This window comes from Pelophylax lessonae (genome assembly GCF_965119305.1).
Source record: "Pelophylax lessonae genome assembly, chromosome: 1".
NCBI classification, from domain to species: domain Eukaryota; kingdom Metazoa; phylum Chordata; class Amphibia; order Anura; family Ranidae; genus Pelophylax; species Pelophylax lessonae.
The window spans coordinates 117,090,550-117,207,528 of record NC_138768.1 but is presented as its reverse complement, the minus strand read 5'-3'; the positions used below and the strand labels follow the sequence as shown (position 1 = coordinate 117,207,528).

General features: G+C 42.8%; 1 protein-coding gene across 1 annotated transcript; it reads right to left on the bottom strand.

Annotated features, from left to right (window-relative positions):
* Positions 1 to 8,814: 8,814 nt before the first annotated feature.
* On the bottom strand, positions 8,815 to 112,228 carry SGTB (small glutamine rich tetratricopeptide repeat co-chaperone beta). Its single transcript, XM_082243365.1, has 11 exons — positions 112,092 to 112,228; positions 83,264 to 83,393; positions 67,393 to 67,496; positions 35,821 to 35,899; positions 34,272 to 34,371; positions 33,511 to 33,615; positions 30,213 to 30,351; positions 21,991 to 22,047; positions 19,257 to 19,294; positions 9,066 to 9,149; positions 8,815 to 8,938 (listed from the first exon to the last, which is right to left on the bottom strand). Exons 2-11 carry the CDS (start codon positions 83,361 to 83,363, stop codon positions 8,827 to 8,829), a joined length of 918 nt encoding a protein of 305 aa, XP_082099491.1. The 5' UTR covers positions 83,364 to 83,393; positions 112,092 to 112,228; the 3' UTR covers positions 8,815 to 8,826.
* Positions 112,229 to 116,979: the final 4,751 nt, after the last annotated feature.

Here is a 116,979-nt window from a genome sequence, read left to right as displayed (position 1 = left end):
TAACTGAATGAAGGCAAACCTAACTTTTACCAAAAAAAAAAAGAAAACATATCAACTTGGTAGAAACAAAGGAAATCGTACCAAAATGATGTCATCAGTTCCTAGGGAACAGACAGGCTGCATTTTCCTAATTAGTCACAATATGGCTGTCATCGCAAGTAGGCAACAGATGCATACTACTATAATAAACCTCTCCATTGAACAACTCTTTAACCTTTCACTTCCTGTATTTTTCTCTTGTTCCCTTCTAAATCATTTGTTACGTGCTATTATGCATATGAAAATATTTGTAAATAATTAGTAATAAATTGATCTAAAGATTCCTGTTTTACATTTGTATCTGTATATGTGTTATTTGTTTTTACGTTCTTTTATAGGCTCCATTCACACCTGAGCATATCGTTATCAGGCGTTTGGAGTTTTTTCAGGTGTTTTTTTTTTGGAGCTTTTTTCAGGCGTTTTTTTGCAGGTGTTTGGAGGCAGGCATTGACAGCTAACAAAAACGCTTGTAATCTGCCAAAAAAGAAGATTATGTACTTTTTTGAGCTTCAGGCGTTTTGCTTCAGACGACAAAACACTTCTATGTCAACAATATTGAAATGAATGGGATTTTGCTTGTTGGGCGTTTTGAGACTTTAGGGAGGAGCATTTTACTAGCTGAAAAACGCTCAGGTGTGAATAGGACCTTAATGTAGTTTGTGGATGGGATTTGGGCTACGTTGGTGGGGAAGATTCCCAATATTAATACATCTGTAATTGTTACATCTGCTAAAAATCTGGACTCATCTGTCTTCAGCATTAGAGGCAAAGTTTCATTTTGGATTATGAAGTCAAAACAGGGCTTTTCTTCTCTTGTTTGTCTGCAGGCTGCCCCTCAGGCATCTGGATGGATCCCAACATTAAAGTTGGAATCTCTCCAAAGTCTGGAGCGGCTGTGGAGTGCAAAAAAAAGTGCATAGGAAAACAATGATTGCTCTACGTTTACATAATGCCACGAATGTCTGAGCGAGAGCAATGATTTTAGGGCAATCATTTTAAGGTTAACCGTAAACTTCTAACCTGGAAACTCTTTAAAGGGCCGCTTCTGAACAATTCTGGGTAATAAAGTTTATCGCCATTTAATGAGCTGGCGCAAGTTCATAGGCTTGACATGTTTGGTATCTATTTACTTGTCTCAACCTCATATTTCATATTTGAAAAAAAAAAAAAAAAAAACTGGGTAATATATTGTGTTTGTATACACTAAAATTAACACTTGTGTATGTTTTACAAATCTGGTTAACATGGGTGCTACCATCATGTGACATAAAATATTGCAACTGCCACCATTTAAAAGAGAAGTATGGTGGTGTGTGTGTGTGTGTGTGTGTGTGTATATGTATATATATATATATATATATATATATATATATATATATATATATATATATATATATATATATATATATATATATAAAATCTCAAAAAATAACAGGAATACATTTTAATAAGAATATAGCATCAAGTCAATTAAACTCCTGGGGTATTGATTTGGTCTGTTAAGTATGAAGGGGTTGTTAATCAGTTTCAGCTGCTTTGGTGTTAATGAAATTAACAGGTGCACTAGATGGGCAACAATGAGACGACCTTCAAAACAGGAATAGTTTTACAGGTAAGGCCACTGAAATTTTTTTCCCCTTCTCATCTTTTTTGACTGTTTATCACTAGTTTTGCATTTAGCTGAAGTTAGTGTCACTTCTGGTAGCATGAGGTGACCCCTGGACCCTATAGAGGTTGTACAGGCAGTCCACTACTCCCAGATGGCACATCAATACATGCCTTTGCCAGAAGGTTGGCTGTGTCTTCCAGCACACTCTCAAGAGCATGGAGGAGATTCCAGGAGACAGGCAGTTACTCTAGAAGAGCTGGACAGGACCGTAGAGAGTCCTTAACCCTTTAGCAGGACTGGTATCTGAACAGGATGAGCACTGCCAGAGCTCTACAAAATGACCTCCAGCAGGCCACTGGTGTGTATGTCTCTGACCAAACAATTAGAAACCGAGTTCATGAGGGTGACCTAAGGGCCTGTCATCCTCTAGAGGGCCCTGTGCTCACTGACCGGCACCGTGGAGCTTTAGTGGCATTTGCCATTGAACACCAGAGTTGGCAGGTCCGCCACTGGCAACCTGTACTTTTTTTAACAGATGAGAGCTGGTTCACCCTAAGCACGTGACAGATGTGAAAGAGTCTGGAGAACGTTATGCTGCCTGTAAAACAACCAGTTTAGTGGTGGTGGATCAGTGATGGTCTGGGGGGGGGGGCATATCCATGGACACACAGACCTCTACAGGCTACACAGTGGCACCCTGACTGCCATTCGGTATCGGGATGAAATCCTTGGACCCATTGTCAGATCCTACGCTGGTGCAGTGGGTCCTTGGCTCCTGGTGCATGACAATGCCCAGCCTCATGTTGCGAGCGTATGGAGCCAGTTCCTGGAGGATGAAGAGATTGATACCACTGAATGCCCACCATATCAAAATCCAATAGAACACCTCTGGGACATTGTTCAGGTCCATCTGATGCTGCTAGTTTGCTCCTTAGTCTGTTCAATAGCTCAGTGATGCCCTGGTCCAGATCTGGGAGGAAATACCCCAGGACACCATCCGTCGTCTCGTTAGGAGCATGCCTTGTCATGCATGCATACAAGCGCATGAGGAGCCTTACAAACTACGGAGTACCATTTTGAGTTGCTGCAATAAAAATTCCGCAAAATGGACTAGCCTCCTGCATCATTTTTTCACTTTGATTTTCAGAGTGTCTGAATTCAACCCTCTGTAGGTTGCTAATTTTCATTTCCATGAAACAATGTGGCATCCTTTCCTTCCTAACACATTACCCAATCTATATTAGTATAGATATCCAGCATGATATTTTTCCTCCTTGAGATCTGATGTGTTTTCAAAGTGTTTCTTTAATTTTTTTTTAACAGTGTGTGTATAGATATATGAAAAAAAACTTATACAAACCTAGGTGGACAGGCCTGATTGGTGGAGTGCTGCAGAGATGGTTGTCCTTCTCGAAGGTTCTCCTCTCACCACAAAGAAATGCTGGAGCACTGCAAGAGTGACAATTGGGTTCTTTGTCACCTCCCTGACTTAGGCCCTTTTCCCACTATTACTCAGTTTGGCCAGGCGACCTGCTCTAGGAAGAGTCCTGGTGGTTCTAAACTTCCAATTATGGATGATGGAGGCCACTGTGCTCATTAGGACTTTCAATGCTGCAGAAATTTTTCTGTACCCTTTCCTAGATCTGTGCCTCTATACAATACTGTCTTGGAGGTCTACAGACCATTCATTGGGCTTTAAGGCTTGGTTTGCGCTCTGACATGCACTGTTAACTGTGTGACCTTACAGTGCCTTGCCAAAGTATTCACCCCTCCTTGACTTTTTACCTATTTTGTTACATTACAGCCTTAAGTTCAATGTTTTGTTAATCTGAATTTTATGTGATGGATTAGAACACAATAGTCTTAAGTTGGTGAAGTGAAAAGAGAAAATAATATACATAAAACTATTTTTTAGAAAACAGAAAATTGGCATGTGCGTATGTATTCACCCCCTTTGTTATGAAGCCCATAAAAAGCTCTGGTGCAACCAATTACCTTCAGAAGTCACATAATTAGTGAAATGATGTTCTCCCGTGTGCAAGCAAAGTGTCACATGATCTGTCATTACATATACACGCCTTTTTTGAAAGGCCCCAGAGGCTGCAACACCTAAGCAAGAGGCACCACTAACCAAACACTGCCATGAAGACCAAGGAACTCTCCAAACAAGTAAGGGACAATGTTGAGAAGTACAAGTCAGGGTTAGGTTATAAAAAAAAAAAATCCAAATCTTTGATGAGCACCACCAAATCTATCCTAACAAATGGAAAGAACATGGCACAACAGCAAAACTGCAGAGACTGGAGTATCTGTACATAGGGCGACAATAAGCCGTACGCTCCATAGAGTGGGGCTTTATGGCAAAGTGGCCAGAAGAAAGCCATTACTTTCTGCAAGAAACAAATGGCACATTTTGAGTTTGCGAAAAGGCATGTGGGAGACTCCCAAAATGTACAGAGGAAGGTGCTCTGGTCCGAGGAGACTAAAATTGAACTTTTCGGCTATCAAAGAAAACGCTATGTCTGTCGCAAGCCCAACACCACATCACCCAAAGAACACCATCCCCACAGTGAAACATGGTGGCAGCATCACGCTATGGGGACGTTTTTCAGCAGCCGGGACTGGGAAAGTGGTCCGAGTTGAGGGAAAGATGGATGGTGCTAAATACAGGGATATTCTTGAGCAAAACCTGTACCACTTTGTGTGTGATTTGAGGCTAGGACAGAGGTTTACCTTCCAGCAGGACAATGACCCCAAACACTGCTAAAGCAACATTTGGTTTAAGGGGAAACATGTAAATGTGTTGGAATGGCATAGTGAAAGCCGAGACCTCAATCCAATAGAAAATCTGTTGTCAGACAAAAGGCCCATACATACGAGTCGAAATTCGGCCGGGAATTTTCGTCCGACGACCGATCTGCTGATTTTCGGCTTGTTAGTATGGTGCTCTCGACAACCGACTCCGACTTTTCGGCCGAAAAAATTCTGATGTGCAGGCTATAACATTTTTGTCCATGTCAAAACACGTCCGATTTTCGTGCAGTCAGTACAGATTTCGACGAGGAAAAATCTTATGAGCAAGACTGGGCATGCTCAGAGATGAAAGAACACAAAGAAAGCAATCCAACACATGACATCACTTCTGAAGTAGAATTCTGTCGTGTGGGAAAATTCATGTGCAGTCTAGAGCACATTCCAACCAACAAACACCACTCTGGACAAAAGACGGGTGACCGGTCGGCGGAAATTCGTTGCATGTGTACGAGGCTTTAGATTGCTGTTCACAAGTGCAAACCATCCAACTTGAAGGAGCTGGAGCAGTTTTGCAAGGTGGAATGGGCAAAAATCCCAGTGGTAAAATGTGGCAAGCTCATAGAGACTAATCCAAAGCGACATGGAGCTGTGATTGCCGCAAAAGGTTTCTCTACAAAGTATTGACTTTAGGGGGGTGAATAGTTATGCACATTTACTTTTTCTGTTATTTTGTCCTATTTGTTGTTTGCTTCACAATAAAAAAAAAAAGAAAATCTTCAAAGTTGAGGCATGTGCTGTAAATTAAATGATGCAAATCCTCAAACAATCCATGTTAATTCCAGATTGTGCGGCAACAAAACATGAAAAATGCCAAGGGGGTGAATACTTTTGCAAGGCGCTGTATATAGACAGGTGTGTGTTTTTCCAAATCATGTCCAATCAACTCAATTTACCACAGGAGGACTCTAATCAAGTTGTAGGAACATCTCAAGGATGATCAGTGAAAACAGGATGCATCTGGGCTCATTTTGAGTGTCACGGGAAAGGCTTTGAATACTTATGTACATGTCATTTTTTTACTTTTAATAAATTTGTAAAGATTTTAAACAAACTTCTTTTCAAGTTGTCATTATGGAATATTGTTTGTAGATATTTGAGGAAAATATTTTAATACATTTTGGAATAAGGCTGTAACATAAAATGTGCATAAAGTGAAGCGTTGTGAATACTTTCTGGATGCACTGTAGCTGCAAAGGGTGGGCCAACTCAATATTGAACCCTATGGACTAAACGTCCGTACAAACGATAAGAAAATCAGAAGTAAAATTTAGTCCGACAAACGAACGATGTGTCGATTTTTGGATCTAAAGTATAGTGATTTCGACAGCCGATTACGAATTTTCGGATGACAAAAACTGGATGTGAAGGCAATAAAATTTTTATCGTATGTGAACATGTCTGATTTTTGTTTAATTAGTACAGTTTGTGTCCAAAAAAAAAAAAATCGTAAGAGCAAGAATACGCATGCTCGGAAACTAAGAATACATACAAAACAATTCAACACATGACATCACTTGTGAAGTTGATTTCTGTTGTACGAGAATTTTCGTATGAAACCTCTTTACTTTCAATATGAACTAACATGCCACAAAAATTGAATGAAAATTAATCCGATAATCTGATCGTGTGTACGAGGCTTAAGACTGGGGTTCATCAAAGTTCATGTGCGTGTAAAGGCAGGCAGGCAGACATCCCAATACTTTTAGTAATATAGTGTGTATGTATGTAATATATATATATCTCATTTCAAGTGTTTATTTTGCAGCTTACCAAGGGTTCAACTGTTTGTTGTGGAAAATATGATGGCACAACTATTTGGTATTTATCTATGAGAATTGAATTGTTTATTGAGAATTATTCTTAAATAAAACCATGAACATAAGTAAAATAATTTATACATTTCAAGGACTTAATCCTTGTGTTCTCAAAGACTGTATGTTCATGAAATGGCTAATGAGACCACATAGAAATGACAGCGAAATGCTAAGGCTATGTGTACCTTGAATGCTGATTGACCTAAAAAAAATGTAGCAGCATAATACTGATTAGAAATGGTTCTTAAACAGAAATTGTTCCAATTCCAGTACTGTTCTGTTGGAGGGTAGAAATGATGTACAGTACAATAAGATTTATATCTATAAAATGGCTACTGTCTGTCCATTGTATATAAGAATGTTGTGAAACAACAGTACAAACTACACAGGAAGATTTTCATCTTTAGTTACTTCATGATCTGTATGTTACACGTAAAACAGAACTTTGAACATACTATATATCAGTATTTCATTAACAACAAATTATACATAAAAATGAAGATAGTATGGAGGTTTGGCAGATTCCTCTCCTATACGGATCTCACCATATGATGTACTACAGGTTCCCATGCTCTGCTGTAGCTGCATGTGTGTGACAATGGAGCGTACTCAGGGATGCTGCCTGACGGAAGCTCAGCTCTGTCAGCCACTTTTATTAACGTGTGCAGTGGTCAGTTCATGTCCCATGTTTGAAAAGGCCACCTGAAATAAAACTCAAATTAATTCACTATCCATTTTTCTCCCACACTCCAAAGACATGCTGGTAGGCGAATTGGCTTGTATCTACATACTCTCTAGTATGTGTATGTATGCATGCAGGGCCGCTGATAGGGGGGGGGGGGGGGGAACCACCAGCCCTCTTGTAGGGGGCCCACACAGAGAGGGGGATTAGTGATGGACAACAAATACAGAAATCTTCCTCCAGCACCTGAATCTTATCTCTCCTTCTCCCTGCTATCAGCTTTTATCTGTTGAGAAAGAGACAGTTGTCCCTCACTAATCCCCCTCCCAGCACTTATCTCTGCTCAGGAGTTTATTTGTAAATTGTAACTTTGTTTCTCTCTCTCTGTCTCTCTGATCACTGAGCTCCAACTGCCCAGCCTGTATATTTTTCTCATCTCATCTTCTTCATCATCTCATTTTTTTATTTAACATAGTTTATTTTTTTTTTAGATTTAGCAGGAATTATGCGAGTTATGTTATATGTGTCTGCTAATAGTGATTTTGTTGTAATTTTAGCTAAATATATCTTTAATATTTTCTTGGAGGGGCCTTGCCAGGTAGTCTGTACAGGGCCCCGCGATTTTTAACAGCAGCCCTGTATGCATGTGGGTTATACATTCACATCAGCCCCTGACCTCAAGAAGCTTACAATCTAAAGGACTGTGTAAATTGATGTCACTATATAAGTATCTGTAATAAATAAAAATAAGTAAACCTGCTGTGTCTAGTGGTGAGCAGATAAGCTCCTTAGTGTTGATTCAAAGACTTGTCAGTATAGGGTCACATTGTATGTTTCGAAAAGGGAGAAAAGACTACAAGTATTTTACCAGATGGATGGGTCAAATACCTGTTTCCCCAATCACAAGCAGTGGTATGAACTGCAAGCTTGTATGTCCTACTGTGACGTTTGAGCCAATGGGATAAAAAAACTTCCTGCTTTGGGGAAAACATGTATTTGACCCATTCAGCCAGCTGAATATTTGTAGCAGCCAGCAAGAAATGGCCGAAAAGGTAAGTATAGTCAGGTTCATTTAATAAAACTTGAGTGCAAAATCTGGTACAGCTCTGCAACGAAACCAATCAATCAGCTTCCAGTTATTCTTTTTTTTGTTTTTGTTTTTTTTTTTTGTCAAACCTTAAGGGCCCTTTCACACGGGTGCTCCGTATGTCCGCAAATCTTCCTATTTTTTTGCGGATGATTTACGGACATAATGTAAGTCAATGGCATTGCGGATGTCAGCGGAATACCATCCGCTGACATCCGATTTTCTTCCTTTCTGTTCTGTTCCGTTTTTTGGAACGGAACAGAACCCTATTTTTCCTCCGTTCAAAAAACAGAAAGGAAGGAAAATCGGATGTCAGTGGTGTCATCAGCTGACATCCGCAATGCCCATAGACTTACATTATGTCCGTATATCATCCGCAAACGGAAAAGCGGACATACGGAGCGGATGACACAAGTGTCATCCGCTCCGTGAAAAAAAAAAAAGTCCCGCAGCGGAGCAAAACACCTGAGCGGCCGTGTGAAAGAGGCCTAAATGAACAATCTTAAGTTGGAAGTTGATTGGCTACCATGCACAGCTGCACCAGATTCTGAACTCTCCAGTTTTAGTAAATCAACCCCACAGTCTCTTCTATTAGGCCTTAACCTATTATGCTGACAGGTTCACTTTAAAAAAAAGAACATCTGGTTCTAAAACAGAACTTTGGAAGAAATAGAATTACATAGATGAAAAGTTTCAGAATGAACCCAGGCAGAGCCTCGCTGTACCTATACATTGCCATTGTGTAAATATGTATATCTATCTGGTACAAACCTGTGTGGTGTCATGAATGCTCCTCAGTGGTCCCGCTGAAAGATCGACTTCGCACATGGTTTCTAAGCTGTTGTATCAGTTCAGGGTTTTGCTGCTGAATCTGTTGTGCAAACTGTTGTCCACTGCAAAACATAGATGAAACCATTTATCACCATTATTATGTGGAATTCGGGTTTCTTTTTTAATTTTTAAATTGTTTTCATTGAGTTTTATGAACAATCACAAAGTCCTAAGAGATTGCATACTTACGCTTGGATAAGACCTGAGAGGTCTGTTAGCCCTCCAACACCAGCTGCAGGACCCCCTCCAGAATTAGACATCATCCCAGACATCCTGCAAGAGTTTAAACAAGTGAAGTAAGAGCTGTACAGTAACAATGCAGTAGTTTTCATGTATTGGCAAAAAAAAGTATGTGAACCCCATTGGAATTAACTGGTTTTCTGCCATAATTTGCCTACTTGCTAGCAACGATGTCTGTTGTTTCTCCTCTTCCCAAGGGAGGAACAACATTGGTGGGCTACAGAATGAATGATCACTGTGATCATGTCATTAGGATTTGGTTCCCCTGGGTCCTGATTGTTAGCACAAAACCCAAGGCTGTCAGTACTGGGAGCGCACAATAGCGCGTGCTTCCAGCATAAACACAGGAACACTTATATGCAGCGCAAAGGATTAAAGCCCACTTCCTGGGTGCCGCATATATGTGTTTCATGAAGGGGTTACCTCCAAGGGGTTCACATACTCTTTCTTGCCACTGTATATAAGTGTGCATGCATTAACAATAGATAAAGATGCTGGCTAGTAATGAGCCGTAATGATACAAAGCTCAGCAGGTTAATAACTTCACAACAACTTAACAAGACCTAGTTAAAATAGAGGGGTTGGCAGCTATATGGTCGATGAGGCCTAATATTTAAAAGTAATGCACTTGGATACTAAAGCTACTTACTAGGAGGAAAACCTTTTTTTGGGGTGGGGGGAGGAATCAAGGATGGAACGGGATCTGGGGATCCTAATAGATGACAAACTCTGCAATGGCATGCAAAGCCAAGCTGCAGCAAGCAAGACTAACAGACTACTATCTTGCATTAAAATGGTTATTTACTCAAGAGATAAAACTAAACATATAATTGTACCACTTTACAGAACTCTGGTTAGGCCACATCTTGAGTATGTGGTCCATTTTTTGGCAGCAATGCTTGAACTGGAGAGAGGGGCAACAAGACTAATAAGGGGCCAGAGGACCTTAGTTATGAAAATTACAAAATTAAATGTATTCTCTCTGGGAAAGAGGCAGTTAAGAGGGGATATGATCACAATATGCAAATCTTTAAATGGTGACTTTAGCATTGGGAGGAAAAAAATTAACATAAGGACTCTGAAGAAGTTACACAGTCACATAATAAAGTTGGACGAGAGGCAGCTCAGTCTTAAACTGCATTAGGGGTTCTTTACTGATGGAGCCGTAAGGATGTGGAAGTCTCTTCCACAAATGGTGGTATCAGTTGGGAGTGTAGATAAATTTGAAAAACACAATTTACAGGGATAAGGAAAATGGTAGTGACATAAACATACTCAGGTTTAACTGGAGGTACTTGAGTCTTTACTTAACCTTCCAACTATGTAACTTTCTGCCTGCCAGTGGCATCGCTAGCGCCTGGCACCCAGGGCACATGCACCGCAATCTCCTGTGGGATGCCCTGGGGCCCCAGCGCAACAATCCCACTGGAGCAATATAAATGCTTATTGCAGGTTTGTTGAACCACTACAGCAGCTGACATTTCTCCCTGCCGGCTGCCTATCAGAGTCAGCGAATTTGGATTCCAGGGAGGCTTCCCCCAAAGCTCTTCCTCTGCTCCTCAACATGTCACACAAGGAGGAGTAAGAATATCTCCCTTGCCACAATGTATCTGAAGTATGTATATTCGGAGGGGAGGAGAGGGTGGGCATTATACTGGGAATGGGGGACAGACTGACCTGGGGGATGGGGAGGGGAGGTGAAATTGAAGAGGAAGGGGGAGGAACTGTGCTAAGAGGGGGAACATGGTGGGGAGAAATTGTGCTGGGAAGGGAAGTTTGGGAGGGGGAAGAATTTGTGTGGAGGGGATGTGCTTGGGGGGATTAGTTCTAGGAGCGAGAATACGGGAAGAGGATCTATGCTAGGGAGGTGGAATGATGGGGATTTGTTGATGATTTGTGCTGGGGTGGGATAGGGTAGGATTTGGGAGAAGAAAGGATTTGTGATAAGAGGGGGGGGGGGGGATTTAGGGGCAAGAATTTTTTTTTTTTTTTTTTTTCTGGAACTTACTGCCCCTGTTCTCTCTCATTTTCCATCTGTGCATTGCCCATCTATATCAAGATATCTAACTTTGGGGTCCATATTCCCCTATATATAGACTAGACCTTAACAAATACAGGTAAGTTGCCTTGTATGTGGGACAAGGCTAACTATAGGTGTTCTTCCTATATAATAGTAATATAATATGTACCGGTATATCATATTTTTACTGATTTTTACTTCTACTACATATAGATTCCATCTTCACCCTTTTGGTGGAGTATCTTTTATGCGTCGGTTCATGCCTTCCCCTGTGTGGCTTTCTTTAGGAGCACCAGAAGTATATTATTCCTTAATGATTTTTTAATACATGCGGTATGACTTGGTTGTACATTCTCTGTGCGTCAGTTTGTCTCTTTTCTTTGATATTCTTATTGGAACATTTTGATGTATTATAAGTTTACTAATAAGATATATATATATATATTTTGAATTATAGATATTACTGTACCCATAACCCTTCACCCCTGATGAAGGGAAAACTTTCAGACATCTCGAAACAAGTTTGGTGCACCCTCTCTGTCATTCAACAGACTTTAGGTCCTTTATGTACCTACTCTACATGTCTGTTTGTGTTTCCGCATGGTGATTTTATTTATTGTATTTGTTATGTATATTTATGAATAAATAATTTTTCACTTTCCTACAAAGATATATTTTTCATTGTATGCCCTATAAAGTCACCCTAGGGGGTTCAGATTCAATGCCTTTTGACATTTAAGGGATGTGGGCAGTTACCCAAGCTTTTCAGGCAGTACACCTCTCTAGGGGCGAGAACTAGTACCTGTGGGGCTTAAGGGTAGAAGAGAACTTATGTTCAGGAGGGGGATGGGAGGAAAATTTATGCTGGGGGGTTTCGGGGGTGAGTGTTTGTGCTGAGGGGATTTGGGGGAGGAGAGAACTAGTGCTGAGAGTTAGGGGTAAGGAGAGGATTTGTGCTTGGGGAGAAAGGACTTGCGGGAGAGAGTTAGTGCTGGGGGGGGGGGGTTTGGTTGAGTTATTTTGTGCTGGGGGACTTGAGGGAGGATGTTTGCTGGGGAGAAGGAATTTGGGAGGAGAGGATTTGTGCTAGGAAGGGGGATTTTGGTGGAGGGAGAGGATTTGTGTTGAGATGGGGAAATAATGGGGGGGGGATATGATTTGTGTTTTGGATTGGGGGGGGGGGGATTCGGGTAAGAGAGGATTTGTGTTAAGGGGGAGAGATTAAAGGAGAAAGGGGATTGGGAATGAAGGTAAGGATTAGTACTGAGAGGTGGGATGTGGGGGGAATTTGTGCTAGAAGGTTATACAACCGGATGCCAGCATTCTTTTCATTTTGTACTCCTGACCTCTGCACATTAAACACACCTTACCCCAGCATTTTGTGCATTATGTTTTACTCCTGGCCAGTGTAGTCTGTGGTTTCTTTACTCTTGATTAATGGACTATGTGTGCTACATATTCCTGACCCCAGTACTGTGTGTGTGTGTAACAGACTACTACACTATACACACACTATATTGCGTAGTGCTCATTGTCTCAACAATTGCTTGCTGCTAAGCATTCCCTAAATATTTTAATGAAAAAAATTACCCAAAACTAATATCATTTCTCAATGCACAGAATATAAATCTCAGAATCCACTAGATGGTGCTACAGTGACAGGTTTGCAGATGAGAACTAATGACCACTGTGGCTAAACATTACCCTGTAGAGAGGGTTTAAGGCAGGGCTCGACAAATTTGCTATGAGTCTAGGAGCCAGCTAAAAAAAGTTAGGAGCCAGTTTTTTTTTTGGTAGCGTGGGTTGTCAGGGCAAGTAATTTGCGCCTCCTAACTAACTTACAGCAGAGTGGTCAGTCAATAACTCCAATGTAACGCATTACATTAAGGTTATGGGCTGGCCAGAAAGAATGACATTAAAAACCTGTTATAGGGGAAACTCCTTTTTATGCTAATGCTTCATGACTGCGGCATGTAAAATACCCTCATCTGCTGCCTATTGTAGCTTAAGGGTGGCTGTTGGTGGGTGGCAAAAACATGTCTTTACAGCACATTTTTACCACCCAACTGCACATCTAAATAAAGCCTTTGTGACATTTTAAATAAAACAAACACAGAAAAGGATGAAAGAAGTATCCCAGCGCTGCTGATCTTCTGTTGCCTCTTTGCAGCTACTTCCTGCCTGTGTGTCCCCCTGTGGTGATTGTTCATAATACACAAGGCTTTATCAGAGGACATAAAAAGATCATTTTAATGCATGCCAGCCTCATCTCCCCTCCTCCACCTCACAGCACACCTTAAACAACTGCACTATGAGAACAGCGGCTCAGTGTGTCACAGCATGGACACAGAACACACACAGGCAGCCCCCGTGCTCTATCCTCCACCAGAACTCTCCCCCCTCCCTCACAGTAGTGACAGTCTGCCTGCTAGGTCAGGTAAAGGGCACACAGGCTGCCGGGTCCCCCTCCTCCTCCTCACTCTTCTCCAAGGTTTGAACTCCCGCTGTGGTCTCTGGTGGGAGGAAGACCAGCCTGATAAGGACGCTACGGGCAGCAGAAGAGAGCTCAGAGAGCAGCCATTCCGGACCGTGCTCTGGCAGAGGAGAGGAGGCCCGCCCCCTCCCCTCTCATGTTACTCACAGCCGGACTTCAGATTACTGCACGGCTCCAGGGAAAACACAGAGACCAGGGAGGGGGGAGAGCGAAGCATCAGCTGCCTGACACTCTGAGCTGCGTGTCCGGGCAGTCAGTCAGGAGTTGCAGAGAGTGGGCTGGCGGCAAATCAGGAGCCAGGACGCGGTTTCTGGTCGCCATGGCGACCTGGCGACCGGGGTTTGTCGAACCCTGGTTTAAGGCAAGGCTGCTCAACCCATGGCCTATGGAGCCCCCTGATGTGGCCCACAACCTCAAACCAGGGAAGTTCATGCCCATGCTCTGGGATAGCGGGTTGCTGACCCGCCATCCCAGACTATCAGAGTGCATGGAGCCAGCCCCACATAAGCCAATGCTTTCTCTGTAGCTCTGGGTTCTGTTCCAGGAGGAGTGATACCAAGTGCACTTCACTTCTGACTTTTCTAGCAGCCTGGAGAGCGAAGCCAGCAAAAGGTGGAAGAGGAAAAGGTAAGTGCATTAAACATCACATACACTACACTTTTGCAATGGGCATATTAGCACTTACAACAAAAAAATAGGGTTGTTGGGCTGCTTTCACACTGATCTGCAGGTGTAGCGCAGTGCACCTGCGGCTTTCCTGTGGGTTAGCTGTACTGAGTATTAGACTTCTATTATAACCTGCAGGTTTGGTGTGCTTTTTGAAGGTGCACCAAAACTCCTACCCACAGGAAAGCTATAGATGCATTGTGCTGAACCCGCGGTGTGGGTCAACTACAGCGCATAAGTGTGAAAGAGGCATTGGGGCAGTAAGGGCTCCTTTACATTTGTGGTTTGGCGGGGATAAACCCCTTTATTCATTGTTGCCTGTGACCGTTTACCAAATCACTTAAGTGGCCCTTGCTCTTCAAAGGGTTGAGCACTGTGGGTTTATGGTTTAAGGTTTAACCTATGGGACTTGTATGTACAACAAGTAATCTAAAAACATCCATGCTCCAGCCATGTTCATACAGTCAGGTCCATAAATATTGGGACATTGACACAATTCTAATCTTTTTGGCTCTATACACCACCACAATGGATTTGAAATTAAACAAGAAAGATGTGCTTTAACTGCACACTTTCAGCTTTAATTTGAGGGTATTTACATCCAAATCAGGTGAATGGTGTAGGAATTACAACAGTTTGTATATGTGCCTCCCACTTTTTAAGGGACCAAAAGTAATGGGACAGATTAATTATCCTAAATCAAACTTTCACTTTTTAATACTTGGTTGCAAATCCTTTGCGGTCAATTACAGCCTAAAGTCTGGAATGCATAGACATCACCAGACGCTGGGTTTCATCCCTGGGGATGCTCTGCCAGGCCTCTACTGCAACTGTCTTCAGTTCCTGCTGGTTCTTGGGGCATTTTCCATTCAGTTTTGTCTTCAGCAAGTGAAATGCATGCTCAATCGGATTCAGGTCAGATGATTGACTTGGCCATTGCTTAACATTCCACTTCTTTCCCTTAAAAAACTCTTTGGTTGCTTACGCAGTATGCTTTGGGTCATTGTCCATCTGCACTGTGAAGCGCCGTCCAATGAGTTCTGAAGCATTTGGCTGAATATGAGCAGATAATATTGCCTGAAACACTTCAGAATTCATCCTGCTGCTTTTGTCAGCAGTCACATCATCAATAAATACAAGAGAACCAATTCCATTGGCAGCCATACATGCCCACGCCATGACACTACCACCATCATGCTTCACTGATGAGGTGGTATGCTTTGGATCATGAGCAGTTCCTTTCCTTCTCCATACTATTCTCTTCCCATCACTCTGGTACAAGTTGATCTTGGTCTCATCTGTCCATAGGATGTTGTTCCAAAATTGTAAAGGCTTTTTTAAATGTTGTTTGGCAAACTCTAATCTGGCCTTCCTGTTTTTGAGGCTCACCAATGGTTTACATCTTGTGGTGAACCCTCTGTATTCACTCTGGTGAAGTCTTCTCTTGATTGTTGACTTTGACACACATATACCTACCTCCTGGAGAGTGTTCTTGATCTGGCCAACTGTTGTGAAGGGTGTTTTCTTCACCAGGGAAAGAATTCTTCGGTCATCCACCACAGTTGTTTTCCGTGGTCTTCCCGGGTCTTTTGGTGTTGCTGAGCTCACCGGTGCATTCTTTCTTTTTAAGGATGTTCCAAACAGTTGATTTGGCCACACCTAATGTTTTTGCTATCTCTCTGATGGGTTGGTTTTGATTTTTCAGCCTAATGATGGCTTGCTTCACTGACAGTGACATCTCTTTGGATCTCGTATTGAGAGTTGACAGTAATAGATTCCAAATGTAAATAGCAGATGTGAAATGAACTCTGGACGTTTTATCTGCTCCTTGTAAATGGGATAATGAGGGAATAACACACACCTGGCCATGGGACAGCTGAGCAGCCAATTGTCCCATTACTTTTGGTCCCTTAAAAAGTGGGAGGCACATATACAAACTGTTGTAATTCCTACACCTTTCACCTGATTTGGATGTAAATACCCTCAAATTAAAGCTGAAAGTCTGCAGGTAAAGCACATCTTGTTTGTTTCATTTCAAATCCATTGTGGTGTATACAGCCAAAAAGATTAGAATTTTGTCGATGTCCCAAAATGTATGGACCTGACTGTATATTAGAGGAAGTTATTGTGTGAAGGGATTTGCAGCATTCCTTGTGGTCACAGCTACAGCTGCGCTGCACAGGATATATCCCTTCACTGGCTCCCCCTACCCCATCGTATAAAATTCAAAATACTAACCACAACTTACAAGGCCATCCATAACATCACTTCCAACTACATCACCAACCTCATTTGCAGATATCGTCCAAAAGACCTCCTGCTCTCTAGCACTCTTGTTACCTCCTCCCATGCTTGCCTCCAGGACTTCTTCAGAGCCTCTCCCATATCCTGGAACTCCCTGCCCCAGTATGTCTGGTCAGTCCCTACCCTGTCCACTTTTAGGCGATCTCTGAAAACTCACTTATTCAGGGAAGCCTACCCCCACCTCCACCTAAGAACTGTATCCTTGTCACCTCCATCAGATTATCCCCCGCAGCTATTACCTTTTGTACCACCTCCCCCTCCCTTTAGATTGTAAGCTCCATGAACAGGGCCCTCCTAATTTTTTACTTTTTGAATATATTTGAATAGACATACATTAGATCTTCATTCAAACAGTGCCTAAAAATAAAGGTGATATATAGTACAGGAACAAATTATAGATAAAATTGACATTCGTGCTCAATCTAAACGAATGAAAATGCAAATTAAGGCCCCTTTCACACATGTGGACCCTTTGTCCGCTTTTCATCCATCCATTGACGGATGAAAAACAGACATCAAATAATCTCGTGGAAAACCATCCTAACAACCAGTGAATAGACAAAAGTATAAAGAAAAAATGTTTCTTGCCTAAAAATGGACATAAAGAGAATGGAGGTAAATGAAAAATATCTGTTTACATCTGTTTAGATCCAACTACTGTATATTTAAAAAAAAACACACAAAACAGAACATCCATGTAAAGTGTCCCTTAGCATGTAAAAAAAAAAAAAAAGGTATGTACACCTCTACATTTACCACTACTTCTAATAAATCAAATTAGAAATCAGGCATTCCAAATTCAATGCCAATGAATAAAACCCTGAGGGCCTCTAAACATGGGGGTGTCCAGCTGCAGCTCGTCCCTTCAGATGTTTTAGTGCAGAGGAACAGGTGCAACATCCAGCCCCGCCGCAGGCAGTCTGTCAAAATCTATAGCAAGTAGTGGCTGGATTGGGCTGAACAGTGTAATGAGTGGTACCATCACTTAGGGTCTTGTCCGTTCAGAGATGAAGGCCCATAAAGCACAAGAGCTGCTTTCTGGGCATTTGTCCCTGAACACATAGGGCCCTAAACACCAGTACAGCGTTCAGTCCCATCCAACTGTAGCCTGATATAGACTCTGACAGACTGCCTGCAGTGGGATTGGATGCTGCACTTGTCTCCCACCGGCACACTAAAATGCTGGGAGGGGCGCACTGCAGCTGGACTACCGCATGTGCAAGGGGCCTTATGCATACCTCACAACTTTCTGAGGAGGGAATGAGGGAGTCTATTAGAAAAGAATAAGTAGGCATAGGACACACCCCCTGCCACGCCCTCCCTTAACCACTTGACCTTCGGAAGATTTACCCCCCCCCCTTCATGACCAGGCCATTTTTTGCGATACTGCACTGCATTACTTTAACTGACAATTGCGCGGTCGTGTAAAACTGTACCCAAATAAAATTGATGTTCTTTTTCCCCACAAATAGAGCTTTATTTTAGTGGTATTTGATCACCTCTTCGTTTTTTAATTTTTTGTCCTATAAACATAATAAAACCCAATAGTTTTGAAAAAAAATTAAAAAAACATTATTTTTTACTTTCTGCTATAAAACATATCCAATAAATAATTTAAAAAATCTAATTTATTCATAAATGTAGACCAATATGTATTCTGCTACATATTTTTGGTAAAAAAAAAAAATCCCAATAAGCGTTATTGATTGGTTTGTGCAAAAGTTATAGTGTCTACAAACTATGGGCTATTTTTATTCATTTTTATTGATTTATTAATTTTGTACTAGTAATGGCAGCAATCAGCAACTTATAGTAGGACTGCGATATTGCAGCAGACATTCGGACACTAACTGACACTTTTGGGGGAACAGTGACACTAATACAGTAATCAGTGCTAAACAATATGCACTGTAACTGTACTAATGACACTAGCAGGGAAGGGGTTAACATCAGGGGCGATCAAAAGGTAACTATGTGCCTAGCATATTTTTTACTTCAGTTTGGGAGGTGCTTTTACTAGAGGAAGGCATGGAGCCTTGTCCCTGCTTTGCAGGAACACAGGATCCATGCCTTACAGATTGACAGATAGGTGATCGGACTTGTTTACATAGGCAGACCGCTGATCATCCTGTAGACAGACAGAGCGGCGGTCTGCCTATGTAAACAAGGCATATTGCCGTTCTGTCAGTATGGAAGGCATGGATCCTGTGTTCCAGAGGAGTACAGAGGGACTTTGTTTCTAGTCAGGGACAGTCCCTCGAAATCAGTGACAGTTAAGAGGTATGCTTTTGGAGTATGCAGGTTGAACCTGTCTTATTTAAACCTCAGATACCTACTTTTTACCAGGCACTGTATTAAGAAAAAATGAATTAATGGACTCAGAGGACTTATAAAGTGTTATAAATATACATTTATTACCAATGTTTCATTGGGACAGAATGTGCCTTGAACATTCTTTGCTGTAAAAATTCTCTTTTACTGTATAACTATTTGAGAAGCAAACTGCTTAGTATTCCTGTGTAATGGAATGTAATTAATCAACACTTAATAGAAATGAACCCTGTGTAATTTTACATTTTGGGATCATTCCTAAGGGTGATCTTGCCCAATTAAAATGAGTAATCTACATAAAATAGATGAAAGGTATAGGTCTTACAGTCTTTGCATTTGTGGATCCTGCATCAAGCTGGCTGCCTGGAAGAGGAGAGGAAAAATAAAACATACAGGCTCATTAATAGCAATGGACAGTTACATACTGCTACAGTCGAACATTGATAAATTAATGATATAGTATATTCCGCTAAAACACTTCCTTGCCCCAGTCACTACTGATGGCATTTTGTCACTGCACAAGAGGTGTCACAGGATAGGATGTGAGCCAAATGACGTATGCTCCCTCCAGGCTGTGATCTCTCAGTGTGTTCACACTTTGTATGAGTCAAGTAAATGGGAGGTAATAAAATACTGCCTAAGCTAGTGGTTCATAAATCAAAACCCGTATAATTAAGTTCTAAATTATTTACAACTTATTTTAAGCATAAAAACATACTTGGAAGTACATGCTATTGCTATCAGCTCCCACCAAATCTTCAACTTCATGCTTTTTTTGCTGCTGGGATCCGACTTCCTATTAGAGGGTGGCTACCTTTGCTTTCCATCCTCCCACTGAATGGAGCCACCCTCTCTCGAGATGATCTAGGGCAGTGGTTCTTAACCTTGTTGGAGGTACTGAACCCCACCAGTTTCATATGCGCATTCACCGAACCCTTCTTAATTGAAAAAATAAAATATGATTTTTTCAAATTCAAAACATAGGTATATATTTAGATATATATTTATACATAGGTGCACAAAATGAACAAAACCATTAAAAAAAAAAAAAAAAAAAGGCTCCATAGCTCAGGGGTTAGAGCACTGGTCTTGTAAACCAGGGGTCGCGAGTTCAAATCTCGCTGGGGCCTCCCTGCAAGTGTTGGCGACTGTATCTCAAAAATCAAAACCATTAAGAACAAAGAACAAAACCATTAAAACATGGGGTGTTAGGAGGGCACACACTGAGGGGGGAGGTGTTGGGAGGGCACACACTGGGGGGGCTGGGAGGACATACCATGGGGTGTCAGGAGGGAACACACTGGGGGGAGGTGTTGGGAGGTTATTCCATGGGGTATCAGGAGGACATACACTGGGGGGGGGGGGGGTTTGGGAGGGCATACCATGGGGTATCAGGAGGGCACACACTGGGGGGGTTGGGAGGACATAGCATGGGGTGTCAAGAGGGAACACACTTTGGGGAGGTGTTAGGAGGGCACACATTGGGGGGAGGTGTTGGGAGAGCATTCCATGGGGTATCAGGAGGGCACACACCAGGGGGTATTCACAATGCTTTATTGAGCTAAATGAAAAGGACATGCACTTCCATCTGTCAGCTAACAGCACCTCTATGCTAAGCTGCAGTAACTCAGCAGACGTAGCATAGAGGTCCTTGTAAACGAATCCACCATGTACAGCTAGCTGAGCCTACCTCCAGGAACATTCACTCGGCTCCCTCTGCTCAGCTGCTCACACTTCCCTCTTCCAGGCGGGCGCGATCTCCGTGGTCAGGTACATCCCCATCCCGCCCACTCACGCAGCAAGCAGCCTGCAGGAGATAGGCTGGAAACCTACCTCCTGGGGGAGGTACAGAGGGCGGAGTGTCAAGTGTCTATGTGTAATGGCTGTGAGTTGTCCCGACCGCAGCTCTGATTTCCCGGGTTGCGCTCGGCCTCACAATCAGTAATATTTTCTCGGGGGGAGCAATTGCCCCTTTGTCCCCCCCGCCGAACCCCGGAGACTGACTCACCGAACCCCTGGGGTTCGATCGAACCCAGGTTAAGAACTGCTAATCTAGGGGCTATGGACCATAGGATCTGTAGTATGAATAGAGCATTGCACATGACTGCAACTGCACTGCTCATTCCAAACAAATGGAAGTGAGGGGAAAAATGGAGAGGATTGGGATCTCAAGTACATTAGAAGGAGGCAGTAAAAAACAGTAATAAATTATTTCCTGAAAAATAGATTATCTGGCCATTAAGTAGTGGATGTGTATGGTTTGTTTTTAGATTATAAGGATATCGTCTAGTGTCACTTGAACTCCTGGCAGATATAAAAATAACATCTGATATGCATTCTGAATTTGTTTTAATTTCAGACAAATGTAATCTCCTACGCAAGCTGGAAGAGGGAAGGGCAGCGATTTGAGACAATCAGGCACGTCTAATACATTTTTGCTGATAGTGAACATATGTACAGAAATTAAGACCAAAGTGACCTGAGTTGATGACTCCTTTATTGTCCAATTAACAGCTTCTGCCAAGTTGACAGTAGAGAATTACAAATCCTTTAGCATGTAAAGCAGTTCCCATATATGCAGGGATTCCCAAACTACGGCCCTGCAGCTGTTGCAGAACTACACATCCCATGAGGCATTGTAAAACTGACATTCACATACATGACTGGGCATGATGGGAATTGTAGTTCCTGAACAACTGCAGGGCCGTAATTTGGGAATCCCTGCATATATGTATTTCAAGTAGTTTAGTTGCTTGCCTTGAGTTTAGTTTTAATTCTATGATGGTGGCCCAAAAAAATAAAAAAAAAACTTATGTTCAATTTTAACATTTGATCACCAAAAGATCAATGCCAACCAATTATCTCTGAATTTGTTGGACTTCTTTGTGTTAGGAATACATTGGGTGATATACAGGATCCCCAGCAAAATAACAACCAACTCCCATGGTAATTAAATCATCAAATTTAGGTAATTTACCTAACCTTACCTTGGACTTTAATTAACAAGGATCAACAATAATTGTTCCAGAGTATAAATGTAAAGTATAGGAACATCTCACCATGCTCACGAAGGCTGGGTTATTCATGAGACTTGCCATATCAAATCCAGCACTTGTCTATAGGAAAAGCAGAGGTGAATTATATAAGAATGCATTGAATATATCTGGATAATAATATTTATAAGAAAGAACACTGTAGATTGCTGATCCAGGGAGTATCTGATTGCCTTGGAGGATCAGGGAGAATTTTTTCCCTCTGTTGGAGTAAACCGGACCATGATTTTTTAGTGTTTTTTCTTGCCTTCCTCTGGTTTATCAGAGGGTTTAGGGTTCTGAAGAGACTGGTTTAGTTTAATAATTTTTGTCCTTTGGTTGAACCTAATGGACATGTGTCTTTTTTAACCTATTTATCTATGTTAAATATTATTAGCAGTCCTGTAATACAGACACAACTTGAAAAGGGCCCATTTTCGAGGAGGCGTGCAAGACAGGTTTTAATTTTCTGAAATGTCTGCACCTCCAATAATACCTCTAAACACATCTAAGCATTAGATTTCACCCACCACATGGTATTAACTAAACCATGTGCTCCTTGCTGCAAAGGCCAGCCCGTTTGTTTGTACTGTTGGTGAATTGGTAAAGGAATGCACTGGATAACCTTTGCTGCTATTGCGCTATTGCTGGGTCCAGTGCATCCCTATACCTTTAAGGAGGGATGGGCTCCCTCCAGGCATACCTACTCTCAATCTATCCATTATCATATATATGCGCCAACTCAGGAGACTCAAGATTACAGATTTAGGACTGCAGTACTCTGGGATGCCATGACATGGCCGCTGCAGCATATAGCATATACGCATAATACATATATATTTGCAAATGTGTGCAAACTAAACCCTTTGTTTTAATGTGAACTGTTAGATAAGGTCAATTCAGTTTGTTGCAGGCTGGCTGGTAAGTAAGCTGTGAATTTTTGTTTTATTTGACATGTGTCGCCCTTCCAAGTGCTTCTTACTGCAAATGCCATTTATAGGTTGGGGTGGTTGCAATTTTTTTGGACTGTTGGTGAATTGGTGAGGGGACGCATTGGATACCTTCTCTGCCTTTATGCTATTGCTGGGTGTCTAGTGCATCCCTATACCTTTAAGGAGGAGAGGGCTCCCTCCATGCATTCCTGCTCTTAATCTATTCATTATCATACATGTGCTCTCAAAATTATAGAGTTAGCACTGCAGTACACTTGGGTGCCATTACGTGGGCGCTGCAGCTTGCGCATGTATTTGCAAATGTGTTCAAACTATACCCATGTTTTTAATGTGAACTGCTAGACAGGGTCAGTTTGGTTTGGTGCAGGCTGGCTGGTAAGTGAGCTCTGAATTTTTAGTTTTTTTGACATGCATCGCCCTTCCATGTGCTCCTGGCTGCAAAGGCCAGTTATAGGTTGGGGAGGTTGCCATTGTTTGTATTAACTAAACTAGGCATACAGTGCCTTAACTACTTCCCGCCTGCCCGCCCACCGTCAAATGACGGCAGAGAGGTGCGGCTCTAGTCTTGGGACGCCGTCATATGACGGCGCACCAATACGGGCCTCTCTCGTGCCCGCGGGGCAGCGCAGTGTGGCGATCGTGGCCGTGCCGTGTTGCTAGGACATGTCGTGACCCCGATCTTGGTAAAGAGCCAATGACATGGCTCTTTACCCATGTGATTGGCTTTGTCCAATAACAGCCGGTCACATGTAAATGAGGAAGTGCCATTTATCGGCTCTCCTCGCCTCACACTATCAGAGTGTGTGGTGAGGAGAGCCCATCAGCAGCTCCTCCTCAAAGGGAAGCCTAGGACAGGTAATCAGGGCACTGATCATCAGTGCCCTGATTACAGAAAAGTAAAAAAACAGTGCTCACCATCGGTGCCCACAGTGCCTACTATCAGTGCCTACAATTAGTGCCCATAGAGCTGCCAGTCAGTGCCTGCTCATCTGTGCTGCCCATCAGTGTCCATCAGTGCCGCCCGTCAGTGCCAGTCAGTGCTCATCAGACGCACAGATGTGAGCAGAGCCTAAGTGCACTTTTTATTCGCCTTTAAATGTCTAGGTAAATCAAGCAGGTTAGCAAGTTTTCTGCTGCTGTACTTATTACTGGGCACACAAGTAACAAGCAATGATCGATCACAGATTTTAATGCTTTAACAAGCTTTCACTTGAACACAATCTCTTCACATAATAAAGAAAGCATTTTATTTGATCTATATAAATTTGCCTCTCTGCCAGAACTGATAGTCCCTTTTTACAGTCTTCAATCACAATGATTGGTTTGCCTTAAGAAACTGTACCTTGTTCATGAACAGCTCTTCATGGTTCCCTTTATTACAGGATAAAATTATGTACAACATTGGTCTCCTTTATTTCTATATGAAAAAAGGCATCACTGTTACCTCTTCACTTGTGCATATCGATCTCAGCAAGCTCTCCATTAACAATCAGAGATGCACAAGGATCCCAAGACATCTTGCCTTTTACCTCTCTTTTTACCTCCCCCCATGCTCACCCGCAGTTCTCCAGAACCTCTCCCATGCTCTGGAACTCCCTACACTAGTATGTCCATTTAACCCCTACCCTGTTGTCTTTAAAGTGTTACTAAACCCAGGACCCTGTGTTCACAATATCTGGTCTCCCACAGTACACAGAACATGCAAATGCAATAGTTTTAGTAAATATAAACTGCTAAATATCTTTCTCTAGCGCTCATTGACAGACGTAGTCCTCGGTGATACAGCACCTTCGGGTTATGTTGCCTCCACAGGAGCAGGACTAGACAGGAAATTAAAAAGCTCTGGCCACACCCTAGGGGCAGTCCCAGAGGGTATATCCTCTCTCTCTCTGCCTCAACAAATCAGTTATTTTCTGTCTAGTTAGGAGTAAGGACCTAGATACCTTGCTGGGATCTTAGGTCCTGGCAAGATTTTTTTTTTCTTAAAAGATTTTTTTAGACAGCTTTTTTTCTCCAGTGTTCCTGTGAGATCTTCAAGCAAGAAAGCTGAACTGGGCGACGGCTGGATGTTGAGATCCGGTGGTCACCCCAGTTCAGCCTACGAGCGCGTGCAGGCCATAGCTCCGCGCTGGGTCGGCCGCGACAAAGTCCCATTAAAGGACTGACCCCGCGAGTTAAACGTCTCGCTGAAACGCCAAAGACCATGAGTCACGGCGTCCATATCGGTCGACAGCCCTCCCGCCCCGGTGCAGAGGGGTACTGTCAGGAGTTGGTGCCCGCCTGGTTCCGGTATGGTGAGTAGTATGTTCCCCCCTTTTCCCCTGACGGGTCTTGTGGTGAACGCGGGCCCCTCTCTGTATGGTAAGATAGAGTCCCTCTCTATCCTATAAATGACACAGATCCTCCTACTTTGAGTGTGATTTTATGTGCAAAAAGCCAGGAGGCTTGGTTTGGGAGCTAACAATCTAATTGTATACATGTTAAAAAGATTGTAATCAGTGGCATTCTGGGAATCTTACGGTGATAAGAATAAGCTACCTACCAGTCAGAAGCCACGGACATGTAGACTGCCTTCCTAATCAGATCTCCAGCTATTAGCAGGCCTCCCGAATGGCCATGCGGTCCGCCAGGGCCGGTACCGCCAACCACGCCAAATCCCCATGCAGAGAGAGTGTTGTGTGCCCTGCAGCACACCGCTATTCAGTACAGGCCGCCGCCATTTTTTTTGCTGGATCGCACGAGCCGCCATTTTGGCGTAGCCTCGTGTCTCCAGCATGGGGGCGGCCATGTTTGAGGTGATCCAAACACCTCGTGGAGCTAGGGGAGGCACCGGAAGGCGTGCAGAGGGGCGGAGCCGCCTACCTTTCTTCCTGGGCAGCCAGCCAAAAGACTTCCTGTTTGTCAAGACAGCGCTGTAACCTGTTGCAGTTAAACTCTGAGCATCAAGTGGTGAGCCTGGGGGTCTATCTCTCTCTCTCTCGATCGATAGGGATCCCTAGCAGGTAACACTAAGGGGCTTTTTGTGGCGCTGGGGGTCTGAAAAAAAAAAAAAGTTTTTTATTTTTGAATTATATTATCCAGGAAGTGACTGGAATTATCATGGACCCTGCCACACATATTCCCCCACCTGTTTCCCTCGAGGGGGCCACGGGACCCGCCGGTGCACAGAGTGTAGAGTCATTTACAGCAATTTTGGAGTCTATGGTGGCTCGGGTGGAGGCGGCCTGTCAGGGAAGGGGGTCAAGGAAGCGACCCCCGCCTACCCCTATACTATCTGACACCTCTGACTCAGATTCAGAGATGGTCACTGCAGTTGCAGGTTCCTCTGCAAGGGCTGTTATCCCAGGTAAAGCCCCCTCAGACAGTGAGGAGGACGTTTCTTCTCCCGCTATAATTCAGGAAGAAGCATTGGTGGACGCACTAGTTGTGGCAGTGCAGGAAACCTTAAAACTTGAGGCTTTACCGGCAGAGGCAACTGAAACAGAGATTCCTTTTGGTACTAATAAGCCCATCAAAACGGTGAAGGTTTTTCCTGTACCCAAGTGTTTCGGTAATCAGATTAAAGGAGAATGGGAGCATTCTAAACGTACCTTTACTATTTCCAAGCGTATTGCTAGACGCTATCCGTTTGAGGAATCCATCATTAAGAAATGGACGGTACCACCAGTGGTGGATCCACCTATTTCCAGGCTGAATAAAGCCACGGTTATCCCAGTGGAGGACACTTCGTCCTTTAAGGATCCGGTGGATCGAAAGATGGAAGCAGAGTCCCGCACCATCTTCTCTCTGATAGGGTCAGCATTTAGACCAGTAATTGTTATTGGTCTAGTTTCCCAGACACTTACGGAATGGGCGAGAATGGTACGCCAAGACCTTAGGGGAAAAGATATTCCCCAGGAGACATCTGATTTGATGGAACAGATTATACAAGGGCTACAGTTTATCTGTGACGCAGCCTTGGACACTACTCCCTTATTAGGGCATGCATCTATGTCAGCGGTCATCCTCAGACGTGTGCTGTGGTTAAAATGCTGGTCAGCTGACCTAGGTTCCAAAAAGACCTTGACAAATCTCCCTTTTCAGGGGAATCGTCTATTTGGGGCCAACCTAGATGAAATCATTAAGGATGCCACTGGGGGCAAGAGCACTTTTTTGCCACAGGCTGCTAAAGCTAAGGGACCTCGCAACAAGCGAGGACCTTTCTTTACCGCCCATAAAGGGCGCCCGGCTGGTACAAGCGGGAAAGGCAAGACTCCTCCAGGAGGGTTCAAGAAGGGCTGGTCGGACAAGCAGAGGACCAACCCAGCCAAACCCGAAGCAAAGGAGTACACAGCCTGAAGGTGCGCCCCCACCCGGTTTCAGGGTGGGGGGACGTTTTCACCGGTATTCAGGACATTAGATCGAGCATCAACCACTACTACCGGTGCGATTCTTCCCTTCCAACATTTAAGTACTACAGGAAGCGGTAGTTACCGTTCCCTGAATAGATCTTTTCCTTTACCTTTTCCTAAGATTAGTCCCTATACCTCACAGGAATCGGATCTGGTTGACCAGATAGGCCAAGTAGCCTCTAGTCGGGTGACTTCGGTCCCTGAGGTTCAACCAGAAAAGATCACCCTTCCTGATAACAATCAGGTATCTGATAAATGTGTGGGAACAGAAAACGACCAGACTTTCTCGGATGGTCGGGGCCAGATACCTCTAGGGACGCCTGGTTCAGATTCTATCAGCGCCAGTGGTCCTAAAAATTCTAGGCTGGCCTCCTCAAGCCGGCCTGGCCGACTTGGACATGCTAGTCGCAGACGTTCCGTGGGAACTTCGTCTCAGGGAGTGTCTGTGGTCTCAAGGACCAATTTACCATCATGCTTTACAGTCGCTGGTTTTAATGGCCTGGCCATTGAGACCCAAGTACTGAAGGACAGAGGTTTGTCTACTTCAGTCATTCCTACCCTTATTAAAGCAAGGAAAGCGACTTCCAGCAAGGTCTATTATCACACATGGAAGACTTATATTGCGTGGTGCGAATCTTTAGGATTTCCTCCACGTACCTATTCGGTGACTCGAATATTGGCCTTTTTGCAACAAGGGGTTGAGCAGAAGCTAGCCTTGAGCACCATCAAGGGTCAAGTTTCAGCATTAGCAATCTTCTTTCAGAAGCCTTTAGCTACCAAGTCCTTGGTGCGGAATTTCATCCAGGGGGTGCGGCACCTGGCTCCACCAGTCCGCGCGCCCTTACCGCCCTGGGATCTTAATTTGGTTTTGTCGGTTCTACAGAAACCTCCCTTTGAAAACATCAGGGAGATTCCCTTGCTTACTTTATCCCAGAAGGTGGCCTTCTTGGTGGCTATTACTTCTGCTCGCAGGGTGTCAGAACTGGCTGCATTATCATGCCAGTCCCCATACCTAGTGATTCATAGGGATAAGGTAGTACTTCATCCTAAGCCATCTTTTCTTCCTAAGGTGGTTTCAGATTTTCATCTGAATGAAGATATTGTACTACCTTCCTTGTGTCCTCAGCCCAAGCATCATCGGGAACATGCGTTGCATTCCTTAGATGTGGTTCGGGCAATCAGGGTATACCTGAAAGCTACGGAATCATTCCGTAAGACGGATTCATTTTTTTGTGATCACGGATGGCCCCAGAAAGGGTTTGCCTGCATCTGCCGCGACCATTGCCAAATGGATTAGACAAACGGTGGTACAGGCTTATTCTATTAAGGGTCAGAGTCCTCCGTTCCCTGTTAGGGCGCACTCCACTCGAGCGCTCAGTACTTCCTGGGCCTTTCACCATCAGGCGTCAGTGGTCCAGGTATGTAAGGCGGCCACCTGGTCGTCGGTACATACCTTTACAAAATTCTATAAAATTGATGTGACGGCATCGGCGGATGCCTCATTTGGCCGCAAGGTTTTGCAGGCCGCAATTTGAGGAGACCGGTGGTCTACCTCGAGGGTTTTTTCTGTTTGAAAAAAAAAAAAAAATTTTTTCTCTTTTTTGTTGAGTCTCATCATTAAGGATGAGCTTTGTAAACTTCTAGTTGGCACCGGTTGGGCCTTCTAGATTGGGATTTGATTTTCATTTTCCCACCCCTCATTTGTGATACTGCTCTGGGACGTCCCGAAGGTGCTGTATCACCGAGGACTACGTCTGTCAATGAGCGCTAGAGAAAAATGGATTTTTGTAAAATCTTACCGTAAAATCCTTTTCTCTTAGCTCATTGACAGACGTAGTCCCCGCCCCTCTGTTTTTTGAGTTGGGTTGGGTTAAAATCTCTAAAGACTGCTTTTTCACATAACTGATTTGTTGAGGCAGAGAGAGAGAGGATATACCCTCTGGGACTGCCCCTAGGGTGTGGCCAGAGCTTTTTAATTTCCTGTCTAGTCCTGCTCCTGTGGAGGCAACATAACCCGAAGGTGCTGTATCACCGAGGACTACGTCTGTCAATGAGCTAAGAGAAAAGGATTTTACGGTAAGATTTTACAAAAATCCATTTTTTCTCATTAGCAGTTAGAGCAGTCTTGTGACTTCTATCAATGTCTGGTTAGAGCTTATAAGGGAAGTTTTATTTCTATTCTGACTGCCCTACGAGGCTGGAGGACTCCTGACCCTCAGTCTGGACAATGCTGATTGGCCCTGTGCTGATCACATGTACCCTCCCTAGAAAAAAAAAAAGAAAAAACTCTAGCAATACACATGAGCATGTGTAGAGTGCCCCCAAGGCTCTGTACTGTTAGGAGATGGATTGGAGTGGAATAGGGGGAGGATCAGAGAAGACAGGATTAAACAGCGTTTTTACACAATGCTTCGAAATAACCCTTTAGGTTCCACAGTGAGTATAACAAGCATGCTTTACTGTATTTACAGACTAATTTTACTGTTGTGGGTTTAGTAACACTTTAAGTGATCCTTGAAAACGAATTTATTCAGAGAAGCCTACCCCATCCTCACCTAAAAGCTGTACTTGGCACATCTCCATCAGGTTATCCTCAGCATGCCTCATTCACTAGGCTATGCTAATTTCACTCTGCAAAGTGAACAAACATATTCTTCTACTATAGCAAATCAGCTCCATTACCTTTCTTTGTACACGCTTCTAGACACTTTACTTAAGGCACTTGCTTTATAGAAATGATAAGGCACTGGTACAGAAGACAGGGAAGGATAGTATCATTAGATAAGTAACAGTTACATGTTCCTTTATTACACCAGTAAACTATATATATATATATATATATATATATATATATATATATATGTATATATTTTTTTTTTTTTTTTTAAAGTAAAGTTGCACTTACAGGACTGGGAACTTGTCTGACTTTCTGTTCTGCAATCTTCAGATAGCACTTATAGGATTCATTTTCGGGATCTAGATCCAAGGCTTTCTGGTAGCTGCTGATTGCTTCTTTGTATTTATTTAAGGCTGCCAGGGCTCGTCTGTACACAAATGGCACCAAAAGACATAATTTAATAAGCTTTAGAAAGACGTATTTCACACTTTACAACCCAGGCATTTAACCTTGACTGTAATAAAAAAAAATCCTAGAGCCAAAATTTTATGTAGGACTGGACAGAGCACAGAAGTATTAAAACTCCTGTAAGATTTGTATTGCTGTCTGTGTCCTTTCTGGGGAGATTCACCTTCTCTGCTAGTCTCGGTGACGATGATTACCAGTACAGGAAATTATGGAAAATCAAAAATGTTATGGTTGTCACCAAAACAGAAGTAGAGGGAAAATCTTCCGATGAAGACATCTGTTTGGTGAAAACTGTCAAACATGGGATCCCCCCTTCACTTTGAAGAGACTTTCTCTCACCTCTTGTTCTGTCTCTGGGACAGGAAGTAAAGCAAAATCTCTTCTATGGGACAAACAGCAAAAAAAAATAATAATACCTGACTGGGATTTTTTACTGTTCCATACTTTATCCAAAACAAAATTTGGCTTCATAGATGCTATTAGGCCTCGTGTACACTGGACGTTTTGCTATCTCTCCTAGATGCTGTTCTCCTTGGTAGTTTGGTGTTTTGGCAGAAAAAAATTAGTGATTGATGCCTATAAACGCATTTAACGTGTTTAGGCATGTCAAGCACTTTGGGATTTATTCATTTCATTGGCCAGAATAAAATTTTATTCTGCCCATTAAAATGAATTAACACTCAAGAGCTAAACGCACCTAGCGCTTAGGCGCATTTACACACATTTAGACACATTTACAGGAATTAAGCATTTTTTTCTGCCAGCACACCACACATTGGTTAACATGCAGGGGCATTTAGAAGCAGAAAAATAAAAAAAACATCAGATACCCCTAGGAGCAGTAGTAAAAATGTCCAATGTGCATTAGGCTTACATATAAAAGAATGGTTAGAATTAGAAAGGCTTATTTCATACTTTACAACCTCCTCCCTGTGTAGAAAATTCTAATAATTTTATTTTATTTCATACAATACACATATGCTAAAAATGTAATTAGGTTCATGTACAAACATTGCCTATACACGGCTATGTGCACTCTTCACGTAACAGTGTTGGTGCTTGGTGATTAGACAACTGATGGTCACATAGAATGGTTCACTTCCTTCCCAATACCCAAAGTACTAGCTAGCTTATTTCTTCTCTCCCTGAATCCGTACAGAGTGGCAGGGAGTGAGGAGAAAGGTGTATCCTGCAAGAAAGGGGACATTCATGTACACCTGTTGCTTTGCCTAACAGACAAAGCACAGGTTTGCTTTAAAGACCTTAACCCACATTTTTGCCCATGGAACTGATGCCCCACTGCTTTTTTTTACCACATACAGTGCATCCAGAATGTATTCACAGTGCTTCACTTTTTCCACATTTTGTTATGTTACAGCCTTATTCCAAAATGGATTCAATTCATTATTTTCCACCAAATTCTACAAACAATACCCCATAATGAAAACGTGAACGAAGTTTATTTGAAATCTTTGCAAATTTATTAAAAATAAAAAAACCTATGTACATAAGTATTTACAGCCTTTGCTCATTACTTTGCTGAAGCACCTTTGGCACCAGTTACAGCCTAAAGTCTTTTTGAGTATGATGCTACTAGCTTGGCACTCCTATTTTTGGGCAGTTTTTCCCATTCTTCTTTGCAGGACCTCTCAAGCTCCATTAGGTTGAATGGGGAGCGTCGGTGCACAACCATTTTCAGATCTCTCCAGAGATGTTCAATTGGGTTCAAGTCTGGGCTTTGGCTGGCTACTTAATGATATTCACAGAGTTGTCTCATAGCCACTCCTTTTTTATCTCCGCTGTGTGTTTAGGCTTGTTGTCCTGTTGGAAGATGAACCTTCGCTCCAGTCTGAGGTCCAGAGCGCTCTGGAGCAGGTTTTCATCAAGGATGTCTCTGTACATTGTTGCATTCCTCTTTCCCTCGATCCTGACTAGTCTCCCAGTTCCTGCCACTGAAAAACATCCCCACAGCATGATGCTGCCACCACCATGCTTCACTGTAGGGATTGTATTGGCCAGGTGATGAGTGGTGCATGGTTTCCTCCAGACATGAAGCTTGCCATTCAGCCCAAAGAGTTCAATCTTTGATTAATCAGATCAGAATTTTTTTCTGAGTCCTTCAGGTGCCTTTTGGCAAACTCCAGGAGGGCTGCCATGTGCCTTTTACTAAGGAGTGGCTTTCGTCTCGCCACTCTACCATACAGACCTGATTGGTAGAGTGCTGCAGATATGGTTGTTTTTCTGGAAGGTTCTCCTCTCTCCACAGGGAAATGCTGGAGCTCTGTCAGAGTGACCATCGGATTCTTGGCCACCTACCCGACTAAGGACCTTCTCCCCCGATCACTTAGTTTGGCCAGGTGGCCCGCTCTAGGAAGGGTCCTGGTGGTTCCAAACTTCTTCCATTTACAGATGATGGAGGCCACTGTGCTCCCTGGGACTTTCAATGCTGCAGAAATTTTTCTGTACCCTTCCCCAGATCTGTGCCTCCATACAATCATGTATCCAAGGTCTACAGGCCTTTCCAAATCATGTCCAATCAACTGAATTTACCACAGGTGGACTCCCAAGTTGTAGAAACACCTCAAGGATGATCAGTGGAAACACGATGCACCTGAGCTCAATTTTGAGTGTATGGCAAAGGCTGTGAATACTTATGTACAGGAGATTTTTTCGTTTTTTACTTTTAATAAATGTGCAAGGATTTCAAACAAACATTTTCCACATTGTCATTATGGGGTATTGTTTATAGAATCTTGAGGTAAATAATGAATTTAATCCATTTTGGAATAGGGCTGCAACATAACAAAATGTGGAAAAAGTGAAGCGCTGTGAATACTTTCCGGATGCACTGTATATGTGGAAGCAATGTAGTGCACATAATGCAGATTTAGTGGTATTAATGCATGTGGAATTTTATGTACTGAGTATTAAAAAAGAAATGACTTTGACAAAACAATATTCTAAATTAAACTAGAGAGGTTTGCCAGTAAAAAAAAAGAAAAAAAAAACAACAAAACAATGAGAACAACTTTGCACAGTGTAAAAAAAATGTACATGAAATGTGCATTCACATAACAATACCATGAAACTGACAAATGAACGTTAGGCGATCTCTTACCCCATTCTCCCATAGGCTTTGCTGTATTTTTCATCAATTGATATGGCTTTTTCACAGTCTGTTATTGCATCTTCATGGTGACCTAACTGACTATGTGCAGCAGCCCTTGAATACATGCAGAAATGTAAAAATACATTTTTAAAGGAAGTAAAAACAAACACGAATGAAAGAAAAACTGCCAAACATCACTGGAGGCTTTTTCTATTTTCACCACTATCTTCAGGACTGGGGTTCAAGTTTTCTAATTCCCTACTGTCATTATTGTATGCATTATGGCTAATGAGTGGTGCTAACAATCCCTTATGAGTAATGGCTCATCCTTTCAGAAGGTAAGATTCAGAATTTACCTATAAGAATAGGAATAATATGAATTACACCTGGAGGACTATTTCCTGTTATCTATAGCCTTGGGACTGACCCTGATTGGCTCCATACAAGATCTCAACTGACATACAACGCTGCTCTAACAGCTGTCCAAGTTCCTGGTGATGGAGGACATTCGGTGCTGATGAATGGTGTATGAATGCTGAATACTCAACTTCACACCAGGAAAACAAAAAGGACTTGAGTCATTCTACAATAAAACCCAAATCAAACAGGAACTGACACTTTTAAAGTCTACCAACAGGTTAAAGGGTTAATGGATCAATAAAGTACAAAAAAACAAAAACACATTAGGTAGCACAGTTTACAACTTATTCTGAGACAAGAACACAGATAAGTGCTGAGGAAAAATAGAACATATTTTACGGAAATAGTACCTGTTGCAGTAATATACTGCATTGTTTGGATCCAACTCAACTGCCTGTGAGTAACACTCTACAGCAGCTTCATAGTTCTGTTCCTTCATGTAATTGTTACCTGAATCAGAAATATGCTTCGGTTAGAAAATAAGAAGAGAAATTTTGTTTCTAATTATTTTTTCTCTCTAACGCTGGCTTAAGTATAACATAAAAATGCATGTAAAATATGTTAAAAAATTGATCTGAACTAAAATCCCTATGTTTTTACTAGTCTACACCATTGGAACAGATTTGGTATTCTAGATAAGCTCAAAGCTTCTTTATTTCACAAGGATTATTTGTGGTATAGTGAAAAAAAACACTATTTATTGTGTTTTGTCTATTAAACATTGCGACTGCATTTTGAACTTTGGACCGTAGAAGGATTTCAGCTTTGCCATTTTTTTAATGTGAAACTGAACTAAAAAAGTAAAGTTGTCCCATGTTATAAAGGAAAATGTAGTTGTACTATTGCAGTACACTGAAAAGTATCTTTCGTCTGGAATTCCTCCTGAAAAATAGCAGGGCTGATTTTTGAGGGTACCTAGGTAGTCCTGTGCCTACATCCTCATAGCTGTATATCTGCAGTGTGAAATCTAAAGCCTAGTACACACACAATGATTATCGGCCAACCGATCGTCCGTCTTTTATCCAGAGTGGTGTTTTGTTGGTTGGAATGTGCCTAGACTGCACACGAATTTTCTCGCCCGACAAAATTCTACTTCAGAAGTGATGTCATGTGTTGGTTTGCTTTCTTTGTGTTCTTTCTTCTCTGAGCATGCCCAGTCTTGCTCATTAGATTTTTCCCTGTCGAAATCTGTACTGACTGCACGAAAATCGGCCGTGTTATGACGGCGGACATAAATTTTATAGCCTGCACACCAGATTTTTTCAGCTGAAAAGTCGGAGTCGGTTGTTGGAAGCATCATACTAAGAAGCCGAAAATCGGCAGATTGGTCGTCGGACGAAAATTCCCTGCCGATTTTCGACGCGTGTGTACGAGGCTTAAGGCATGGCTACCTCTGACTGCTAGTCTCAAGAGATTTGCAATGAGATTTTTTAATATCAATACTATTCTGCTCATTGGAGTGTGACATGGAAGCAAAGCCCTGCCTCTACCAAGATTGCTGCCTTCACACAGTCACAGTGCAGAACAAGGCACAGTAAATTAGTAATGAGGAAAGATCAGCTGCAGGGTACAAACATGCAATACTGGTAACTAGGAATGAGCTTGGGCGTATTTGGATTCTACTCCAAACCCATATGTGTGAGCCCGCCAGTAAGTGGTCACTGTATTGGACCAGTCATAAACGGCTGAGGCATTTTCCCCTGTATACCAGCGGCTCCCAGGGCGAGGAGTGCCTTAGTCGCTTATGATTGGCACAGTACAGATGACAACTTCCAGGTGGGCTCACTCACATGGGTTCAGACTAGGACTCAAACATGCCTGAGCTCATACCCAATGGTGGCCAGTCCTTTGCTCTTTGCTTGCCTTTTTTGGGCACAGTTCTTGATATAAACAGCCTACCTTTATCTTTTAGCTGTTCAGCCTTCTCTATGTCAGCTGGGGAGACTGAAGGGGAATCTGCTGGTGTCAGTTCATTGTTCTGCAGAAAACAACACATTTAATGTTTGGCTCCAACAGAAAGCACATAATGCATAAAAAGGTTTTCATTTCACAAACCCAAACAAAAAAAAAAAAAGAAAAAGAGATTGGAATTAGGACCTGTGCTCTTTGTTATCCTATTGGGAGGTTATCCAATCAATTCTATCACTGTGACACCTCTAAGGAGAGAACAAAGGTAATTGGGAAAATATAAAAATGATAAGCTTATTAAGTGATAAAAAACAAACAATAAGAAAGCAGCTTTTGCTGCAATACTCACCTTTAATTTATTGCCACTCCCATAGCAATTATTTTCTCTTTCCAGATGTCCTCAGTCTGACAGCCAGAATCATTCAACCCACTTCCTATGAGCCCAGGCTATCATAAATGATGGACCTGTTCCAGACCATGATTGGACAGGGAAGGAGAAGCAGCACAGTGATGAGCTCATTTCTCTGTCACTCTGATTTCTCCTCCAATCAACATATTCCTTGTATGCATATGAACTGACTCTGATTGGCCCCTTGTGCTACTTTTTCCACTCACACTCCTGTCCTACTATACAGGGACTGCAAGAGACAGATAACAGCTCAAATTTGTGGGTACTTACACTGCTTGCATGAAAAAAAAATGCATTCAATTGTGTATTTAGAATTGCAGAGTTGAACTGATCTGTGTCTTGTATATGTAGCCCAGTCTGCAGCTCTGGTGGAAAGGGGACTTTGTGTCTGTGATGCATGGGGGACTTTTACACAGGCTTGGATGCAGGAGAGACTCCTATAGTGGAACAACGAGCAGCCAGTGTTAAAGGAGTTGTAAAGTCAGAAGGTTTTTTTATTTTAATGCATTCTATGCATAAGGATAAAAAGCCTTCAGTGTGCAGCAGCCTCCCTAGCACCCCCTAATACTTACCTTAGGTCCCTCTCTGTCCAGCTATCTCCACGTCCGAGAGTCTCCCGAGAGTTGTCTGAGACACAGTGGCTGCCACTGCTGTCAATCAAACTCAGCTGGCCAATCAGGAGAGAGAGGGGTGGGGCCGGGCTTCGTGTCTGAATGGACATAGGGAGCTGTAACTCAGCTCGGGTGCCCCCATAGTAAGATGCTTGCTGTGGGGGCACTGAACAGGAGGGAGGGGCCAGGAAAGCAGAAGAGGGACCCACGAAGAGGAGGTTCTGGGCTGCTCTGTGCAAATCCACTGCAACAGAGCAGGTAAGTATAACCTGTTTGTTATTTTTATAGGAAAAAAAATGAGACTTTACAATTTCTTTATGCTGCCCTCCATCAACTAGGGGGTGCAATGAGGATGTGAGCTGCTGGAGATTTTGAGGAGTGTGGAGGATTGTGGGAGATATGGTTTCCGGGAAGCAGTCCTGAAGCACATATACACTGTGTGGGATCACAACAAGTCCCAGGAGGGAGGGTTGCTGCAAGAGGAGAGGAGAGCGGAAGCCCGAGCTAGAAATACAGAGTCTCACATGGAGAAAGAAGAGGAAGCTGCTGGTGTGGTGAAGGACTGCCCTTGCTCCCTGTGTCCCTAGATAGGGACTGAACTGTTGTAGCTGACAGAGATCACCGTATCAGAGGAGAGATCTTGCAAAAAAACTAAGTCTGCAAGAGAACCGATGCACCTGAGTAAGGAGCTGGACACTGAGGACACTGCCCAGGGTACACCTTGCCAGTGAGCAGAAGGAGATTCTAATACTGGAGACGGCTTCTGCCGATTCAACCCAGTCCCATAATCATAACGAATTCTAAGAAGCTGGAACTCAGGAAAATAACCTATAGCATAATAAAATATATCCACTTCAAAATAGCCACATTAATAAAGTGCCACTCTGTGCAAAAAAGTGCTCCAAACACCAGCCTTCTCCCACATGCAATGCACACTCACCGCCGTTATTGCTGCCCAATCAATGTGCGGCATAAATAGCTTAAATGGTGGTAATAAATGCAGACATCAATCTGAGGAACTCTTCCATATCCTATTTATATCCTCCAGGGGCAGCACTCCCTTGGTCAATATACACCATAGGCAATAAAGAAAGAAAGCGCCGTATAGTGTAGTAATTAATCAATCCTACACTAGGTCCTCCGATGCGGCGGCATGACGTCATAAAGGCTGGTGTTTGGAGCACTTTTTTTGCACAAAGTGGCACTTTATTCACGTGGCTATTTTAAAGTGGATATTATTCCGTAGTATTACACTATATGTTAATTTCCTGTGTTCAAGTTTCTAAGAATTTGTTTTGATTACGGGACTGGGTTGAATCAGCAGCAGCTGTCTCCAGTGCTAACGTCTTACATGGGCTTATGCTGCACTTAAAGTAAAGTAAACTCCCATCTCTGACTTTTACCTATAGGTAAGCCTATAATAAGGCTTACCTACAGGTACTGTAAATATCTCCTAAACAAGCACCGTTCAGGACATATTTACTGTACACGCAGCCGGTGACATCACCGGCGCATGCGCTCTGAAGGAATGGCCACCCAGGCCCTCCTTTCAGAGTCCTGTACCATAAAGCGGCGGCTTTCGTGCGCATGCTCAGAAGTGACATCACAGCTCTGGCCACTCACACAGCCGGAGTCCACGAACCTAGAAGGAAGACTGGGTGAAGATGGGAGCGCCTGCAGCAGTGACAGTGAAACGCTGGAATGCTTCGTTTTCAGGTAAGTTTAACATAATGTGCTAGTATACGATGCATATTAGCACATTATGACATTTCCTTGCAGGTTAGAAGGAAAAAAAAAAAAAAAAAAACAGCAGTTTACTAATACTTTAAATGAGCAACCTGTCTTTCTGGTGAGTGAGCATTTCACCTATACTGGAACACAGATGATTTATGCTTGGATTTTCACTTTATGAACTTTTTTGGATTGTTTATTGAATTATTTATCATATTTAAATAGTTTGAAATCCAGCGAATACATATACTGTATAATCACTGTTTTGAATATTTATATAATTGAACTATAACACACCATTGAGTTATTCACTGTATTCACTCACATTAACAGTCATTTATGGTATTTAGAGCGGTGCATTTTGTACAATTGTTATCATAATGGTTGGGCCCCAATAAGTTGGCCAACAGGAGAAATGGGAAAGCATACTACCGACTGCTGACCCAGTATTGTGGCATATATACACATCACCCCACCCTTTACCTGTTAGGGTTGCAACTTCAGTAGGGGCTGTATTTTATGACATTTATTATTGCTGCAACATATTATTCCTATTGCTTAAAGCAGTATTAAACCCAAAAGCAAGCATTTATAATATTGCCGTTTACCATTTCTTAGATGTGATAGCTGCATTTGTTTTTTGTTCAGGGTGGATTTGATTTTAATCAAGTGGATTTAAATTACGATTTAAATCATGATTTAATTTACTAGTAAAAAGGCTTTATTTAAATTAACTCGATTTAAATCATAATTTTTAAAGAGCAACTGTCATCTCTGTCCCGCAGCGGCTCCCCCTCTGACCCACTGTTTACTCACTGGCAGTCCCATTCACTTTAATGGGACAGCTGGTGATGGGGCAGTGACACAACAAGGTGAGGGACGTGGCTGCAGCAGGTGAATGGATGCCCGCTAACAGGTGCTGCCATGATAGATCTGAAATGACAGGTGCTCTTTAAATGTAAGGACTCATTCTTGCTGGTAGTTAGTGTGAAATACTGTGAATGCATCAATGCAGTGCATGTTACAGTATCTCAGCTTGCAGAGTTGGATTCATTAAATAAGTTTACCAAAAATGTAAATATTGCAGAATATACAGCCTCATGCTACATAACTAAGCTCCATTTCATGCTGAATAAATAAAATTATTATTGTATCTTAAATCTTTACATAGATTTTTACTCCAAAAGAATTTTATTACAATAAATTTGATAAAAAAAAAAAAAAAATGATTTAAATAAAAAAAATCTCGGACGATAAGATTTGCAAATGCCCCCGATTGGGGGGGATGGACCTGGATGCCGACCCCTTTCTTCCTGCCACTACTGTTTTCTTCTCCTACTTCTCCCTTGCTACTGCTTCTAATCTTCCGGGACACCTGGATTCTTTCTTTCTTTTCCTTTCTCTCCTTTTCTCTCTCTTTATTTTATTTTCATTTTATAACTTTCATTCCTTCCAGTGCACTGACAGATGGCAAATGCCTCCCCCAGTTCAGTGTGCGATGGTGGGGTTGGGGGCCCGGACCAACCGACCTCCCGTATGGCTGATTGGAGGCTCTATTTCTACCTTGACTTGAGTCTCTATTCTACAGTTTACATTATTTACCTTGTTTTTTCTTTTTACTGCGATATTTGTATCTATATTTTTCTAATTCATGTTTTGAGGCTGCTATGTTATTTCTTACATGTATGACTGAGCCCTATGGGCACACTTTGCACTGTTGTAAGTTTTGTTTTTCTTTCAGGAAACCCTAATAAAAATATTGGAAATTAAATAAAAAAAATCTAATTTTTTAGATTAAAAAAAAAAAAAAAAAAGTATCCACCCTGGTTTTATTTTTTAGGCAATTTGCTACAGCAGGGGGAAAAATTCCTTCCTGATCCCCCCAGAGGCAACTGGATATTCCCTGGATCAACTTTACCTATAAATGTTAGTACACCTAGGAAAAAATCCAGGCCTTTTTTAAAGCAATCTACTGAGCTAGCCAGAACCACCTCTGAAGGGAGTGTATTCCTAATTTTCACAGCTCCTATTGTGAAGAAACCTTTCCATATTTGGAGATGAAATCTCTTTTCCTGTAGAAATAAAGATTGCCCCTTGTCCTCTGTAATGTCCTTAAACTAAACAGTGGCGGCTGGTCAATTGGGGGCGCAGGGGCGCTGTCCCCCCCCCCAAGGCTAGTAGTCACCGTAAAATGCAGCATAAAAAAAAAGTGTACCTTTCATATGCGAGCGGGGCGCCGGACACATTGCTAGCTATGGGAGGGGTGGGGGCTTTGGCATCATGTGCCTCTGTTATTTTACGCTGATTGGTGGCCCTCTAGAGTGTCCTCGGGGCGCAGAGCGATGCGCCCCAAACACTCCCACTCAGAATTGCTGAATTTGCTGTCCTGTGATTGGTCCAGGCTGGACCAATCAGGACATCCGACATCATAGGGGCGGTGCTTGGGCCGGACGTCACTCTCTGGTTCCCGCCGCCTGACTGAGCCTCACCCCAGAGGCTAGAGCCCAGCAGACTTGTGTGGATGTGCTGGGTCCTGCAGAAAGGGACATGCTGCAATCTCAGCGCTAGCAGCCTGCAGCCTGCCCAATGCTGACACTCAGCTGACACTGCTGCTGTCGGGGTTCAGTGAGCCCAGAGGATGGTCTGAGTATAGGGGACTGCTGCAACTTCTCTGCACAGGAAGATAAGCACAGGTAAGTGACCACAGACCACAGCATTGCTGCATCCTCCGCCACTGCCTGTGTGCCCATCATAGAATAGAGGGGGTTAAAAGTGCTCAGATGGATTCATGCAAAATCCAGCTGCTGTAGAAGTATCAGGACATGCTGTGATTTTCAGTCCCACAACAGCTGGAGAGGCTAGCTTGTAGGAAACTGCTTTGTATTGTCATAAGCGGCAATATAACACTGCTACTCCCCAGGAATTACAGCAGTTGTTTTAGCATTAGGTTGTAATTGCTCCACTAGTTTTATATAGGAGAGTGTTTGTGCTGTATAGTGCTAATCCCTGTCATTGTATAGTAGGACTGATTCTAGGGTTCTAATATATCTGGGGCCCCTTTGGGCATACAGGTATACCAGGTTTTATGCTGTATGGTACTAATGTATATATGTTATTGTATGAGTTAACTCAGAGGTAGTTCTAGGGTCCTAATAGACCAGGGGTCCCTCTGGGCACACAGGTATAAAAGTGTATAGTACTAATCTCTGCCATTGTATAGGACCGATTCGTATCCCATAATAGGGTGTCTCTCACAGTATATCCCGTAATAGGGCCCCTGCTCCCCATTATGGGATATACTAGTACTGAGAGACCCCTTAATATGTGATATATTGGGAGAATTTGTTCATGCAAGCCAAATACAGGGGACAAAATTGGTGGAGTCTGTAAGGGGTGGAGCTTCTGAGAAGTGGGAGGGGTCACAATGTAAGGGCGGGGTCTGGCGCCCCACCATCTTAAAACTTCACCAGCCGCCACTGAAACTGAATAACTCAACACTGAGTTCAATATATGCACCACTTACATATTTATACATGTTGATAATATCCCCCCTTAATCTCCTCTTCTCAAGAGAGAATAAATTCAGTTCCTCTAATCTTTCCTCAAAGTTGAGCTCCTCCATGCCTCTTATCAGTTTGTTTGCGCTTCTCTGCACTTTCTCCAGTCCCTCGATATCCTTTTTCAGAACTGGTGCCCAAAACTGAACTGCATATTCCAGATGAGGTCTTACTAATGATTTGTACAGGGGCAAAATTATATCTCTTTCTCTCTGCAGTCCATGCTTTTCTTAATACAAGAAAGGATTTTGCTCGCTTTGGAAACCGCAGCTTGGCATTGCATGCTATTATTATACTTATGATCTACCAAAACCCCCAGATCTTTCTCCACTTTGGATTCTCCCAGTTCTACTCCCCCTAGTATGTATGATGCATGCATATTTTTAGCCCCCAAGAGCATAACTTTACATTTATCAAGAATAAACCTCATTTGCCACATGGCTGTCCAATGAAGCAGTGCATTGAGGTTGGCTTGTACATTGGAGACATCCTGTAAGGACGTTATTCCACTGCATAGCTTGGTGTCATCTGCAAAGACTAAAATAGTTAATTTAATCACAGTCCCTATATCATTAATAAAAAAGAGAGGGTTATCTGCGCTTGGAACCTCTATCAGCATTAAGATTATGCTAGGTGGTTTCACTGGTATGGTGTCGATGTTAATAATCCACTATAAATAGAAGGGAGCAATTCTGTATGCTTTTCCTGCTGGAAGGGGCTTGCAGTAACCTACTTCCTGGAGTGTTTGCTCACGTATACACTTATCTTCTGGGGCAATCGTGATGACATCTGAATCATAGACCCTGGATCTAAAGCAGGCCATAGACGATTCGAATTTCATTCGAAAATCGTAAATGGCAGTGTTATCGAACGATTTTCGTATCGTTAGTGTGGTATGTAAAACGTTCGATTTTCGTACGACAGCAAAAATTCACATATCCAACATGTTGGGTTTTTTTGCGAAAATCGGCCGAATTTCATATCATTAGTGGGGGAGTTGTATGATTTCGCCTAACAAAACACAGAACAGTAGGGAGTGTGTCCGGTAGAGATGTGGTTAAAAGGCACAAAAAATAGTGTTTTGTCGTGCGATTTTCGGCTCACATTGATGGTACACTTGGTGATGTGCACGAGTGCCGCTTTCGTTTATCGAACGATAAATCGTACGAAATTCTAATCGTCTATGGCCTGCTTTAGTGAGTTAGGTGAGTAAGGGTGATCACTGGCTTTCTGGTAAGCCTCCAGTGTGAATTGCATGTTGGTGTGCATTTCCTTTGGGACTTTTTTTTCCTACTGGAATTTTCTTTCATGGACTATGGTTTTGTCTTACTAGCTTATTACTCACATTTATTTTTTTTTTTGGATATGCACAGCGCCACACTTTGTTTACATATCCTATATTATTTTTAAATATATTAAAAAGTAGGGGCCTCAACACTGAACCTTGGAGTACACCACTGAAAACCTTAGACCATGCAGAGCAAGAATCATTAACTACTACTCTCTAAATGTCTTTTAGCCAGTTTTCTATCTATTCATAAACTGATCTTTCCAAGGCTGTAGACTCTACCTTACACATTAGCCGTGTGTGGGGAACTGTGTCAAACGCTTTTGCAAAATCCAAGTATACTACGACCACAGCCACCTCTCTGTACAAGGTTTGTTTGACAACTTCTGTCTTTCATGAATCCATGCTGTCCATTGCTTAAAATATTTTTTACCAGCAAGAACTCATCTATGTGGTCTTTTATTAAACTCTCCAGTATCTTCCCGACCATAGAAGTTAAACTAACAGGTCTATAGTTACTTGGTAAAGACTTTGATCCCTTTTAAAATATAGGCACCACATTAGCCCTACGCCAATCCAGTGGTACTATTCCAGTCATTAGCAAGTAAAAAATTAGAAAAAAAGGCCTTGAAAAGACTGAGCTCAGTTCTTTTAGGATCCGTGGGTGGATGCCATCTGGCCCTGGTGCTTTGTCCACCCTTATTCTGTCTAAATATTTCTGGGCCATATCACTTTTGAGCCATTGTGGATAATTTGGGGCTGTGTCAATACCATCCTCATTATGGTCATGAGCTCCCCAATGCTCCTTTGTAAACACAGAGCTGAAGAAAGTATTTAAAAAATGTACCTTCTCTTTGTCCCCAGTCACCCACTCCAGATTATTTTGTAAAGGGCCTACATGCTCAGACCTGACCTTTTTAATATCCATATATTTGAAGAATATTTGGGGGTTTGTCCTACTATCTTTTGCGATCTGTCGTTCATTTTGAAGTTTTGTGTCCTTGATTTCCTTTTTACATATTCTGTTATATTCTTTGTACCATTTAAACAATGATAGTGTTCATTCATTTTTATATTTTTTAAGAGCTCTTTTCTTATTATTTATAGCTTTTTAACTTTGGCGGTGAGCCACATTTCTTATTATTTTTAGCCTTTTAAAACGTATTGCCCATGGGAATATACTTTGCAGTGAGTTCACATACAGTCTTTTTGAAGATTTCCTATTCCTGTTCTGTGTTCATCAATGCCAATATTCCCTCCAAGTCTAAGTTTTGGAGAGCAGCCCTCATCCTTGGAAAATTTGCTCTCTTAAAGTTAAGTGTTTTTATATTTCCCGTATGTGTTCGTTGCTTACAGCTAACATTAAATAAAATAATTTTATGGTCACTACCACCCAGATGTTCTTTTATATGATTATTGGTATAAGCTCTGCATCATTTGAGATTACCAGGTCCAGCAGAGCATCATTCCTAGTCGGGGCCTCAGTAAATTGCACCATAAAATTGTCTTGTATTAGGTTTAGAAATTTTTTCTCTTTAACTGTTCCAGCAGTGCCATTACTCCAGTCAAATTCTGGGCAGTTAAAATCCACCATTATTATCACTGTCCCAGCCTTTGCAGCACTTTCTATCTGTGCAAGGAGCTGAGTCTCCACCTCCCCATTAACACTGGGAGGTCTATAACAAACTCCAATGATAACCTTTGTATTACGCACACCCATGTACATTTCAACCATACTGCTTCAGACTCCTCTCACTCTCCATCAAATAGGTCCTCTTTCCCACTCGCTTTAAGATGACTTCTCACATAGAAACAGACACCACCACCTATCCGTTTTACCCTGTCTTTCTGAAAGAGAGCATAGCCAGGAATATTAGAGGACTGGAGCTTGCCAACCTGGAAGAAAGACCAGGTTGAAATAGAAGCCCTGCCAGCGGCGACAGCGCGCCACTGGAGGGCTTTTTTTAAGGTAAGTTTCACATAATGTGCTGGTTTGGTATGCATACTAGCACATTATAACATTTTTTTTTTCTTCCCCAAGTTTATTCCCGCTTTAAGTCATGGATTACACAAAGCTACATACTGTGAAACAATTGGCCCAGCATTTTCACATGGAGTAAGAACCTCAATGTACCTGCAGGGAAATAAAGGAAAGGTGAGCATGTGCTGCTAAGGTGGGGGGCATTGTAGTAAAAATATTTTCTTGTACTGCATGAGTAAAACTCACATTGGCAAATGATAAATAAAGTAGAACTATAGCTAAAAAAAATGTTCTTCATTTTGGATAGAGCAGGGGAGGGTTATAACCCCTGTCAGTTTCTTTGCCATCTGTGTCCCACTGGGAAGATATATCTTATTGTGGTTTGGGTGCCTCCCATCCGGTAGTTGGGACTTTATGGGCAAGAGTAAATCGAAGAGTATAATAAAATCAAAGGGTTTATTGACTATTTACAGTATAATACACAATCGTGGTGAATGGGTGAAGGCCCATTGTGTTAGTGGTGCAAAAGTATAGAAAGGTAAGTGACAGGTGAAAATAGGTGACTTAGACCGAACATTTTGCTCTGTTGTTCCATATGTCTTTGGAACTTGGTTCAGAGGAAAGGTCCAAAGGGTTATCCTACGCGTTTCGGCCGTGTGGGGCCTTTTTCAAGGATGTGTCATCATTTCTATGAATAACAATTATAAAGGTAAGGTTTCTTGCAAAAACTCAAAGAAGATTTATGCAATGTATTTCATATTAAAGTGTTACATACATCTTCTTTGGTCTGTTCCATGCATATATATGCCTTTCCCCAGGTTTCTAAACTGCAACAGGAACTTGTGCTGCTTCACAGGTGATATGATGTAATGCAGGTTATTCCTAGACCTCCTAGGTTGGAGGAAAAAGTATAGATTTTTGTAGCCATCAGACATAAATACTTAATAGTTATATTGGTGCAGATCGTAATCGGTGGTTAAATTTAAAAAATATATTTACTTTAGGCTAGACTGGTAACGTTTAGCCGTATTAGTGGGATCCAAATGGGTTCCCTCAAGGTTTAGAACCTGAAATTAATCTGCAGGCTAGGTATCTGAAAACATGTGGAATTAAAAATTTAGTAAATTATGTCAGGATGGAGATACAGATGGTGAGAAGTATATTTTAAAATAAAAATAAAATTATAAATGAAAAGGTTTGGTAGAAAGTTAGATCCATATATAATTAGTTCCATCAAAGGTTGTGTTGAGTTGAGACTGGAAGTCTCTTGTAAAACGTACGTTTTAGAAGGCAGGTACTGGGAGGGGAAAAAAGGGAAGATTGTGGCAGCATCTACTCCAGGTCTGTCCTCTCCCTCTTGCGGAGAAGGACTGAATCCTGTGAGCATTCCCCGGCCTTTTAACACGGGTCGCACATGCGCACAACGGTGCTGCGTGACGCCGCGTGACGTGACCATGACGTTGCCGTCCCTGGTGCGTAAGCGCAGTGGCTATAGCGCATCCCGGCGGCTGTCAGGTCGTGCCACGTAGGCTGCTGTCACGACTGAAGGGAGTCACTGCTATCCCTGATGGTAGGGATTGCGGGGGGTGCGAACACCATCCTTTTGGCTCCGATTTGCCCCGATCATCGGATCGGGGCTTGCCTTCCCGGGTGCAGTGGAAACTGAGGATATTGGGCATTACATGGGAGAACTGAACATTTTAAATATATCAGTTATATTCATATATAATATTCACTTTTGCAAAAGAGAATAAATCCAATAAATAATAGGCAGTAAACAAGCAATTCATGCATGTAAATCCTTCAAAGTATAAACAGCAGTTATAGAAACATTACCTTTATTATTGTTATTCATAGAAATGGTGACACATCCTTGAAAAAGGCCCCACACGGCCGAAACGCTTAGGATAACCCTTTGGATCTTTCCTCTGAACCAAGTTCCAAAGACATATGGAACAACAGAGCAAAATGTCCGGTCGAAGTCACCTATTTTCACCTGTCACTTACCTTTCTATACTTTTGCACCACTAGCACAATGGGCCTTCACCCATTCACCACGATTGTGTATTATACTGTAAATAGTCAATAAACCCTTTGATTTTATTATATTCTTCGATTTACTCTTGCCCATAAAGTCCCAACTACCGGGTGGAGGCACCCAAACCACAATACTATCTCACGGGACGGTGGCAAAAAACGACTATAGGGCTCCACTGAGATCAAAACCCCTCTTTCACAGGAAGATATACCTTAACTTCCTGTCCTATAGCCAAAACAGGAAGTAAACACAAATCCCTGCAAATTGTCCCCATTGAAAAATGTCCCCTCAAATACTGTTCTGGGGATACCCCAAAATGTATTTTACTTTCACTTTCACTTTCAATGATAATGGTAAACAGGACAAACAGAAAGGGTGAATTTTGTCAATGGTTGTATAGACAGCAATAAAAACCACATGGGTGTTCCATACCTCCCAACTTTTTGAGATGGGATCAAGGGACATCTATTAGCAAATGTATTAGGGCATAGGACACATCCCCTGCCACACCCCCTTAAAGAAGAATTATACAAAAAAATATTAGTAAAATCCACAAGTTCTTTTTTTTCTACTACTATTATTCCTTTATACTGGCTTTTTACATTTAGAAATGCAGCAATCTAGAAATTGGATAAAAGGTTTAGCACCGGGGAACACTTTTTGAAAGATAATTAGTGCATTTTATATACAACTACTGTATATAGATCAGACCAAAATGAGGGACAAATGAGGAGGACAGAGGGACTTTGTTCCAAATCAGGGACAGTCCCTCAAAATCAGGGGCAGCTGTGTGCTATGGTGTTCTAATCCCTCGCCAATCTATTCAAAACTAAAAAGAAAAGTTTTGCCTTTAGTTATACTTTAACATGGCAGTTAGCTTCTAATAATTATCCCTGCCTATACTTTGCGTATCGGGGAATTCAATAACTGAATTCAATACAGATACTCAGTAATTATGAGCTTGCAAGGTTTTAAACAAGTTACTAATGTTTTAAAATGTATTAGCCATAAAAATATTAAGTGAAATGTTTTATTGTACATGGAAGAAAAACATCAAAGCACATATAAATTGTACCTAGTACATGAAATCCTTCAGTTAGATTTTGCTTCTAGCAGTTAAGAGGGCAACCTCTTATCCTTTCAAATAAAGAAACAAGCTTTGATGTCTTAAGATTTCCCTGGAGGTCACCAACAAGAAAACCTGGGGCTCTGTGGATGTGATCAAGATTTATTAGATGGGCCGTCATGAGGGGGAGGAGCCTATTGGCACGCACGTAGGACGGAGGGGGAGAGGGCTATCTCCTGCTAATGGAGGCATCAGGGAACCTGACCGCTCCCGATTCACCCCCGGCCAGACTCTGGATGCCTAAGCTCCCGGGGATGAGCGCGGGCGCTGCGAGTGGTGAACCCTGCTGACCCCCCCCCACCCTCCCCGACGTCTCCCTCCACGGTGTGTAGCGACGACCTCACGCAGCATTAACATCCGGAGGAACCCCGCACGCGTACAGCACACGGAATCGGCCCTGGAGAGCCCTGTCTCCTGCACAGGAAACGCAGGTGAGCAGCCATAGCGGCGATAGGAGAGACCTCCTCGCTAACCGGCAGTGCGGGGGGCTGGACACGGTCAGTAAACACGACCAGGCGAACAGGTCCCGAGGGAGCGGACCCCAAGAGAGCTGCCAGGTCCATGTGAGCCAATCCATCCGGAGATGCTGATGTCCTGATGCCTGAGGGTTGGAAGCTAAGGAGACAAGAGAGTATACAGTCTAAAGACAAACGGGGAAAAGGAAAAAAACTTTCAAAAAAAAGGGACAGTCTACAAAACCGTGAGTCACAGAGGAGCAATCCCTCTTTCTATATTATACCTACCGTCATTTCTCTGTTTATCTGAAGGTCTTATAAAGACTCCTTAGAGACATACAACAAAGCAGTATGGTAAAATGTTAAGGTCAACACACCTGAGACTGATTCAGCTGCTCCCTGTTTAAATCAGCAACCTCTCATAAAGTGTTTGTTATTGGATTAATAGCCACAACAGTCTTTCAATACCCCAAACCAGCTAATTTTCTATCCTATACGGTCCCTTAATAACCGTACACAGAGACTCATAAGAAGATCACAAGTATAAATAAAGACCTTGGGGCTACATATAAAATATTTAAAATGATTAACACTCCCTCTGTGAAATAATACCTGACATTACTCAATCACCTTGCTACGACATACAGCCTGAGTTTCCCCTTTGCTCTATTGTCTTCTCTCTCTTCCACCTCTCAAATACTTAAGGTCGGGACTCACACTAGCCTGTATAAGAACTTGAGTAGGGAGGTGGGAGGCTGGAAGTGCTCCATGCCTCATACCTCCTATAACCGCCTGTGAACATTGATTCAAAATAAAGGCTACCCGGACGGTCTGTGTCTTCCTCTGGCTTGAAGGTAGACAAAATCTTTTTCTGATCATTAATATGGTATACCTAATTTTGGAGTACCATCATAGGAGGTTCTGAGATTCTATAAAAGAACCGCGGAACAACTCTCTACATAATGAGAGGTAAATCCACAAGAGGAGGAGCAATCGCAAAATCACCAAGGGTATCTTCAAGCCCTAACACAATAAGGAAATTTATGACACAAGAAAATGCCTTAGAAAAATCATCCCAGGGAAAACAACAAGGAACGGACAAGAAGAAAGTAGAGAAAAATCCAAAAGCTGAAGTAGCTAAATCACCAATCAGCCCAGCAAATTCAGAATTAAGCATAAGGACTGAAAACGACGAGGGAGAGGAGGAAGAGCGGGGAGAAATAAGAGAGCATGCCCCCACAAAAGGTGAAATGCGAGAAATGTTTGCAGGATTGGAAAAATCTTTAAAAATCGAATTGGTTAAAATCCAAACCGACCTAGGTCGGGTCCAGACGGATCTGGGACACGCCCTGGGACGAGTAGAAGAACTAGAAAAAAAACAAGAGGACCAAAGAAAAATAATACAGGGGATGAGAAAGGAAATAAATGAGACCAAGAAAAAAGCCAGAGATCTAGCTTACAAACTAGAGGATCAAGAGAACAGAGCTAGACGAAAAAATTTGAGGATCCGAGGCTTAAAAGATACAACACAGGAAGAAAATTTAGAAGAAAAACTTCAAAAAATCCTAAACCCAGTATTAGGCAGAAAGGAAGAAGACCAATTGCTGATCGACAGAGCACATCGCATAAGAAAACCGATAGGAGCCCCAGCAGAATCACCTAGAGACGTGATAATCAGGTTTCAAAATTATACAGATAAAGCACAAATATGGGAAAACCTAAAGAAGAATAAATCATTATTAAATGCAGTAAATACAGAAAACGACAAGATACAGATATTTACAGATCTGGCACCGGAAACACTGAGGAGGAGAAGAATTTTAAAACCCCTGACAGAAGAGATGCAAAAACAAGGAATCAGATATAATTGGGGGTTTCCAGCCAGTTTAATAGGAAAAAGAGACGGGCGATCAGCAAAACTCATCTTTCCAGAGGAAACTCAAGAATTTTGCAAAAAACTGGATATACAGGAACCAAACCTGCCTGGATGGTATGAAGGGGACAGGGAAGACGAATTAGGAAGAAACTCACAGACGGAAGAACAGCAATGGACATTAGCCAGAAAAAACAAAAGATAAAATACGCGGAACACTGCCCAAATAATGCAAATCGGGAGGGGGTGTGGTTTTTTTTTTTTTTTTTTTTTTTTTTTTTTTTTTTTTTCTCCCCTCTCCTGCTTTGCGGGGAGTGGTCTTTCTTACAGATGCGAACTGTGTGGGGGGACTGGGGGAGGGGGGGTCGGGGGAGTGGGGGGAGGAGGGAGGGAGGGGAAGGGAGGTAAGCTATATAAAGGAAGCAGGATAGCCCCCCCGAAAGCCGGAACGTCCTTCCAACCGAGGAGGGAGGTATATCGTGCTAACCCATTAGAGCACCACCCCAAAGGAATGGGTACCAGGGAGAATGACCCAAAGAAACAACTAAATACCCTAAGATCAAAAATGGATCAGAAAAACATCAACATGAGACGGAAGGGGATGGAGGCGGGGGGGAGGGGAGGGGGGGGGGGGAGGGTGGGAGAGGGGGGGAAGGGTAGGGATAGGGAAACTCTCCATTGCCAAAAAAGAAAAGAAATTTTAAAAGCCTGCCAGACTAACAACATTGGTAGTATGCTGTTAGTGGAATTTAAATTGATCCGGTGCCCCCCTGTTCGTGGAGGAACTGGATCAAGTAGAAGGAAAAAAAAATGAAAGATGAACAACTAAAAATAATAACGTACAATGTAAGAGGATTAAACTCCCATACAAAAAGGTATAAGATATTGGAAGAGCTGAGGAGAGAAGCAGCAAATATTGCTTTTCTACAGGAAACGCATATCTCTCTTCACTCGAATTTAAAACTTTTTTCTAAACACTTTCCTAAATGGTATTACGGAGACTCACCAATAGAACGTGCAAGAGGAGTAGCAATAGGAATAGCTGGAAATACAGAATTCTCCTTAGAAGAAATGAAAATAGACCCGAACGGTCGATACATTTTCCTTAAGGGACAAATAAGGGGGATGGAGCTGACATTGGCCAATATTTATAACCCAAATAAAAAACCAAGTGAATATCTGGGGAGAATCCTGTATGATCTAGAGAGCTTTAAAAAAGGCTACCTGATAATGGCAGGAGATATAAATTTTTGTTTAGATCCAAATGTCGATAGTACATCGGGAGTAAGGACGTTAGGAGACCAAAAACTGAGGAAAATAAGGGTAAAGTTACATCAGAGCCAATTAGTAGATGCATGGAGGATTCAACATCCAAAAAAAAGAGACTATACTTACTACTCCTCAATACACTCGATGTACTCAAGACTGGATTACTTTTTTATTGACCACCGCCTGTTGGAATTTGTAGAAACTACAGAAATAGGCACAATCACACTGTCAGACCATGCCCCCCTAACCCTAACAATCAAGACACCGACACACCACAAAAGTATGGGAACATGGAGGTTAAATGAAGAACTAATTCTAGATGAAGAAATAGGAAACAGATTAGAAAAAGAACTAGAGCTATTCTTTCAAGAGAATGATACGCCAGAAATATCATCCGCCACACTCTGGGAAGCACACAAAGCGTATATCCGAGGGATATTAATAGCCAGTGCCTCAAAAAAAAAGAAAGAGAGGTCCAATCAAATCAATACACTCATAAGAGAAATAAATGATCTAGAACAAAAACATAAAAAAGAATTTAAAAAAGAAACAGAGGAAAACCTTATAATTAAAAGAGACGATTTAAAAGATCTATTGGAAGAAGAATCTAGAAATCACTTCAATAAGATAGCTAGATACAGATACAACTTTGGAAATAAACCAGGGAAATCCCTAGCAAGATTACTGAGGAAGAAAAAATCAAAAAATTATATAGAAAAAATCAAAAACAGTAAAAATGAAACAGTAAATCCAACTACAGAAATAGCTAAAGCGTTCCATGCCTTCTATAATACGCTATATAACGTCCGGAAGAAAGAAACCTCAAAAACAAGGCAGGAAAGAATAATTAATATCCAAAAATATATTGAGGAAGCAAACCTGCCCAAGATCCCAGAAGATAAATTGGAACTTCTTGAAGCGCCAATTACTGAAAGTGAAATAAGAGAAGCATTAAAAACCACCCAAAATGGAAGGAGTCCAGGTCCGGATGGATACACAATAAAGTACTATAAAAGATTTAAAGAAATATTAATACCAAAAATGCTAGAATATCTGAATAAAATAGGGAAGGAAGAACTAAGAGAAGAATCTCTAATGGCATATATAACGGTCATACCGAAAGAAGGGAAAGATCAAACCCTATGCTCTAGTTATAGGCCAATTGCGTTGTTAAATACAGATACAAAATTATTTGCGAAAATTTTGGCAACGAGATTAAAAGATTTATTAAAAATGTGGATCCATCCGGACCAGACTGGATTCGTTCCAGGTCGAGAAGGTAAGGATAATGTTATACGCACCTTGCTACTTTTACAAAAAACAACAAAACATGAAGTCCCCTCCATCCTATTATCAATTGATGCCGAAAAGGCTTTTGATAGGGTCGACTGGGACTTCATGAAAGAAACCATAAAAAGTTTAGGGATTGGGCTAAGAATGAGGCAATGGATAGAAGCATTATATAACAACCCCACAGCAAAAATAAAAATAAACGGAAGCTTATCAGAGAAATTTGGAATGAGTAATGGGACAAGACAGGGGTGCCCCCTGTCACCCCTATTGTTTGTGTTAACCCTGGAACCATTACTGGCAAAAATTAGACAAAATGTAGACATAAAAGGAGTGAAGGTAAATCAAGAAGAACACAAAGTCGCAGCATACGCTGACGACCTGCTCTTCATTGTCACAAATCCAAGGATCACTCTCCCAAATATTCAAAAGGAGCTAAAAGATTATGGAAAGTTGTCAAACTTTAAAATAAATCCAATAAAATCAGAGATTCTCAACATAAGGTTAAATACTCAGGAAGAACAAAGTATAAAAACACACTTCCCATATACGTGGACAAAAGAAAAATTAAAATACCTAGGGATATATTTAACTCCTCATACTGAAAAATTATATCAAGCTAATTATATACCGTTACTGAACGAAATAAAAACAGAAATAAGAAATAAATCAAATGGTCAAATCTCATGGATTGGAAGAAACAATGTCGTTAAGATGTTTATTCTGCCAAAAATCTTATATACCTTCTCTTTATTGCCAATAAACATCCCCGCAAATTTTTTTAGGGTAATTAGAAACCTACTGACAAAGTATATATGGCAGTGGAAAAAACCCAGAGTACAGTACAAGATCCTGACAAGAAGCAAAGCACAGGGAGGATTAGCCACCCCAGACATAGAGAGGTATTATAAGGCGGTAATTATTACACGAATGGTGGACTGGACAAAAATAGAAAGGAGAGAAAAAAGATGGGTAGAGATAGAATGTACACAAAATAATAACCAGTTACACAAAACAATTTGGATTCCACCAAAATATAGGGAAACACAGGGAGCACATGAATTGACAAAAGTAGTTTATAAAATATGGGATGGAATAAATAAGCAACTGAAATGGGAATATAACTCACCAATGATAGCATTAAACGGCACTAAATATTTTCCACCCGGGAAGGAAGAACAGGGGGGAAATTGGATAGGGAACACTCAATTAAAAGATATTTTACACAAAGGGCACATAAAAACACTTCAGAAATTACAACAAGAAAATAATAATATAAAAATAGATAATTGGAGATATCTCCAGCTGAAACATTTTGTCAGCTCATTACCACAGCCGATTAGGTCAGAAAAAAATCTCAACAATATCGAGAAACTGAGCTACTCTCTCAAGCAAAGGCATGGAGTGTCTCAGATTTACAAAATGCTGACGGAATGGCACAGTATAGAGAAACCTCCATATATAGGAAAATGGGAGAAAGAAATAGGAATACACTTGCAAGGACAGGAGCTAGGGATTGTACAGGGGATGGCGGGATCCACAGCCATAGATGTCAGTACTACAGAATTAAACTACAAATGTCTATACAGGTGGTATATCACCCCAGAAGTGATAAATAAATACCAACCAGGCAAGACAGATAAATGCTGGCGGGACTGCGGCAACATAGGTACAATTTATCATTTATTTTGGGACTGTCCCAAAATAAGAGATTTTTGGCTAGAGGTAAGACAACTGATTGAAGACATCACCGAAATAAAAGTGCCGGACGATCCATGGGCATGCCTATTTCACAAAACAACAATACCTTTAAAGAAATATAAAACGACTCTGGTCCCAACAATGCTGAATGCAGCAAAAGGAACCATACCAAAAAAATGGAGAGAAAAGGAGAGTCCGAAAATAAAGGAATGGTGTAAAAAGATAAATAATAAATATAATATGGAATACCTATGTAATACACAAGAGGAGATTCCAAGAAATATGATAAGAAAATGGGGGAAATGGAAAGAATTTAAAAAATCAACTAAATATATTGAGATAAATAATTAGCATATCTACTATGGGGAGGCATCCTAGAGCGAAACGGCTGGCAAGTAGGGGAGGAATTCTGGGAGGTAGGGGGAGGGTGGGAAGGGAAAAATGTATATGTATTTCTTTTGTGTGCCTTTTGATGCATAATTTAATTATGTAACTTGTGAATCTAAACCAAATTGGTGGAACTCTGTATATTGAGATTTTATATGCAAATAAAAATAAAGTAAAAAAAAAAAAAAAAAAAAGATTTATTAGATAATCAAATGTTAAAATGAGGGACTTGACTAACTGTCAGATGTTTCCAACCTATTCCTGTTGGAATAAGGCAGTTTTAATTAAAATCCCACAGCTGGCCATATTTGTAATACGTAAAAGTCTAAAAAGCAATATCAAAGTTTTTATGCATAGTTACACAAAAAAGAAGAGAACTGTAAGTTACACAATGACTTTATATATCCAAGGGCTGACCAGATGAACTGTCTCAGACAATTAGGTCCTTTCAATTAAATTCTGAAAAGTGAAAACCAGGCCTATCACTCTTGAAGCTTGTAGTAATCAGGGAAGGTCAGAGCTTACTGTGTCTTATTTTTTTTTTCTTAGAAACCACAGCTTGAAATCTCTTCACTGAGCTGATAAACCATGATCATCTCAGTGTGGAAATCAATGAAAAATTGTTCTAATCCTGTCAGACATTTAGTGTTTTGGAGAGACGTTCTTGGCTGACAAAATAATAGGCATGGTATTACAGGTAAAAACATTTTTTTCACAATTCTTTCCCATGCAATGACTGTCACTTGTCCTACACCCCCTAACCAGACAAAAAAAAAAAAAAAAAAATTCCGAAAAGCAAAATCCTTATATACTGTATGAAACACAGAACAATTTACAAGTCTGAGTTGTACATTAATAGTAGAGCTGCACGATTCTGAATAAAATAAGAATCCCAATTTTTTTGCTTGGAATAAAGATTTCGACTCTCTCACGATTCTTGGCATAACATCATCTTTCCCATTTTAGAAAAAAATTGGGCTAACTTTACTGTTTATTTTTTTTAAATTAAAGTGTATTTTTTCCCACAAAAATTGCATTTGAAAGACCTCTGCGAAAACTTCAGTGTGACATAAAATATTGCAACAACCGCCATTTTATTCTCTAGGGTCTTTGCTAAAAAGATATATATATATATAATGTCTGGGGGGTTCTAAGTAATTTTCTAGCAAAAAATACTGATTTTAACTTGTAAGTAACAAGTTTCAGACTAAGGCTTAGCCTTTAAGTGGTTAAACTGACCTCATTTTCTGACAGCTGTGTCGGGGAACAAACACCAGGAGAAGGGCTCTAGGACCCAGCAGCGCTATCAGCAACTTAGCAGGAGAAGGACTTTAGGACCCAGCAGCACTACCAGCAATTTACCTGGGCCTATATAAGGAAGCCTGCCAGTGATTTTAGTTGCTGCTTGATCTTCGGCTCCTCCAGTGTGTTAACCTTGTGATATTCCAGTTCCTGTTTCCTGTTACCGACCCGGCTTGTCCTCGACCTGTCTCCTGATTGCTTCCTGTGTTTGACTTCGGCTATCCACCTGACTACACTTGCTCTGACATCCACCTGGCTCCTGATCTTGGCTATCCCCCTGACTACGCTTGCTCTGATATCCACCTGGCTCCTGATCTTGGCTATCCACCTGACCACGTTCCAGTCTCAGCATTATCCAAGTCCTGCAAACACCTCACGGGCGCCACCTGTCTGCCGATCCCACTCCAGCACTCCAGCTGTACTCTGGATCCTTCCGCACACAGTACAGCAGGCAACCCGTGCTACTTTGGGCCTGACCTCTCCTGTTCTCATCCTCAGGGGGGTCTGGAACTTAGCTGCAAGGGAAGCCCTCTCTCTCCATTGGCCTCCAGCACCAGGTACGTGATAGTATCAAGCAGCCAAGATGTCTGAGGCCGAGAGAGGTGCTTCCACATTAGAGGCCCTATGTCAGCAGATTACAGCTCTTACACAAGCAGTCCAGAGCTTACAAGATGGCTACTTTCAGCTAGAAGGACGCCTTCACTCTCTCACTACCTCTATGAATCATGTGGATCCTAACCAAGCTACTAGCTCCACTGCCTCCGCTCCAACTGCCAGTTGTTCTGCTACAGCCGCACCTGCAATGGGTTTACCCCCTCCGGAGCCCAGAGTCCCCACTCCTGATCGCTTTTCAGGTGACCGTCGGAAATTCAGAGCTTTCAAAAATGCTTGTGACCTTTACTTTGCCCTACAACCAAGGACTTTTTCTCTTGAGACTGTCAAGGTGGGTTTTATCATTTCACTTTTATCTGATGAGCCACAGTCCTGGGTTTATAATCTCCTTGAGCAAAAGAACTCAGTCCTGGATTCAGTTTCCACCTTCTTTGAAGCTATGGCTACCCTATATGATGATCCACAACGGACTGCCACTGCAGAGTCGGCCCTTCATGCTCTTGTACAAGGCAGACGACCAGTGCAGGATTACATTGTGGAATTTCGCAAGTGGTCAGCTGATACTGGGTGGAATGATGCCGCCCTAAAATACCAGTTCTGGCAAGGCTTATCTGAGTCTCTCAAGGACGAGTTGGCTAGGATTGAGGCTCCCGCCTCTTTAGAAAGTCTCATCCAAGTCTCTATCCAACTAGACCGACGGCTGCGGGAGAGAAGGTCCGAACGCACTCAGACCCTCCGACCCACATGGGTAATGCCAAAGGTCCCAGGACCAACACTCCCAGTCTCTGTTCCCCAGTCCATGAATACGTCCGATGGGGAACCCATGCAAATTGGCCTACTCCGCCCTGCTTTAACCCCTGAAGAGAGAGCACGCAGACAACAAGATAACTTGTGTCTCTACTGTGGGGCTTCGGGCCACTTCCTTCGCAGTTGTCCTGTTCGCCCAAGTAAGTCCAGCCTTCCATGCCCCTCATACCTCCAGTTGTCTGGGACTATATCCACTCATTTAATTCTCCCCATCTCTCTGCAGGTGGATGGAAAGGAAGTAAAGCTGCGGGCGATCATTGACTCTGGAGCCTGTAGTTGCTTCCTGGACATCAACCTAGCCAAGAACTTGCGCATACCCCTGAAACTGAAGGAACAAAGACTTGATGTACATTTAGCAGATGGCACTGCTCCTAGCTCTGGACCAGTCACTCAGGAGACTATCCCTGTCCTTGCCACAACAGAAGCAGGCCATCGGGAATTCCTCCGCTTTGATGTCATCAGGTCTCCTATATTCCCAGCCATTCTAGGGATACCCTGGCTACGGGCCCACAACCCGCAAATTAATTGGCCCAAGGGAGAAATAATCTTTTCATCTTCCTACTGTCATCAACACTGTGGCGTCCCCACGCCTGTCAACTCTTCAGTGTGTCTCTCCGTTCAACCTACACCGGATCCCTGTCATGCTGTTCCTTCAGTCTACCTTGACTTCCTTGATGTGTTTGACAAAAGAGGTGCGGATGCCTTGCCCCCACATCGGTCCTACGACTGCCCAATTGAGTTGCTACCTGGAGCAGAAGTACCCTTCGGGCGCATCTTTCCTTTATCCGAGCTGGAGCTGGAGGCCCTCCGACAATATATAGAAGAAAACCTTGCCAAAGGATTCATCCGCCCTTCCTCGTCACCTGCTGGAGCCGGCATTTTCTTCGTCGAGAAGAAGTATCGCTCTCTCAGACCATGTATTGATTATAGGGACCTTAATAAAATTACTATCAAGAACAGATACCCACTCCCTCTCGTCCCCGAGTTATTCCAAAGATTCCGAACAGCCTAGGTCTTCACAAAGTTGGACTTACGGGGGGCCTATAACCTGGTTCGTATTAGGGAAGGTGATGAGTGGAAGACCGCCTTCCGAACACGCTTTGGTCACTTTGAGTACCTTGTGATGCCTTTCGGGTTATGTAATGCCCCCGCAACATTCCAACATTTTGTGAATGATATTTTCAGAGAATACCTTGACCTGTTCTTAATCGTCTATCTGGACGACATACTAATTTTCTCAGCCTCGCTTGAACTCCATCGAGAGCACGTCAGAAAAGTGTTAAAGACCTTAAGAACCCATGGCTTATATGCTAAAGCAGAAAAGTGTGAGTTCGAGAAACAATCTATCCAGTTCTTAGGACTCATAATCTCCACGAAAGGGATTTCCATGGATCCTCAGAAGGTATCAGCAATCTTGGAGTGGCCTGCACCTTCTGACAAGAAAGGGGTCCAGAGGTTCGTGGGCTTCGCTAATTTTTATAGGAAATTTATTCGGAATTTCTCAACTATTATTGCCCCGATCACCCAGCTCACTCGCCTGCACTCACGCTTCTCCTGGAACCAGGATTCTCATGCGGCTTTTGAAAAACTGAAGGCTCTCTTCACCTCTGCTCCCGTGTTGCAACATCCTGACCCAGCTCTTCCCTTTGTCCTTGAGGTGGACGCATCCGAAGTAGCTACGGGAGCCTTGCTCTCTCAGCGTCAGGGCCCAAAGGCCCTGCTTCACCCAGTAGTCTTTTGCTCCAGGAAGCTGAATCAGGCCGATAGAAACTATGATGTGGGTGACAGAGAACTCCTGGCAATTAAAGTGGCTCTCGAAGAATGGAGGTACCTGCTGGAGGGCACTAACCATCCAATTATGATCTTCACAGATCACAAAAATTTGAAATATTTAAGATCTGCAAAACGCCTAAGACCTCGACAAGCCAGGTGGGCCTTATTCTTTTCGAGATTTAATTTCCACTTGACATACCGCCCAGGTTCCAAAAATGGGAAAGCCGATGCCCTGTCCAGGATGTTCCCTGAATCTACTGAATGTGCTCCTCCAAGCACTATCTTATCTGCCCAAAATTTTTTGCTGATTCAACCCAACCTAAAGGCATCCATTGAACAAGCTTCTGTATCATGCCCCGAATCCGAACATGACTCGTTAAGGTGGCAGGGTGGATTACTTTGGCACCAGGACAAAATCTTTGTACCTCAAGAAGCCAGGTCTCTGGTTCTCAGGGCATTCCACGACCACCAACTTGCAGGGCACTTTGGGGCCCGTAAAACTAACGAGCTCATTCAGCGGTCCTTTTGGTGGCCTAACCTCAGTCGGGACTGTAGATCCTACGTCAAGTCATGCACGATATGTCTACGCAGCAAAAGCGACAGTCAAAGCCTGGAGGTTATTGAGACCCTTGCCTATCCCTAATCGCCCCTGGGAAATGATTTCAATGGATTTTATTGTTGATCTTCCTCCCTCTGAAAGATTCACGACCATCCTGGTTGTTGTAGACCGATTATCAAAAATGGCCCACTTCATACCAATGATTGGTACTCCCTCTGCAGCGGAAACTGCTCACACATTTATCAAGGAGATCATAAGACTTCATGGACTACCAAAGAACATTGTTTCGGATCGGGGGGTGCAATTCACCTCTAGGTTTTGGAGAGCCCTCGAGCAATACCTCCGTTGCTTTTCAGCTTTTTCCCAAGATGACTGGGCATCCCTGCTTCCACTGGCGGAATTTGCCATTCTGGGCTAATTATGGATTCCACCCTGCTGCCCTGCCTGAAATCATGCCTGAAACTTCAGTACCCACCTTGCAGGACAGACTTGTTTTCATTCAAAACAATTATCAGGTCCTCCGGGAGTCCATACAGAAAGCCCAAGTGGATTACAAAAAACACTTTGATCGGAAACGGAGGGGAAATCCTTCCTTCAAGGTTGGGGACAAAGTGTGGCTGTCTACTGCCAATCTGAAATTGGCCTGCCCTTCACGGAAGCTAGGGCCAATGTATATTGGGCCCTTTCAGATCAAACGGGAAATTAACCCAGTGGCTTACGAACTATCTTTGCCTGACTCATATAGGATCCATCCGGTTTTTCACACCTCCTTGCTCAAACCAACTGTTCCAGATCCATTTCCAGGGAGAGCAGAGCCACCTCCGCCGCCAGTGACGATAGGTGAGGACACAGAATTTGAGGTGGAAGCAATCCTGGACTGCAGGAAGCGAGGGAGACAAACCCAGTTCTTAATTAAATGGAAAGGGTATCCACCCGAAGAAAGCTCATGGGAACCCGAAGCCAATGTACATGCCCCCAGACTCCTCCAAGAGTTTCAGGACAAACACCCGGACAAAATTGCCCAAATGGGCATCCGGAGGCTGCCCGTCAGGGGGGGGCACTGTCAGGGAACAAACACCAGGAGAAGGGCTCTAGGACCCAGCAGCGCTATCAGCAACTTAGCAGGAGATGGACTTTAGGACCCAGCAGCACTACCAGCAATTTACCTGGGCCTATATAAGGAAGCCTGCCAGTGATTTTAGTTGCTGCTTGATCTTCGGCTCCTCCAGTGTGTTAACCTTGTGATATTCCAGTTCCTGTTTCCTGTTACTGACCCGGCTTGTCCTCGACCTGTCTCCTGATTGCTTCCTGTGTTTGACTTCGGCTATCCACCTGACTACGCTTGCTCTGACATCCACCTGGCTCCTGATCTTGGCTATCCCCCTGACTACGCTTGCTCTGATATCCACCTGGCTCCTGATCTTGGCTATCCACCTGACCACGTTCCAGTCTCAGCATTATCCAAGTCCTGCAAACACCTCACGGGCGCCACCGGTCTGCCGATCCCACTCCAGCACTCCAGCTGTACTCTGGATCCTTCCGCACACAGTACAGCAGGCGACCCGTGCTACTTTGGGCCTGACCTCTCCTGTTCTCATCCTCAGGGGGGTCTGGAACTTAGCCGCAAGGGAAGCCCTCTCTCTCCATTGGCCTCCAGCACCAGGTACGTGATAAGCTGTGAGCAGGGAACGGCTCTTCACTTTTATTTTATTTTGAAAATTATGGAATAGGATCGTAAGAGGGGTTAAAAGAGATCCCAATTTTGTAACGATTAAATCATGCAGCTCCTGTTACTAGTATGTACGTGGAGTGCTAACCCCACAGGGGCCACTGAGGTTAAACAAAAAGTCCCCAAAACAGTGCTTCAGCAGTCACAGCAACAGTCCAATCAGTTCAGCTCAAATAAACAGTCCAGGGGTTGTCTTTTTGGTAATTTATTGCTTGAAGAACTTGTAACAGGGGATAGGTAACGAATTTTTTTTTTCCTCTGTCATAATTGCAGAGTGCTGTGTCAGGTCCACAGAGTGTACTGTACCCACTGCAGTGCCCACCACTGATATATATACGGTGGTACAGCATCTTGTTGCAAATTGAAAAAAAAAAAATATTTTTTATTATTGCAGTTGCCTGGGCTGCCAGTGACTGTCAGGTCCACAGAGTGTACTGTGCCCACTGCAGTGCCACTGCCCACCCACCACTGATATATACGGTGGCAGGCATGACTTTTTTTGGATTAGTGTCTGGGGGGGGGGGGGGGTCTAAAAAGCGTACCTGTGAAGTTTCAGCTCTGTAGCATGTCCAGAACCAGAAAAAAAGATCATATAGGTGTAAAAGGGGTTCCCACCATCCCTGCTCTACTGAAAAATGATCTTTTTTTCTGGTTCTGGACATGCTACAGAGCTGAAACTTCACAGGTACACTTTTTAGACCCCCCTAGACACTAAATCACACAAAAAAAGTTCTTAAAAATTGTCATTTTTGATAGAGAGCCAATTATTGGAAAAATTAAAAAAAAAAAAATGTTTGGATTTAGTGTCTGGGGGGTCTAAAAAGTGTACCTGTGAAGTTTCAGCTCTGTAGCATGCCCAGAACCAGAAAAAAAAGATCATATAGTTGTAAAAAGGAGGGTTCCCACCATCCCTGCTCTACTGAAAAATGATCTTTTTTTTCTGGTTCTGGATATGCTACAGAGCTGAAACTTCACAGGTACACTTTTTAGACCCCCCAGACACTAAATCACACACACAAAAAAAAGTTCTTAAAAATTGTCATTTTTGATAGAGAGCCAATTATTGAAAAAATAAAAAAAAAAATAATTTCTTTGGATTTATTGTCTGGGGGGTCTAAAAAGTGTACCTGTGAAGTTTCAGCTCTGTAACATGTCCAGAACCAGAAAAAAAAATTAGAATTAGGGTTAGGGCTAGGGTTAGGGTCAGGGCTAAGGTTAGGGTTATTTTTAGTGCTTAGGGTTAGAGGGTTAGGGTTAGAGGGGTAGGGTTACTAACTCTAACCCTAAGTATCTCACCGTAACCCTAACCCTATCCCCTAACACTAAACCTAACCCTCTAACCATAACCCTAACCCTCTAACCTTAACCCTAAACCTCTAAGCCTAGCCATAAAAATAACCCTAAACCTAACCCTAGCCCTAACACTAATTCGTAATTGTTTATGGTTCCGGACATGCTACAGAGCTGAAACTTCACAGGTACACTTTTTAGACCCCCCCCCCCCCCCCCCCAGACGCTAAATCCAAAGAAATTTTTTATTTTTATTTTTTTTTAATTTTTCCAATAATTGGCTCTCTATCAAAAAGGACAATTTTTAAGAACTTTTTTTGTGTGATTTAGTGTCTGGGGGGGGGGTCTAAAAAGTGTACCTGTGAAGTTTCAGCTCTGTAGCATGTCCAGAACCAGAAAAAAAAATTGAATTAGGGCTAGGGTTAGGGTTAGGGTTAGGGCTAGGGTTAGGGTCAGGGCTAAGGTTAGGGTTATTTTTAGTGCTTAGGGTTAGAGGGGTAGGGGTAGGGCTACTAACTCTAGCCCTAAGTATCTCACCGTAACCCTAACCCTATCCCCTAACACTAAACCTAACCCTCTAACCATAACCCTAACCTTAACCCTAACCCTCTAAGCCTAGCCATAAAAATAACCCTAGCCCTAACCCTAGCCTTAACCCTAATTCGTAATTTTTTATTGTTCCGGACATGCTACAGAGCTGAAACTTCACAGGTACACTTTTTAGACCCCCCAGACGCTAAATCCAAAGAAATTTTTTATTTTTATTTATTTTTTTTTAAATTTTTCCAATAATTGTCTCTCTATCAAAAAGGACAATTTTTAAGAACTTTTTTTGTGTGATTTAGTGTCTGGGGGGTCTAAAAAGTGTACCTGTGAAGTTTCAGCTCTGTAGCATGTCCAGAACCAGAAAAAAAATTTGAATTAGGGTTAGGGCTAGGGTTAGGGTCAGGGCTAAGGTTAGGGTTATTTTTAGTGCTTAGGGTTAGAGGGTTAGGGTTAGAGGGGTAGGGCTACTAACTCTAGCCCTAAGTATCTCACCGTAACCCTAACCCTATCCCCTAACACTAAACCTAACCCTAACCCTCTAACCATAACCCTAACCTTAACCCTAACCCTCTAAGCCTAGCCATAAAAATAACCCTAACCCTAGCCCTAACCCTAGCCCTAACCCTAGCCCTAACCCTAACCCTAGCCCTAACCCTAATTCGTAATTTTTTTCTGGTTCCGGACATGCTACAGAGCTGAAACTTAACAGGTACACTTTTTAGACCCCCCAGACGCTAAATCCAAAGAAATGTTTTATTTTTTTTTTTTTTTAATTTTTCCAATAATTGGCTCTCTATCAAAAAATGACAATTTTTAAGAACTTTTTTTTGTGTGATTCAGTGTCTGGGGGTCTAAAAAGTGTACCTGTGAAGTTTCAGCTCTGTAGCATGTCCAGAACCAGAAAAAAAATTTGAATTAGGGTTAGGGCTAGGGTTATTTTAGTGCTTAGGGTTAGACTGTTAGGGTTAGAAACATAGGGGTAGGGTTACTAACTCTAACCCTAAGTATCTCACCGTAACCCTAACCCTAGCCCCTAACACTAAACCTAACCCTAACCCTTAAAGCCCAGTTCCTGTCCCATTTTGGTCGGTTCTGGTCTGTTTGCGGTTGTTTGCGGTGCGTTAAACGGGGAGTTTGGTCTGTCACTGTGAAGCGGGCGTAACCCTTACACTACCTGATCGATACAACATCATACCTGATCGTATACACACACTGGATGTTTTAAAGCACGTTATTCCAAACAATTTAGGAATGTTAGGTGATTTATGCCCTTTATGGAATAAAACCCGACTCTGTGTCAACTACGTAATTTTGCATGGGAGTTTTGCCATGGATCCCCCTCCGGCATGCCACAGTCCAGGTGTTTGTCCCCTTGAAACAACTTTTCCATCACTATTGTGGCCAGAAAGAGTCCCTGTGGGTTTTAAAATTCGCCTGCCTATTGAAGTCTATGGCGGTTTGCCGGTTCGCGAACATTTGCCGATGTTCGCGTTCGCTGTTCGCGAACATTAAATTTTATGTTCGCGACATCACTATTCTACATCCATCCCTTGGACATCTTCCACTGCCTGGACATCCAAGCCAATAAACTCCTTCTGCCTCCGTTCAGTGGAGCCTGTACAGAGATCCTTGTGTTTGACCACATGGGGTACCAGCTACAGCTAATCTCTGTGACAGAGGTGTTACCTTTCTGCCTGGGAAATGCTAGTAACTGTGTTTGCACTAGATCAGGGGTCTCTAACCTTTTTAAGTAAAGGGCCAGTTTATTGTCCTTTAGACTTTAAGGGGCCAGGCTGTGGCCAGTGGGAGTAGAAAATGCCCCAGGATATCAATAGTTTTAATGGGAGGAATAGTGCCCCATTGTTGATAATAATGAGAAAAATAGTGCCCCATTAATGGTGTTAATCCATCATTGGTGCCAGTTGGTGGAATATTGCCCCAAGAGCCAGATAAAGGTAAGCAAAGAGCCACATTTGGTCCCTGCAAATTTGGCAGTTTTGGAGACCACTGCACTAGATTAAACATAGTTTGTTTTTATACTCTGTTCTCTTAGATACTGTTATTCTGTATTATGGCCTTTGTGGGAATTACCCCTAGGCAGCCCTGTACTACAACAGTTTTACTGCCTGTTATCATGCTTGTTAGATACCCCTTTACCAATTTTTGGTATTGTCAATTTATCTTGTGTTCATACAATACATTTCAAGTTGCACATTACTGTTTATTGGACCATTCATGTGATACCTCCACATAACAGCAACACAGATTTGTTGTGACACACATATTCCCATGACACTTATGTCCATTATTTCTTCTGCTCAGCTTCACTCTTGCAATCCTTGGCTGCCATAGTAGAGCTCCAGCAACATATTTAGGGATTTAAGGGCTGTTTACATTGGCATTTTTCATTTCAAAAAATGGTAAAGTGATATGTAACAAGCATGATAAAAGTAGGGTGGTGAACATTGTGTACCTTGGCTTTTTTTATTTCAGAACTGCGTTACTCGCTTTACAAGGTAAATGAATGCGAAAACAGCTTAGGAGGTCAGTTGCAGGTCTTATGCACCTGTCAATGCACTTAGAGGGAGCTCTGTATCATCTCAGACTGATCTTAAAAGGAAGCATGCTGGATTTGTTCATCGATGCAGGATCCTAAAATGAGAGGTGATATTTCACTAATATGCTGACTGTGATGTGGCAAAAGCAAAGCCCCGTGCTATGATGCCAATTTTCTCTTTAGTAAAGTGTCAGGACAGGAGCAGAAAGTTGTACCTGCATAACACAGATATTGAGCTATGAGAGTTTTTATGTTCCCCAACATGAATAACAATTTTGTGCAAAATACACAGTGAGAAATTGCTAACTAGCGGAGCCAGAATCTACATAAAATCAACACTAGTAATGTTTAATTTCCCAACCAACGTTTGCTAACCAAATAGAACAGCATAACATTTGTATCTTTGCACGAATACTAAGAGTATCGTGGCCAGTAGAGGGGAACAGGGTGGAATCTAGCATATTGTTTCTACTACAAACAGGTAGTTGATCGATGCTTTACAGCCAACAGGAGCTCAGACCATCCCACACTTTATAAACAGTGAGTTTGGACCCAAAATAAGGATAACAATCTTTGAGACACACTTCTTTATATAAATAGCATAACTTTGGTTTTACAAAATTGAAAATGCACAATAATATAATATTTAAATATTCAGTTTAAATGAAATACCTTAAAATGTGCTTGTGAAAAAACTTCTTCCAAGGAGTTGGGTGTAGAAAGATGTACATCTCCAGGACTGATTTTAAAAACAGTTTCCAAACATTGTACTGCAACTAAAAGAAGAAAAATTTTAGTATCTGTGTCACAGCTTGTCATGTCACAGGTTGGTTAGTAAAGTCATATGAGGTGAGCCATATCCTAGTTTGATAGGGTAACTGGAAGAGCTTCTATGACTTTACAGTGGAACTATAGGCAAAAGGTTTTTTTTTTCAATTTTGCATAGAGTAAGGGAGGATTATAACCCTGCCCAGTTTATTTTTTTGCCATCTGTATCCCATTGGGGAGATTTATCTTTACTTCCTGTCCCATAGCCAAAACAGGAAGTAAGAACATCACTACAAACATCTCTACTTCAGAAAAAATAAAAGTCAGCAGCTACAAATACTGTAATTGCTGATTTTTAATAGTAGGACACTTACCTGTTCACGGATCCAGCGGTGTCTTCACCGGAGCCGATTTTGCAATCGGCTCTTAGGTGCTGCCGCCATCTCAGCTGAGGGAAACCGGCACTAAAGCCTTGCGGTATCACAGCCGGTTCCCTGCTGCACTTGCGCGAAGCTCAATGCGCTTTGTGAGTGGCCCAGCGCCGGTGGAAGGAGGAGGGAGCTTGGCAGAGGAGGGGGGGGGAGGAGGCAAGCAAGCGGAACATCTCTTTTTGGGTAGCACTCAACTTTAGGAGAATCCCTTGGGGACCCCCAGGTCCCCAGTGGAAATTTTTTCCTCTATTACTTTTCCGGGGACAACCTAAAATTTGGGGTTTCTTTTTCTTTCACTTTTGATGATAATGGTAAACAGGACAATTAGAGAGGGTGAATCTCTTTAAGGGTGGCACAGACAGCAATAAAAATCTGACAGGTGTTCTAACCCTTCTCCACTCTATCCAAAACTAAAATAATCTTAACCTGGACAGTTCTTGAAATCTTTCTAACTCAGCCATTATATTTAAGAGTGACATTTAACTTGCTGCTTGTTCACAAAAAGCAGGAAATCATCCCCAAAGGCAGTTTTATGCTACCCAAAACCTATTATAACACCTTTTAGATCCAGAGTATCTCTTTATTTTACACAAAAAGGCTTTTACACGATCTCAAAAACAGTGGGGTCAGCGGGCACCCCTGGTCGGTACCATTATAAGTAAAAGGGAGCAGACAGTGCATTGTTGATCTTTATTCTCATTGAGTGGTGACCATAAAGTACTGACCAATGCCTCCCGCTGCTGTCTCTGCGCCAATTAGGAGAGAGAGAGCGGAGAGAGCTGCTGCTCTCATGCACATAGCTGTTTTAAGATTGGGTCGGGTAAGTATAAGGTGGGGCTGGAGGGGGGCTGCATTCAGAATTTTTTTTACCTTAAAATAGTACTATGGACAAAACTTTTTTTTTATTTTGGACAGAGTAAGGGAGGGTTATAACCCCTGTCAGATTTTTTTCGCCATCTGTGTCCCATTACGGAGATTTCCCTTCACTTCCTGCCACATAGCCCAACAGGAAGTGAGAGGAAATCCCTGCACATTAAGGGAATTTCTTGGGGTCCCCCAGGTAGGTCACCAGAACTAGTGTCCCCATTGGAAGATTTGCCCTCCATTACTTTTTTGGGGACAACCCAAAATGTGGGATTTTCCTTTACTTTCACTTTCAATAATGCTAAAAAGAACAAATTAAGAGGGTGAATCTCCTTATTGGGGGGAACATTCAGGAAAAAAAAAACCTGCCAGGTGTTCAAATTGCTCTCCACTCTGTCCAATACTAAAAAAAAAAAAAGTTTTGCCTTTAGTTATACTTAATGAAGAGAATGCATTAAGATAAAAAAAAAAACTTCTCCCTTTAGAACCACTTTAAGCCTAGAGCCCTGGGTGATGAGTTATCTCCTGATTATGGCTTTATCAGCATCTCAGAAAATACCTGGTGACCCTTCACCAGGTGCCACTGTGGCCACCATTCTAGACCCCCCTCCCTGCATCTGAGAGCTTTCAGCTCTGTGATACTCCCATAGTTTGCAAAGTCTGAGCAGGAAGATACATAAAAGCATGGCTTCACTTGCACATAGCTTGACCATGTCCCCTTGGCCAAGTTGAATTGCTCTCTGTGTCCCCACTGTAGAGATTCATCCCCTCTACTTGTCCTGGTGACTATTTTCACTTAGGCACAAATAAAAGGTAAAAACTAAATTTTAGAGCTGAAAGGAAAGCAAGATGTGAGGATACATCTTCCAAAGGGGACAAATGTTTTGGATGCAAATGTCGAAGACATGAGTTCCACTCACTTTCGGGAGTTTATATCTCACTTTCCTTGTTGTGTCTGCAGGACAGGAAGTGATGGGAAATCTCCCCAGCAGAACATACTGTACAGTTCACAATTTCTAAAAATTTTCGAGGCAAAAAGAAGTAAAAATAGCTAGAAATAGTTACCAATTAATCATTTTACCATATATAAAATGTGCACATTTGTTTTCTATTTGTCTGGTTTATCATGACCCTAAAATTGTGCTTCTAGTACAAAGCATGGCATTTATTAAAAAAATCAATGTAGGTTTTTGGGGTTCTTTTTACATTCAACTTTGCACTTGTTTTTTTTTTTTTTTTTTTTAAATGTGTGTTTTAAAAAAAACAAACAAGACATTTTTTGCACATATGTTTAAAGGTATTTTTTAAAGAATTAACCCCTTGGCATCGGCGCCTCCTGCCTATTTAAGGAAGCAGGGTGGAGTTTATGATCATGTGACCACTGTGGTTGGCTGTCACAGCGTTCACGAGAACAGAAAGCTCGCTTGACGTTAGCCGCCAGCAATTGCGTCGGGAGCGTGCAGGCTCTCAGCACAGCTGTATTTACATTCTGGTGCGCAAATATGTGGCCATTTGGCATTAAGGCTCACCCACCGAGAGGCTGCATATTTGCATACTGTCGGCGAGAGGTTAGGTGAAAGAAAGTAGTTATGTGGAGGCCAGTGGTTGGAAATCAAAGCACACAGTGGGGCACCAGACATACCTGGAAGTATGTCAAATGAAGACGATTTAGACCAGAAAACACAGCTCTTAAAGCTCATTTGGCTGTACATCTATGGATCACAGGAGTGCAGTTTGTTCTGCACTCCTGTGACCCGTTTTCAACAGAGAGCGGGCTGAAGTCCACTCTTTGCTGATGTCATAGATGTCGGTTCAGGCACCGTGTCATCACGACCATGGAGTCGGGATCCACCAAGTGCCTGGACCTAAACCCTGCTCAGCCTCTCAGCGAGCCACTGAGAGCCTAAGCCAGCCACTCCCCCCCTCCACTGCCCAGCACTCCAGTGAGCAGGAAGGGGACAGAGCAGAGAGCTGCTGGCTGACAGGCAGCAGCTCTCTTCTCGGGGAGCTGTCAGAACCGAGCAATCAGTGGTGTTCAATTGCTCGGTTCTCAGGGTAGAGGTGCCGGGGGACAGATGTAGCATCAGACTGATGCTACATCCACCTAGGTAAGTATAAATGGAGAAAAAAAGAAAAAACCCATACTTCTCTTTTAAGCAATACCTGGCTAAATATTAAATATTATTAAATACAAATATTAAATTAAATATTTTAGCCCGCTGGATGTGCCCTAATATGTACTGTAGCTTCTGCTACATACAGAACTTCTGTATTATTAATATTTTAGCCCACTGGATGTGTATACAGTACCTTCGGCAACTTAAAAAACATCCCTGTGCTGTAATACTCTATGTACCGTGCTGAGCCAATCATGGCAAGCGGTGTATTCTATTAATGCATACAAAGCCTGCTCGGATTGGCTGAGGCAGGCTTATACATCCTTTGCCAATCCGAACAGGCTTTGTATGCATTAAAAGAATACACCACTTGCCATGATTGGCTCAGCGAGGTACATAGAGTATTACAGCACAGGGACGTTCTGTAAGTAGCTGAAGCTTACTGTATACACATCCAGCGGGCTAAAATATTAATAATACAGAAGTTCTGTATGTAGCAGAAGCTACAGTACATATTAGGGCACATCCAGTGGGCTAAAATATTTAATAGGGACGTGATGGAGTTGCGATAAATGTACAAAAGTGTACAAACATTGCGGGTGCGGGCGGGAGTGGAACACAAACATTGCGGGTGTGGGCGGGAGTGGACACAAACATTGTGGGTGCGGGCGGGAGTGGACACAAACATTGTGGGTGCGGGCGGGAGTGGAACACAAACATTGTGGGTGCGGGCGGTCCTGGTCATACATTTAGCAGGTGCGGTTTTAATAAAACAGTCCCGTGCAGGGCTCTACTAGTGTAATGTTCCGGGACCTTTGGTACCCTAAATTACACTTTCCACAAGTGTATGCGCCCCACCATTTACTTTTGGAAAGGTGCGCATACACCTTTAAGACTGGAGCTGTCATCACTCAGCGCCGGACTAGATGGCTATTTAAGGCGTCGGCTCTCACTCACATGTGTTCGTTCAAACACCCTTACTTGGATGCTAACCTTGCTTGAAGCTTCCATGCTTGCAAGCTTACTTCGCTGACGGAACCTCGCTGATCCCTGTATCCCGCTACTGGATCATCCGCCTCTCCTGAACCACCCTTCGGCTGTATCGCTAATAGTGCTAAGTACCCCGCAGGGGAATTCTCTATAAACTTATACTAAGCTTACACTATCTAGCTCTGCATAGTAAAGACTGTTTATTACATCTGCATAAACTAGATTGCTAGCTCTTGAGACTACTGCTACTTTTCTGCACTGGGTTGATCTCTTTTGTATGTCCACCTGCTATTCTATCATCTGCTATCATACAACATTGCTAAACCTTCCTGCATCCATCTGCTACTGTCTCACCTTCAAGTGTCTATCACCTATCACCTCCACTCAACCTATCCCTCAACCTTCATCATTGTGTTACCACATACATAAAGTCACTCTAGGAACCAGCTTGCTAATTGTGTGTATTTACTGGCTGAAATAAGACCTTCCACACATGATGAGTCATTGAGGTTGGGAATGGTATCTCAGCATATCTCTTACATGACTACTGACGTGGAACTATTTCTGCAGCTGAAAATCCACACCATATAAGAAACGCAGGAGCGTTACAGATTGAACGAACCAAAAATGGATTCAGCAGAAATAACCACTCAGGTGACACAATTAAAACAGCAAGTACCTGCGTTAATACACGCACTTGCTGAATTAAAAGAAGACAATCAGGCTCTGTCGCAGCAGGTAATTAGACTGACACAACTTACCTCTGCTCAGTCCCCTGAACCTAAGATAAATCCCCCTTTGGTATTTACAGGCGATCGCAAAAAATTTCGCGAATTTAAAAACGCATGTGAGTTACTTTTTTTGCTAAAACCTCGTACCTACCTTACTGATCACATTAAGGTTTGTACTATTATTTCTTACCTATCAAGCGATCCTCGAGCCTGGGCAGATTCTCTTTTTGAGAAAAACGACCAGCTTCTCAACTCCTATGCCTTGTTCCTGGCAGAGCTCACTAGCCTATATGATGACCCCAATAGGCAGAGTACTGCTGATCTTCAGTTAAGATCCTTGAAACAAGGAAGGAGGCCTGTAGAAGACTTTGTCGCAGAGTTCAAGAGATGGACCCTTGATTCAGAATGGAATGATGCATCTCTGAAAACCCAATTTAGGCTTGGCCTATCAGAAGCCGTTAAGGACGAGCTCGCCCGAGCGGATCTGCCAAAAACCCTGGATGCATTAATACAACTCAGTATTACCATAAATAGAAGACTACGAGAAAGAAAGGCTGAAAAGATGGGAATGCCATTATCCGTTTCCTCTCGGAGTCTGGCCGTTCCTATGGAGGTAGGAACCATACGCCCACCGCTATCAACTATGGAAAAAGCCAAAAGACGAAATGAAAATCTCTGCTTGTACTGTGCATCCCCGGATCACAAGCTAAACGTCTGTCCCCTAGTCAACAAAAAGAAGGGTGAGTGTTCACATGTCTCTCTAGGAGGATTGACAACTTCATTCACTAACCCCTACATTTCTGTTTTTTTGACATTACAGTGGGACCAGAACAGGATTACTACTAAGGCCATGATTGACACAGGATCTTGTGGAAATTATATGGATATATGTTTTGCTGCTTTAAATAAAATTCCTATTATTTCTAAACTCAAACCTGTCTCAGTAAGTCTTATTACCGGTGTTCCGTTGTCCTCTGGTCCGATCACCGATCAGACACAAGCACTTCTAGTCACTATTAACGAGTCTCATAGGGAGACTTCTACCTTCGATTTAATACCATCACCCCACTTTCCCATTGTGTTGGGACTTCCCTGGTTGCACATACACCAACCAACCATAGATTGGAAGAAACGGTCCTTGACCTTCCCTTCTTGTTATTGCGAGGAAACGTGTAACCTCCCGTTTTCCGGGAAGATTCTGTCTGTGGTGACAGATGAGATTGCACCACTATGTTATCAGGATCTTTCTGAGGTTTTTCTTGAGAAAAATGCTCAAGCATTACCTCCTCATCGAGACTATGATTGTAGCATTGATCTACTCCCAAATAGCAAATTACCGTTCGGTCATGTTTATCCTCTTTCACAGCATGAACTTGCCCATCTCAAAACCTATTCGGATGAGAACTTGGAAAAAGGTTTTATTAGACCTTCCACTTCTTCCACAGCAGCAGGACTCTTTTTTGTTCGCAATAAAGATTCAAGTCTCAGACCTATCATCGACTACAGGAAATTGAATGCTATCACAATAAAAGATCGCTATCCTCTACCGCTTATCCCTGAGCTCATTGAGCAGGTGCGTGGAGCTACCTATTTTTCAAAATTAGACCTGAAAGGAGCATACAATCTCATTCGAATCCGTGATGGACACGAGTGGAAGACTGCATTCAGAACTAGATACGGATTGTTCGAATATCTCGTGATGCCATTCGGCCTATGCAATGCCCCTGCAGTTTTCCAACGATTTATAAACGATATTTTTAAAGACTTACTAGATGTCTGTGTTGTGGTATATCTGGACGATATACTTATATATTCACGGACCCTGTCTGAACACATAAGACATGTAAGACTTGTATTATCGAGATTGCTTGCACATAATCTTTATGTGAAGCTGAAGAAATGCTTGTTCCATAAAGATGAGGTACTCTTTCTAGGGTACATCATATCCAAAACAGGAATCGAGATGGACATGAGTAAAATATCCTGCATTCAGGATTGGCCTACACCAACTACACGCAAGGCGCTACAGCGATTCCTGGGATTTTCAAATTTCTACAGGAAGTTCATAAAAAACTTTTCTGCTATTGTGAGACCCCTCACACAGCTCACTAGCATAAAAATACCATTTAAATGGTCAGAAGAAGCAAATAAGGCTTTCCACTTGTTAAAGACAAGGTTTACTTCCGCTCCCATATTACGCCATCCAGACCCATCCCTCCAATACATTCTGGAGGTAGATACGTCAAACATGGCAGTAGGAGCAATACTCTCCCAACGACCTACCCACACTTCACCACTTCATCCAGTCGCTTTTTTTTCTAAATCCCTGAGCAGTCCCGAGATAAATTACCCCGTGGGTGAAAAGGAACTGCTTGCTATAAAATTGGCTCTGGAGAATTGGCGACATTTACTCGAAGGCACCCAACTACCAATAATTATATACACGGACCATAAAAACCTCCAATATCTTCAGACTAGCAAAACTCTCTCGCATCGACAGGTACGATGGTCACTATTCTTTCTAAGGTTTAACTTCCTAGTGACCTACACACCTGCAGATAAGAACAAAAAGGCGGATGCACTATCACGACTAACTGAAGAAAACTACTTTGAAATCCCTTCCGTTCCTATAATACCTCACAAACGCATTATTGGAGTTGTCCGTTCCTTAAAGGAAGAGGTTCTGCATGGTATAAGTTTGGATTCACCCCCACCACAACTAAATACTGATGCAGAAGGCTTCCTCTACTACAACGACAAACTTTACATACCACCTACCCTACGCACCAAGATCTTGGAATTATCACATGATGTGCCTATGGCAGGACATATGGGTATGACAAAAACCTTCAATTTGATTTCTCGACAATTCTGGTGGCCTGACATGAAAACATCTATACAAAAATTCGTCTCTTCATGCAATGTCTGTGCCAGGTCCAAAATTGACACTACGAGACCATCCGGTCTACTATGCAGTCTACCAATACCCCAAACTCCATGGGAGGTTTTGTCATTGGACTTCATCGTAGAATTGCCTCCTTCCAAAGGATTTAATACCATCTTGGTGTCAGTGGACCATCTGACAAAGATGGCACATTTCATTGCTATTCGCAGGCTACCTTCGTCCAAACAAACGGCAGAACTCCTGATGAAACATGTCTTCAGATTACATGGTATCCCAAAAACTCTTCTGTCTGACCGTGGATCCCAATTTATTTCTAAATTCTGGCAAGAACTATGTCACATACTACGGATTGAGCGGAAGCTCACTTCTCCTTACCATCCGCAGACCAACGGACAGACTGAAAGAGTCAACCAATGCATCGAGCAGTATTTACATTGTTACACTTCTTACCAACAGGATGATTGGTTGGATCTTCTCCCCCTGGCAGAATTTGCCTACAACAACGCAACTCACAGTACAACCAAGCAGAGTCCATTCTACTTGAACTATGGGTTCCATCCCTCTATTCTCCCTCCACGCATCCTTCCTTCAAATAACCCAGTAGCCTCAGACTATCTTACCCAAATAAAGGATTCTCTGGGTTTACTAAATACTACCATTGCACACGCTCACAGTCAACAAAAGAAGTACTATGATCTTCGTAGAAGACCTTCTCCACAGTATACTATCGGGGACCTCATTTGGCTCTCAACAAAAAACTTGAGACTGAAGATCCCTAGCAAAAAGCTTGGACCTCTGTTTTTGGGACCTTTCCCAATCAAGAAACTTATTGGAAAAGCTGCAGCTTACATTGCCAATGGACCTAAAAATCCATCCCATTTTCCATGTGTCGCTACTAAAACCCCATGTTCCGGACCAAGGAATAAGGCCTAATATTCCACCTCCCCCTCCTGTACAAGTTGAAGGTGGAGAAGAATACGAGATAAAAGAGATTCTGGATTCTCGTATCTACAGAAGAAGACTTCAGTACTTGGTTCGATGGAAGAACTATGGGCCCCAAGACGACACCTGGCTAAACACCTCTGACATACATGCCCCTAGATTAATCCGCAATTTTCATGCGAGATACCCAGACAAACCAGCTCCAGAGGCCTTCAGGAGCAGGCCTTAAGGGGGGGGTATTGTAATGTTCCGGTACCTTTGGTACCCTAAATTACACTTTCCACAAGTGTATGCGCCCCACCATTTACTTTTGGAAAGGTGCGCATACACCTTTAAGACTGGAGCTGTCATCACTCAGCGCCGGACTAGATGGCTATTTAAGGCGTCGGCTCTCACTCACATGTGTTCGTTCAAACACCCTTACTTGGATGCTAACCTTGCTTGAAGCTTCCATGCTTGCAAGCTTACTTCGCTGACGGAACCTCGCTGCGCTGATCCCTGTATCCCGCTACTGGATCATCCGCCTCTCCTGAACCACCCTTCGGCTGTATCGCTAATAGTGCTAAGTACCCCGCAGGGGAATTCTCTATAAACTTATACTAAGCTTACACTATCTAGCTCTGCATAGTAAAGACTGTTTATTACATCTGCATAAACTAGATTGCTAGCTCTTGAGACTACTGCTACTTTTCTGCACTGGGTTGATCTCTTTTGTATGTCCACCTGCTATTCTATCATCTGCTATCATACAACATTGCTAAACCTTCCTGCATCCATCTGCTACTGTCTCACCTTCAAGTGTCTATCACCTATCACCTCCACTCAACCTATCCCTCAACCTTCATCATTGTGTTACCACATACATAAAGTCACTCTAGGAACCAGCTTGCTAATTGTGTGTATTTACTGGCTGAAATAAGACCTTCCACACATGATGAGTCATTGAGGTTGGGAATGGTATCTCAGCATATCTCTTACATGACTACTGACGTGGAACTATTTCTGCAGCTGAAAATCCACACCATATAAGAAACGCAGGAACGTTACAACTAGTAACTACTAGCTTCTACACTGATCACCAATGTAATGAAAGGATTGACCCCAACCACCAATTTAATTGAAACATCCACACTAACCAGTAACATAAGGCGTAAACAATAGCCGTTTCAGCCAACATTTTAATGCCCCCTACCACCCCCCTTAAGTTGCAAAGGCAGCTGGACAGGGTTGTACACATGACGCAGCTGTGGTGCCTTGCTTTGTGGCTATGGCAAAAATTACACACCGCGTTGCATTTGCTGGGTAGTACCACCACCAAACACCACCCATTCAGGTGAACACGGCAAAGCTGCAATCACGTGCAATTCAATAACTCAAGCAGTTGTGCCAAGGCGATGCAGTTTTTCAGGTTTAAAACAGGTGGTAAGGAGGAAACATATCGCCTCCCAGCCACCTATCAACTGTCTTCTGAAAATTGTTCCACCACATATCACTTCTCTGAGGAGCGGCAAAGGCTGCCCCATGTGTAAGGAGCCATAACATAGGTGTTTACAGTGACAACCCTTGCCCTGCTAATCTCTCTCCATCTTTGTCCACCCCATCTCATCTTTGCATTCTAACTCTGCTCACCTCTGCACCCCAAAGCCCCTTTTTCTGCTTACATCTACATTTGTACCTAAATGGTTACTTCTGCTTACCTTTGCTACAGTGTACCCAAATAATTTACCCCCCTTTCCTCTGCTCCCCTGTGCTGCAGCACCCTTTAACTGCTATATCTAGTAATACAATCAGTGGTGGCACTGCCGGCAGGACTCCTGGACGCAATCATGACTGTTTACATCCACGTGGCCATCTTTCACTGGAGGTGACATGGTGGTGGGAGGGGGGGGGGGGGTTGGGGGATATGGCATATAAATGAGTGGGTGATTGAGATCTACTTTAAAGCCCAACTTTAGTCAAAACATTTTTAGTAAAGTGAAAGGGGTTCTGTCAGGTGTTTAATGCTGTTTGTGTGCTCCAAATTCTTGTCCAAACAAGCTTTGTCTGTACTTCCCTGTGCACCACAGGAGTGCAGTTCATTCTGCACTCCTGCGACTCATTTTCAGCTGAAGCCCGCTGTCTGCTGATGTCACAGAGCCAGTCCTGGGGAAAGATTGCGATCATATGGTCGGAATCCACCCACTTGCCTGGACTAGCACCCGGCTCACCCAGCCTGAGCCAGTGACTACCAACCCCTCCACAGCCCAGTGCTCCAGTAAGCCCCCGTTCACACTGGGGCGACCTGTGAGGCGACCTGGTCGCCTCACAGGTCGCCGCAGGTCGCCTCCCATAGGGAAGCTGCGGACCCGTTCTGATAGGAGCGACACAAGTCGCTCCGACTCAGAAAAAGGGTCCGGAGCTTCTTTGGGGCGACCAGGAGGCGACCGCCATAGACTTCAATGTTACGAAGTCCGTGGCGGCCGCTCCGAGGTAGCGGCGCGCTGCTCGCACCGCGACCTCGGAGGTCGCGGTGCGAAGTAGCGTCGCCCCAGTGTGAATGGGGGCTGAGAGCGGGAGGTGGGCAGGGAGGTGTAGATCAGAGCAGACAGCTGTGACTGACACTGAGTAGTGAGAATCGAGCGATCAGTGGTCTTTGATCACTTGGTTCTCAGTCTTATAGCCAGCAGTTGGGCAATGCTCTTTCCACCGAGATAAGTATGATTCTGAACAAAAATGTGAGGATACAGACAGATATAAAAACTGAAAGACTTTGTAACCCTTTCACACTTTATCTAAAAACAATTTGGTTATAGTTCGGCTTTTTTTTATTTATGCTTTCTGAGATTTATTTATCACATTTTTTATATCTCCGCAAGTCAGTCAGATTTAAATAAATCGAGTGCACTGTATAATAAATGAGGTCACCTTAGCAGTAGGGAAAAAGGAAAACTCAGCAATGTGTTAGGAAGCCAAGCCTATAACCTTTATTCTTTAGTACACATGAGACACAAGGTCATAATGGCAGAAGCGAGATAGACAGGAACTCCTAGGGGGATCTTCAGTAGCACAACTGCATTCAGGCCAAAATATGATTGTATTTACAACATTTTCTTTCACTCTTTGTTTGACTGATTTTTTTCTGCATGCCATAAAAATAATACATTAAGACAAAAAATCTCCCCGTTCCGCTACAGTGCCCTTAGAAAAAAAATCAAGATTTTTCCAACTTCACCAAGAATATTACACAGAGCAGTGGTTTACCTCTGCTCCTCCTTCCTATGGGTGGCCCCATAGCCACATGCTATGGGGGCACCCGTGCAGGCGTGCTCCTGAGCTGTGCTGTGTGCATCAATAGACGCACACAGTGCGGCTCAGCCATGTCCCCCTACTCTCTCTTCTCAGGATTTGACTGACAGCAGCGGGATTTGGTAAGCTGCAATATATTAAATTTTTTATTTTTTTGGTTTAAGACCGCTTTAATACAGGGAATATATTGAGGTTAAAAAATAAATAAAAATAAGACTTTTAAGTAAGGTTCCACCCAAAGTGGAACTTCCGCTTTAAGTGCTCCTCACCCCCGGGAAAATTTTTGGAAAAAAAGAGGTCAGGCGCCTAGGTTATCAACTGGTTATTGAAAAGGGATTGTAATTATATGACCACTGCTAACTATCTGTGGGTATGCCCCCTGACATGCCACATTTGGCATGTCATTTTTTTCGGGGGAGGGGGAGAGCGGGTACCTAGTTTTGACGGGTACCCGCTTCCCACTTCCGCTCAGGCCGCCTAGGAGAGGGGAGAGGAGCGAGGCTTCAGGCGGCCGCATATCTGGATCCTGAGTGTGTGTTTATTAAAAGTCAGCAGCTACACTTTTTGTAGCTGCTGACTTTTAATAAACCTAAAAACAACTGGAACTCCTCTTTAACTTTAGAACCACTTTAAATAAACAGGATTTTTACTTGCACATGATTGGATGAATCAAGTTGACGTAGCTCTGCCTCATTTACCTAGCTTAGTGAAAATTAACTTTGAAAATTCAATATGCTCTACTCCTTTTTTAACCCTTCCTTAATATCTTGAGATCTTTCATTAACATTGATAGAAAAAACCTTTTGTATGCGATTGCTGCTCCATCAAACCCATCAAGTATAGTGAAAGGGAAAGAATTCAAATTTAATTAATTCAGTCTTAAATATAAGAATTACTTTTGGTGGTCACCCTTGCTTGTGCTCACTCATTAACCCCTACATGCTTCGGTTAATGTAAGCCGTAATTAGGCTACATGTACACTGGCAACCTCCCAATCTAACTCCCTGGGCAGCAATAAAAACGCTAAACACAGCAAAAAAGGTTTTTGCTGCGACTTTGCTGTGCTTGTGTTTTTTTGCCAAAACATTCCTCTCCGGAAAGCAATTCTTCTTCAGGAGAGGGATATGTAACTGCCTCTAAACTCTGCAGCTCCTAAACTTTGATAAAAGTTTATGTGGTTGATTTACTAAAGGCAAATAGACTGTGCACTCTGCAAGTGCAGTTGCTCCAGAGCTTAGTAAATAAGGTGCAAAAGAATACCCAATCACACGCAAGAAAAAAAAAAAAAAAAACAGCATGTTTGCTTGCACTTGATTGGACGATGAAAGTCATCAGAGCCTCATCTCATTTACTAAGTTCTGGAGCAACTACTCTTGCAGAGTGAAAAACTGATCAGGGAGGCTGCCAAGAGGCCTACAGCTAATCTGAAGCAGTTGCATTAATTTATAACAAAGAATGGTCCTTGTGTGCATGTGACAACAATATCACAAGTTCTCCGCAAATGTGGCTTATATGGGACAGTTGCAAGAAAAAAGCCACTTCTGAAGAAAGGTCACATGCAGTCACTACTGAGCTTTGCAAAAATGCACCTTGAAGATTCTGAGGCCACAGGGGAAAAGGTGTTGTGGTCAGATGAGACTAAAATTGAATTTTTTGGCATCAACACCAAACGATATGTCTGGTGGAAATTCAATACAGCTCACCATCCAAATAACACCATTTCTACAGTAAAGCATGGAGGTGGTAATATCTTGTTATGGGGGTGTTTCTCTAGCAGGGACTGGAACACTTGTCAGGATGGAAGGAAAAATGGATGGGGCAAAATACCAGCTTGAGAAAAATCTGCTGCCCTCTGCCAGAAAGTTGTCAATGGGAAGTAGTTTTTTTTTTTATAGGGTAACTTTATTGTACATAACATAAAAGGAATAAAAGAACATAAACAGAGGAAAATAGCGCAAGCAGCGCTTTAAATATCACTGTACGCAATATCCAATATGTCCATTCAATATACATTGATCTATAAAAAAGTAATAAACATACATCGTATATTCAATCACAGATCAAAAAGGGTCAAGGTACCAAAACATTAATATATTGAAACACATTTAATCAGAGAAAGGTAAAAGAGGGAGACACAATTAGTCCTTATTTTCGGCTAATGATTTAAGTATTAGAGGGTATAGTATGGTCCAAACTTACCCATGGATTCCAAACTTTATGGAATTTATGGGGGCAGCCTCATACGTTAATTTGTATAATGGGAGAGCATGATTAATAAGGGTAAGCCAAAAAGTTATAGTGGGGGGGTTATGGATTTCCATTATATAGTAATGGATTTTTTAGTATAAAACATAACTAGACGTATAAGAAGTTGTGTTTTTTTTAGAAAAAGAATCATCATCAATATATCCAGGAAAGGATTACAGATATTAGGTATTTGAGCAACAGAACTAATAAAAGCGGTGACTTCCGACCAAAACGTTCTCACTGACAGGCAGGGCCGCTGATAAGGCAGTACATCCTGCCCTCTTGTACTGGGCCCGGACCTTATCAGTTAAAAAGGGGGGCCTGGGCACCTGCTGAGCAGGAGTTCCAGCTGTACTGTATTATTGTAGACACTGATCCTCTTCTGCCTCCCCTTGCAGCGCTGCCAGCTTCTCCTCTTCTTACTCCCTCCAGCTTCACTGAAGGTGAATTGGTTCTAGCACATGCACCCCCTCCATCTGTTGTCCAGGGCCCCTTCCCCCCCACAGCGCTGCCGGCTTCCGGCCTCTCCTCTCTGCTGTGGGCACACAGGGGGATGTTTCAGGATAGAGAGTGGGGGAAAGGGGCAGGTAAATATGTAATTTACTGGTCCCTTGCATTCCTGAATTAACACAGTTAGGGATCAGTACCAGTCACTCCTGTGTCCATTTGTCACTGATGCATAGTAAACTGCGCTGTACAGGCTCATTACAGTAAGGATCAACTCAAATGCCTGGACAGGCAGCTGGCTTAGCCTCTCAGTGAGCTGCTGGGAGACTGAGCCTGCTACTCCCACCCCCTGCACAGCACGGCACTCCAGTGAGTGCTGGAGGAGCAGAGATCTGGTGACTGACAGTCACCCATTAATGCCTAGAGCAGAGGGAAGAACTGAGTGATCTCCCAGTTCTCTGGGCAGAGCCAGCGGGGGGAAAATGCAGCAAACGATCAATGCTGCATCCATCTAGGTGAGTTAAAGGTTTTTTTTTAACCCCATACTTCTCTTTTAAAGTTGAAATGAAATTTTAGTGATTGAGTTGATATATTGTATACATATCAGATTATATTACATTTACAATGCAAATATAGCAAAACTATAAATCATGTCATGAGCACTTTTTTCATTTATGCATGAACCCTTCAGGAAAGCCATTATTGCAGAGCCGTCATCATGTTCTTAGTAAGTATAGCCTTTTACTATGAGGTTTAAGTGTTTCCTTGCATGCTCTAGTATGGCTCTAAAATTCACTGACCATGTTAATTATTTACCTTCTAAACTTTCTTGTTCATCTGCTGTGTACACATCCCGCTGACTCTGCTCTCTTAAGAATTGGATGATTGCATACACCAGACGCTTGACAGATGACATGTTTTCAGTGGATCGGCAATGCTTAAATCACTGTAACAAGGATAGAATTCATAAAACTTAGACAAACAAAAGAGGAAATGTATGCACTACTGTAGCATAAAATATCATTTATCATTCTAGGCTGGTGAAAATACAAACACAAATCTACTTAGGGCCTGTGACGGTACTCACCACCACTGGGAGTGAAAGACAGATACTTTATGGTTTGGATAACTTCAAATGGGAGAGTAATGTTTATCAACAATATCTATCAAAAAATATGTGAGGACTATTCCTGTTTGATTCTGAACATGTTCATTGAAAGAGTTAATCGCATTGGCTTTTGTTCCATGTCCTTCAATGTCAGAGACAGGCTTTCCCTATTGTTTGTGTATTGAGATAATGTGTATTGTATTTCAGGAGCTCGAGGATGGAAAGTCTGCTAGTTAATTGGCTTAGGTTGATTGCATCACTGTCATCTGTTAGTTGCTGAGTGGAAATAGTATACTGTTTGTGTTGGTTGTTCTTTAGATATGTTAATTATATTTCATCTGCATGTTATAATGTAATCAGGCAACCCCTGACCTGTGTGTGGTAATCTGATCAGAAGGGGGAGGTCCATGCTGTATATAAATTCTGTGTGACTGTTCAATAAAGGGAGATTCCAGTACAAGCTAAGTTGTCAGCTAGCTTTGTATGTAGGGCAGCTGGGGAAATCTGGTATATATGTTAAAGACTGTAGGAAGCCGTATACTGATGGAAGACCACAAGTACAGTGTGGGCCGGAGTTCCGTTACAGGGCCCAATCACACCATATTCTTTGGACTGGATTGCTAAACGCAAGCCCAAGCAGTGAGAAGCCAAATCTGTTTTTTTCCAATAGGCTCAGTTCAGACCAATGCACCACAGAGCGAAAAAGGTAAACAAAATTAAGTATTTTGGCTTCTGCTGTGAAAAAAAAAAACCACACTCTACCGAAATACACTAAAAAAGCAGATGTACGCATGTCAACTAAAGTGCTTTTAACTGCACTAAATGTAATGCCCATGGTGCAAATCCGGCCTGAAGGCCAAAAGATTACATATTGCATGAAAAAAATGAATCCCACTTTATAACACTAACCCACCTGCTTGCCAACAGGCCCTTCAATATTCAGTGAGGTTTCAAGATGTTATGAAAAAAAAGGGACTTCCTACCAATAGCACCAAAGCATAATGATGATGGGCACAAAGCACTATAGCACCCCCAATGTCCAGGAGGAGATGTAGGCATGAACGAAGGGATAGGTTTATGTGCAACCTATATAAACCCCATATTGGACAAGCAGGTTGTGCCACTGCTTTCGGTTACAAGGTAGGGGTCTTTCAGAACCTTTACCCCTTTGCCTGTAGCCTTATAAGCACATAACCCCCCTTCCTCCCATTTTATCATCACTTTCTGGACATTCGGGTATTATATTACACCCAGTATATAATGTCATCGTGGATGGTACAGTGTAGCATATGAGGATATCTGAACCTACAAATGAAATTGTAATATTTTGTAGCCTACCAGTTCTTAGATGTGGTAGTTGCTTTACTTTTTTTTCAAACTAAGAACATGTACAAAAAAATACCTGTTTAACCACTTCGGCTCTGGAAGATTTACCCCCCTTCATGACCAGGCCATTTTATGCGCTACGGCCCTGCATTACATTCATTGACAATTGAACGGTCGTGCAACATTGTACCCAAATAAAAGTTGTGTCCTTGTTTCCCACAAATAGAGGTTTCTTTTGGTGGTTATTGATCACCTCTGCATTTTATAATTTTTGCGTTATAAACAAAAAAAAAAGAAGAAGAATTTTTGAAATTTCTGCTATAAAACATATCCAAAAAAAATTTAAAAAAATCTAATTTCTTCATCAATTTAGGCCAATATGTATTCTATTACATATTTTTAGTAAAACTAAATCCCAATAAGAGTATATTGATTGGTTTGCCCAAAAGGTATAGCGTCTACAAACTATGGGAAATATTTATAGAATTTTAATTTATTAATTTTTTGCTAGTAATAGTGGTGATCAGCAACTTATAGTGGGACTGCGATATTGCAGCAGACAAATTGGACACTAACTGACATTTTTGAAGCTTTTTGGGAACCAGTGACACTAATACGGTGATCAGTGCTAAAAATATGCACTGTCTCTGTACTAATGACACTGGCTGGGAAGGGGTTAACATCAGGGGAGATCAAAGGGCTATCTGTGAGCCTAGTAGTGTTTTAGTTTAGTGTGGGAGGTGTGGATAGGTGCCCCTGCTTTTGCAAAAGGATTCATGCCTTCTGTACTGATAGAATGTCAAACTGCCTTGTTTACATAGGCAGACTGCCATTCTGCCTGTGTACCGAACGATCAGTGGGTGCCGGCAGACATGGAGTCCACTGTATACGCTGATTGGCTCCCACTGTGCAGAATCACAGCGGGAGCAAGCTGCAGGAGACACGCACTTGTGCCCGCTACCCAGAATTGCAGGATGATGTAGCTCTACATCGCTCGTTCCCGAGGCTCTGTGGCGCGCTCCAGCGCGCCTCTGGCCCCGCCGATGGTCTGATTTGGTTCAGAACCAATAAGTCATCAGGTACAGGCCAATGATTTTTGGCCTGTACCTGCTGATCGGTCCTGACCAATCACAGACCTAGCTGTGCCTGTGTAATGTAAACATGTAAAGATCCTCTCTTCCTTCCCCAAATCCTTTTTGGATTCCAGTGTGAGAGAAGAGATGATCAAACGTCAGTACTGCACAAAGCACACACACACACACACACCTAGATAGGCACATTTAACCCCCGATCACCCCCCCAGTTCACCCCTACACCCCCTGTCACATTGCACACTATACACAGTATATAGCGGTTTTCTATATTTCTGTAATAGTGTGCCTTGTGACTTAGTTTAGCGCTAGCGACCGTTACTTTTAGGCTTAGGATACCCACCAACCCCCCCCCCCAATAAAATATTTAACCACCTGATCCCCCCCCCAGTTAACCCCTTCACCCCCTGTCACATTGCACACTATATACAGGTATATAGCGGTTTTCTGTATTTGTGTAATAGTGTGATTGTGACTTCAGTTAGCACTAGCGAGTTCATTTCTGTCTCAAGTAGGTTTAGGGTACCCGCCACCCCCCAATAAAGATTTAACTCCCTGATCACCCCCTGATCACTCCCAGTGAACCCCTACACCCCCTGTCACATTGCACACTATATACAGGTATATAGCGGTTTTCTGTATTTCTGTAATAGTGCGATTGTGACTTGATTTAGCGCTAGAGAGTTAGTTTCTATCCCAAGTAGGTTAAGGGTACCCGCCATCCCCCCAATAAAGATTTAACCCTCTGATCACCCCCAGTTAACCCCTTCATTGCCCTGTCACAGTGTCACTTTTATAGCGTACAGTTTTTTTTCTGATCACTATTATTAGTGTCACAGGTGACAGTTAGCGTTAACGCTAGTTAGCGTCAGTCTAGTACAGCGCAGATCACCGCCGCATATTTAGAAAGATAATTTAACCCTTTGATTGCCAGTAACACACATACACACACATACACACACCAAACACCTCTATTACTAGTTTAGTATCTGAACGGGTCAATATCTTTGATCTGATCAGAACTATACTAGCATCCCCAATAGTTTAGGGTTCCCAAAACGCAGCGTTAGCAGGATCGGTCACGAAACCTGCCAGCACCTGTATTTAGCTCCTCCACCCAGCCCACCCCACCCCACCCAGGCAAGTGCAGTAATCAATAGATTACTGTCACTTCCAAAAACACAACACACAAACCGCAGCGTTACCAGAGTCAGGCCTGATCTCTGCTAGCACTAGCAGTTTTTTTGTAGCGGTTGAAATAGTCCTCGATAACCAGGTGCTTTTTTACCTGTGAGTCACACTAGTGTACCTGTAAATTTAGCGGCTAAAATGTCTAAACGGTGGTACAGTAGTGAAGAGGCCTACAGCATACTGACCATGTCAGATGAGAGCGATGGGGAAGCCTCACTGGCAGAATCAGGGTCAGTATACGAGCCTGTAGACAGCAGTGGCTCCCTGACAGACAGCTCTGACGGTGGATGGGTCCCTGCTAAGGTCAAGCGTACCCGACCCCATTCTGGAGTTGCTGAGGTGCCGAGATTGCAGGGTGCTGGTATGGAGCAGAGTGTTGGTACTAGTGCCGTTCACACTTCTGGTGAACTGGCAAGCACCAGCAGCCTAGTACACCCTGGTCGTAGACAAACCAGCATTGCAGTAAGACTTGGTGACGTGGCGAGTCCCATAAGTGCAGTTGAAGCTGGTGTGGTGGCTTGCACAAGTAGTGGCCCGCAGCCACCGAGAATTCGAAGACAGGCCCGTAGAGCCCATAGTGCCCTCCCTGAAGCGCTGGCATATCCTAATTGGTAGCCCACAGATTCTACAATGCCCGTACTTCCCCCATTCACTGCCCAACCCGGAATTCAAGTGGACACAGACAATTTTACTCCCCTTCATTTTTTTGAGCTGTTTTTCACGGAAGATCTTTAAAGATCTATTGTGGACCAAAGAAATTTTTATGCTGGTCAATTAATCGCCGCCAATCCAAATTCGTCCCTTACCAGACCATTCGGCTGGAAACCTATAACGGTTTCCGAGTTTAGGACTTTTCTGGGCCTTACCCTCAACATGGGTATAACTAAAAGGAGTGAGTTGCGGTTATATTGGTCCACTAACCCAGTTCACCATATACCCCTGTTCTCTGCTTCCAGGGCGAGATACAAGCAAATTCTGTGGTTCATGCACTTCAGTGACAATGAACTCTGTCATCCTCGGGGAGACCCTGGATATGACCGGCTCCACAAAATTCGGCCCCTCGTAAACCACTTCAATCAGCGGTTTGCAGCCTTGTTTACCCCCCCCCAACAAGTTGTCTGCGTTGATGAGTCCCTGACTAAGTTTACTGGCCGCCTTGCTATCAAGCAGTATCTCCCCAGCAAGCGTGCCAGATACGGGGTCAAGCTGTATAAGCTGTGTGACAGGGCCACAGGCTATACAGTTAGTTTCCATGTTTACGAGGGTAAGGATAGCACTGTGGAGCCCCCCAACTGCTCAGACTACATAGGGAGCAGCGGCAAGATAGTTTGGGACTTGGTGTCACCCTTATTTGGAAAGGGGTACCATTTGTACGTGGACAACTTTTATTCAAGCGTGCCACTTTTTAGTCACCTGCTCGAATTACAAATTGGCCCATGTGGCACTGTGCGACCTAATTGCCGGGGCTTCCCCCAACGGCTTGTAGATTTCCAAATTAGTTGGAGGGAGAAAGCCTGCTTGAAAACTGACAAATTGCTTGTAGTGAAGTGGAGGGATAAACAAAAGTATTTGTTCCGTCCTCCCTTCACACAGATACGACGGTCCAATTCCTACGGCAACTGGTGTTTTGGAGAAGCCCCTCTGTGTCCACGAATGTAAACTTATTATAGGATGGGGTGGACCTAAACGACCAGCTTTTGTCACCGTACTTAGTTGCCCGTAAGGCCAGGCGCTGGTACAAAAAAGTGTCTGTTTATTTATTCCAATTGGCTTTGTCCACGAATATAAACTTAATATAGGATGGGGTGGACCTAAACGACCAGCTTTTGTCACCGTACTTAGTTGCCCGTAAGGTCAGGCGCTGGTACAAAAACGTGTCTGTTTATTTATTCCAATTGGCTTTGCTGAACGCTTTTGTGCTATACAAAGCGTCAGGATGAACTGGATCCTTCCTAGAATTCCAGGAAGAGATCATCAGTGCCTACCTGTATCCAGGAGGTACTCCTGCCCACTACCCTAACTGCAGTGAGCCGGCTGGATGAGAGGCATTTTTCACATGTCCTCCCGAGTACCCCTACCCAAATATATCCCCAAAGAAGATTTTGTGTCTGTCGTAAGCGTGAATTTAGGCATGACGCCCGCACTTATTGTCCCTTCTGTCCTGGCCAACCTGGTCTCTGCATCAGGGAATGTTTCCAACGCTACCACACACTAGTGGTGTATTAGCATAGGGTACAGCACGGCACAGTCTAGGACATACTTACACAGGGTCTCGAAAGATGTTCGATGGCTAACGTCGTATTGAGAGACCCTAAGCTGGAATGTTGCAGTTGAAGAAAAAAAAAAGTTACAAAAAAAAGTTACAAAAACAAAAAAAATTGCAAAAAAATATAAAATAAAAAAGCCAAAATAGTTGCTGTTTGAGTTATTTTTCTGTTCTTACTCTGCTCTTCCACTTCTTCTCTTCCTACTTTTACTGTACTTTGTTACTGTTTTTCATTGGTAACCATTTTTTAATTTTCAGGTACCAATGTAATGTTTTATTTCTATATTCTATTGTTAACCAGTTTGCCTTGCAGGTACACCCATCAGCTGCCACAATGATTTATATATATTCTGACACAAACAGCGTTTGCACTCAGCATATATGGAAATCTCTGATGGCAGTGCTGTAGGAGTGGGTTGGATGTTTTGGGCGGCTAATGATGGGTAAACTACACATTTTCTGGCGGATATTTCTTCATCCACATCGATCGATGTGGATGAAGGAATCTGTTAGGTTCTCTTTTTTTCGTTCAGCCCACAGGCTGCATGAAAAAAGAAAAACCTACAATATATGGCAAACAAGGACCAGCAATGTACTGATACGTTGCTGGACTTTGAGTGGTTATACCAGGATGATGCCTGCAGATTTAGGCATCATCTTGGTATTGTTTTTTACAGCCAGGGGTCGGCTAACACATAAAAGCGATCCAAGTGTATAATTAGCCGCTAGACTGCTTTTACAAGCAGTGGGAAGGGACTCCCCCCTTCCCACCGCCTTCCTCGGTTTTTCTCGGGCTCTCCTGTACCACCGAAGTGCAGCCAGTGGTTCAATTATCTAACCATAGAGCTGATTGGAGACGAGAATGGCTCAAATCATCTCTATGGCCTAAGATACCGGAAGCTATGAGCATTTCATGACTTTGGTTTCACCAGAAATAAACAGCGCCATTGGGAAATTGGGAAAGCATCTTATCACACCAATCTTGTCAGATGCTTTAAGGTCAGAGGAGAGATCTAGAGTCTAAAAGACCCCAATTTTTTTTTAAAAAAAGAGTACCTGTCACTACAGATTGCTATCATAGGGAATATTTAAATTCACTGTGATAACAAAAAAAAATATAAAAAAAAAAAAAAATGAAAGGCAGGGTGTCAAAATAACATAAAAAAGCAAAATAAATAATAAAAGAAAAAAAAATTCAGGCACCCCTGTCCCCCCATGCTTGCGCACAAAGGTGCACGCAAGCGTCAGTCTAGTGTCATATGTAAACAGCAATTGCAGCATGCATGTGAGGTATCGCCGCAAACGCCAGGTCGAGGGCAGTAATTCATGCAGTAGACCTCCTTTGTAAGTCCAAAGTGGTAACCTGTAAAGACTTTTTAAAGGCTTTTAAAAATGTAGTATTTTTTTGCCGCTGCATGGGCGTGTCCAATTTTAAAGCATGTCATGTTTGGTATCTATGTACTCAGCATAAGATAATCTTTTAAATTTTACCAAAACAATTAGGAATTATATAGTGTGTTTGTGCATTAAATTTAAAACAAAATGTTTCTTCGCAAAAATTGCGTTTGGAAAATCTGTGTGCAAATACCGTGTGACGAAAATGGCAATATCCGCCATTTTGTTCTGTAGGACCTCTTCTTTAAAAAAATATATAATGTAAATATTTTTTCATGTAAACAAAATGTCACAGAAAAGGCTTGGTCTTCAAGTGGTTAGAAGAGTGGGTGATGTGTGGATAAATTTGAGCATAAAATGCCAGGACAGTTCAAACACCCCCCAAATTACCCCTTTTTGGAAAGTAGACACCCAAAGCTATTTCCTGAGAGGCATATTGAGTCCATGGAGTATTTTATATTTTGCCCTAAGTTTCAGGAATATGACAATTTGTTTTTTTTAGTCACTAAATGATATATTGCTCACGCATGCCATGGGTATATGTGAAAGGACACCCCAAAATACATTCTGCTACTTCTTCTGAGTACAGGGATACCACATGTGTGGGACTTTTTGGGAGCCTAGCTGTGTACGGGACCCCGAAAACCAATTACTGCCTTCAGGTTTTCTAATGGCGTTAATTGCTTATTTTACTTCCTCACTACCTGTCACAGTTTCGGAGGCCCTGAAATTTCTAGATAGAACAAAACCCCCCCAAATTTCCCCATTTTGCAAAGTAGACACTCCAAGCTATTTGCTGAGAGGCATGGTGAGTCCATGGAATATTTTATATTTTGTCAAAAGTTTCGGGAAAATTAACAACGTTGTCACTAAATTATATATTGCTTACACATGCCATGGGTATATGTGAAATGACACCCCAAAATACATTCTGCTGCTTCTCCTGAGTATGGGGATATGGGGATATCCCATGTGTGAGAGTTTTTGGCAGTCTAGCCGCGTAGAGAACCCTGAAAATTAATCACTGCCTTCAGGCTTTCTAAGGGCGTAAATTGTTGTTTTCACTCCTCACTAACTATCACAGTTTTGAAGGCCATAAAATGCCAAGATAGCCCAAACCCCCCCCCCAAAAGTCTCACACATGGGGTATCCCCATACTCAAGAGAAGCAGCAGAATGTATTTTGGGGTGTCATTTCACATATACCCATGGCATGTGCGAGAAAAATGTAATTTAGTGCCAACTTTGTGTTAAAAAAAAAAAATGTAATTTTCCCAAAACTTGTGGCAAAATATAAAATATTCCATGGACTCAACATGCCTCTCAGCAAATAGCTTGGGGTGTCTACTTTCCAAAATGGGGTCATTTGGGGGGGGGGGGGGATTTGTGCTATTTTGAAATTTCAGGGCCTCCGAAACTGTGACAGGTAGTGAGGAAGTAAAATAAGCAATTTACGCCATTAGAAAACCTGAAGGTGGTGATTGGTTTTCGGGGTCCCGTACACAGCTAGGCTCCCAAAAAGTCTCACACATGTGATATCCCTGTATTCAGGAGAAGCAGCAGAATATATTTTGGGGTGCAATTACACATATACCCATGGCATGTATGAGCAATATATAATTTCAATGACAACTTTGTGTAAAAAAAAAAACATTTTTTTTTTTTAGTAATTTTTCAAACACCTGTGAAAAAAATTTTAAATATTCAATGGGCTCAACGTGCCTCTCAGGACACTCATTAGGATGTCTACTTTCCAAAAAGTGGTAATTTTGGGGGAAGGGGGGTTGTACTGCACTGCCATTTTAGCACTTCAAGAAATGAGATAGGCAGTCAGAAAGTAAAAGCTGCATAAATTCCAGTATTTACATCATAGTTTGTAGACGCTATAACTTTTGCGCAAACCAATAAAAATACGCTTATTGAGATTTTTTTTGTCAAGGACATATAACTAAATACAGTTTGGCCAAAATATGACAAAAATTGAGTATATTGGCAATTTTTAAAAAGACAAAGTAGAAAATATAATTTTTTTCTCAAAATTTTCGCTCTTTTTTTTAATACTATTGCAAAAAGTAAAATGTGCAGAGGTGATCAAATACCACTAAAAGAAAGCTCTGTTTGTGGGGGAAAAAATGATGTAAATTTTATTTGAGTACAGCATTGCATGACCGCGCAATTGTCAGTTAAAGTCACGCAGTGCCAAGTGGAAAAAAGTGGCCTGGTCATTAAGGGGGAAAATCCTCCGGTCTGAAAGTGGTTAAAGAATGTTATCAACCTCCTGTGAAGTAGAAAGCACTCCCTTCTATGTGATGGAGATGAGGAGAGAGGCGGTGTTTCTAGTCCAAATCAGAAGAGCAATCTACTGTGTCAGTGGTGCTCTTCCATAGATACAGTACAGAAAGTGAGTATTGTCACCCTGGGATAGGAAGTGTGCTACTGGCAGAATCACCAGGTAAAAGTAACAGAAAAAAAGGTATAAAAAGGAAAACCCATTTCAGGTTGTTTGCTATTGGTGTTGTGTTAAGGAGATTTCTCTTCACTCCTTACCATGTAAACACAACAGGAAGTTGCAGGAAATCTCTTTAAAATGAGAGAAATGCCCTTTATAGACAGTTGTCCCTGAAATGTCCCCATTGGAAGATTTCTCCTCTATATCTGTTCTGGTGGCAACTCACATTTTTTAAATCTCCCTTCAAGTTTGGTCTCAATGACAGCGATCACCAGCACAAATAGAAATAGTAATTCTCCCTTGCAGGGACACAGACAGCAATAAAAACCTAAAATGGTTTCTAATCCTTCCATACTTTGTATTAAAATAAAAATATATATATATATGCTTTAGCGAGACTATAGGGCTGATTTAGTAAAAAAAAAAAAAAGTAGAAGCTGTTCAGTTGGCAAAGTGAATGTTCACTGATAAAGTGTTAGTAAATAAGGTAAAGCTGTATTCACGTTGAATTCCCCTTTTCACATGGTAGCAAAATACCCTTTTTCTTTAATTTATCTTCCCTTTCCACATGATTGGGTACTCAAAATCACAACTGCACCTTTCATACTAACATAAATTTTGAAATGTGAACGTTCACTTTGCTAAAAGAATAGCCCCTAGAAATGTATTAAATCAGCACAAACAAAACAAAAAATACTGCTTTGGGTATAATGTGCACCTAAAGGAATCTAAAAATGTGGGAGATACAGGCGGTTCCTCAATCAGACATACACTATATTTTCAAAAATATTGGGACACCTGCCTTTACACCTAAATTAACTTTAATGGCATCCCAGTCTTAGTCTGTAGGGTTCAATATTGAGTTGGCCCACCCTTTGCAGCTATACCAGCTTCAAATCTTCAGGGAAGGCTGTCCACAAGGTTTAGGAGTGTTTCTATAGGAATGTTTGACCATTCTTCCAGAAGCACATTTGTGAGGTCAGGCACTGATGTGGACAAGAAGGCCTGGCTCGCAGTCTCCACTCTAATTTATTCCAAAGGTGTTTTATCGGGTTGAGGTCAGGACTCTGTGCAGGCCAGTCAGGTTCCTTCACCCCAAACTAAGTCATCCATGTCTTTATGGACCTTGCTTTGTGCACTGGAGCGCAGTCATGTTGGAACAGCAAGAGGCCATCTCCAAACTGTTCCCACAAAGTTGGGAGCATGAAATTGTACAAAATGTCTTGGTATGCTGACACCTTAAGAGTTACCTTCACAGGAACTAAGGGACCAAGCCTAACCCCTGAAAAACAACCCCATACCATAAGCCCCCCTCCACCAAATTATTTGAACCAATGCACAAAGCAAGGTCCGTAATGACATAGATGAGCAAGTTTGGAGTGGGGGAACTTAACTGGCCTGCACAGAGTCCTGACCTCAACCCGATAGAAAACCTTTGGGATGAATTTGAGCGGAGACTGCAAGCCAGGCCTTCTCGTCCAACATTAGTGCCTGACCACACAAATGCTCTTCTGGAGGAATAGTCAAACATTCCCATAGACACACTCCTAAACCTTGTGGACAGCCTTCCCAGAAGGGTTGAAGCTGTCATCGCAACAAAGGGTGGGCCAACTCAATATTGAACCCACGGACTAAGACTGGGATGCCATTAAAATTAATTTGCATGTAAAGGCAGGCGTCTCAATACTTTTGAAAATATAGGGTATCTGCGGGCTTTTTATAAGCTTTAAACCCATAGCAGTTTTTTTGTTTTTGTTCTAGAGACACAATCACTTTAAGGAGAGTGTGTTCGAGGCAGTTTTGAAGAGATCTGAAGAGGCCCCTGAGATAATATTTGAGCTATGTCCAAGGGAAGTACATTAGTATAATCTGCTTTATATAAATAAGAGCAGATTGTCTCTGGAAGACAATAGGCTGTAGGCACATTATTCAGCTGGCAACCAAATTCTGTATGTATAGTAAGTGCAGAGGCTGTGACCTGCACAACTACAATTTTGGGCTTATTCAATGAAGCAGTGCAAAGGGCAATGATTGTATAAAACTGCAATAACACATAGCAAGCAGATATCAGATCAGTAAAACAATGCGATTGGTTGCTGTTAGTTACTGTAGTGTGCACGTTGCCTGCTGTTGAATGTTTAATAATTCTTAGCCACATTTTTTCTGGAGTCATCGGGAAACATCACAATTAGCTCATGACTGACAAGTAACAAGTTCTAAACTACTTCAGGACCACAGCCTTTCCTCCTTCAACAAACATCATTATTTATTTTTGGTAAATTGCAGTGTTTATTTCTAAAATGAAACAAACAAAGGTAAAATTCCCAGTTCAATCTGCTAGCCAGTTTGCTTACCAACCAAATTAACCTGTCTAACAGTTTGCGTCAAAACAGGGGTTTAGTTAGCACACATTTGCAAACGCATGTGAAAGCTGCAGGGCCACTCCATGGCTCCCTGTATTACCTGCAGTCCTACTCTAATGAATTTATAAGAGCCTTCACAGTGGAAGCACATGCAAGCGAATGGATAGATAGGGGGCAGGTGAGCCTGGAGGTGGCCCATCCCTCCTCTGAAAGGTAATTGGGGGCATAATGGAAGCCCAGCTGATAGTATTACAGCAAAGGCTTCCAGTATGTCCACTCACCAGTACACATTAACAACAAAGAAAATGGCCACTGCCCCCACCTATTACTGGTCTTCATGGCAAAGAACACATGGAAGGGCTCCACACATGAAACAAACAAAGGTAAAATTCCCAGTTCAATCTGCCAGCCAGTTTGCTTACCAACCAAATTAACCTGTCTAACAGTTTGCGTCAAAACAGGGGTTTAGTTAGCACACATTTGCTGTTTTGACGCAAACTGTTAGACAGGTTAATTTGGTTGGTAAGCAAACTGGCTGGCAGATTGAACTGGGAATTTTACCTTTGTTTGTTTCATGTGTGGAGCCCTTCCATGTGTTCTTTGCCATGAAGGCCAGTAATAGGTGGGGGCAGTGTATATTTCTAGTCCATATTCTAGGTCATTAAAAAAAGACAGAAAAGGACTAGGCACTATACTTATCCTCAGGACAGCAGTTCCCAACTTCTGGGCCACAGTGTGGCCCTGGACCACAGTCTCTTCCCTTCTGGGCCACAAATTCCTATCTGCTCAAGAGTCTACATCCGGGATAGCCCAGAGCACTACACAGCATGTAAGAGGCAGTCCAACGCAAGTGCGCCCTGAACCAAAACACTTTCCAATGCAAAAGGTGTGAATGGGCCCTTTTGAATAGAGAATCATAGTTCCATAGTTACATAGTTAGCCAGGTGAAAAAAAGTCCATCCGGTTTAACCATAAAAAAAAAAACAAAAAAAAACACCAGTATTGAAAACCCAACCATACAATCCCATATACACAATCCTATACCCGCTGTTGATCCAGAGGAAGACGAAAATAAACCACAGCTAAGCATGATCCAATTTGCTACAGCAGGGGGAAAAAAATCCTTCCTGATCCCCCGAGAGGCAATCGGATATTCCCTGGATCAACTTTACCTAAAAAAAATTTTAGTACCCATTTATATTATGTACACCTAGGAAAGAATCCAGGCCTTTTTTAAAGCAATCTACTGAGCTAGCCAGAACCACCTCTGGAGGGAGTCTATTCCACATTTTCACAGCTCTTATGGTGAAGAAACCTTTCCGTATTTGGAGACGAAATCTGTTTTCCTCAAGACGTAAAGAGTGCCCCCTTGTCCTCTGTGTTTACCTTAAAGTGAACAACTCAAACCCAAGTTCGCTATATGGACCCCTTATGTATTTATACACGTTGATCATATCCCCCCTTAATCTCCAATTCTCAAGAGAGAATAAATTCAGTTCCTCTAATCTTTTCTCATAGCTGAGGTCCTCCATGCCTCTTATCAGTTTGGTTGCCCTTCTCTTCACTTTCTCCAGTTCCCCAATATCCTTTTTAAGAACTGGTGCCCAAAACTGAACTGCATATTCCAGATGAGGTCTTACTATTGATTTGTACAGGGGCAAAATGATATCTCTATCTGGAGTCTATGCCTCTGTTAATACAAGAAAGGACTTTGCTTGCTTTGGAAACAGCAGCTTGGCATTGCATGCTATTATTAAGCTTATGATCTACCAGAACACCCAGATCCTTCTCCGCTATGGATTCCCCCAGTTCTACTCCACCTAGTATGTATGATGCATGCATATTCTTAGCCCCCAAGTGCATAACTTTACATTTATCAACATTAAACCTCATTTGCCACATAGTTGCCCAATGAAACAGTGCATTGAGGTCAGATTATAAGTTGGAGACATCCTGTAAAGAAGTTATATATATATAAATCAAAAAAGCGCACAAGAGAACACTTTGCTTACAGATTCAATGTACATTAACTACTTGCCTTCTGTGCACTTAAACACCCTTCCCATCCAGGCCAATTTTCAGCTTTCAGCGCTCTCACACTTTGAATGACAATTGCGCGGTCATGCTACACTGTACCCATTTGAAATTTTTATCATTTTTTTCACACAAATAGAGCTTTCTTTTGGTGGTATTTAATCATCTCTGGGTTTTTTATTTTTTACAAAAAAAAAGAATAAAGACAAAAAATTTTGAAAAAAAAAAAAAAGTTTTTCTTATTTTCTGCGAGTAAATTTTGATAATAAATTTTTCTCCTTCACTGATGTGCGCTGATGAGGCTGCACTGATGGGCACTGATAGGCTGCACTGATGGGCACTGATGAGGTGGCACTTATGGGCACTGATGAGGTGGCACTTATGGGCACTGATGAGGAGGTACTAATATGCCGCGCTGATGAGCACTGATAGGCGGCACTGATAGGCGGCACTGAGAGTCGGCACTGATGAGCACTGATAGGCGGCACTGATAGGCGGCACTGCTGGGCACTGATAGGCGGCACTGAGAGGTGGCACTGCTGGGCACTGACAGGTGGCACTGCTGGGCACTGAGAGGCGGCACTGACGGGCAGCACTGATGGGCACTGATAGGCGGCACTGATGGGCACTGGCGGATGGCACTGGACACTGACGGGTGGCACTGATGAGCGGCACTGATGGGCAGCACCATCAGTGCCCACACTCAGTGCCCATAGTGCTGCCAGTCAGTGCTCATCAGTGCCTAGATGAGCAGGCACTGATGGGCACTGACTAGCAGCACTATGGGCACTGATTGTGGGCATTGATGGGGGGCACTGATGGCAGGCACTGTGGGCACTGATGGGGGGGCACTGTGTGTGTGTTTTTACCTCTTGTAATCAGGGCACTGGTGATCGGTGCCCTGATAACATTCTCCTGTGTCCCCGGCGCTGTGAGGCTCCCCCTCCTTCCTCACACTGCAGGCTCCGTGTGAGGAAGGAGCGCCGGCGATGAGAGATGATCTCATATGTTTACATATGAGATCATCGCTCATTGGACGGCCAGATCACGTGGTGAATGGCCGCTGTGATTGGCCATTCACCACGATCTGTGATCGGCCGTGTCCAAGGGACACGGCCGACACAGATTTTCCCCGCAGCGCGCTCGCGGGAGCGCGCTGGGGGCGTGTCACTGGGAGGCCGTTTAAAAACGGCCTCCCGAAAATTCGAGTCCGCGCTGCAGCCGTATATAGGCTGTAGCGCGGATGGGTAGTGGTTAAACATGATGGGGGGGAGAGAAGGGGAGAAGATGAACCTTTTTATAAGGGCCATATCGAAAGAACAATCTGGTTCTGCAGTTTCCTTTTTTGACCTGGGTAGATTGATGCTGATACAGGAGACCACAAATTAGACAGGAGTGCGAGATCCAGTTAAAAGGCTGTATTGCTCTATTTCATATAAAATATAGCACAATTAAAATTAGGTTGATCTTAGCCAACATAGACCACTGTGGATTATCCTTATCACGTGATTAGTAAGAGCTGGCAGTTAGCAGTATAGAAAACCGGTGCTGGCTTCTTGCAGACCCCCTCACCGTACCATACTTTGGACACTCTTCGCCGCCGTTAATAGTTGTCGCAGAGCCTCACGTCAAGAGAGGGAGCAGGAAAGCATTTCAAGGGTGTTCCTCTTTTGTAAAGGGAACTCCCTTGAAATGCATTGCCACCTCTTCCCTTGATGTGGGGCTGTGTCACTAGGATTAATGGCGGCGAAGGACACCACTTGAAGAGTGTCCATAGTATCGTACAGTGAGTGGGTCTGCAAGCAGCCAGCACCGGGACTCTCAACTGCTAACTCACAGCCTTTACTGATGTTGTACTAAGGATAATCCAAAGCAGTCAATGTTGGGTAAGAGCAGCTTAATTGAAAGTGTATATACTGTTTTAGAAATCTGGAGTTGGATGCCATTTATAAATGTTTTTAAGGTTCTCATTGGCATCATCCCAATACAAGAATATATATATAATAGAACCACAAAAGCGGGACTTCAGATATACCTTTGAGGACACAGACAACATCAAAATTGTATAAAAATGTACAACAATCTTTATAAAATTATACATTAAAAAGACATAAACGTCATATATATATATATACAGTATCTCACAAAAGTACACCCCTCACATTTTTGTAAATATTTTATTATACCTTTTCATGTGACAATACTGAAGAAATGACACTTTGCTACAATGTAAAGTAGTGAGTGTACAGCTTGTATAACAGTGTAAATTTTCTGTCCCCTCAAAATAACTCAACACACAGCCATTAATGTGTAAACCACTGGCAACAAAAGTGAGTACACCCCCATGTGACAATGTCCAGTCTAGTCTTGTTGGTCCCGTTGGTCTCCATATGTAGCCGGCTGTACGGTGATGGAAGGTCCAAACAGCGTAAAGCTCGGGACACTGCACGCACAGGATCGTGACGTCACCAGTAAGCGACGCGTTTCCGAGCATTCGCGTACAGCCGGCTACATACAGAGACCAATGGGACCAACGAGACCGGACAACATGGCTACTGCCCTGCAGGACACAGTTAACATTAGGGACTTGACCTCACACCTATTACTGCATCAGATGTGCCTGTCTACCTTTACTTCAATGTGAGTTGATATTATCGTTTTTACTGTATTAAACTGGACACCTGCACTTAGAGGTGCCTCTCTTTCTTTCATCTTTATCACAGCTCCGGATACCTGTTTTCAGTTTTCCCTGGATGGCTGCCCTAAGCTCATGGACTTCCTAGTATATATCCAGTACATTTGATTGTAACACTCCTTTTCTCTGTTATTTGGTTTCACCTTGCCATCCCCCTCCCTTTGTACTGTTAGCTCTAGCGCCTAACTCCTTGTTATAATAAGTAGCCAAGACCATACAGCGGTTTAATAGAATAGGTTCCACTCAGAGCAGGCCTCGCCATGGTCGACCAAAGAAGTTGAGTGCACATGCTCAGCATCATATCCAGAGGTTGTCTTTGGGAAATAGACATATAAGTGCTGCCAGCATTGCTGCAGAGGTTGAAGGGGTTAGGGGTTAGCAGACTAAGGACATGGATTACTGGAACCATGTCCTATGATCTGATGAGACCAAGATAAACTTATTTGGTTCAGATGGTGTCAAGCGTGTGTGGCAGCAACCAGGTGAGGAGTACAAAGACAAGTGTGTCTTGCCTACAATCAAGCATGGTGGTGGGAGTGTCATGGTCTGGGACTGCATGAGTGCTGCTGGCAGTATCAGGACAATATCCCCCCGGACAATATCCCCCCGGACATTATCCCCCAGGCAATATCCCCCCGGGACAATATCCCCCCGGAAAACATCCCCCCTGGACATAATCCCCCCGGGACAACATCCCCCCGGATAATATCCCCCCAGGACAACATCCCCCGGGCAATATCCCCCCGGAAAACATCCCCCTGGACATAGGGTTAGGGTTAGAGGGTTAGGGTTAGAGGGGGGATATTGTCTAGGGGGATGTTGTCCAGGGAGGATATTGTCCGGGGGGGATGTTGTCCAGGGGGGATATTGTCCGGGGGGATGTTGTCCAGGGGGGATATTGTCCGGGGGGATATTATCCTAGAATCGCTGCTGGCACTGGGGAGCTACAGTTCATTGAGGGAACCATGAATACCAACATGAACTGTGACATACTGAAGCAGAGCATGATCTCCTCCCTTCGGAGACTGGGCCGCAGGGCAGTATAACATGATAACGACCCCAAACACACCTCCAAGATGACCACTGCCTTGCTAAAGAAGCTGAGGGAAAAGGTGATGGACTGGCCAAGTATGTCTCCAGACCTAAACCCTATTTAGCATCTGTGGGGCATCCTCAAACAGATGGTGGAGGAGCGCAAGGTCTCTAACATCCACCAGCTCCGTGATGTCGTCATGAAGGAGTGGAAGAGGACTCCAGTGGCAACCTGTGAAGCTCTGATAAACTCCATGCCCAAGAGGGTTGGACATTAATGGCTTTGTGTTGAGTTATTTTGAGGGGACAGCAAATATACACTGTTATACAAGCTGTACACTCACTACTTTACATTGTAGCAAAAAGTAATTTCTTCAGCGTTTTCATATGAAAAGATATAATAAAATATTTACAGACATAGAGCTGATATGTAGCTTAAAATCAATTGATCAATGATTTTGCAGTGAATTGGTCTACACATTTCGTGGGAGCCCCCACTTCTTCAGGACCACGGAAATCATGTGTAATATATAGCTCTAAAGGGAAAATATCAGAAATATATCATATATAAATGATATATATCACAACTCCCTGTCTAGATGCAGTCTTATATTATTTATAATTTCTTTTTTTGGCTTGTACAGATTTTGGAAGTTTCCCATGGGCCGGTAGGCACATTCCCACTTGGAGATAGTTATCTTGTCTAATCTGTTATATATGGTTTACACCATCCTTGGTTTCCATCGTCTACCCCTACAGGTATGAGGTATAATGTACTTATTCATTATTGAATCAACTGGAGGGTTTGGATCATCCCCCCCCAACTTTGTAATATATAAAACATTTATAAAAAATATATATTTTTCTTTGTCTTAAGGTAAATGTGTGGTGTTTTTCTGTCTGAGTGAGCCATCTTTATAATATGTTTCTCATTAAAATGCAATATTTAGGACATTTTCAATTTTTTTCTGTTATATACTGTTATATACTTATAGTTAGCTATATATTGCGCATGATTTCTGTGGTCCAGAAGAAGCAGGGGCTCCCACGAAACGCATATATCAATATAATGTGAAATCATTGATCAACTGAATTTAATCTATATAACAGCTCCGTTTGTGTAATCGAAACTGTTTGGTATATATACAATGTCTTTTTAATGTGTAATTTATTAAAGATTTCTGTACATTTTTATAAAATTTTGATGTGCTCTGAGCTCGCAAAGTCCCACTTTTGTGGTTCCTTTTATATAAATATTAATTGTAAGTGTGCTATATTTTATATGGAATAAAGCAATATAGCTTTTTAACTGGATTTCACACTGATGTTCATTTTTTGTCTTTATTGCCTTTTGTCTTTAATTTTATCAGTTATTTTATCTGCCTGGATTTAAGCTTTAAGCCCTGGTTCACATTGGTACAATTTGTCATGCAATTTGACAGTTCAAAATCAAGTCTGACTTAAGTCTCAGCAACTTTGAAAAGGTTCCTGCGCTACTTTTTTGGGATTTCATTGCGACTTGCATAGACTTTTTAGACTGTTAAGGGAAGTCGCATGCCACAATGAAATTTGAGGTCCAAATGATCTGCAGCTTTGAAATCGCACTAACGTTGTGTGATTTCAAAGCCACAATGGTGTGAACCAGGGCTAAATGATGAAGATTCCTAGGTCAGGGGCATGAAGGAGAGTGTAATATAAACTGTTTTATCTACTGTCCCCTGAAATAAAAATATAGGTGGCTACTTTTCTATCACATGACATGACAAATGACATTGTTAACAATAGTTTTTCATTTAGAATATTTATCACCCTAATACTGTAGAGCATATCACCGTGATAATATAAACTTCACTTGAAGTTTGGAGGTTAGTGTTGAGGGTTACGTGTCAACTTTGGGCAGGTTCACACTGGTGCGCTGCGGTTTGGCCAGAGTACGGGTGTATGCATAGTTTACATGCGTTTTACACACATCTTTAACCACAGTCCCATTGACTTCTATTAGGTTGCATGTTTTTGCTGGGTTTTCTGAAAACGCACCAAAGATACGTCATGCAGGTCTTTTTGTGCTTTAAAAAAAAAAGCACCAAAAGTGCACAACCTAATAGAAGTCAATGGCACAGTGGCTAAAAACGCTTGCAAAATGCACATAAATTGCACATACAGCCAAAACGCGCACACCAGTGTGAAGCCGGCCTAAGACTAAGGCTGAGGCTTATAAATAACTAAAGGCAACACTTTTTTTTATAGTTTTCAACAGAGTAAAGAGGAATTTTAACACTTCAGGTTTCTATTGTTATCAGTGTGAGGAACAGGAATAAAGAGGAAATCTTTCTATGGGGACACTAGTTCTGCTGACAACCAGGTATTCCTTCACTTTGGAGGAATTTTCTCTCACTTCCTGTTTTGGCTATGGGACAGGAAGAGGAGGGAATTCCCACCCAATGGGACACAGGTGGCAAAAAATGAAAGGGGTTATAACCCTCCCTTACTCTATCCAAAATGGAAAAAAAAAAAACATTTTGCCTTTAGCTCTATTTTAAAGCAATCCAGTGAATGGGTAACGTATAGCATGTGTTATTGTATAGTACTTACCTTTCTGTTCACCTTCACTTGTGTGTAGAGCTGCATTTTTGTAATGCAGCAATAAGGCAGGTGCGTCCTGATGTGTCAATGTGCATTCACTGTGTTGACATGCGTTTTTATGCATACTTTCAATGCATTTAAAACATAGAATTTGAAATGGATAGGTTTCACAGTTATTAACCAAGGTTGGTTAATACCTGTTGCCAAGGTATCAAAATGCATTGGCCTCATAATGCACTAAAAGCAGAACAAAAAAAAATAGACATGCTATATAATTGTATATCAGTTCTAGAGACAACTAACCACCACCGCATCCAAATATATATTGAAGAAAACCATATATAAAAATGGGGAAAACACAGTCTGAGGGCCTCTCTGTATTGTACTCCAAATTTCCAGGACTTTTAAGGATGTGGAGTTGTCATAAATTGATTAGCACAAAAATGTATATGTAGCACTGTCCCCTTGAGGACTGCTGGATGCTGTTTTTGTGGTTTTATTTAAATTAGGGATGGGAGAAGGGAAGAGTGTGACCGCGGCTCAGTTGAAGTCCACTTGACGAAACGCGTCAGGACGCACGTACGTTGCTACCTAGGAGACCGAGGGGGTTACCAGCTGATGTTCCGGAACTCGCTTCGAGCCGCGGTCTGTCACATCCCTGTGTAAGGAGGCGTTTCAGCTCGCGGACGGCGGGCAGCGGTACAGCCAATCCCAGACTATTTTATATGCCTTTGCAAGTTTTATCAAATGTAAGCAGATTAATTGAGGGGGTTCAGGGTGTTATATATGATTGAAATAAAGCCTAAGCAATATTACACTATCCTCTGTTCCCTATTGTCTGCTTGCATTTTGACTGGCTGTGATACGGTGCCTGACCCAGAGTTGGAGGAGGCAGCTAAAGGTGTTCTGGAATCACTGGAGGCGGCTCGATATCCGGGGGCAAGGGCTCATGCAACTGATGCATACAGGCCCAGATTAATGTGAGATGTGGTGAGTGTCCATTACTAAGGGGAGCACGGAAGGTGTGGTGAAGGCTGCTGATCCTCTGTTAAGGAACACGGGTGTCGTTTAGCCAAGGAGACTGCAGCTTGAAAAAGTTTTTCCTGCTTAAAGACTGGACATTCTAATGTTAACCATTCATGTTATGGGGATAGTAATATCATGAATCATTATCATGCTATCACACAGTATGATTAAGCGCCGCTGAATGTGTTTTATGCCGTACTATGACCTTACACTGTGATTTGCATTTACGCATTTTTTTATATAGAGTTTCTGTTTACAGTGGCTGCTAGTGTATACATCAGAGTTAAACATAATTTTATTGCAATATTTATACTATTTTAAGACCAGGAATATTTATATATTTATATATTATATATTCAGATTGTGAGCGCTGGGCGGGTGTATGCAGTTTACCTTCAGACACCTTTTCTTTTAAAACAAGGTGGGGATAGGTCTGGGAACCTTGTAGTGTAGGCCTCACAGAACCCCAAATTCTTGGCACACTTCATGCGAACCACCGAATCCCTCCTCTCCTCATCAGGCAAGCTAGGACCAGCTGAACTGCTCCTCCGTTCCCAAGTCCCACTCTGTTTCCTCCTCCGACTTCCAAACATCTATCCCTTTCTCCAAGGATTCATCCCGATGTTGAAAGCTGGGGGACCCTACATCAATGGCCCCTGCCTCCTCTTCACACTGGAGGCTCTCTTCCCGTGGGGCCCATTGATTCCCCTCTGCCTTGGTGGGAATTCTTTCTGCCTGTGCAGGTTTAGCGGGCCCTTCTTCCAGCCACGACTCGGCCTGAAACACCTGGGTGCACTTGTCTGGCATACGGCAGTGTAAGTCTGCACTCCAGGCCCTGGCTCCAACAGCGCTCACAGCACTGCCCTTCCACTGCCTACAGGGATCCTCATGGGCATCAGCACTTCCCGAGTGACTCCTGTCTTACACATCACACAGAGCTTTCTGGACTGACAGTGACTTTTCACAGCCTGCATAAGTAGGTCACCACAGTGTCCGCATGGACTCCAGGCCTGCAGCCGCATGGACACATTCAAGCAGCGACCACATACCAGTCCAAAGTGCTCCTTGTCCTTCCCGCTGCACAGAGCCAGTCCTCCCCTGGGCACCAACCACACTCCGGTGTCCCACAGGACCAACTCTGGTGACTCTTCCAACCATTCAGGTACTCCGCCAACACGTGGGATAGCCCCTGCGCTCCGGCTTACTCCAGCACCCGCCATCTTGCTCCTCCACACACGTCTCCCTCTCAGCTACACCCAAAGGTGGAAGTGATGTCTTGGCTCCCTTCCTCCATTCGGATTGGCAGCTTGTGGGTGGCGACTCCGACCACAACTCCAGATTAGCTGGCTCCCTGGCGGTGGCTCCTCCTGTTAGGCAGATCTCTTTAGCGTGCGCTTTCCGGTGCGGTACAGTAACCTCTACACTGCCACTCCAACTCTGTTTAGCCAGCATAAAGATCACTGTTTGGCAGATCGTGTTCCCCAATCCACATGCATCCGCCATTACTGTCCGTACCTGGGCCTCAGTTGCACTTACATCTTGCTCTTGCCAACTGATCTCCCTTGCTGCTTTGGAAAATTGTTACGCTATCATGAATTGCATGGCCAACATTTTTCTTTACAGCACATGTACAGACAAAACTTCCTATACTGTTTTGGAAAACTATCCCGCTGTCATAAATTGCACGGTCAACATTTTTCTTTGCAGTATATGCATAAATATCACTCTCCACACTATTCAGAAAAACTGTCCTGCTGTCAAGAATTGCATGGTCAACATTTTTCTTTATAGCGCATGTACAGACACGACCCCCGACACACCGATCCCTGTGTCCCAAGTCACCACTTTCTTCCTCCACACTTGCACCGATTACTGTAAAGCAGACACAGTCTTTTTGTACAATATGGTGCATCTCCTCTTCACCAACTCTCCTGCACTTTTCCTGTAAGAACAGATTGTTTCCTTGACAAAAGTCCACCCATTGCCGTTTGCAACCATCATTGTGAACTTGACCTTCCATCCCACTCTCCCTAATCCCTGTAGAGCAGACATCACTCCCCTGCTGACACTCCAGTACATTTCTTGAAAAACCATGTCGTTATTTTGCAAGATTTTCCAGCCGGTGCTATTAGCAACTGTTGCGGTAACCCAGAGGCGAATCCCGGACGAGCCCCCAAATGTAGCACTGCCCCCTTGAGGACTGCTGGATATTACACTTTTGGATCCCCCTGGGTTACTGTTAGCAACTGCAGTATGCACAATTTAACTCTTTACTCTCCGGCTCAGTCAATGAACAGTCTAGGGGATGTAGTTGTTTTTGTGCTTTTATTGAAATTAGGAATGGGAGAAGGGAAGAGTGGGATACTCCAGAATTTAACTATTCACAAAGGATGAGGACTCCTGTCTGTAGATGCAGCTAGGCTGCTGGGTCACCTTGCCACTAGATGAACTTTAGGATTAAGTCTCTGAGTAGATGACTTGATTGAGTAACTATCTTCAGGGTACTCGCCTAGAACCCCCTTTCACTCCACCAGCTGACACCTGTCCTCTGACTATACTACTCCGGGGTGGCCCCCTCTCAGGTCAGGCCCCAAGACACGATCCCCTGTACTCACAATACTGTTTTTCTAGGGTCTCCAGTGTCTCAACCCCTCCAGTCAGTTCTCCTGGACCTCTGTGTTCAGCTCCTTCCTTCTGGTCCACCAGGCCGACCGCCTGCGACCACACACTAACTGCTACAAAGGAGGAGGCAGCTGCCACCCTCCTTCTGGGACTCTGCTCACCAGCCAAAGACCTCCTAGCTTTTATACAACACCCCAGAATGCACAGAGACAACCTCTCTGTGCCAATCCCTGAGGCTGTATCAAAACCTGTGTACACATTGGCCTTCCTATTGGACCAGTGTAAAACACTCCCTAGACCAGATGAATCACACACTAAGCACCATGAGCCGACCTAACTCACAGATAGCTCTCTGTTAAGCAGAAAGCAATATAGAATTTGCCTGCTGCTCCTCTGATAGGCAGACAGAGCTATAAACCATACTCTTTCTCTAGCACCTACCCAGGAGAGTGCTACACATATAAAAGCAGAATTTTATTTAGAATACAAATATGTTAAAAAATTCATCCAAATTGGAAAGAGGATAAAAACTCTTATCCATGAGTACCAATACAAACTCAATATTTGCTCTGTTGGGAAACAGAATGAACCGGCACATTATGTTTCCCAACAGAGCAAATATTGAGTTTGTATTGATACTGACGGATCAATGTTTTATCCTCTTTCCAATTTGGATGAATTTTTTAACATATTTGTATTTTAAATAAAATTTTGTCTTTTATATACATTTTTGTGCTCATCAATTTATGACAACTCCACATCCGTAAAAGTCCTGGCAATTTAGAGTACAATACAGAGAGGCCCTAGGACCCCCTGTGTTTTCTCCATGTTTTTATATGGTTTTCTTGAAAAAATATACATGCTGTATTTTCTAAAACACACTGCACTGCAGCACTGAGATGAGAACACACACCAGGTTTGTTGCTGGAAACCACGACATTTGTTTTAGCGTGTTAAAATGCAACTGTGTAAATATGACGCTAAGGCTTGGTTCATACTCGGGCGGCTTCAAAGTTGCCCGATTCTGAAGCTGCCCGTTCAGCACGACTTTAGCGCAACTTGTAAACGACTTCTTTAATAGAAGACAACGCAAGTCGGTCCGAAGTGCAGGAACCTTTTTCTAAGTCGGAAAGAACTGTCCCATTGCACTGAATAGAGCAAGAATGTGTGAGCCGAGCCTAAGTATTTAGGGTTTACATTGAGGGTAAGGGTCAATAAGCAACTTCTACTTTTTGTGTGTTACAAAATAATTATGCAGATGTGATAAGTATATAAAATGCGATAAGGAAAAATGGTGTTAAAAATCATTGTACAGAAATGTTTGGCACCGAAACTCCAGAACCATTTTTCATAAGATAAAACCAAAGAGCTAAATTTTTTTAAGGTCTTGTCATACTACACACCTTGTAGAAGTGCTAACCACTAAATCACGTCTGCCTTGCAGCAATGGAGTCCCTAATGTGAATCCCAGTCAGGACAATATCTGCATGGAGTTTGCATGTTATCCCTGTGCATGCATGCAAAACCTGTATGGGTAGGATGGTTGTTTCGAAGTCAATCTACTGATCGACTACTGTACAACAGCCCTGTCGAATTTTTGTTGGTCAATGAAAACTGCTGGCTATAGCCAGCAGCGCTGATCAGTGTATTCTGATGCTGGGAATTTCTCCCCTCTGTCAGAATATAAAGGCACAGAGGGAGGATTCTCTCAATCACCCTGAATGTGTGGATAGGGGTATCAAGTTTTTTTTTTTGTGCAACCCACTGGTTGAACAGAAAAAAAAAATCACATACAGGCTGCTTGAAGAGGAGCTCCAGTCTTTTGAGTGAAAATTATAAATCAGCAGCAACAAAAACTATATCTGCTGAATTTTAACAAACAGCCACTCACCTGTCCCATGGTTCAGCGGTGTGCCCACCCCAGCCATTTTCTCCCTGTGTCCTCTCTCGCTGCCGCCGATGGGCACCCAGCCGTGACAGCTTGTGGCTGCACTCTGTGACTTGCCCCTGCAGTCTTCTCGGACCTGTCATGTGTGCCAGAAGACTTTGGGAGGGAGGGGGGAAGAAGAACTTCTGCTTCTGATCGCCGAGGCCAGAGGTGTCAAACTCCATTTCATGGCGGGCCACATCCCCATTTTGGTCGCCATCAGAGGGCCAGTTCTATCTGTAGCCCACCACTATCACAAGTCAAGAGCCCCCACCCTCTCATCCCTCACATCCCAGTGTATCTCCTTCACCATGTGCTGCTGCTGGGAAGAAGCTGGAGGCAGAGCTGGGAAGCAGCAACTGCAGTGTCTGGAGGAGGGCTGGAGTCAGCTGCCGGAGTCTGCTGAATGCTGAGACCAGTGGAGGTGGAGAGGAGGGGGTGCTGCAGAGAGGTGCAGGATCTGTAGGAGGAGTTGTGTCCTCACCTCTACTGCCAACTGCTAAGTTGGGAGGGTCCTCTCTGCAGCTGCAGGGGGAAGCACAGGATCTGGTAGAGGAGATCTGTCCTCTCTCTGCTGCCATCTGCTGAGACAAGGTGGGGGCAGAGATGAGGGAGATGCAGCAGCTGCAGGAGAGGTGCAAGGGCCACATGAAATGGCCTGGAGGGCCTGATTCGGCCAGCGGGCCTTGTGTTTGACACCTGTGGCCTAGGCAGTCAGAGCAGGAGTGTGAGCGGGAACCTGTCAAAATCGGTAACCCGCCCCCCCCCCTTCTCCCTGAAACCTCTATGTCACAAACGGGATTGGGGAGGAGGCCTTAAAGTAGAACTTCCCCTTTTGGGTGGAGCTCCGCTTTAAATTAGCTGTAGTATGTGTATGAACGCATGTGAGGTAGGGTGATTAAATTTTATTTTCTTCCTCCATGGGCGGAAGGAAAGAAAATTGCTCGATTCACCCATCATCACAGTCAGTGTGGATGGGGGAATGCCTCCCGCAGCACTATTGTGTTCTGCCGGTGGGGTAGCGGGGGGAGCCTTACCAGCCAGCAGAACACAATGATTACTGCTTGCAGCTATTAAATATAAAAAGTCAGACAGGCTGGGTGTACCTAAGTTAATCAATGGATCAACTTGGGTACAATCAGCCTGCCCATCAGGGCTGCTGATAGGGGGGGACCACCAGTCCAGGAGGGTGCCAACAGCATGGGGAATTGTTGCAGTCCGATGGAGGGGCAATTACAGAAGGAAACCCTGTGCGGCTCTCTGCAGCAGCTAAAAGCCAGTTTCTCCCCCTCCTGCCAACTTTCAGCTGCTGCGGTTAGACACACAGACACAGGGCATCGTCCCTGTATTTGCTTCTCCAAAACCAATCCCCCTCCCTGTTCTGCCTGCTTCTGATTGTCTTGATATATTCGGGGGGGGGGGGGCCTGCTAGGTAGGCTGTATGGGGCCCCGTAATTTCTAACAGCAGCCCTGCTGCCCATAAATGGATCGAATCTTGCTTGGTCGATGCTGAACCAGCTGAATTTCGATCTATGTGTGGCCGGCTTTAGATTGTAAGTACCTTGAGAACAGGGATTGTTGTGAATGTACAATAGAAATAACATACAGCATACGTATAATATAGAATCTTGAAACAAACGTCTGCTATGATATAAATGCACAGTAATGTTATCATTGCTCTTTGCCCTTCATAACTCAGAAACCACAATCACAAAGCAGTAAGTTCCAGTCTCGAGACATATGATTCTGTTTCTGAATGGACTATTCATACACAGGCCAGCATGCCTGAATATTCCTGCAAACAAAACTATGGTATTTGCTGAATTCAATTGCCTGTGCTCATTGCTTTTCAGTGCATACACTACCTGATTATTGCAAGAGCTGTTTTAAATATCTTGCATGTCCTGCAACAATGAGATTATGTCTGAGCAGCTCTACCCTACCTGAAAAACCCGAGTCCATCAACTAATCATCTCAATTCAGAGTTTTCTGCCTTACAAAACGTGTGGTCGTGTTATAAAACCGGAATCCTTGTTATGTTGGTCTGGGAAGAGCATATGAATACATTATTACACAAGTACCTTTCATCATCCACAAGCATTTCATATGACACAGCTATTAATCCTTCATCCCATCTTACATAGACTTTGCATTCTAACCCAGTGCCCATGCATCATCAGAGAACTAGGACACAGCATCCCTTATGCAATGCACAGTCACTTTCTAACACTGCCAGTTACCCCACTTATCACTAACATTAAGAACTTAAATCCCCTTGATAGGGACCTATTCTGTAATGATGACATCATTCAGCAAGTTCCTCTTTACTCTACTCCCAATCACATGCATGCATTCACACCAGCTGTTGATAGCATCATTAAAACTGGGATATGAAGAAGGCTCTATCCATTATGTATGCTGAAATAGCCATTATCCTAGGAGCCTGTATGAGCAGTGGGTGTTGGGCCTGATCGGTTGTCAGCATGCTGGGCACAGCTCATCTAATGCATAGTAGCAGCAGAAGCAGACTCCCTTACCATGCACACCTGCAGCAGAGCAGTCTATGGACTGAAAGGAGCAGACTGTATCACAGAGGGAGGCGCTTTGCTGACAATCATCAGCTCTTAGTCACAATAGGTCCACTCTGAAAAGCTCCCTCCCTGCCGCTATCCCATCACTTCCATTCATTAACCTTTCCTTTACCGCTCTTCTAAAATAGTAATTCAGCAGATCCTCTACCGTCACTTCATACGCACCACCTCCTAGGCTACAGTCACACTGGCCTCCTGCGTTTGGTTTATTTAAATGCAGAGGAAATTATGTAGGAAGTATAAACAAATCTAACGCTTCCCTGATCACGTTTTCCTGCATTTAAACAACGTACTTGCGCTTACGTGACTTTACATGCAGTGAGGACCCATTCAGAGTAACAAATTTGCCCCCGGATGCATGAAATTCTATTTTCTTTAAATGCAGCTAAATGCACAGTGGGGTTCAGATACAGAATACTTTATTAATCCCAAAGGGAAATTATTAAGATACATTTACATTCAACAACGATCACAATAACGAATGGAATAAGACACAATGACACAATAAAATTACCAATAACAGCAATAAGTACCAAATAAAACTAAATAAATAATGATACTGTAAGGGTCCTTTCACACGAGCGATCTGATCAGACCCGCCTGTCAGTTTTTTAGGCGGTTCTGATCGGATCCCCCATGCATCCCTATGGGGCAGCAGATGTCAGCGGAGACATGTCCGCTGAGACCCGCTGCCATCTGCATCCGATTGTGTTTGTGAAATCCGGGCGGATGGAAACCCTATTTTCCATCCATCCAGGGGATCGGATGGGATGAAAGCGGACAGGCGGTCCGCTCTCATCCGATTCCCCCATAGAGATGTATGGGGCTCTGACACCTCCCTCTCCGCACACAGAGCTGAGAGGGAGCGGTCACCTGCCTGCTCAGCGGGGGATCAGTGTATCGATCCCCCGCTGAGCAGCACGAATCAGCCTACGGAGGCGGACCGTGTGAAAGAAGCCTAATAAATCATCCATACTAATAAAATACAACATATAATAAATAACACGGATTGAAAAATAACAGAAAATAAAACTACAAAAATGCAAGTAGTACACCACTTTCTCTAGCATTACCCAAAATTATAATTACCCTAATACCAACGACATTTAAATTTGGATCATAAGCCAGATCAACCGCTTCTGGACCACCCCACATACAGGTACTGCGGCAGGGCGGTCCTTCACTTACCTGTATGTCATCTTCATTTCCAGGTCTGGGGAGCGTATGCACACAGTGGGAGCCAATCAGCGGGTCCAGAGGACCAGATGTTCGCTGACCCCTGAAAAACGTTCCTGAGAGAGGCAAAACAGCAGTCTACCTATGTAAACAAGGCAGATCGCCCTTCTGTGAGAGGGGAAGATGGAGATCCTGTGTTTCTGCTAAGCAGTCAAAGCACCCCCCACACCGTTAGCAAGCACTCCCAGGGAACACATTTAACCCTTTGATCGCCACTGATGTTAACCCCTTCCCTGCCTGTGTCATTAGTACAGTGACAGGGCATATTTTTTAGCACTGATCACTGTGTTGGTGTCACTAGTCCCCAAAAGTTTCACATTAGTGTCCGATTTTTTCGCTGCAATGTTGCAGTCCCGCTATAAGTCACTGATCGCCGCCATTACTAGTTAAAAAAAATAGAATAAATAAAAATTCCATAAAAATAACCTATAGTTTGCAGATGCTATAACTTTTGCGCAAACCAATCAATATACGCTTATTGGTATTTTTTTTTTACCAAAAACATGTAGCAAAATACATATTGGCCTAAACTGATGAATACATTTTTAAATTTTTTTATTGGGTGTGTTTTATAGCAGAGTAACATTTTTATTTATTTTTTTTTAAAACTGTCAGTCTTTTATTTTTGTTTATTGAGCAAAAAATAAAAACTGCAGCGGTGATCAAATACCACCAAAAGAAAGCTCTATTTGTGGGGAAAAAAAAGCACATCAATTTTATTCGGGTACAGCGTTGCACCACCGTGCTTGAATTTTGTATGTGTTTACCCTTTCTGTAAAAAAAAAAAAAAGAATAGAAAATGTATTGAACAAAAATAATAACATTCATTTATATGTGTTTTAGAAATGTCCTCGTCAAGAAATTGTCATCGCCAATGTGGATAAGGCCCTCTTGCCTTCTGAGCACATACATTCTTTACCAGTATTTTGAACACTGCCCAGGCCATTCATTCTGCAGTTAGATGCCATTACTATGCTCTTCCTTTTACTAATATTAAATGCACTGTGATTTTTTCACTACATGTGACCACAAACACAGGCAATTAAAAAAAAAAAATCTGGACTAAAGGCCCGTACACACGTAGCGATTGTTGGCCGTAAATATTCGGCCACCGTCCGATCGGCCGATTGTCGGCTTGTTAGTATGATGCTTCCGACAACCGACTGCGACTTTTCAGCCGAACAAAATCTGGTGTGCATGCATTAAAATTTTTGTGGGCCAACACCAGAATGGCCGATTGTTCCTCAGTCAGTACAGAATTCGGCCGACAAACAGCAGATGAGCAAGACTGGGCATCCTCAGAGAAGAAAAAACACACGGAAAGTTAACCATCACATGACATCACTTCTGCAGTCGGCTGTTGTTGGCCGACAAAATTCGTGTGCAGTCTTTAGCACTTTTCAACCGACAGGACAGCACCGGACAAAAGATGGCCGATCGTTCGGCCGACAATCAGTGCGTGTGTACGGGGCTTAAGAAGGATACATAAAAAAAATACATAGGCTACAACTGCTGACTTTCGTTTGATGTTAGTTGCCTAGCTTTTAAAGATCAACCAATGGCTTTTGTATGTTCAAAAGCACCGACGTGAAACAAATTTCCAGGTTAGCAGTTTTCACATTATCTGCTATGGGTCAGTGGCATGGAATGTACTGCCATAGGCAGTCAGATGATTGGTATCGTTTTACATCTATGTGTTGCAGGAATGCAAACGTTAACGCGTGTGTTACTAAAACACATTACATGTGTTGATGCACTGAGGTGCCATTCATTTTGAATAGCTCCTCAATGCACTAAGTCAAAGTATATGCGTTGCAACAAGCTGCAACACATGACAACACGCCATTGTGCTTTGCAGCATAAGTATTGCGATAGTCTTAATATTTAGGATGTTTTGGCATGTTGGAAGCCCATTGGTTTCAATGGGCTGTCTTGATGCAATGCATGTTAATGCATGACAACGCACTTGCATTAACGCACCCCACAAAAGTAAGTGGGCTGCAAGGGCTCATTTAGATCTATGTGTTTGTAGAGGTGCGATCGTTTGATACAGTCCCCCATAAACGTTTACTTTACAAACTGAGGTCTGTAGGCATGGATCATAAGGTGAGTTCCTGGATAGACAAAGGGGGATGGTATTGGCACAAAAGGTGACCATTATTCAAAAAAAAAGACTGTGCTGCCCTTTTAAAAATATAGTCTCAGTATGGAAACATATAACAATGGTGTTTACCAGCTGCCCCTTTAGGGTGTAAATGAAAAAATCTGAAAAGACAGGCGCTTGGTGTATGATATGTATGATATCCAACCATTAGTCTATGAGCAGGCTGTACATGTTAAGGGTCGAGGGGGGGAGTCAATAAAAGCAATTCGTCGGATCCTTCCTTGGTAAGGGTGGACAGTTCAATACTCAGGGCAAGCCTCTTCAGGGAAGCAGAAGCACGCTCCAGGAACATGTGAAGAGAAACAGAAGCAGAGGCAGAGTCACCTTCTAAGTGTAAAACTATATAGCATTTAATAAAACAAAGTATAAAACCACTCACTTTTTGAGTACTTGAAATCAGGCACATCAGAAGAATACCGCAGGGGTGACTCTGTATGCAGGCTGTGGTCACTGGATACCAGCCTGCATACAGACTCACCCCTGCAGTATATTTCTGATGTGCCTGATTTCAAGTACTCAAAATGTGAGTGGTTTTATACTTTGTTGTATTAAATTCTATACAGTTTTACACTTAGAAGGCGCCTCTGCATCTGTTTCTCTTCACATGAGTACCTGAATAGAAAACTGGTTACAGGGGCAGGTCCAAAGGGTGGTGATAAATATTGAGTACTCAGAATGGACTGATGTGGTAAGTGGGACCAATTCTCTAATTTATTCATAAATTATATAGAGGTTGGTAATAATAGCTCAATCTCAGTGTTTGCTTGCGACACAAAGCTAAGCAGGGCGATAACTTCACAACAAGACGTGGAAACCTTACAAGAAGACCTAAATAAAATAAAGGGGTGGGCAACATCATGGAAAATGAGGTTTAATGTTGAAAAATGTAAAGTAATGCATTTGGGTGCTAAAAACAGGAACGCAAGTTACTTGCTAAGGGGAGACCCTCTGGGGGGTGTCCAGGATGGAAAAAGATATGAGGGTCCTAGTAGATGACAGGCTCAGCAACAGCATGCAATGCCAATCTACTGCAAGTAAAGCCAGCAGAATATTAGCACACCAGAAAGGGGATTTACTCCAGAGATAAAATGATAATTCTCCCACTTTACAAGACTCTGGTCCGGCCGCATCTTGAGTATGCTGCCTAGTTCTGGTCACCAATCCTTAGGAAGGATGTGCTGGAACTAGAGAAAGTCCAGAGAAGAGCAACACAGGTAATGAATGGACTAGAGCAGTGGTCCTCAACCCTGGCCTACAGGGCCCACTAACAGGCCAGGTTTGCAAGATAACTGAAATACATCCCAGGTGATATCATTTGCTGCTCAGTGATTGCAGTATTCTAGTCTGCATCTCCCCAAGGTAATACTTAAAATCTGGCCTGTTAGTGGGCCCTGAGGACCGGAGTTGAGGACCACTGGACTAGAGGACCTCAGC

Coding starts and splice junctions, on each gene's coding strand:
- SGTB (XM_082243365.1), bottom strand. CDS start 83,363: ATGTCATCTGTCAAGCGTCTGGTGTATGCAATCATCCAATTCTTAAGA. Junction 67,497..83,263: donor TGAACAAGAAAGTTTAGAAG/GTAAATAATTAA, acceptor TTCTTCTTTTAG/TTGCAGTACAATGTTTGGAA. Junction 8,939..9,065: donor CTCTCAGGTCTTATCCAAGC/GTAAGTATGCAA, acceptor TATGTTTTGCAG/TGGACAACAGTTTGCACAAC.